Here is a 144,179-nt window from a genome sequence, read left to right as displayed (position 1 = left end):
AGTCTCTTGGACTGCAAGGAGATCCAACCAGTCAATCCTAAAGGAAATCAGTTCTTAACATTCATTGGAAGGACTGATGCTGAAACTGAAACTCCAATACTTTGGCCACCTGATGCAAAGTACTGACTCATTGGAAAAGACCCTGATTATGGGAAAGATTGAAGATGGGAAGAGAAGGGGATGACAGAGGACGAGATGGCTGGATGGCATCACCGACTCAATGGACGTGAATTTGAATAAGCTCCAGGAGCTGGTGATGGACAGGGAAGCCTGGCATGCTGCAGTCCATGGGGTCGCAGAGTCAGACACGTGACTGAACTGAGTGTTAAACAGACAAAGGGGCCTGAGGGGGCAGTGAAGTGGGTGGAGTGCGGTGCAAAGGGCAGAAGGAAATGTGTCAGGTGTGTCAGGAAAGGACATTCAATTCAGGTAGCAATTCATCTTAGTGGCTGGAATAGTCATAGCAATTTTGTCCTTGAACAGAAGTATCTTTCTCAACTTTAGAAGCATAGAGTTACATGTAAATATTTTATTTCTCTTTGGAAAAGAAGAAACTACTAAACAAAAATACATGAGACTTCCCTGGAAGTCCAGCAGTTAAAACATCACCTTCCAAAGCAAGGGGTGCAAGTTTGATCCCCGGTCAGGGAGCTAAGATTCCACATGCCTTGAAACCAAAACATAAAAGAGAAGCCATATTGTAAAAAAAATTCAGTAAAGACTTTAAAAATGGGAGTGCAAAGATGGTGGAAGAGTAGGTGGACATGGAGTACACCTCTCTCCATGGATACATCAGGAATACACTTTCAGACACAGAAGTACATGCAGAACACTAGCTGAGAGCAGACAGGAGTACCTGACTAGTGGAAAATAATATATAGACCCACACAAGACTCGGTAGGATGAAGGAACTAGGGGGAAAAACAGAAGTGTAAGTAGGACTGGACCTGGCCTTGGAGGGTGGGAGAACTAAAGCAGGGGTCTGAACCCCACATTAGGGCATCTGAGCGAGAGGAGAAACATTTAAGCCTGAAAGTGAAACAGCTGATCTGTGGCAGCCTAAATGGAATGAGAATCATACAGTCCTTGCTGCAGCCATATATACCCCAGACAGGGACGGAGGTACCCTAGAAGGCGCAGCAGCTGGGAGCTGGAGTTTAGGGATTGTGGAGCAATCCCAGGGTGAGGGCTGATATTGACTGCAGAGAGACAGATTGAGGGGATGTAAGAGAGGAGATTGTGGTAGGAAATGCCTGTGGAGGAAAGCCAGGCAGCCATGGAAGCAAGGTGATAATGCTGAGTCACATGTAGGTGGTGGAGCCATCACTATAGCCTCTCTCTCCCCACACACCAGCATCAGCAGCTAAACAATAGAGAGGCTGGCCCATCCAGTGCCTGGCCTGGCACACTGAACTACAGAGTAGGACCCCACCCAGGGTGCCCCTTTAAGTGCCTGACGTGCTGATCTACAGAGTAGGACCCCAGCCAGGGGGGACCTTCTATGTGCCTGACACACCGAACAACAGAGAAGGACCTAGGCAAGGGAGTCCTCTAAGTACCTGAACAATTGGAACTATAAAGAAAGACTAGCCAAAGAGGCCTTCTGATCACCAGCTACAAGAGGCTTGAGAAAAGACTCTGATAGGGCCATAACTCCTGCAGCGGAGGCAGTCCGTGTCCTTGCACACTTGGCACCACCAGCGTCCCCGCAAGCCAAGCAGCTGTACCACCTCCACTCTCAACCCTCACTGGGAGAGAGCTGCCACAGGCAAAAAACGTCTTGCATCTATGCACACAGGGTCACTTCAGTCATGTCCAACTGTTTGGACCCTGTGACCTGTGGCCTGTGGCCTGCCAGGCTTCTCTGTCAGGGGGGTTCTCCAAGCAAGAATACTGGAGTGTATTGGACAATACTGGTTGCCATACCCTTCTAGAGCACTGAATTTCCTGCTGCCCTAGTCACCAACTCCCCTGAGTACCTGGTGTTGCCAGAACCCCTGCAACCCAACCAGCTGCATCACCTCCACACCTGGCCCTCACTGGGCCAGACCCAAGTCCTCCAGGGCAGCCTCAGGAGCAAACCCCAGTGGACGACCCACATGCAGAGGTGGAAATAAAACCACAATTGAAACCCAGGGGCAGTGTGGCTAAGGAAGAAAACCCAAAACCTTCCCACCAGCTGTACAAGCCCCAGATTCAATCCACATGATCAATTAAGCAGACTCTTAGTCTATGGAATATATAAAAGGTCACTGAGAGCTCCCACAAAGGAAAACACACTAGTTCTGATAGCTGTGGACATTGGAGGCAAGAACACACAGGAGTAGGACCAGATTAGAATCTGAGCTGCCCCCACAGTAGGTCCAGAGACCAGCACAGCGTTGGAGGGCATCCAGGGCAGGTGAGGTGGACTGTGACTGTCAGTGAGGGAAAGGACTCTGACATCAGTGACTCAAGAAAAACATTTATTATTCATATGTTTTGACTTGTTCTGTAGATTCTTTTGGATTTTTTCTTTTTTTTTTTTCTTCCCCCCATCCCCTCTGTTGTAGTTGTCAATTTTATTGGTACTATGAAGTCTAATTAAGCTTTTGAGCTTTTTTTAAAATCTCAGTCACATTTTTTATTGTTGCTGTAAACCTCTGCCTCTAGGTTGGGCTTTTGCAGTTCTGTGGAGTTTGCCTTTTTCCCCTTCTTTCTTCTTCCCTTTTTTTTCCCTTTTCTCTTTTTAATTTTTAAAATCTATTATTATTTTTTCTAAATTTATTCCTTTGTTTGCTTTTCCTACTGTTTTTTTTCCCCTTGTAGTTAATCTTTAATGTATATAAAGCTTCTTTATCTACCTCTATTTAACTTTGCATATCTATTGCTTCTTTCTTCTCTTTCTTTCCTTTCCTCTCAACATATTTATTAGTTTTGTTTTCATTGCTTTATTCCCCACTTGGCACTTTGCTTTAGTTTTGTTTTCCAGTTTGTGCTTTTCTTAACTGGTAGATATAATTTTTGATTTCCTTTGTTTGCTGGGCCAATCTACTGCACCTTATTTTTGTTGAACTGTTTTGATTTTGCTTATGGGTATATATGTATATGTGTATATTCCATTATTTTAATCATCATTTGCCTCATTTTGTAACTGCTATTTGTGTGGGGTTCATCTTTGATTTCCCATTTTGGGGTAGTTTTAATCTCACTTAATGTCATAACAAACCACTTGTGGAATCTTCATTCCTAACCAGAGATCAAGCTCTGAGCCTTTGGAGTGGGAGCAAATGACTTCAACACCCTAGACTACCAGAGAACTAATCCTAGGGAGTATCAAATAGTGAAAACTCACACAAAGGAAAACACTTGAATACAATACCTGGCATCATCCAACCACCAGTAGTACCCTGTGCAGGATGCTTCATCTAAACAACAAACAAAACGAAAATACAAATCCAATCATCAGCTGATCACCTCACTCAGCCTTGCCCATCAGTGGAAAAACAAACAAACAAAAACCTCAGCACAAATCTCACCCTGTATGAAGCTTACAAAAACTGATGGACCAAACTTAGCAGGGCAGAAACCAAAAGGAAAAAAGAACTCAACCTTGAAGCTTGGGAAAATGAGACCTTAAACACAGTAAGTTAAAAAAAAAAAAAAAAAGAAAAGGCAGAGAAATACTACACAAATGAAGGAACAAACTAGAAACACAAAAGTCCAAATAAATGAAATTGGCAAACTACCTGAATAAGAATTCAGAATAATGATAGTAAAGATGATCAAAAACCTTGAAAACAGAATGGAGAAAATGCAAGAATCAATTAACAAAGACCTAGAAGAATTAAAGAATACACACACAAAGACAAACAGCACAATTACTGAAATTAAAAATACTCTAGAAGGAATCAATAGCAGAATATCTGAAGCAGAAGAATGAATCAGTGAGCTGGAAGATAAAATGGTGGAAATAACTTGAGTGGAATAAAGTGAAAAGAATGAAAAGAGTTGAGGACAGGCTCAAAGACCTCTGGGACAATATCAAACACACCAACATTTGAATTATAAGGGTCCCAGAAGAAGAAAAGAAAAAGAAAGGTGAAGGTGAAGGTGAAGAGAAATTTTTTGAAGAGATTATAATCAAAAATTTCCCCAACATGGAAAAGGAAATAGTCAATCAAGTTCAAGAGGTACAAAGAGTCCCACACAGGATAAACCCAAGGAGAAACACACCAGGATGTATACTAACCAAACTAACAAAGACTAAAGACAAAGAAAGAATATTAAAAGCAGCAAGGGAAAGGCAACAAGTAACACACAAGGGAAATCCCATATGTCTAACAGCTGATCTTTCAGCAGAAAGTTGGCAGGGCAGAAGGGAATGGCAGGATATATTCAAAGTATTGCAAGGGGAAAATCTACAACCAAGATTATTGTACCTGGCAAGGATCTCATTCAAAATTGATGGAGAAATAAAAAGTTTTTCAGACAAGCAAAAGCTAAGAGAATTCAGTACCACCAAACCAGCTTTACAACAAATGTTAAAGGAACTTATATAGTCATGAAATACAAGAGAAGAAAAAGATCTACAAAATCAACCCCAAACAATTAAGAAAATGGCAATAGGAACATATATATCAATAATTACTTTAAATGAAAATGGATTAAGTGTTCCAAGTTAAAGACATAGACTGGTTGAATGGATACAAAAAGAAGACCCATATATATGCTGTCTACAAGAAACCCACTTCAGACATAAAGACACATATAGACCAAAAGTGAGAGGATGGAAAAATATATTCCATGCAAATAGGAAGCACAAAAAAGCTGGAGTAGTAATCCTCATATCAGAAAAAATAGACCTTAAAATAAAGAATATTACAAGAGATAAGGAAGGACACTATGTAATGATCAAGGGATCAATCCAAGAGGAAGACATAACAATTATAAATATCTATGCATGCAACAAAGGAGCACCACAACACATAAGACAAACACTAACAGACGTAAAAGGAGAAATTGACAGTAACACAATGATAGTCAGAGACTTTAACACCCCACTCACACCAATGGACAGATCATCAAAACAGAAAATTAGTAAGGAAACACAAGTCTTAAATGATACATTAGATGAGATAGATCTCATTGATATCTTCAGGACATTCCATCCAAATGCAGAATACACCTTCTTCTCAAGTGCACATGAAACATTCTTCAGTATAAACCCACATTTTGGGTCACAAATCAAACCTCAGTAAATTTAAGAAAATTGAAATTGTATCAAGCATCTTCTCTAACCACAGTGCTATGAGACTAGATATCAATTACAAGAAAAAAGCTGTAAGAAACACAAACACATGGAGATTAAACAATACATTTCTAAATAACCAACAGATTACTTGAAGAAATCAAAAGGGAAATCAAACAATTTCTAGAAACAAATGACAATGAAAACACAACAAGTCAAAACCTATGGGATACAGCAAAGGCAATTCTAAGAGGGAAGTTTATAGCAATACATCCCTACCTCAAGAAACAAGAAAAGCATTGAATAGACAACACCTAAACAACCAGAAAAAGAAGAACAGAACAAAAACAAAAACAAAATTAGTAGAAGGAAAGAAATCATAAAGAAATAAATGAAATAAAATGAAAAAGAAAAGAAAGAAACAATAGTAAATATTAATAAATCTAAAAGATGGTTCTTTGAGAAGATAAACAAAATTGACAAACTTTTAGCTAGACTCAAGAAAAAAGGAGAGAAGAATCAAATCAACAAAATCAGAAATGAAAAAGGAAAGGTTACAACAGACAACAATGCAGAAATACAAAGGATTATAAGAAACTATTATGAAGAACTATACAGCAATAAAATGGATAACCTGGAAGAAATGAACAGATTCTTAGAAAAGTTCAATCCTCCAAGACAAAGCCAGGAAGAAATAGAAATTATGAACAACCCAATTACAAGCACTGAAACTGAAGCTGTGATTAAAAAAAAATCCCTCAAAAAGCAAAAGCCCAAACCAGATGGCTTCACAGGAGAATTTTATCAAACATTTAGAGAAGAGTTAATGCCTATTATTCTAAAACTCTTTCAAAAAATTGCAGGGGAAAGAACACTTTCAAACTCATTCTATGAGGCCACCATCACCCTGATACCAAAACCAGACAAAGAAAACATAAGAAAAGAAAACTACAGGCCAATATCACTGATGAACATAGATGCAAAAATCCTCAACAAAATTTTAGCAAACAGAATTCAGCAACACATCAAAAAGCTCATACACTATGATCAAGTTGGGTTTATTTCAGGGATGCAAGGATTCTCCAATATATGCAAATCAATCAATGTGATATACCATATTAACAAACTGAGAGATAAAAATTATATGATAATCTCAATAGATGCAGAAAAAGCCTTTGACAAAATTCAGCACCCATTTATGATTAAAACTCTTCAAAAAATGGGCATAGACAGAACCTACCTCAACATAGTAAAGGCCATATATGATAAGCCTACAGCAAACTTTATTCTCAATGGTGAAAAATTGAAAGCATTCTCCCTAAGATCCGGAACAAAACAAGAGTGTCCACTTTCACCACTATTATTCAACATAGTTTTGAAAGTTCTAGCTACAGCAATCAGAGAAGAAAAATAAATAAAAGGAATTCAGATAAGAAGAGAAGTATAACTCACTGTTTGCAGATGACCTGATATTATACATAGAAAACACTAAAGATAGTATCAGAAAATTACTAGAGCTAATCAGTGAATTTAGCAAAGTTGCAGGATACAAAATCAATACATAGAAATTGCTTGCATTTCTATATACTAAAAATGAAAAATCAGAAAGAGAAATTAAAGAATCAATCCCATTCACTATTGTGACAAAAAGAATAAAATAACTAGGAATAACCTTACTAAAGAGACAAAAGAACTGTACATAGAAAATTACAAGACACTGAGGAAAGAAATCAAAGATGACATAAACAGATGGAGAGATATTCCATGTTCCTGGGTAGGAAGAATCAATATTGTGAAAATGACTATACTACCAAATGCAATCTAGAGATTCAATGCAATCTCTATTAAATTACCAATTGCATTTTTCACAGAACAAGAACAAAAAATTTCACAATTTACATGGAAACACAAAAGACCCTGAATAGCCAAAGCAGTCTTGAGAAAGAAGAATGGAGCTGGAGGAATCAACTTTCCTGACTTCAGATTATACTACAAAGCTACAGTCATCAAGACAGTATGGTATTGGCACAAAAACAGAAATGTAGACAAATGGAACAAGATAGAAAGCCCAGAAATAGACCCATGCATCTGTGGGTACCTTATTTTTGACAAAGGAGGCAAAAATATATAATGGGGTAAAAACAGCCTCAATAAATGGTGCTGGGAAAACTGGACAGCTACATGTAAAAGAATGAAATTAGAACACTCCCTAACACGATGGATTAAATGGATTAAAGACCTAAATGTAAGACCAGAAACTATAAAACTCTTAGAGGAAAACATAGGCAGAACACCCAATGATATAAATCAAAGCAAGATTCTCTGTGATCCACCTCCTAGAATAACAGAAATAAAAACAAAAGTAAACAAATAGGACCTGATTAAACTTAAAAGCTTTTGCACAGCAAAGGAAACCATAAGCAAGGTGAAAAGACAACCCTCAGAATGGGAGAAAATAATAGCAAATGAAACAACTGACAAAGGATTGATTTCCAAAATATACAAGCAGCTCATACAACTCAATACCAGAAAAAGAAACAACCCAATCAAAAAGTGGGGAAAAGACCTAAACAGACATTTCTCCAAAGAAGACATACAGATGGCTAATAAACACATGAAAAGATACTCAACATTGCTCATTATTAGAGAAATACATATCAAAGCTACAATGAGATATCACCTCACATCAGTCAGAATGGCCACCATCAAAAAGTCTTCAAACAATAAATGCTGGACAGGGTGTGGAGAAAAGGGAATGCTCTTGCACTGGTGGTGGAATGTAAATTGATACAGCCGCTATGGAAGACAGTATGGAGATTCCTTTAAAAACCACCATATGACCCAGCGATTCCACTCCTAGGCATCTACACTGAGGAAACCAAAATTGAAAGAGGCACATGTATACCATTGTTCATTGCAGCACTATTTACAATAACTAAATTGAAAATACATAGAATGATATCAATATATGAACCATTTTTAGTCTTTTTAATTTATTTGTTTTTTAACTGAAGGATAATTGCTTTACGGAATTTTGTTTTCTGTCAAACCTCAACATGGATCAGCCATAAGTATACATGTACCCTCTCCCTTTTGAACCTCCCTCTCATCACCCTGGAAGAACATGGAAGCAACCTAGATGTCCATCAACAGATGAATGGATAAAGAAGTTGTGGTATATATACACAATGGAATATTACTCAGCCATAAAAAGGAACACATTTGAGTCAGTTCTAATGAGATGGATGAACCTAGAGCCTATTAAACAGTGAAGTAAGTCAGAAAGAGAAAGATAAATATTGTATTGTGATGCATATATACTGAATCTAGAAAAATGGTACTGAAGAACTTATTTACAGGGCAGCAATGGAGAAACAGATGTAGAAAATAGATTTATGGACATGGGGAGAGAGGAGGAGAAGGTGAGATGTATGGAAAGAGTAACACAGAAACTTATATTACCATATGCAAAATAGATAGCCAATGGGAATTTGCTGTGTGGTTCAGGAAACTCAAACAGGGGCTTTGCATCAACCTAGAGGGATGCGATAGGGCAGGAGATGGGAGGGAGGTTCAAAAGGGATGGGATATATGTATACCTCTGGCTGATTCATGTTGAGGTTTGACAGAAAACAACAAAATTATGTAAAACAATTATCTTTCAATTACAAAACAAATAAATTAAAAAGGACTTTAAAATGGTTCATATATTGATATAGTTTTATGTATTTTTGCATCTAGTATTAACGCTAAAATCTAGAAAATTTATTATCTTAAGTGATTGTAAAAAAATTTGAATGAGTCTTGAAACTTCTAATCCAATTCTGAGAATATAAAGAAATATGTTGTTAAAAAAAATGGGAAATTAACATAACTAAAGCATTATTAAGTAAAATACAGATGTTCTTCAAATTACACAAAATTTTATGTTAGTGTCCATTATTTGCTTTCATATCTTATTCAAGACTCCATATTGTATTTAATTGCATTGAGGCATTTCAGTTGCATGCAACAAATTCTGTTAAATTCTCTTTACACTTTTATTCTATTGCAAATAAGTTCTAATTTCCTTGTTATGTCTTCTTATATATACCCATCACTTAAAAGTGGACTTTTAATTTCCAAATACATGGGATTAAAAAAAATATCTTTGATATTAATTTCCCATTTAAATGCTTTCTTCTCTGTAATCACCCTCTGTGTTTTTTCAGTATTCTAACTTTACTGAAACTTTCAATGGCTAAATCAAAGATCTCTCTTGGTAAATGTCACGTTACACTTGAAAATATGTAGGTTATTTTCAAATATCTTTTGATATTGATATCTAACATAATTTCACTGTGATAAGAGAATAGACTGTATGATTTCAATACCTTTAGAACCATCAAAATTTTGCACCTGGTCTTATGTCCCTGGATATATTCCAGTGTCTCTTAGTTTATAGTCTATGGGAACCTGAATAGAATTTGTATCCTACTGTTGTGTGAAAACTGTATAAATCTTAATTTTGTTGAATTGATTCATAGTGCTTTTCAGGTCTACTGTATCCTTCTATTTATCTGTATATTCATTCTATTAATTTTTGAGAGTTTGGTATTGAAACTCCAACTGAAAATCTTAATTTATTCACTTAAAAAACAATTATAATATATAGTGAAAGTATATGTATTGTATTTTCCAAGTATCCTATAAATGTGTTATATTTTCATAATTTAAAAAATAAAAACAAACAAAAAAGAAATGCTGTTGTACACCTGAAATTAACACAATATTGTAAATCAGCTATACTTCAATAAAAAATTGCTAAGTTAATTTCAAAAAAGTGTTTCATATAAAAAAATTCTTTAAAAGAAAATACATGTGTTTTTTTGGTTGTCATTCTTTAATCTCTTCATTTTCCACATCTGGAAAATGACTCTTGTATCAGTTGATGCCATTCCTGGAGATATCAGTGCTCCCTGGATTGTGACCTACTAGCATCCTTTCTCAGAAGAATTTTCCTAAAGTTTTTGGGTATTACCTCTGAAATCCACATCTTCATTAAGGGACATCAGATCTCCGAGGAGAAGGACTTTATTTGAAATCTTAATTCTTTGCTCTGGAGCCAGCCTGTGCTAAATTGTAGGATTCCCTGTAGCAGTCTGCCATTGCAGCCTTTCAACAGCATCTTTTATGACTTCCCTCCATGGGAATTTACACTTCTCATTCAGATGAGGCACTGAGATAATTGAATTTGATTGAAAATGATTCCAATTGCTGATTAACTAATTTGGGAGCTTCCTTGAAGCCAGACAGCGGGTTGAGGCAACCTCAGCCTCCTTTTTAATCTTAGCATTTGCATTTTCTTAAAACAGTGCTTGGGATATATTAGTAGTAGGGGCTCAGTAAACCAAGGGTCCCCAATCTCTGGGATCTAACGCCTGATGATCTAGGTGGAGCTGATGTAATAATAATAGAAATAATGTTATTGTTGTTTAGTCTCTCAGTTTGTCCGACTCTTTTGTGATCCGCCCCCGCCCCCCTCCATGGACTGTAGCCTGGCAGGCTCCTCTGTCCATGGGATTTCCCAGGCAAGAATACTGGAGTGGGTTGCCATTTTCTTTTTCAGGGTTAACCCAATATTAGACAAAGAGAAAAGCAGGGGAGGTCTGACTTTTAGAAAGATTTGGTAAGCAGGAGGAACCAGAACTCCCTTTGTTTGGTTCATTGATTTGTGTTATTATAAATATCTGGTGTGAAATTATTAAGACTTTGCCATTTGGTTCTTGGCTTGAAAAAAAAATAGCAGATAAAGGCAGTATGTAATCCCCTCATAGAGGAATGCGGGCACATGTTAGGGAGACAGGATTAATCTGGGTCAGGTGAAAGCTGAGAGTTTCATGTGGCATCAGCAATGAAGTGAACTGAAATCATATTCCATAAGGAATAGCCATATATGTGCATCTGGGTGACACGTGTTTTGGTGACACGATCTTTACCTTGTGATCCTGACCTAAGGTCACTTAAGATTATACCCCCATCGCCACCTCCTTGGGGGTAGTTCTGGATCTGGATTCTGGGGCAGGTGGGACCTGCTTGGGGGCTGAGTGAAATCCGCCTTTCCCAGCTTCAGCCATGGGGGCCCCAGATAGGCCAACACACTTCTTTATTCAGTTATCATGGGGATGAATCATAATTGCACATATGGTCACTGAAATCTGTTTCCCTTTCAGAATGTTTGTGGTCTGGCTTGAGCTGGGTTGGGATCCTGCAAATTGGCACTTGAGCAACTGCCTTTCCCTGCTGAAGTGCCAGAGTATTAAGGACTAGCTCATGATCCTTTCTTGGCCCATTGTGTGTACATACTAAGTCACTTCAGTCATGTCCAACTCTTTGAGACCCCATGGACTCTAGCTGCCAAACTCCTTTGTCCATGGGATTCTCCAGGTAAGTATACTGGAGTGGTTGCCTTGTACTCCTCTGGGGGATCTTCCCAACCCAGGGATCAAACCCACGTCTGTTTAAGTCTCCTGCATTGGCAGGTAGGTTCTTTACCACTAGCGCCACCTGGGAAGCCCTTCTTGGCTATGACTTATTACAAACCATAATTGCAGGATGGAATTGCAGGTTGTTTGTGTGGCTGCAACATTTTCTTCATTATGAGCTTGTACTTAATGTCAAGAAGGAAACTTTAGTTTGCAATTTTATCAGCAATGTGAAGGTTTTCTAAATATCTGAAAACTGAAAAAAAAAAAAAAAAAGCAACCACAACGGAAAATGCACACACACATGTCCCAACTCTAAGAGAGCTTATTTTTGCCAAACACAAGCATCAGGTACATAGCGATTGAGCAATTTCCCGGCAAGAAATATGGCAAGACCAGTCTGAAAGGGTTTGACGAATGGTGACTAGCTCATGAACCACAGCCTGTAGCCAGCTTTTATAGGATGCAAGCTGTAGAGCCTATTCATGTACCCTTTGGGACTTCTTTGTTCTGTAATGAAACCTGGGGACAAAAAAGCCATAGAGTAACATGAGTCCAAAAAGAAAGTGGAAACATGTGTAGGACATGTTGCTTTAAAAAAGTGAAAATTGGATACATGTTAATAGTGATTCAAACGACATGCTATTTCTCTATGGGTTGGCCTAAAATAAAGTGAGATGGTGAGATGATTGTGTGTCTGGCACACAACAAAATACATGAGAATGACCATAGTGAGAAACTGGATTTGGTAGCCTCAGTTATTAGGGAGTGTCTTCAGTAAGCTGTCACTAATATGCAGGGTTTCCCTGGTGGCTCAGATGGTAAAGAATCCGACTGCAATCCTGGAGATCCAGGTTCAATCCCTGGGTTGGGAAGATCCCATGGAGGAGGGCATGGGAACCCACTCCAGACAGAGAATTCCATGAACAGAGGAGTCTGGTGGACTACAGTCCGTAGGGTCAGAAATAGTCAGACACAACTGAGTGACTAAGCATGCACGCACACACTAATATGCGGCAGGTAGCCAGGCCTAAGAAATGTTTTCCTGTATCTGTATTTAAAATCCACAAGGTATTTCATTAGCCACCAACAAACAATTATAAACCCCTGTGCTTGTTGGAATCACTGAATCAGAATTGGAAGGGGACTGAGATGAGATGTTGTCTAATCTCAATTCCTTTTCGGGGCAGAGTATTTCTTCCTTTAGAAAGTGGCATCACTTTCATCTTTTAGCCTTTGATTAAGTATTTTCAGGGCAGGAGGCTCATTACTTAAGAAGCTCTTTTTGTTGGATGGTTATCTTGTTATGACTTTTTTAAAAATTTATTTATTTTAATTGGAGGTTAATTACTTTACAATATTATATTAGTTTTGCCATACATCAACATGAATCCACCACAGGTATACACATGTTCCCCATCCTGAACCCCCCTTTTTCCTCCTCCCTGTACCATCCCTCTGGGTCATCCCAGTGCACCAGCCCCAAGCATCCAATATCATGCATTGAACCTGGACTGGCAATTCATTTCTTATATGATATTATACATGTTTCAATGCTATTCTCCCAAATCATCCCAACTCCTCCCTCTCCCACAGAGTCCAAAAGACTGTTCTATACATCTGTGTCTCTTTTGCTGTCTCGCATACAGGGTTATCATTACCATCTTTCTAAATTCCATATATATGCGTTAGTATACTGTATTGGAATACTGTATTTTTCTTTCTGGCTTACTTCACTCTGTATAATAGGCTCTAGTTTCATCCACCTCATCAGAACTGATTCAATTGTATTCTTTTTATTGGCTGAGTAATACTCCATTGTGTATATGTACCACAGCTTTCTTATCCATTCATCTGCTGATGGACATCCAGGTTGCTTCCATGTCCTGGCTATTATAAACAGTGCTGCGATGAACATTGGGGTACACGTCTCTCTTTCAATTCTGGTTTCCTCGGTGTGTATGCCCAGTAGTGGGATTGCTATGACTTTTTGAGCCTGTCTGAATTTCTATCACTTTCCCTTTCAGCCTTTGAGGACCTTCCTAACCCCCAGACTGCCTTTAGTTCTTTAAAAGCAAGTTTTTTGCTGACTCTGAGTCTTTTAATTGGTAAATAAAAAACATTAAGTGAGGGAATTTCCCTGGTGATCCAGTGGTTAAGACTTCTCCTTCCAATGCAGAAGGTGTGGGTTTAATCCCTGGTTGGTGGGCTATAATCCCACATGACTCGAAACAAACAAACAAACAAAAAAACCCACACATAAAACAGAAGCAATATTGTAACAAATTCAATAAGACCTTAAAAATAGTCTCTCTCTCTCTCTCTCTAAATATATATATATATTTAAAGCTTTAAAAAAAGTTACGTGAGATGGCTAAAGGAAGTTCCCACATCAGTGATCGTTTCTATGATCTCATGCCTAGCTTATTTACAGCTCTAGGCTAGTCTCTAAGGCAACAACTGTATCATCGGCAACTAGTGATTGTTTCTTCTTTTCTGATATTTGAACCATTTATTTCATTGTATGATTATGTTGGATAATTCATCGGTACATCTGCGATTCTGTACCCAAAAGGTATGTCCCCCCCATATTACTATTACCACCAACTTGGTCTTGTTGTTGTTCAGTTACTAGGTTGTGTCCGACTCTTTGTGACCCCATGGACTGCAGCACACCAGGCTTCCCTGTCCTTCACCATCTCCCAGAGTTTGCTCAAATTCATGTCCATTGAGTCGGTGATGCCATCCAACCATCTCATCCTCTGTCACCCCCTCCTCCTCTTCCTCTCCATCTTTCCCAGCATTGAGGCTACTGTATCAGCTCCCTGAGGCTTTCACAACAAAGCCCTACAGATGAGGTGTCCTAAACAACAGACATTTATTTGCTCATTGTTGTGGAAGCTGGAAGTCTGAGATTAGAGTCAGCAGTTTTGGTTCCCTGTGGAGACGATGAGGGAAGAATGCATTCCAGGCCTCTGTCCTTGACTTGGACATGACTGTGTTTTCATTGTATCTACCTTCCCTCTGTATGTGTATGTATCCAAATTGCCCTTTCAAGGAAAGACACCAGTCCCGCTGGATTAAGGTTAACCTTAATAACCTGCATTCTAACTGAATGTTACTGTCTCAAGGTTCTGTGTGTGCATTTTCAGCCATGTCTGACTCTTTTTGACCCATGGACTGTAGCCCGCCAGGCTCCTCTGTCCATGGGATCTCCCAGGCAAGAATACTGGAGTGGATTGCCGTTTCCTTCTCCAGGGGATCTTCTGGACCCAGGGATCAAACTCAGGCCTCCTGCATTGGCAAGTGGAGTCTTTATCACTGAGCCACCTGGGAAGCCCACGGTACCCTTATACATTGCTAGTGGCAAAGTAAGTTGTTAATCTTTTTTGGAAAGCAACCTGATAACACCTATTAAAATAATGTATAGCTCTTGACCTAGAAATTCACTTCTGGCAAAATTTTCTTTAGACACAAAAGTCACAGTACAAAGAATCCATACTCATAGCTATTCATTATGTCATTGTTAGTTGTGCAAAAATGAGAAAGAAATGTAGTGCCTGTGAGGTGAATGAATGAGATACATACCAGCAATAACTCCTTCCAAACAAAAAACTGTATGCATATTTGTGTATAGAAATTGAATTATATTTATGAATAGAAATAATATACATGATTAGGTGAATAAATAAGCCAAAACATTATTATAGTAAATTTCAGTATATATATGGTTAAGTATCTGTATATGTTTGTATTTAGAATAAAGTGTGTTTGAGCGTGTAAAAGGAAGAAAACAAATATAGACATGATAGAATATATATATATTTATGTATGTAAAGGACAAATATATGGATGTTTATGTATATAAGTGAAAGCATTAATCGCTCAGTCATGTCTGACTCTGTGACCCCGTGGACGTAGCCCGCCAGGCTCCTCTGTCCATGGGATTTCCCAGGCAAGAATACTAGAGTGGGTAGCCATTTCTTTGTCCAGGGGATCTTCCTGATCCCAGGGATAGAACCCAGATCTCCTGCATTGTGGAGATTATTTACCACTGAGCTGATTATTTACCACTGAGCCACCAGGAAAGCACAATGATGCTGGGAAAGATTGAGTGCAAGTGGAGAGGGGGTGACAGAGGATAAGATGGTTGTATGGCATAATTGACTCAATGGACATAAGTTTGAGCCAATTCCAGAAGATAGTGAAAGACAGGGAAGCCTAGCATGCTGCAGTCCAAGGGGTCGCAAAGAACAAACACATCTAAGATTATGAAGATGTCAGTTTAAACAGGAGTCATGGTAAGTGGGGCTTCCCATGTGACTGAGACAATAAAGAACCTGCCTGCCAATTCAGGAGATGCGGGTTGGATTCCTTAGTCAGGAAGATCTCCTGGAGAAGGAAATGGCAACCCACTGTAGTATTCTTGCCTGGAAAATCCCATGGACAAAGGAGTCTGGTGGGTTACAGTTCATGGGGTTGCAACGAGTTGGACACAACTTAGTGACTAAAGAACAACAACAATGGGAAATGATCAGATTATGAGTATAAATGGGTGTATATGTACACAGTTGTGTGCATGGACTTGAGATTGGAATGGCATATAATGTTGGGGAGGAGCTCAGATTAGGGTTTAATTTTGGTCATGGCTATAGATGGAATGAAGTTGAAGATAGACATCTGTGTGAGGTTGTGGACCTGAATAGGAATGCAATTAAGGATATAAAATTGGACTCAAAGCTAGGTCTGGATGTGATTACAATCATTTTATACACAATTATATATAGGATGTTATATTTCTATAGGTGCCTAGGATTATGAAAATAGATTTTCTGACTGTATGGGATTATTCATCAGACCTTTAAAAATCTGTACCAGAATAGGATTTTTATTCCACATATGTTTAAAATCATGCTTAAGTATGTAAGTATGTAAATCTAATGTGCATAAGAATACATATATGCAAATACACATATTAATGTGTCTATGTTTTGCCTTATACAATTATGAAATGCATCTCTCTATATTTTTATTATTTACTAGCTTGTAAATGTATCTGTGCAGAAATCCTTGTATGGATTTGTGTAAATAAATATACATCTATGGACTTCCCAGGTGGCTCAGTGGTAAAGAATCTGTCTGCCAATGCAGGAGACATGGGTTCAATTCCTGGGTCATGAAGATCCCCTGGACAGGGAAATGGCAGTCCACTCTAGTATTCTTGCCTGGGAAATCCCAAGGACAGAGGAGACTGGCAGGCTATACTCCATAGAGTCTCAGGAGTTGGACACAACTTAGTGACTAAATGACAATCACCACCATATATGTCTATCTATATAGGGATATGTAGACATTTACACAGAAGTCTGCTCCTGTAATGGATTATGTTGATATATCTGTACCTTCAGAAGGGATTATTTACAAAATGAATTATGCAAAGGGGCATTTTCTTAAAATTATGGAAATGTACCCATGATTCTAGAGGATGATCCAAACTTTTTCCTCTGGTTCCATATCAGATTATACAATGATATCTATTCTAATTTATGTGTCTTGACATATAGAATGCTAATACATGAATAGTCTCTAAATAGTGTTCTATAAACATATGGGTGTCTGCTTAGTATTATAGAATGTTGCCATACCAGTAAATTTATCTCTTTAACCCACATAAACATATCTTCAAAGATTACATATATCAATTAGTATCTATAGCTTTCTATGTTTAGAATTAACAACCTAGCTTAGTATGGTATCAATGTTATTTAAAGCACTAACTTCTGTTTCTATATGGAAACTTGTAAATGTGTGTCACCATCAGTATAGAATTATGTAAACAGAGCTCCCCATATATCTGTATGGGGTTTTGTATAAAGATACATATTTGACACTATGTAAGATATATATCGGAGAAGGCAACGACACCCCACTCCAGTACTCTTGCCTGGAAAATCCCGTGGACAGAGAAGCCTGGTGGGCTGCAGTCCATAGGGTCGCAAAGAGTTGGACACGACTAAGCGACTTCACTTTCACTTTTCACTTTCATGCATTGGAGAAGGAAATGGCAACCCACTCCAGTGTTCTTGCCTGGGGAATCCCAGGGATGGGGGAGCCTCGTGGGCTGCCGTCTATGGGGTTGCACAGAGTCGGACACGACTGAAGTGACTCAGCAAAGATACATATAGTTCCTTGGACTGCAAGGAGATCCAACCAATCCATCCTAAAGGAGATCAGTCCTGGGTGTTCATTGGAAGGACTGATGGTGAAGCTGAAACTCCAATACTTGCCACTTCATGTGAAGAACTGACTCATTGGAAAAGACCCTGATGCTGGGAGGGATTGAGGGCAGGAGGAAAAGGGGATGACAGAAGATGAGATGGCTGGATGGCATCATTGACTCGATGGACATGAGTTTGGGTAAACTCTGGGAGTTGGTGATGGACAGGGAGGCCTGGCGTGCTGCGATTCATGGGGTCACAAAGAGTCAGACACGACTGAGCGACTGAACTGAACTGAACTGAAGATATATATATATATATATACACACACATATATATATGATGGTGTTGGACAGCAAAGAGATCAAACGGGTCAATTGTGAGGGAGATGAACCCTGAATATTCATTGCAAAGACTGATGCTGAAGCTGAAACTCCAGTATTTTGGTCATCTGATGCGAACAAATGACTCATTGGAAAAATCCCTGATGCTAGAAAAATTGAGGGCAAAAGGAGAAGGCATCAGAGGATGAGATGGCAGGAAGGCATCACTGAATCAATGGACATGAACTTGGGCAGACTCCGGGAGATGGTGAGGACAAGGGAGGCCTGGTGTGCTGCAGTCCATGAGGTGGCAAAGAGACAGACACAACTGGGTGACTGAGCAACAAATATATATGTATATTTGTGTGTGTGGCTGATCTGGAACTTGTTTAACATTATTCAAGTGTATCTGTGCATCTAGTCAAGCGGGATGATGTAAATTTATTTGTACTAGGTCTGTAATTGTAAATACACTTGAGTATGTATGTGCATAGTATCTGTCATCACTAAGAATGTGCAAATATATCAGTGTCTGTGTGCAATTATACAAGTGTCACGTGCCAATTTCTCTATTTCTAACTCTTTGAGGATAAGATATAGATCTATGCACTAAATGTTATTGAAAAAATTCCGTAATTTAACCAATGTGGTAATGTGTAAATGTATCTTCCTAGGAATATGCATAAGTGTTTTAATCTAAATCCCTATGTGTTTGTGAGGATTTAGTCACTTCAGTTGAATCTAACTGCCACCCCACGGACTATAGCCAGCCAGACTCCTCTGTCCATGGGATTTTTCTGGCAAGAATACTGGAGTGGGTTGCCTTCTCCAAGAGATCTTCCAGACCTAGGGATCAAACCTCCATCTCCTATGTCTCCTGCATTGCAGACAGACTCTTTACTGCTGAGCCATCAGGGAAGCTCAGGCAGGCACTCTAAATCTCTATAAGGCTAGGTAAATGTGTTTTTTGAAGTCTTTTTACATTAATTTTAGATAGTTCCTCAAGATGAGTCCATACATCAATACACTCCAGTGTGAATATGTGTGGGATGCACCTGAATGACATTTTTGTTTCATTTCATTGCTTTTATTAAAAAAAATTCTATTAAAATGGTTCTTTCTTTTTTTATGTCACTGCCTTGTAGAAATTAGGTAAGAGATTTGGCTGCTTGCATCTTTGTATTGTCTTTTAACTTGTTCTCCTCTATTCCTATAAACTGATAGTTAACATAGAAGATCCTAGGCTCAGGCCCAGTTTTGTTAAGAATACTTCCAGGTGATATGGTGAATCTCCTATCACATCCTGTTGTCTCGCTTTAAGTCAAGGCAGTATTGATCAGTGGAGTTAGGATGGTCCTTCCATTATACACTTCCTATCAATCTTTCACCTAATGGCTGTAGTATCTGTTGATGATCACTGCTGAGTTCCATTACTTTATTAAGAGTTACACCATTGTAATTTTCTAATTGTCATTCCTTCTGCACTTGTTCCACAGATAGATTTTCCCATGTGAAACCACTTAAACCCTGGAATAACCCCAACTCCCTCATTAGATCTTTTCTTAATGCTGCAGAATTCAATTTGCTGGTATATTTTTTAGAATTTTTGCATCTATATTTATGTGTGAATATGGCCTGTAATACAGTTGCCCTTCAGTATCTGTGGGGATACTGGTTCCAGGACCCCCATTGATACTAAAATCTGCAGATGTTCAAGCTGCTTACATAAAATAATGCAGTACAGTCTAGCCCCCTCTATGCAGAGATGTAGGCCTTCCCAGGTGGCACAGGGGCTAAGAACCTGCATGCCAATTCAGGAGACATGGATTCAATCCCTGGGTTCGGAAGATCCCCTGGAGAGGGAAATGGCAACTCACTGCAGAAGATTTCTTGCCTGGGAAATCCCATGAACAGAGAAGCCTGGTGGGCCATGGTCCACAGGGTGGCGAAGAGTCAGACACGACGGAGCGACTAAACAACAGCAACAGTCCAGAGATGCAGAATCTGCAAGCAGGCGGGCAGCCCATATTTCTTTCTAATATTAGTCTTTTTAAAAATATTACAGTTCAATATTACACCAGCCTCATAGAATGAATTGGGAATATTTCCTCTTTGTCAGTTCTCTAGAATAGTTTGCATAAAGTCTAATGAACTTTCCTTGAAAAGTTCATATTTGCTTGGAAAACATTCTCTGTGGTGAGATAACTACCATTTCTGACTGTGTGGTATATTAGGAATTACCAGTCTTTCTATTTTTTCCTGGTTTCAGTTTTTGTAAGCTAGTTTTTAAAGAATTTTTTATACACATTTTATCCAAATTTCAAATCTATTGACATAAACTTCATTTTGTCTTGCCTTTTGAATTACCTTTTTTATTTCTAATATTGTTTCTTAGTATCTTCCCTCTGTTTTCTTGGTCATTATTGCCAGAGATTATGTCAATGTTATTAGATTTCTCAAGGAAGCAATTTTTGGCTTTGATAATCCTTTTTGCTTAACTGACTATCCATTTTTTCAGTTGTTTTGCTCTAATTTCATAAGCTCATATTTTGTTACTTTTTATTCTCCCTTCTTTTCAAAACATGGTATTTTAGCTTGTAAATTTACCTCAAACATAGCAGTTACTCTATTCCTCCAGCTTGATACACAGTATTTTAATTGTCATTCAGTTTCTAGGCTTTTTTTTTTTAATCCATTTTTATTTCTTCCATGACTCAAAAATGCTTCGAAAGTGTGTTTTAAATTTCTAAACATACGAGAATTTCTTTCTTTCTTTCTTATTGATTTCTAAAATGTATTGTATCAATACATTCTTAAAAGCACACTGGTGCCTGTGGACACCTGTTGGGAACAGGACTTCTACAACAAGAAGGATGTCTGGAAGGCTGTGGTTCAAGGCCGTTGTTGCCTGTTCTCAGCAGGGTCTCTGGACCAAGAGGGCACACAGCATTTTTTTTTTTAATTGGAGATGTTCATGCTCAAGATGAAATTGAATCCTGTCTAGACAAGAGACATACTTATGTGTACAAAGCAAAGAACAACACAGTAACTCCCAGTGGAAAACTGAACAAACCCAGAGCAATCTGGGAAAAAGTATTAATAACTCACAATCATGGAAAGTGTCATGGCTCATGCCCAATTCCAAAGCAATTTTCTTGCTAAGGCCGTTGGACACAGAATCTTTATGCTGCTGTACCTCTCAAAGACTTAAACTTACTGAAAAGTAAATAAACAAAAGTGTGGATTTGAAAAAAAAAAAAAAGAGGGCATTATTTGTATGATACCAGTCCTTTGTATTCTGCTGAAACATGCTTTATATGTAACGTGTGATCAGTTTTTGTCAACATTCTCATTGCTTGACAAAACATTTATTTTACATTTTAAAATAATTTTATTTCTCTTTCTATTCTGTAAGCAATTGAAAATGTGTTTTTTAAAAGATTTTTAAAAATGTGATCCATTTTTAAATTCTTTATTGAATTTATTACAATATTATTTGATGTTTTGGTTTTTTGGCCGTGAGGTATATGGGTTCTTAGCTCCCTAGCCAGGGATCAAACCTTCAAACCCCTGCATTGGAAAGTGAAGTCTTAACCACTGGACCACAAGGGAAGTACCAAAGGAAGTATGTTTAAATAGCTCACTAAAATAAATAAATAAATAAATAGCTCACTAATATGGAGAGTTTGTCAAATTCTTCCAGCCATTTTACAAATTTTTGCTTTCTATTTTTGAAGCTACATTATAAGGTACATACTGTCAAGGACTGCTGTGCCCTCTTGTGAATTAAAAATTTTATCACCATGTATGTAAACTCTCTCCCCCAGTAACGCTTTTTGTTTTAAAGTCTATTTTGTCTGAATAATGTCTTCATTAACATGCAATTACTGCAAGTTTCTTTTGGTTTATTGTCTCACCTACAATTTTTTGTCCTTTGACTTTTAGATTTTCTGTATCTTTTAGGTGTGCTGACTGCAAACAGGTTTTAGTTGGATTTTATTTAATTTGACATGATATGACAGTGTTTGTCTTTTAAATGGTGATATTGTTTCATTATATTTTTCACATAATGATATTTTGCATTATTGATATATTGGTACATTTTCTACCATGTTGTTCCTTTTATTTCTCTTATTTTTATTTTATGATTTTTCCTTTTTCTCCTGACCTTTAAAAAATTTGATGGAAACTTTATTTTTTATTCTTCTCACTAGACGTTACATATATTACTTCTATTTTTAATGGTTATCCTTAAGAACATACTGTGAACAATGAAGTATAAAATTTATATGCAAACTCATAATTTGAGGATATTTAAACACTTCAATTGTTATCATTCCAGTATCAGTCAACCTAGGCTAAGTTATTTTGTGATTTAAAAAAATCAGCCTCAAAATATTTATTGTATAGTCTTCAAAGTTTATTTCTTTCTCAAATTACATGTCTGTCATGATTTGGCTAAAGGCCATCCTATGCTTCTTTGTTAAAAATATTTATTTATTTATTTATTTAACTGTACCAGGTCTTAGTTGCAGCATGCAGGACCTAGTTCCCTGACTGGGGATGGAACCCAGGCCTCCTGCATTGGGAGCATGGAGTCTTAGCCACTGGACCACCAGGGAAATCTCCCATATCATCTTTACATACTTTGCTCAGACTAACAGAGCAACTTCCACCTGGGAAATTTTGGTCTCCTGCAAGAAGGAAAAGAGAGATTGGCAAAAGTGGATATTACTGTTAAAATTTTCATTCAGATATAGCACACATCACTTTTGCTCATATTTACCTTACCGAAGGAAAGCAAATGGCCAAGCCCAGCATCAATAGGCTAGATATCTAATTTTATTAACAGGCTCGGTGAATATTTTTAAGATGATATAATCCAACAGACTCATCAGCCCACTTCTTATATAGAATCTCCTCATCACCCTTTTCCCAACAGAAACAACTCCCAACTGCCTGGAAATCACTATATTAGGCTCAAAGTTCAGAACTGCGTTATTTTTTTCCTCTCACGCTTTCTATTGCCCAAGAGTCCTGTGAAGCAAAAGGACACATTATACATCCCAAACTCAGCAAACATTAGTGAGACCAGAACTGAATAACCACCATGAACATCCACCTTCAGAAAGATGGAGGCTCATAGCAATTAGTTGTCCGTGGCCATTCTGAAGTCAAATTGTACAACTATTGCAAGGGTTCCATACAAGGGGGACAGGGAACATTCCTTGTTTGGGTCCAGGTTCATTGCTTTCTAAGCCTTTTAGCTCCATGCTCCAGGAAGTCCATGCTCCAATATTCTCCTTAACCACATCTGAAAAGACCATTGAGGAATAAACACTCTTGAGATGCTGAGCATCTTTCTCTGCCTATTTCTTGCTCCTGGAGGGTTGGAGACAAGATGGTTCTGAGCTTTGATCCATCAGATTCTCAGGCAAGGCTGGCATTTCTGTGACAGTAGGACTCATCAAAAAGTTAGTTGGCTTTTGTCTATTTGATTTCACTCAGCTCCATATGCCAGTAGTGACAACCCAAATTATTTCTATACATGAACATCTCAAGTGTATTGAACTTCCGTGGAAGAACCACACCCTTACTCTCACTTCCTTAAGTCACATCCAATTTAATGATTTATCAAGTGCTACTTTATTCAGAGATTTTTAATGAAAGGTAGCAAGTCTAAGATTTTGTGATCTTGTTCCAAGGTTTAGTTTTTTTTTTTTCTCACAAATTTCAAATTTGTATAAAGGTAGTAAGAATAGTATAAGAAATCCCCATATATCCTTTTCTTAGATTCATGAATTATTAATATTTTGTCACATTCACATTCTCTCTCTCTCTTTAGATATTTCTTGCTTGCTAGCTTCAGACACATACACACATCATTATTGCTGAACCATCTGAGAGGAAATTGCTTTGATGATATTGTACTTAAGTATTTCAGTGTGTAATGAAGATATATTTTTACATAGCCACAGTATAATAGTCAAATTCAGATAATTTAACATTGATGTACTATTCTTATATTTCCTCCATGTTCAAGTTTATCCAATTATTCCAGTGATGTTATTTGTCTAATCAAGTATCACAGACTGCATTTAATTGTCATGTGTTTTTTGTGTCCTTTCTTTGTCTTTAATGCCATTATTCTTTAGAGTATGAGTCAGTTGTTTTGTTGAATATGTATCAGTTTGGGTTTGTCTGTTTAGTCACAGTGCATTCAGTTTGTGCATTTTTCTAGGAATGTTGCACATAGGATACTGGGTTCTTCTTAATGCCTTGCCTCAGGGTGCTGAATGTGTGCCTTGCTTTTGGACAAGATTACATGCTAATGGTCTTCGTTGTTCAAAGAATTGAAGATGAAAAAGAGCTGTTTGTATGTATCAGTTTGCAATCTTGGAATTTTTAGACTCTAGTCCCTTTAAGGCAGCAGCCGTTTTATGAGTTCATCTCTTTACTCTAGCATTTTGTCACCTCGAGTCAATAACACCAAGGCTTGCTACTAGCATTCTGCTTCCAACATCCTTGCCTAAAGCCCTCAGTTCATGTGATATATTACCTGCTTTCCGAGTTATCAGGGAAGTAGCTTGACCACCTGCTTCACTACTGCATAATGCAGGTTGCCATCTCTTCAGGCTCAACATAGAACTCACCACCATCTGGCCCTGAAGCCTATGCCATATAGCCCATGTTCTCTTGTACTGATAGTTTCTACTACCATTTTCCATACTAGTCATCTTAGACGAAGATGTGTGGTCATGTGAAAATGGATGACTGTTTCTGTTCTTTATAGGTTTGCAAATTAGCACCAAGACTATAGAAATAATAGGAGGCTGCTAAAATAGATGCTATAAGTTTATCATTCTAATAATCAATTCTACTGCTATGAATCTCTCTTGTAAGAAATATCTGAACATATGTACAAAGATACATGGACAAAGATATTTATTTCAGCCTTGGTTGTAATAGTGAAAACCTGAAAAGCACTTAAAGGGCTAGCCATAAAGGAATGTTCAATAAATTATGATGCAGTCATACTATGGGATACTTTTGCAGCCATTAAATAGAATGAGCTATGTCTGTAAGTTATGCTATACTATCATCTCTAAAACTAGTGCTCAATGGAAGTATATAAATCAATGGAAATCTATAAAACCTGTAATATAATTCCATTAAATAAAAACAAGTACAAACTGCAACATTCTGTGTACATACTCATATAGAATGTAAATGTATGGGGGGAGAAAAAGCTGGAAAGAGCTACATCAAACTGTTAAAACAAGTGTTTCATTCTGAAGAAAAACATAGGAAGTGGTGGGGTGAAGGGCAATGAAGAGGGATTTTAGCATTTTTTTCTGGATTTGGCCTCTATTGTTTAAACTGCCAACTACAAACTGGCGCTTACCAAGAGCACTGCCAACAACTGAACAGCAAAGACACTTGCCATCTGCCTCTGTGGAGAGCGAACCCCATGCTGCTGTAGCTACTGACCTTCAACAGCCCTTGAGGGAGTGCAGGGTAGACGGAGGCACTCTGTGCTCCAAGGAATCTGGTGGGACAGGTCTTTAGATAGTTGGATATTTTTAGGAACAATTTTATGGTCTCAATCCTTGCATCTCCTCATATCTAGACAAGCACTAAATCCCCTCATGGTGACATCATATCCTCACGAATAACAAAAAAACCTTCTGTAAAATGAGTGCTTCATGGAATTGACTCCCCCTTCACCAAAACCATATGTATTGACCTTCCCCATGACCGCTTTGGAGCAGTCTCTCAGAGCTATCTGAGACGCTGCCTCCCAGGCTGCAGTCCTCAGTTCAGTTCAATTCAGTCGCTCAGTTGTGTCCGACTATTTGCAACCCCATGAATCTCAGCACGCCAGGCCTCCCTGTCCATCACCAAATCCTGGAGTTCACTCAGACTCATGTCCATCAAGTCAGTGATGGCATCCAGCCATCTCATCCTCTGTCATCCCCTTCTCCTCCTGCCCCCAGTCCCTCCCAGCATCAGAGTCAACTCTTTGCAGGAGGTGGCCAAAGTACTGGAGTTTCAGCTTTAGCATCAGTCCTTCCAGGGCTAATCTCCTTCAGAATGGACTGGTTGGATCTCCTTGCAGTCCAAAGGACTCTCAAGAGTCTTCTCCAGCACCACAGTTCAAAAGCATCAATTCTTTGACACTCAGCCTTCTTCACAGTCCAACTCCCACATCCATACATGACCATCGGAAAAACCATAGCCTTTACTAGACGGACCTTAGTCGGCAAAGTAATGTCTCTGCTTTTGAATATACTATCTAGGTTGGTCATAACTTTTCTTCCAAGGAGTAAGTGTCTTTTAATTTCATGGCTGCAGTCACCATCTGCAGTGATTTTGGAGCCCCCCAAAATAAAGTCTGACACTGTTTCCACTGTTTCCCCATCTATTTCCCATGAAGTGATGGGACCAGATGCCTTGATCTTCATTCGCTGAATGTTGAGCTTTAAGCCAACTTTTTCACTCTCCACTTTCACTTTCATCATTTTGCCCCAAGTAAAACTTAACTCACAACTCTCAAGTTGTACATCTTTTTTAGTCGACAAAACTTATGTAAAAATATGTGACTGTGTTACTTATGTAAATTAATTGTTAGATAAATAATGTGTAACTCAATGGCAAGGTGAATATCTAAAGGCAATGAGAAGCCTGGGATAGGAAAGAAAAAAATGTAATGAAGACATAATCACTGTTATCAAATACTGAGGTGTCTCTCAAGGTGAAAAAGTCCTATATTTATTTTGTGCAGCCCCAGAGAGCAAGGAGACCTGGGCTCCATCCCTAGGTCAGGAAGATCCCCCAGAAGAGGGAATGGCTACCCACTCCAGTATTCTTGTCCGGAGAATTCCACGGACAGAGGAGCCTGGCAGACTACAGTGCATGGGGTCACAAAGATTCGGACAAGACTGAGTGTCCGAACAACACTTTCCCTTTCACACGAGAGCAGGAGGATGGCAAGAATAAAACCAACTCATCTCTTTGAACTATCTAGGGATGGGATGGTATACCTCACTACTTGTGAGGTATAATGAAACTCCTGGCCTCAGGTATTTCAAGAAGGAAATTCAAACCCTAATAAAAGTTCAGGTTAAAAGACATGAAATATAGATGGTTTTACATCTCAAAGTTTCTAATTTCCATTTTTGATTGATGTTTCTGGAAACCACCACCCGCATTCTGAAACAGATTGTTCTTATAATCGAACTTTGATTCCTAGAGAAGTTCACAGGAACACTTGGGTCCTGACTATTGATTCACCACTTTGAAATATACTTGAGCTAACAAATTCCCCATGGGCTCCTTTAACAGGAAAAACATCAGCCACACCTAACTACCACCACCCTAACCCGAGGCTTCTGCAAGAGCAGTGTCATCTCTCAGACCCTCCCATTGAGTTTCAGCCCTTGGGAAAATTTCAATCCTTGATCCCGCAATTGGTCCTTCTGCAGAGTAAGGGCAGTAGGAGTAAAGGTGGCAGATTACCCTCTATCTTACATCCTCTGGCATGTGGTCAAGGACTAGCTAAAATCTGCTCCTAATCCACTGAACCTCAAACCCACAATTATTTCCCTGCATCTCAGTCAGTCAATTTCCCATGCATGATGCTGCTCACATCCTTCGGCTGAACTGTCTGTACTCATCCCCCAAGGGCTCCCTGTCTCCTCCTCCCTCTTTTTCTCCCCCCCTCTGTCCCCCACCCCCATCCTATTCTTCTCTCCTCTCTTCTTCCGGTTTCTTTCCACTCTGGTCTCTCACTCAGTCATTATGGTGATGTCATCCTCCTTCTCATTATCTACCCACAATGATATTTCCTGATGGAGTATACTTGACCAAGAAAACAGCACTGTCAGAATTTTAAGCCAGAGAAGACCTTACAATATCCAGTATTACTTTCTCCTTTGTGCCTAGCACAACTGACCCAGAGCATTTCTCATCGAATGCTGAATATTCAAATCTCAGGTTTGCCTCTTCTCTGGGAAGTCAGACGCTTAGGGAATGAATGCCAGTGATAGACCACAATGCGGAAGTCCTTACTGGACTGTGGCCCGTGGGTCAAAGTATTCATTTCCTCCACGTTCGCTGAGACTTTGGTAGCGAGTGTATAAGCATCTGTACTGAGGATCCACTCACCTGGATGTCTTAGCGGGTGAGTGAGCTCCTGTACTGTCTGATGTGCTTCTTTTCTGCGTGGTGTTGTGTAGACATAGACACAGATAGAGATACCCGCTGTAGATCTGTTTTTCCCATAAGAGAGTCTGAGCTTGAGGGAACCGCATCTACTCTATATGTTTAAGGATCTCTCCATGCTTTAAAAGTGAAGTCAGAACATGGCCAGAATTCATCATCCCATCCTTGCCATCAACATCCTTTCAGTCTAATATTTAATTCAGAGACAGAGCTTCTTAGCACTACATGTTATTTTTATGAAGACAGAACTAACCACTTCTGCATAAACCGTAATTCTTCTCCAGTGATGAGGGTGAAGTCTTATTCAGAAGAGTCAATCGTATTTCATGATGGATTTAACCACTTGTCTCACATTATCCCAATTAGAGAGCCAAGTTTATACTTCCATAAATATCCAGCATCTCGCTTGTCACCGAAGATCAAATTTCTTTCATTCTTCTGCAAAGAATATTAACAATATTAAAAGCTACTACACATTTGATAATAGCACCTTACCCTATAACCATCCTCCTGATGAACTGTCTTCACTGTTGCTTCTGAAACTTAGACCTAATTTCTCCCACTGAGCATCCAGAAAAGAGATTTGTGGTTTTTAATATATATTCTTCTTTACTTTAATAAAAGACACAAATATCTCCAAATGTATGCAATAAAGTAATGACAACTTTGAAGAACAAATAATTTTAAGATCTTAAAAATAAAGTTATTATAAAAAGAAGTGACATATGAACATGTTTTTGGATCACTGTGAAGTCCTAGAACAGCATTGTGCCTTTTAAATTGTCTGCATTCTTATTTCAGTTTAGCAGAAGTTTTGCTTTATAGGAATTGTGTTTTTTTTAATGCAAAGCAGTTTGTGATTTTTTAAATCAATATTTCATTTATGATTCATGTTTTGCTAAAGTGGATAATGTAATGTCTTAATGGATAGAAATGGATCACTGCAAAGAGGTCAGAAAGCAGTGACTGCCATTAATAATACATGTCCTACAAGGTAATTGACAGACAATGAGTAGGCAAGTCACTTGGTTCCTGCACAGCCTTGCTATATGTGATGTATACAGAAATAGCTGCTGATTTTAAGATCAGCACATGTCAGAGAGGCACACACATTTGTGTGCATCTTATCGAGTCTTTGCCCTCAGCTAATACTTTCTCTACTCATTCAAAAACCGAACACAGTTAATTATAGAAGAACTGCATACGATTAGAGAAATCATGAAAAATAAAATGTGCTAGCAGCCCTAATTGCATGAGGCACTGGGCACGATGTACCTTTGCTAGATGATTACATTTTCTGAGTTTCCTACACATAACTCAAGCATTTATAATTTACCTTTCTGACAATGCTCCAGAGTCCAACTTTGAGAAATACATGCACATGCAAAATAGTATCAGTTCAGTTCAGTTCAGTTCAGTCGCTCAGTCGTGTCCTACTCTTTGCGACCCCATGAATCGCAGCACGCCAGGCCTCCCTGTCCATCACCATCTCCCGGAGTTCACTCAGACTCACGTCCATCGAGTCCATGATGCCATCTAGCCATCTCATCCTCGGTCGTCCCCTTCTCCTCCTGCCCCCAATCCCTCCCGGCATCAGAGTCTTTCCCAATGAGTCAACTCTTCTCATGAGGTGGCCAAAGTACTGGAGATATGTATGTATATGCACAAATAACACACTTATGTGAACCCCTTTATTTATTTATTTTCCACACTGTGCAGTGTATGTGATCTTAGTTCCCTGACCAGGGGTCGGACCTGGGCCATTGTGGTAAAAATGTGGAGTCCTTACTACTGGACTGCTAGGGAAGTGTCTGGATACACATATTTAATGTGCACCCTATATACACTCATACTTTAAAAATTACATATATCCACACAGTAAATATGTCTCATTAAATATAATTCTATCATTGGAATTATGGCTTCCCAGGTGGCTCAGTGGTAAAAAAATCTGCCTGTCAATGCAGTAGACACAGAAAACATAGTTTGATCCCTGGGTCAGGAAGATCTCCTGGAGCAAGAAATGGCAACCTGCTCCAGTACTCTTGCCTGGAAAATTCTTGGACAGAGGAGGCTGGCAGGCTACAGTCTATGGGGCTGCAAAGAGTTGGGCATGACTAAGCACACGCACAACAGAATTATATATGTAATCACATCACACACAAAATTTTGAATACAAGCCTTAATTGAACTTTATGGAGAGTGTGGCCTCTTTGCTGTGAGTAAAACTGCCCTGGTCTCCCTGGAATGGCATGACTCCTTTTTTAAAAAGTCAATATAAATGATTATTTTTTTCTAAATTGAAGTATAATTGATTTACAATGTTGTGCTAGTTTCAGATGTACAGCACAGTGACTCAGTTATGTGTCTCTTTCAGATTCGTTTCCCTTATAGCTTATTACAAAGTACTGAGTATAGTTCCGTGTGCCTATCAAAACGAAACAAAACAAACAACCCAATCAAAACTAGGCAGAGGGTATAAACAGACATTTCCCCAAAGAAGGCATAAAGATGGCCGATGAGCACATTTTAAAGAATGCTCAACATCGCTAATTATTAGAGAATGAAAATTAGCATGCAGTATCACCTCACACCAGTCAGAATGGCCATCATCAAAAAAAATGTACAAATAATAAATGCTGGAGAGAGTGTGGAGGAAAAGGAACCCTCCTACACTGCTGATGGGAATGTAAGTTGGTACAGCCAATAAAAGAACTTGGAAAGCCAAACCAATGTTCTATATTCGAGTGTTGTTTCTTCCTGGTATTTTATGAAGAACATTAATGTTCTTCATACTCTGCTGCTATGAAGGTGTTAGTCGCTTAGTCGTGTCCAACTCTTTGTGACCCTATGGACTATAGCCCACCAGGCTCCTCTGTTCATGGAATTCTCCAGGCAAGAATACTGGAGTGGGTTGCATGCCCTCCTCCAGGGGATATTCTCGACCCAGGGATCAAACCCAGGTATCCTGCATTGCGGGCAGATTCTTTACCATTTGAGCCACCAGGGAAGCCTGATCACAATCAAACCTGCTTCTGGGATGAGCTTTGGATAGAGAGCTATCAGAGAAGGTGGTGTAAACAGGAAGGAAATCCTAAAGGGAGTGAATATATAAGTATAGTTGATTCACTTTGCTGTACAGCAGAAACTAGCACCACGTTGTAAGCAATCATATTCCAATAAAAATTTAATAATGAAAAGAATTTGGCTCAAGGTTAATTCAACACTCTCTGGTTCACAGCACAGATCTGTAACATTTTTCTGTAAAGGGCCAGAGAGTCAATATTTTAGGCTTTGTGGGCCATTTAAGCTTGATCACATGTGGTTGTTCCTTGTCTTTGTTTTTAAACACCTTGAAAATGGCGCAAGCCATGCTTAGCTTCAAGACTGAATAAAAACAGCTGTAGTTTGCCTACCTGTGGTTTGGAGTGTAAACTCTGAAAGACTGCCTGGGTCCAAAACCTGTCACTTCCTAAGTCAGATACATGTATGTGTAAAACTGAATCACTTTGTTGTACACCTGAAACTAACACAACATTGTTAATCAACTGTACTCCAATAAAAATAAAAAGCTGAAAATAATTTTAAAATAAATGGGGAGGGAGGTGGGAGGGGGGTTCATGTTTGGGATCGCGTGTACACCCGTGGTGGATTCATGTCAATGTATGGCAAAACCAATACAGTATTATTGTAAAGTAAAAGTAACTTTACAGTTACAGTAAAGTAAAATAAAGCAAAAATAGAAAGTTAAAAAAAGAAAAAAAAAGAAAATTTAAAAAATAATGGAAAATATAATGAAAAAGGCCATATATATATATATATATATATATATATATCTGAATCACTTTGCTGTACAGAAGAAATTAACTTAACATTGTAAATCAACTACACTTCAATAAGATAAATTTTAAAACTAACCTGATACTCTAAAACTAAATTTAAAAACTAACAAGCTGTGTTACCTTTGGTGAGTTACTTAACTATTCTGTGCCTTAGGAAAATGAGCAGTTATAATAGCACTTCCCTCACAGGATACAGTGAGAATTTAACAATTTAGCACATAGGAAATACTTAGGAGAACAATGGTATAATTGACAAAGTGTGGGCCTTAGCTCTTATCAATAGGTTTGGGAGGAGGATTGGTTTTCCCAGTTGTTTTGGGCCCCAAACTTCCCCATAGAAGCCATAGCAAGATGTCAACCAATTGTTCTTTTCATATGGCATATAGTGCATGGGAAGGATAAATACTGTCTGCTCAGAGTATTAAAATAGTTCCCATATGCAGAGGGGGACAAAAATAGCTCTTACCTTACAGGGCTGTTTTGCAGAATAAATGGGCTGATGAATATGAATTTGCTCATTATAATGTATAGTCTAGTTATTATTGTGGAAGAGGCCTGATTATAATTACTAATTAGGCAAGAGCTTTTGGCAGAACCTTCTTCTGGGTAATACCCCTGATGTAATATATTTGAAGCATGTGCAGCTGATCCATGCCTCTTCCTCTTCTTCCTTCCACTCTGCATTTTCATAGATTGAGAGCTGGGTTCTAGTCACCCCTCTGACCTTGACACCCTGTAAAGGGCCAAGAGCAGTGCTGTAGCTGAGTAAAAAATATTTTTTAAATGAAATAACTGTATTTTTAAGACACAGTAGGAAGATTTTCACACTTGTGTGCTTGCTTGAGCTTTCTTTTTTTTAGTGACATTTTTAAATCACAAAACACTTCCAGTACAAGATGGCTGTCAGAATAAACACACATGCAACATCCAATATACCTAGTAACTACAGAAGAAATACATGCAAACAGACACACCATTCATGCCCACACTGGAAAAGAGGACGAGGCTGTCAATCAGACCTGTGCTGTGCTTAATTTCTCAGTTAAGTCCAACTCTTTGCAACCCCATGGACTGCAGCCCACGAGGCTCCTCTGTCCATGGGGGTTCTCCAAGAAAGAATACTAGAGTGGATTGCCATGCAATCCCCTTCTCCAGGGGATCTTCCCAAACCAGGGATTGAACCCAGGTCTCCTGCATTGCAGGTGGATTCTTTACCATCTGAGCCACCAATCAGACCTCACAAAGCTAAAAAAAATAAATAAGGTCAGCATGACACCACCTCAAGGCCTTTAAGCTTGCTATTCCATCTCTCGAATCCATTCATATAGTTCTATTTCCATGGGTGTGTGTTCAGTTGCTTCAGTCACGTCTGAATCTTTGCGACCCCAGGGACTGCAGCCTGCCACTCTCCTCTGTCCGTAGTATTCTCCAGGCAAGAATACTGGAGTGGGTTGCCACTTCCTTCTCCAGGGGATCTTCCCGACACAGGATCGAACCTGTTTCTCCTGTAGCTCCTGCAGGTAGATTCTTTACCACTGAGCCATGGGGGATGCCCTCCCTGTTTAAATATCAACAAATAAAAAATGAAATAAAAAGAGAGAGAGAGAGAAACTCTAAAGATTCCTGAAAGGATAAAAGAATATGGGATCCAATAAGAAATGGAAATCATAGGCTCAAGTGTGTGCAGGGAGGATGGCTGAAAAGATGGAGCTCCTCTGGAGGTGCTACCAGCCCAGAGAGCAGACAGCAGAGACGCAGACAGGCAGTTGATCTAAGGCGTTCATCTGGATGCTTGTCTGGGATAGCAGAGAAGAGCTGAATGGGTTGGCCCCTCTGTTTCGTTGCCTTGGGCCAAGCGTCACATGACAGGGTGCTAGCATCTGAGAGAAGAGACAATATATTGCCCCACTGGCAGCCTTAGGAGGATTGGGGAGCTCCTCTTCCTAAATGAATCATGACTGGAAGGGCATCCCACTCATACAAGATCCAAGACCACTTTATTTGGATGTGGAAAGTAAACCATCTGTGGTTCCTGTCTGAATGCATTATGAAAGGGTATCCTTCAACAAAGCAAAATTATTATTTGGAACATACAAAGATATTTGTTTCAAAAAGAAATTAAAAATCTCAGTGGAAACATGGGCAGAAGTTATGAACAGGTAGTCCTATTTCTAAAAATGAAATACAGATGACCAATGAATGCATGGCAAGATGCCCAGCTTCCCTGGTAAGGAGGAAACACCAATTAGAACCAAGAAATGCAATTTTGTACTCATCAGAGTAACGAACGCATATAAAATTTGGATGATGTTGCAAAGAAATGAATACTCTTATTTATCACTTTTGTAAATGTAAATTTTCATAGCTACTCCACAGTCCAATGTTGGCAATGTCTTATTAGAATGAAACAATGAATGGTCTCTGTGACTCAGCAACTCCCTGTCTCAATTTTGACCTTAGAGATATACTTGCAGGTGCCTGATGTGAAAGTTCAAGCAAGTTCATTGCAGCAGTGTTGGAGCAGATAAGACCAGTAACAAATGTAAACACTGGCATAAATGCAACACAGTACATCCTGACTCTGCAGGGCTTGTAAGGAAATGGTCACAGACCTATGTGCATGAAGGTGGGAAGTTCTCTAGAGATATTATTAAGTGAGGAAAATATAATTCATGAAACAAGAAGTATAGTAGAACATGATTTAGCTATAAGATCAAACTCTCCATACAAAATGTAAAGAGAAATAGAGATAGAGAGTGAGAAAGAGAGGGACAGGAGAAGTGGGGAGTGGAGGGGGTGTTAGAACTTGATTTAAATTTTAAAATAAATTGTTTTTAAGTGAATTAAGTCAGAAAGACAAAGACAAATACTACATATCACTTATAAGTGGAATCTGAAGTATGACACAAATGACCCTATCTATGAAACAGAAACAAAATCAGGAACACAGAGAACAGACTGTGGTTGCCAACAGGGAGGTGGGTGGAAGAGGGTAGAGAGGGAGCTGAGGATGAACAGAGGCAAATTATTACACACAAAGAGATAAATAGCAAAGTCCTACTGTATAGCACAGGGAACTATGTTCAATATCTTGTGATAACCCATAGTGGAAAATAATATGAAAGAAGAATGTTTATATATACATTCTTATACATATAACTGAATCACTTTGCTGTGCAGCAGTAATTAACACAACACTGCAATTCAATGATAGGTCAATAAAAAGTAAATTGTCTAGAAAAATGGTATAGATTATCTTATTTGCAAAACAGAAACACAGATGTATAGAACAAACATATGGACACCAAGTAGGGAAAGGGGATGGGAATGTGGGATGAATGGGGAGACTGGAGTTGACATATATACATTCCTATGTCTAAAAGAGATAACTAATGAGAACCTACTGTATAACACAGGAAGCTCTCCTCAGTGCTCTGTGGTGACCTAAATGAGAGGGAAATCCAAAAAACAGGGGACATAAAAGAAATGCAAAAAAGCAAAATGTCTGTCTGGGGAGGGCTTACAAACAGCTGTGGAAAGAATAGAGGCAAAAAGCAAAGGAGAAAAGGAAAGATATAAGCATCTGAATGCAGAGTTCCAAAGAATAGCAAGGAGAGTTAAGAAAGACTTCCTCAGTGATCAGTGCAAAGAAATAGAGGAAAACAACAGAATGGGAAAGACTAGAGATCTCTTCAAGAAAATTAGAGATACCAAGGGAACATTTCATGCAAAGATGGGCTCAATAAAGGACAGAAATGGTATGGACCTAACAGAAGCAGAAGCTAGTAAGAAGAGGTGGCAAGAATACACAGAAGAACTGTACAAAAAAGAGCTTCATGACCCAGATAATCACGATGGTATGATCACTCACCTAGAGCCAGACATCCTGGAATGGGAAGTCAAGTGGGCCTTAGAAAGCATCATAAGAACAAAGCTAGTGGAGGTGATGGCATTCCAGTTGAGCTGTTTCAAATCCTCAAAGATGATGCCGTGAAAGTGCTTCACTCAATATGCCAGCAAATTTGGAAAACTCAGCAGTGGCCACAGGACTGGAAAAGGTCACTATTCATTCCAATCCCAAAGAAAGGCAATGCCAAAGAATGCTCAAACTACTGCACAATTGCATTCATCTCACATGCTAGTAAAGTAATGCTCAAAATTCTCCAAGCCAGCCTTCAGCAATATATGAGTCATGAACTTCCAGATGTTCAATCTGGTTTTAGAAAAGACAGAGGAACCAGAGATCACATTGCCAACATCCACCGAATCATGGAAAAAGCAACAGAGTTCCAGAAAAACATCTATTTCTGCTTTATTGGCTATGCCAAAGCCTTTGACTGTGTGGATCACAAGAAACTGCGGCAAATTCTTCAAGAGATGGGAATACCAGACCACCTGACCTGCCTCCTGAGAAACTGATATACAGGTCAAGAAGCAACAGTTAGAACTGGACGTCGAACAACAGACTGGTTCCAAATAGGAAAAGGAGTACGTCAAAGCTGTATATTGTCACTGCTTATTTAACTTCTATGCAGAGTACATCATGAGAAACGCTGGGCTGGAAGAAACACAAGCTGGAATCAAGATTGCCGGAAGAAATATCAATAACCTCAGATATGCAGATGACACCACCCTTATGGCAGAAAGTGAAGAGGAACTAAAAAGCCTCTTGATGAAAGTGAAAGAGGAGAGTGAAAAAGTTGACTTAAAGCTCAACATTCAGAAAACAAAGATCATGGCATCTGGTCCCATCACTTCATGGGAAATAGATGGGGAAACAGTGGAAACAGTGTCAGACTTTATTTTGGGGGTCTCCAAAATCACTGCAGATGGTGATTGCAGCCATCTTAGAAATTAAATCCAGAAATTCCATCCAGAAATTAAAAGAGGCTTACTCCTTGGAAGGAAAGTTATGATCAACCTAGATAGCATATTCAAAATCAGAGACATTACTTTGCCAACAAATGTCTGTCTAGTCAAGGCTATGGTTTTTCCAGTGGTCATGTATGGATGTGAGGGTTGGACTATGAAGAAAGCTGAGTGCCGAAGAATTGATGCTTTTGAACTCTGGCATTGGAGAAGACTCTTGAGAGTCCCTTTGACTGCAAGAAGTTCCAACTAGTCCATTCTAAAGGAGATCAGTCCTGGGTGTTCATTGGAAGGACTGATGCTAAAGCTGAAACTCCAATACTTTGGCCACCTGATGTGAAGAGTTGACTCATTGGAAAAGACTCTGATGCTGGGAGGGATTGGGGGCAGGAGGAGAAGGGGACGACAGAGGATGAGATGGCTGGATGGCATCACTGACTCGATGGACTGAGTCTGAGTGAACTCCGGGAGATGGTTATGGACAGGGAGGCCTGGCATGCTGCAGTTCATGGGGTCGCAAAAAGTCAGACACTACTGAGCAACTGAACTGAACTGATGTATGTGTATAGCTGACTCGCTTTGCTGTACATCACAGACTAACACCAGATTGTCATTCAACTACACACCAATAAAGAAATAAATTAAAAATAGTTTTCATAGTGTAATATGGCCTCAAGATAGAAAATTGAAAAACACAAAGAGGAAGGAAACATCTCTAATCTCATTCCACAGAGAAAAACCCATTGAACATTCTGCTGTATAGTCTTTCAGTCAGTTTTCTATGTAGGTACAGGTTGAATTGGAAATGTTGATCTGCTGGGGAAACTCTTATTTTGGAGGGAAAAATGGACTCAGTTTAGTGAACAGAGGAATAGGAAATTGTGCAAACCTGGAGCATTCAGGGGAACACATGTGGATTGCCGACATTTTGTGGAGAAACAGGAAACAATAGGAACACAGCTGGAAAATGTTCCCAGTACAGGGAACTTGGGGAGCAGGTAAGGCTGGGATTCATGGAGTTAGAGGGGATGGTGCAGAGAATGCTGTTGTTTAGTTGCTCAGTCGTGTCCCAACTCCTTTCGAACCCATGGACTGCAGCATGCCAGGCTTCCCTGACCTCCACTATCTCCCAGAGCTTGCTCAAACTCAAGTCTATTGACTCAGTGATGCCATCCAACCATCTCAGTCTCTGTTACTCCCTTCTCCTCTTGCCCTCAGTCTTTCCCAGAAACAGGGTCTTTTCCAATGAGTCAGCTCTTTGCATCAGGTGGCCAAAGTACTGAGTGCCCCCAAAGTGTGCATGCATCCTCTGTTCACTCCATCAATGACATTTATAACAATGAAATTATGAGAAGCAGCAGATATAATTGGAGCAATCAATTATAACACCTGAATAGGTGTTTGGCAGAGTTTGTGCTGCAGACAACATGAGATTCAGAGCCAAAAAATTGGAACTGGAAACACAAGGGTTAAATCTAGACCCTGCATGTGTAATAATCTGAGCCAAGTCTGATTTTCTATGTCCCAAAAATATTGCCTATTTCAACACCGTTTTCAAATTTGTCATAGGAGTTTTTCATAGTATCTTCTTATAATTTTCAAATCTTTTCTGTATTTCTGTGTTCGTGTTTCATGTTATTTGCACCTCATGTTTCTTGATCCTATTTGCCTAAGGTTAGTCCATTTTATGAGTCATTTCAAAGCTTTCAGTTTTGCTGATCAAATCATTTCTTGGGAAGAAGAAATTTTTTTCATGAACTTCAGCTTTTATCTCAGCTATTTCCTTCTTTCCAATTTTCCCACCCGCTAATGAGATTTTTTTGGATTTCCTCCTTACTGCGTTGCCTGTGTGTTGCCCAGAGGTGTCAGGGCATATGGTTAGTAAAAAATTAATGACAATGAATGAGAAAAGGTCTTGGTCCCTAGAAACATGGAGAAGGGCTTTCCACAGAAACAAGGAGGAAGTCAGAGAGACCCTGGCAATGTCTAGTCTAGGAGGAAGTGACTGAATGAGGGGTGAGGCTTGTCATAACGTCTCAGATTAGAGGAATAACCTTCACAAGGGAACTTAGCTAGATCAGGTGGTCAGCCATTAAATCAGGTGGAGGAAAATATTTGTGGTTATCTGCTGAGACTTCCCCAGAGAAGGCAATGGCAACCCACTCCAGTACTCTTGCCTGGAGAATCCCAGGGATGGAGGAGCTTAGTGCGCTGCCGTCTATGGGGTCGGACAGAGTCGGACACTACTGAAGCGACTTAGCAGCATCAGCAGCAGCTGAGATTTTCCAGCCCCCAAACTATCCACAGGAATCTTAATATCAATTATTTTAATGATTACATTTACTAAGAATGCACTTGTACTAAGAGTGAATCAAAATTTCCAAGAGCTCCAAATATAACACCCAGAGGCACAAGGAGACCAAGTTAGTAATTCTGGAGAGCAAGAAGTCTATGCTCAGTCAAGTCCAATCTGTCTTCCTTTGAGTTTTTTTAATTAAAGTTTAGCCTTAGTCATTGTTGCTGTTTAGTTGCTAAGTCCTGTCCAACTCTTTTGAGACTCCCTGGACTATAGTCCACCAGGCTCCTCTGTCCATAGGATTTCCCAGGCAAGAATACTGGAGTGGGTTGCCCAACCCAGAGATCAAACCTGAGTGTCCTTCTTGGCAGGTGGATTCTTTACCATTGAGCCACCTGAGAAGCCTTGGTTAGCCTACTTTAAAAATGCCCGTTTCTACCCACCCTCCAAGAATCACTGGGAGCATTTATCCACACTTGCAGTTTAGGAGTCTAAAAATCTCACCTCCAGAAAGGTACTGAAGAAAACAAAAATGTGAGATCTCCAAGACATTTAATCATTTCAGTTCAGTTCAGTTTCAGTCGCTCAGTCGTATCCGACTCTTTGAGACCCTGTGGATTGCAACACACCAGGCTTCCCTGTGCATCACCAACTCCCAAAGCTTCTTCAAACTCTTCCATCGAATTGGTGATGCCATTCAACCAACTCATCCTCTGTTGTCCCCTTCTCCTCCCACCTTCAGTCTTGCCTGGCATCAGGGTCTTTTTTAATGAGTCAGTTCTTCCAATCAGGTGGCCAAAGTATTGGAGTTTCAGCTTCAACATCAGTCCTTCCAATGAATACTCAGGACTGATTTCCTTTAGGACAGACTGGTTTGGTAATCTTGCAGTCCAAGGGACTCTCAAGAGTCTTCTCTGACACCACAGTTCAAAAGCATCAGTTCTTCAAGGCTCAGCCTTCTTCATTGTCCAACTCTCACATCCATACATGACTACTGGAAAACCATAGTTTTGACTAGACAGACGTTTGTTGGCAAAATAGTGTCTCTGCTTTTTAATATGATATCTAGGTTGGTCATAGTTTTCTTCCAAGGAGGAAGCACTTTTTAATTTCATGGCTGCAATCACCATCTGCAATGATTTTGGAGACCCCCAAAATAAAGCCTCTCACTGTTTCCATTTTTTCCCCATCTATTTCCCATGAAGTGATGGGACCAGATAACATGATCTTAGTTTTCTGAATGCTGAGCTTTAAGCCAACTTTTTCACTCTCCTCTTTCAATTTCATCAAGAGGCTCTTTAGTACTTCTTCACTTTCTACCATAAGGGTGATGTCATCTGCATATCTGAGGTTATTGATATTTCTCCCAGCAATCTTGATTCCAGCTTGTGCTTCTTCCAGCCCAGCATTTCACATGATGTACTCTGCATATAAGTTAAATAAACAGAGTGACAATATACAGCTTGATGTACTCCTTTCCCGATTTGGAACCAGTCTGCTTTTCCATGTCTAGTTCTACCTGTTGCATCCTGACCTGCATACAGATTTCTCAAGAGGCAGGTCAGGTGGTCTGGTATTCCCATCTCTTTCAGAATTTTCCACAGTTTATTCTGATCCACACAGTCAAAGGCTTTGGCATAGTCAATAAAGCAGAAATAGATGTTTTTCTAGAACTCTGTTGCTTTTTCCATGATTCGGTGGATGTTGGCAATGTGATCTCTGGTTCCTCTGTCTTTTCTAAACCAGATTGAACATCTGGAAGTTCACAGTTCACATATTGCTGAAGGCTGGCTTGGAGAATTTTGAGCATTACTTTACTAGCGTGTGAGATGAGTGCAATTGTGCAGTAGTTTGAGCATTCTTTGGCATTGCCTTTCTTTGGGATTGGAATGAAAACTGACCTTTTCCAGTCCTGTGGCCACTGCTGAGTTTTCCAAATTTGCTGGCATATTGAGTGAAGCACTTTCACGGCATCATCTTTGAGGATTTGAAACAGCTCAACTGGAATGCCATCACCTCCACTAGCTTTGTTCTTATGATGTTTTCTAAGGCCCACTTGACTTCCCATTCCAGGATGTCTGGCTCTAGGTGAGTGATCATACCATCGTGATTATCTGGGTCATGAAGCTCTTTTTTGTACAGTTCTTCTGTGTATTCTTGCCACCTCTTCTTACTAGCTTCTGCTTCTGTTAGGTCCATACCATTTCTGTCCTTTATTGAGCCCATCTTTGCATGAAATGTTCCCTTGGTATCTCCAATTTTCTTGAAGAGATCTCTAGTCTTTCCCATTCTGTTGTTTTCCTCTATTTCTTTGCACTGATCACTGAAGAAAGCTTTTTCATTTCTCCTTGCTATTCTTTGGAACTCTGCACTCAAATGAATAGATCTTTCCTTTCTTCCTTTGCCTTTAGCTTCTTTTATCAGCTATTTTTAAGGTCTCCTCAGACAACCATTTTGCGTTTTTGCCTTTCTTTTTCTTGGCGATGGTCTTGATCACTGCCTCCTGTACAATATCATGAACCTCCCTCCATAGTTCTTCAAGCACTCTATCAGATCTAATCCCTTGAATCTATTTGTCACTTCCACTGTATAATCATAAGGGATTTGATTTAGGTCATACCTGAATGGTCTAGTGGTTTTCCCTGGCTTCTTCAGTTTAAGTTTGAATTTGGCAATAAGGAGTTCATGATCTGAGCCACAGTCAGCTCCCAGTCTTGTTTTTGCTGGCTGTATAGAGCTTCTCCAAATTTGGCTGATTGAATATAATCAATCTGATTTTGGTATTGACCATTTGGTGATGTCCATGTGTACAGTCTTCTCTTGTGTTGTTGGAGGAGGGTGTTTGCTATGACCAGTGCATTCTCTTGGCAGAACTATTAGCTTTTTCCCTGCTTCATTTTGTACTCCAAGGCCAAATTTTCCTATTACTCCAGGTATCTCTTTACTTCCTACTTTTGCATTCTAGCCCCTATGATGAAAAAGACACCTTTTTTGGGTGTTAGTTCTAGAAGTTCTTGTAGGTCTTCATAGAACTGTTCAACTTCAGCTTCTTCAGCATTACTGATTGGGGCATAGACTTGGATTACTGTGATATTGAATAGTTTGTCTTGGAAACGAACAGAGATCATTCTGTCATTTTTGAGATTGCACCCAGTAACTGCATTTTGGACTCTTTTGTTGACTATGAGGGCTACTCCATTTCTTCTAAGGGATTCTTGCCCACAGTAGTAGATACAATGGTCATCTGAGTTAAATTCACTCATTCCAGTCCATTTTAGTTCACTGATTCCTAAAATGTCAATGGTTATTCTTGCCCTCTCCTATTTGACCACTTTCAATTTACCTTGATTCATGGACTAACATTCAAGTTTCCTATGCAGTATTGTTCTTTACAGCACTGGACTTTACTTCCTTCACCAGTCACATTCACAGCTTGGTGTTGTTTTTGCTTTGGCTCCATTTCATCTTTCTTTCTGGAGTTATTTCTCCACTCTTCTCCAGTAGTATATTGGGCATCTACTGACCTGGGGAATTCATCTTTCAGTGTCAAATCTTTTGCTTTTCATACTGTTCATGGGGTTCTCAAGGCAAGAATACTGAAGTGGTTTGCCATTGCCTTCTCCAGTGGACCACCCTTTGTCAGAACTCTCAGCCATGACCCGTCCATCTTGGGTGGCCCTACGTGGCATGGCTCATAGTGTCATTGAGTTAGACAAGGCTGTGGTCCATGTGATCAGTTTGATTAGTTTTCTGTGATTGTGATGTTCATTCTGTCCACCCTCTTATGGAAGCTTCTTGATGGGAGAGACTGAATGTAGGGGAACCTGGGTCTTGTTCTGATGGGCAGGGCCATGCTTAGTGAATCTTTAATCCAGTTTTCTATTGATAGTCAGGGTTGTGTTCCCTCCCTGTTGTTGACCTGAGACCGAACTATAGTGGAGGTAATGAAGATAATGATGACCTCCTTCAAAAGGTCCCATGTGTGCACTGCAACACTTAGTGCTCCTGACCCTGCAGCAGGCCACTGCCAACCCACTCATCCGCTGGTGACTCCTGGATACTCACAGGCAGTAGACAAAAATTTGCATCCAAACAGGATGAATAATTCCACTCACTGTTAATGCAATTATTCCTCTATTTTGAATTCCTTTGCTCAGATGTTGAAACCTATATGAGGCCTTTGTGCTAAACTTGCAGCACTAAGCAGCTTTTCTCCCTCCAGTTTTCTACACACCCTCCAGAACAGTCTCCAATCAGCCTGTTGCTCTCAGGACTGGTTTTCACATTAGCATGTTTTTATAGTACACAATGGTTTCCTCAGTTACACAACAGACCCAGGGCCAATAAACTCTCTTCTGGGTAATGTAAAGCATATTTGAGCACAAGAATGATTGCCTTTTTGTAGCTAAAAATAAGCACTTGTTTTTAATTTTCCAGGAGAATGTGGTCTCTCAACCCAAGAGGCCACCTCCTACCTGGTGAAACCTTTATGGTAAAGTCGTTCCTCTCTGGTTGGAAGTGTGGGATTCAAGTTTCGTTGTGTAACACAAAGGCAAAAGCCCATATGCAAATCTTTCTTTAATTCCACCATATCCCTACAATGCTTTAAAATAAACTCAAAATGAATTAAAGATCTAAATGTAAGACCAGAAACTATAAAACTCCTAGAGGAGAATATAGGCAAAACACTCTCCGACATAAATCACAGCAGGATCCTCTATGATCCACCTCCCAGAATCCTGGAAATAAAAGCAAAAATAAACAAATGGGATCTAATTAAAATTAAAAGCTTCTGCACAACAAAGGAAAATATAAGCAAAGTGAAAAGACAGCCTTCTGAATGGGAGAAAATAATAGCAAATGAAGCAACTGACAAATAACTAATCTCAAAAATATACAAGCAACTTATGCAGCTCAATTCCAGAAAAATAAACGACCCAATCAAAAAATGGGCCAAAGAACTAAATAGACATTTCTCCAAAGAAGACATACGGATGGCTAACAAACACATGAAAAGATGCTCAACATCACTCATTATTAGAGAAATGCAAATCAAAACCACAATGAGGTACCACTTCACACCAGTCAGAATGGCTGCGATCCCAAAATCTGCAAGTAATAAATGCTGGAGAGGGTGTGGAGAAAAGGGAACCCTCCTACACTGTTGGTGGGAATGCAAACTAGTACAGCCACTTTGGAGAACAGTGTGGAGATTCCTTAAAAAATTGCAAATAGAACTACCTTATGACCCAGCAATCCCACTGCTGGGCATACACACCGAGGAAACCAGAATTGAAAGAGACACATGTACCCCAATGTTCATGGCAGCACTGTTTATAATAGCCAGGACATGGAAACAACCTAGATGTCCATCAGCAGATGAATGGATAAGAAAGCTGTGGTACATATACACAATGGAGTATTACTCAGCTGTTTAAAAGAATACATTTGAATCAGTTCTGATGAGATGGATGAAACTGGAGCTGATTATACAGAGTGAAGTAAGCCAGAAAGAAAAACACCAATACAGTATACTAACACATATATATGGAATTTAGAAAGATGGCAATGACGACCCTGTATGCAAGACAGCAAAAAAGACACAGATGTATATAACAGACTTTTGGACTCAGAGGGAGAGGGAGAGGGTGGGATGATTTGGGAGAATGGCATTGTAACATGTATATTATTATGTAAGAATCGAATCGCCAGTCTATGTCCGACGCAGGATACAGCATGCTTGCGGCTGGTGCACGGTGATGACCCAGAGAGATGTTATGGGGAGGGAGGTGGTGGGGGGGGGGAACCAGCTTCCTCTGTTGTTGGGATTTTCCAGGCAAGAATACCAGAGTGGGTCACCATGCCCTCCTCCAGGGGATCTTCCCAACCTGGGGAAACAACGTGACTCCTGTGTCTCCGGGACTGCAGGTGGATTTTTTTTTTTTTTTTTTTTAACCAATGAGCCACTCGGAAGACCCTTAAAAAAAAAAAGATGATATCAAATAACAAAAACAGATGACATCAAATTCATTATAGAAGCAAGTCCCACCACAGCCAATCTGCATGGAAAGAGTATCCATATTTTTATACTACTAACAATAGCTGGCATTACCTCATTTAAGCATCATAATAGCATTATGAAGTTGGTAAGATTATATCCACATAAGGAAGTCAGTCACTTCTCATATCCACCCAGATGCTGTAAGCTTACCCTGCTACATCACCTTTGCTTACTGGAGGAATTTTCTTTTTCTCCAAATGTTTGTTTTTGACTGTGATGTTGTCCTGTCCCTGCCACGAACCACTGATCAACCCTAAAAGGATGTTTAAAAACCATCCAGATCTAGGAACTTCCTTGGTGGTCCAGTGGTTATGTCTCCACCTTTCAATGCAGGGGATGTGGGTTTGATCCTTGGTAGGGGAGCTAAGATCCCACATGCCTCATGGCTGAAAAGACCAAAAACATAAACAGAAGCAATATTGTAACAGATTCAATAAATACTTTAAAAATGATGCACAGCAGAAAATATTTATGAACCCATCCACATCTACATTTTTCTCACTATTGAATGTAAAACTTTTCCTTTCAAGAAGCAAAGTCTTTATATCTATTGAAGATTGGGCTATCATTACAGGATAGAGCCCAACCTTGAAGAATGCCTCTCCTTTAAATGATCTCATTGCAAAAATTTAGAAAAGATGTTTTTAAAAAATGAGCTAAGAGGAGATATCATTACGAGTGAAGACACTTGAATCAGACAAACCCAGGTCAAAGTATTATTTGACCAGTGTAATCTGTTATTATCATCTTGGTCTCCATCATCCAAGAATATCCAATATATCTTCTATTAATCCTAAGGATCTAATGTTCTACACCATTACAGAATGCGAAGGTCATGCTTCATAGGCTGGTGAAGACAAAGACTCCATCTTAGTCTCTAACAGGGAAGGAAATAGAAGTAGTATTTACTAAGCACCTACAGTGAGCCTGGTATCTTTGTCAGAAAGTTAAAATGCATTGTCTAATGGAATCCCTTCACCACTCTGAGAAGGTAGATATTAGCTTAACTTTTCATTTTAGTAAAAATTGCTGAGAAAAGTTAAGTATATGTTTGTGTTCTGTTATGTGGAGTTGCTCAGTCGTGTCTGACTCTGCAACACCATGACTATGTAGCCCTCCAGGCTCCTCTGTCCATGGGATTTCCCAGGCAAGATTACTGGAGTGGGTTGCCATTTCCTTCTCCAGGGGATCATCCTGACCCTACATCTCCTGCATTGGCAGGCATAGTCTTTACCACTGAGACCCTTGGCAAGTCCAAACCTACTCTATCATCCAGGAATTCCACCCTTAGATATTTATGCAAAAGACATGAAAATATATGTTTATAGAAAGACTTCTACAGAGGTCATAGCAATTATACTCATAGTAATAAGAAGATGAAAACAACCCAAATAACCCAAATAATTCACAAAAGAATGGATAAACAAACTTGGTATATTTGTAAAGTGGTATACTACTCAGTAGTAAAGAGGAATGAGCAGTGTGATCGATTCTCAAAAACAGTGTGTTTAACAAAAGAACCCAAACGTAAAAGATGACATGTGATGTCACTGATATGAAGTTTCACAACAGGCACAACTCTTCTATAATGATAAAAATCAGAAGAGGTTGCCTGTGGGGAAATGAAGCTTGGGAAAGAGAGTGAAAGAAATTTCTGGAGGGTTGGAAATGTTCTATATAGCGATTTGGGTGGTGAGTGCATAAATATTTAAAACACAAATTGTATCATGAAGATTTCTGTGCATTTCAACAGATGTAACTTTTACCTCAGTTTTAAAATGAACTCTGGAAATACAGCACAGTCCATAGGAAATAGGGCCAATAATGCAATAGGCATTCTCAAGTCAGTACATAGACTTCAGATCTTACCAGAAGCATCTAGTCTCTGGATTTTCTGACTTAGGTTAAAACTTCAAAGAAATTCTAATTCCTGGAAAATAAACCAGGAATCATTATAAAAAAAAAAAACAACTGCAAATAGTGGCAATTCAGAAAATCAGTGACAAAATGAAGTTGTAAAAAGCAGTATTTTCTTATAAAGCATAAGCTATTAAAATATAACAGGGAAGTATTTTCCTAACACCAAAAATATAAAAAATCTACCAGTAAATTTAAAGGAAATATACAGAATGCATTTGAAAAAAAAAAATTACTAAACCATACTAAGCAGCATAAAAGAATAAATGGAGAAGCACAATGTTTCTGGATGAAAAGATGTATTACAAAAACATCAATTCTCCTTAAATCAACATAGAAAATATTTTCCTAATCAAAATCTCAAAGTAATTTTTCTTTAACTTTTTGACACAATTGTTATTTACAGCGATAAAGATACAATGAAACTGTCAGCAGATAAGCAAATCAATTAAAAAAGCAGAAACTCCAGAAACAATTCTAAATATATGTAGCAATGTAGAATATAATGATTTTGTTACTTCAAAAGTTGGAAAAAGAATTAGTTTATTCAATATATGTGATTAGAACAACAAAAACCAAAGCAAGCAAGAAAAAGGGGAATGGGGAAGTGAAGGAGGGAAGAAGGAAAGAGAAAAGGAAAAAAAAAAACTGGAAGTAGATAAAGATCTTGAAGATGTCCAAAATTTGTAGGTACCAAGAAGAAATCTTCCAATTCCTCATGTCAAATGGATGCACTGAAAAGAAAAATATATGGATGCACTGATCTGCCAATTTAAGAGCATTCTTTCCCAATTTAAAAAGAACCACAATCACTTACCTACAACATTGTACCCATTCTAGACCCTGAACTGCCTTTGAGTCAACTGTAACTCAATGGCTATAAACATGTGGTTGAGGTGCTGAGGGCTTCCCTGGTGGCTCAGATGGTAAAGAATGTGACTGCAATGTATGAGACCTGGGTTTGATCCCTGAGGTGCTGAAGGAGGAGGATGGAGAGACAAGGTGAGGAAATGCAGCCAGGTGAAAAGTGAAAGTGAAAGTCATTCAGTCCTGTCCAACTCTTTGAGACCCCATGGACTATACAGTCTATGGAACTCTCCAGGCCAGGATACTGGAGTGGGTAGCCTCTCCCTTCTCCAGGGGATTTTTCCAAACTCAGGGATCAAACGCGGGTCTCTGGCATTGTGGGTGGATTCTTTACCAGCTGAGCTATAGGGGAAGCCCAAGAATTCTGGAGTGGGCAGCCTATTCCTTCTCCAGGGAATCTTCCTGACCCAGGTTTTGAACCAGGGTCTTCTGCATTGCAGGTGTATTCTTTACCAACTGAGCTATCACCGAAGCCAGGTGAAAAGGCATGTAAAAAAAGACATGGAGGGTAGAGAGAAAGAGTTTGTCCCAGTGGAAGGTTGTAAGTAGTGAAGAGTGATTACTAACAGGTCTGTTTTGGTCGAACAGTGAAAGATGATTCTAGAAAGGTAGGCAGAGGCCACCACGTGAAGGATCTTGTAGACTTTGCCTTGAACGCTGTGAGAAGTCAAAGAAGAATTTTGAGAAGAACAGAGAGTTGACCTTGGTGGGCAGACAGGGGACTAGATCTGCTTAAGGTTCCAGAACTGATGACAGTATCAAGTCTAGGAACTCAGCTCATTATAATTCCATATTGCTTATCTTCCTTTCATGCTTTGCACTGTGTGTGTGTGTGTGTGTGTGTATGTGTCTATGTGTGTAGAGAGAGAAGGGACAACACTGGCAAAGTCTGGAGAGAGATGATCTCATTAATTAACACAACAACCATTTGCTGCTAGGTGGAGCAAACTTGAGTGGTGATACAAAAAGGGCAAAAGTGCTTACGAATCTGGGAAAGGGGATCCATCTCTGGTGCATTGGTTTTGATTATTTCTCAGCTATATAAACATCCAAAGAGATGACCTCATATATTCCACAGGCATGACCAAAGATTATGGCACAGATGTTCTGAAATAAACAATGTCAGTGCAAGCACATAGCCGCACAGCTCTGTAATGGCTCCAAGAAGAGCTTAGTCCATTTTTTTAAATTTTTTTTTTTACATAAACCGCACGTTAAGGCTAAGTCAGAAAGAAAATAGAAACTTTTCTTCATCTGCTTGTACTTGGCTTCATGTTTTATTGACGGCCTGGGAGGCTCTCTGAACCCCTTCCTCCCCTCAGGAATTTGTGGAAGTCGCATTTCTCCTGTTGACAGGATTCTGCTGAGAACTGAATTTTCGGCCATTTTCATTATGTCTTTTGTAAAGCTTCCACAGTCCTGCTTTTTACAGGCTTCCACTTGATATTGGCTGTAGCTACACTAAAAGCACTACATTTGGACTACATTTGTGTCCAAAAGCCTGTAAATTGTATGTTTTTGATCCTGGAATTCTTCCTGCATTTCACTGAGAGCAAAGATTATGCCCTGTTTTTGTTTTTTGTTTTTTAATTTCCCACAATGCTTAGCTCTTGCCACAACATGTACTAGGTGCTTTATTCTCAGCACTGCTCTGTGTCTTCCTGGATCAGAATGCCAGAAGTGACAGTTGCAAAAATGGGTGGATTGGGACAGGATTTGCAAAGACAGATGAGACCTGGATTTGTTTCACACTGAAATGGAATTGGAGCAAAGCCCAGTTATGATGAATAATTAAACACTCCGTCATTCAGGTTGGTGAGGGCTCAGAACCAGATTTAAATTATTTAAATAAACAACCATGACAAAATGTTTTACTGAGAACAAACTCTTCCCTCCGACACCTAAGGATGCAGTTCCTACCATTAACTGCTGTTATAAGCTGAGCTCTGCATGGCCTTCTCAGAGTTGAGAGCTTACTTACATAAAGAACTTTGTTCACTCAAGGAAAATGTTCCCCACAACATTGATATAAGTCACTTAACTCTGAGGGACCTACAATTACAAATCTTTTATTAGTTATACTATTATAAGCAATGGGCAGATCTTAGACTATTATAATGCGTTCCTAGAAATGGCTCCAGGAAAAATATTTTTATTACCTAGCAAAGAAACCTGATTTTAGACCAAGGCATTTCTGCAAAACTTTTCAATATAACTATTATTCACAAGTATACATAAATATTCATAAATATACATAAAATTATGGCTGATTCCCTGGTGGCTCAGAGGTAAAGAATCCACCTACAATGCAGGAGAAGAGGGTTTGATCCCTAAGTTGAGATGATACCTTGGAGAAGGAAATGGCAACCCATTCCAGTATTCTTGCCTGGAAAATCCCATGGACAGAGGATTCTGGTGGGTTACGGGGTCACCAAGAGTCAGACACAACCTAGAGACTAAACAATAACAACAACATAAAACTATATTTATTTATACAGTAATAAAGAGTACACAAAAACCATAAAAATAGAACTGCTGACTCTAAATACTATCAAAATTACCATCAAAATTAAGCTAGTGTCACTCCATTCCTAGGAACACGGGTATTAATAAAGTAGATTTCAGTCTGTAGACAAGAGTAATAAAATATCCCTTACTTTGAAAAAATAGCTTAATATATGTACAAATTTTACCTAAGTACTGTCTACATTCACAAGCAAGTCTATTTATTTATGGTACAAACATTTATGTGTCAACAAAAATAATCTAGATTGGTAGCTTCCAAGATGAATAAAATCCAGACCTAACCCTTGAATGAGTTATGTGATAATGAGTTGGAACTGAGAAATGGACTTTTAAGGAGTGCCTAATCTTTTGGGGGCATGATCAACCCTGTTAACAAGGATGAGGAGGAGCTCAGAAATGTCAAATTACTTACTCAAAGAGACATTTACCAAGCCGATGAGTCTAGATATAAATTCATGACTGAAAACATATAATTCATCAAAAATGGAAGTACCAAAAAACCTTTATTCATTTTTTCCAAGAATTAAGTTACATCTTTATTATTTGGGCCTTTCCCACGTTTCTAATATATAATACGTGTTCAATAAAAACATATTGAAAGGATTAATTAGTGTATGAATGAACAACGAGCATTTATGATATCAAACACAGGCAAGAGAAATTGCCCTTAGGGATGCAAAATTTAAATACATTAGCTGTGGGTCCTGAGCCTCCTTTTAAAGTTTTTTATTGGAGCATAGCTGCCTTACAATGTTGTGTTCCTTTCTACTATACAGCAAGGTGAATCAGCTATCGTATACATATATCTCCTTTTCAAAAGAGACAAAGATAAAGATGCTTATTCCAAAATTAAAGTCTTCTCTCCATCTTCTCCTTTTTCTACCCCAATGACCTCACTCCCAACCTAGGTTTTGGCACTAGATGTTTTTCTACACGAATCACTTTTAACATTTGAGAAATAGATTACATTTTCAGTAATGGCTGAATGGCCCCTGTTAGACAAAATCCGCAGAAAACTGTAAACTCTGGACAAAATTTGTAAAACAACTTCATGGAGGTACTAGAGAGGTACTCCGAATTGCAAGAGAGTGGACACTTGGAAGAAGGGAATCAGACCAGGTGTTTTCTATTTTTATTGCTCTTTGCTTATGGGAAGACTGGTCAGCACAATGTGAAGCTGCTAAAACACACAGAAACCCACAAGCTTACACTAGCAACTCTCAGTCTTACTGGCTGGAAGAATGGGAGTATGATCACAGCAGAAAGAAGTAGCCTAAGGAAGAAAGAGCCAGAGAGGAGGAGTCACAACTTTTTGTGTGTAAGCCTTTGAACTACAAATGTACAAGCTGACTCTCATTAGCTCAGCTAAGAATAAAATAACAAAAGGAGATTTTCAAGTACGTCTCACCCAGGGGAGAAAGAGTTTTGAGTTTCAGTCCAGACAAATTAAATGCCTGGTAAAACAAAGCAAAAAGCAAAACCCAAAGCTCTTTAGAGGAATATGAGAGTATAAAGTAAAAAAAGTAAAGTCGCTTCAGTCATGTCTGACTCTTTGTGACCCTATGGACTTGTAGCTCACCAGGCTTCTCTGTCCATGCGATTCTCTAGGCAAGAATATTGAAGTGTGTTGCCATGCCCTCCTCCAGGGGAACTTCCCAGCCCAGGGATTGAACCCTGGTCTCCCACATTGCGGGTAGATTCTTTACCATCTGAGCCACCAGGGAAGCCTGAATGAGTATTGTAGTCTCCTAAACACATCTTTCACAATGTTAAGTATGCAAACCAATATTACTCAACATATTAAAAAAACAGGAAAATGTGACTTATATGGAGACTGTGATAAAGTCTCAGATGTTGTAGGTCCCCCATATGACAAAGTTAATCTTCCTCAGGATTTCTCCATCTCCTCAGACCTGCAGACTAGTACTTAGGGTTGTTGTCCAGCATAAACCCACTGAGCTAAGAATGGTGGTACTAAGATGTAAACACATAACACATAACTCCAGAGTCCATGCTTTTAACCGTTTTACTATGCTGCCTTAAACAATCTTGTTACAAAGCATCAATAATCCCTTAGGACTATGTCTTCCCATATTGAAGCCTGTAGCTAGATGTGACATTTAAATTTACATTAATTAAAATGAAATACAATGTAAAAATTCAGTTCTTCAATGACACTAACTCCATTTCAAATGTTCAGTAGCCACATGAGCCACATGGTTGGTGGCAGCGTTATTGTTCAGTGCAAATATAGAACATTTCCATCATCACAGAAATTTTATTAGACAATAGTAGTGTTCTTGCCTGGAGAATCCCAGGGACAGGGGAGCCTGGTGGGCTGCCTGTCTATGGGGCTGCACAGAGTCGGATATGACTGAAGCGACTTAGCAGCAGCAGCCTAGAGCATACAATGGCAAAAATAAAATCACAGTTACATTAGCAATAATGTAGAGTGTGCGTGTGTGCATGCTAAGCCACTTCAGTCACGTCTGACTCTTTGCAACCCTATGGACTATTGCCTGCCAGGCTCCTCTGTCCATGGGATTCACCAGGGGAGAGTTGCCATGCCCTCCTCCAGGGGATCTTCCTGACCCAGGGATCAAACCCGAGGTTCTTAAGTCTCCTACATTGGCAGGTGAGTTCTTTACCACTAGTGCCACCTGGTAAATCCCATTTATACTATAAAATATTAATTAAAATACTGTGGAAGAACCAAGAATAATCTAGGCACTGAGGAAATGAAAGAAGAGGTGGAATACAGGAGGAAAACGGGGGCCAGTGAGCGTATACAATGTTAATCTCACAAATATTCATAATTTAAAAATACTGAATGGTGGGGAATTTCATGGCGATCCAGTGGTTAGGAGTCCGAGCTTCTCCTGCAGAGGTCATGGATTCAATCTTAGGTTGGTGAACCAAGATCCTGCAAGGGGCATGGCCAAAAATAAATTAATGAATTTTTTAAAAACTAAGAAGACCTGATTTTTTAAAAAAATAAAATACTGAATGTTTTCTTTGCCTTTGTCATCATCAAATATTTTATTTTTAATTAAATATCCAAGGCTGGCAATGGTATAAGAGCTATCAGTATTATACTGCTGATAGAAGTTCACATAGAGACATTTATAAAGCTAACCTTGGAGGCATTTTGGGAACACTAATCAAAATACATATCCTTCAATCCAGCCAAGTACCCTAAGAAATGTATTAGACAAAGGTAATCATAGCTCAAATATTTTTAAAAGTAAAACTGAGAGAAAGCCTAAATGTCTGATGATGGGCAACTTCTTGTTAAACAATAAGATATCCACCTAATGATGTTGTGAAGAATATAAAATAACAGAAGAGAATGTCATGATATATTTCTGTATGTAAAAGGAGATGCTTCAAAACAATGTACAGGATGATTGAATTAGTACAAGTTGCATACACATGCTGTTATGTATCATGTGTATAGAATTTATTTACAGAATATACACATGGAACCAAAGAATAGAAGGGGATACACTGAAATATTAGTGGAATTAATTCGAGCATGAGTGCTAAGTCAATTCAGTCGTGTCAGAGTCTTTGTGACCTTATGAACTGTAGCCTCCCAGGCTCTTCTGTACGTGGAATTCTCCAGGCAAGAATACTGGAGTGGGTTGCCATTCCCTTCTCCAGGGGATCTTTGAGACCCAGAGATCAATCCCATGTCTCTTCCATCCCCTGCATTGGTTCTTTACCACTAGTGTCATCTGGGATGCCCCAGTGGAATTATTACATTTACTAATTCATTGTAAATTCACTTCATTTCTTAAAACAAAATTTGTGGCTTGAGTAATGATCAGATTCAATAAATATATGACTTGGAATTAATAACTCAATGAACAGTCTTTTGCAAAAGAGAAAATTGATGTCACTCAGAACCAGATGTCAGATAACAACAAAATGTGCTTCATCTCAGTTCCATACAGTTTAGGTGCTTCAGATCAATTCGGTCCTCGAAGACCTTATGAAGCAATTTTAAAAGGCTCACAAAAAAGCAGAAGTAAATGTTTATATTAAAATTTAAGGAGAGATGCATGATAAACACATAGAGGTGCTAAGAATTTTCACTATGTAAAACTGTATTTTCAACAAGAAGACAGCAAGAAACGAAAAAGTGAACAATTCTTTTAATGGAGCAGAACATTTATTTTGCAAAATCATTCTCTGGGTTTTATTGATTCTCTGTGAGGCTTCCAAACATGTGCAAAAGGCCCATTGCTTCAGTCCAGCCTTTGCCTACCTGTTTATGCAGAAACCATTTCTGTGCACTCACCATTGGCCATTGGGTTACTTAACCTCTCTGTTCACTTTGAAAGTGAAAGTGTCAGTCACTCAAAGTGTCTGACTCTTTGTGACCCCATGGACTGTAGCCTACCAGGCTCTTCTGTCCATGGGATTCTCCAGGCAAGAATACTGGAGTGGGTAGCCATTCCCTTCTCCAGGGGATTTTCCCAAAACAGGGATCAAACCTGCATCTCCTACATTGCAGGCAGACTCTTTATCATTTGAGCCACCAGGGAAGCCCCCTATGTTCACTTTAGAACAGGAGCAAATGGCCTTCTTAGGCTTCCCAGGTGGTGCAGAGGTAAAGAATCTGCTGCCAGTGAAGGAAATGAAATGTCAACCTACTCCAGTATTTTTGCTTGGGAAATCTAATGGACAGAGGAACCTGGTGGGCTACATACAGTCACAAAGAGGTCGCAAAGAGTTGGACACGACTGTGCATGCATGCACGTGGCCATCCACACATCCAAGAGCTCATTTAAACATAATATATTCCAATGGAGACAATTGAACTACCCCTTTGAAAACTACTCCTCTTATTATAAGCAGAATTCAAGGAGACTGGAGGGAGAATTCATATTGTGTAGAGTAAACAATGAAATCATGAAAATACTTTATGGTTTTGTTTCCTACAAGTCATGATATGGAGTAATTCATTAGAGTTCCCTAGGTCTTTGTTTTTTCACCTCTGAAAACAGAATTGAACTATTGTATCAGAGATCTCCTTATTTTAACTGCAAGCTCATGCACACACTCATATATTCATGATGGAAGACATAAAGATAATTATTAGGAAGCTGACCCATGTGAAAAGAAATAAGGCAATTCAAAATAGATTTTTGGAAACCACTGGATTTGAGTAGGTACTCTTCTGGGACATCTTGTGTCTGAAGAAATGGAGCCAGCACTCAGTTACACAGTACATTCTGAGTATCAGTTCAGTCAGTTCAGTCGCTCAGTCATGTCCACCTCTGCAACCCCATAGATTGCAGCATGCCAGGCCTCCCTGTCCATCACCAACTTCTGGAGCCTACTCAAATTCATGTCCATCATGTCGGTGATGCCACACAATTTTCTCATCCTTTGTCATCCCCTTCTCTTCCTGCCTTCAATCTTTCCCAGCATCAGAGTCTTTTCCAATGAGTCAACTCTTCACATCAGGTGGCCAAAGTATTGGAGTTTCAGCTTCAGCATCAGTCCTTCCAATGAATATTTAGGACTGATTTCCTTTAAGATGGACTGTTTTATCTCCTTGCAGTCCAAGGGACTCTCAAGAGTCTTCTCCAACACTACAGTTCAAAAACATCAATTCTTCAGCACTCAGCCTTCTTCATAGTTCAACACTCACATCCATACATGAATACTGGAAAAACTATAGCTTTGACCAGACAGACCTTTGTTGGTAAAGTAATATCTGTGCTTTTTAATATGCTGTCTAGGTTGATCATAGTTTTTCTTCTAAGGAGCAAGCATCTTTTAATTTCATGACTGCAGTTACCATCTGCAGTAATTTTGGAGCCCCCCAAAATAAAGCCTGACACTGTTTCCACTCTTTCCCCATCTATTTGCCATGAAGTGATGGGACCAGATAACATGATCTTAGTTTTCTGAATGTTTGGTTTTAAGCCAACTTTTTCACTCTCCTTTTTCACTTTCAACAAGAGGCTCTTTAGTTCTTCTTCACTTTCTGCCATAAGGGTGGTGTCATCTGCATATCTGAGGTTATTAATATTTCTCCCAGCAATCTTGATTCCAGCCTGTGCTTCATCCAGCCCAGCATTTTTCATGATGTACTCTGCATATAAGTTAAATAAGCAGGGTGACAATAGACAGCTTTGATGTACTCTTTTCCTGATTTGGAACCAGTCTGTTGTTCGATGTCCTGTTCTAACTGTTGCTTCTTGAACTGCAAACAGATTTCTCAAGAGGCAGGTCAGGTGGTCTGGTATTCCCATCTCTTTAAGAATTTTCCACAGTTTGTTGTGATCCACAAAGTCAAAGGCTTTCACATAGTCAATAAAGCAAAAGTAGATGTTTTTCTGGAACTCTCTTGCTTTTTTGATGATCCAACAGATGTTGGCAATTTGATCTCTGGTTCCTCTGTCTTTTCTAAATCCAGCTTGGACATCTGGAAGTTCATGGTTCATGTACTGTTGAAGCGTGACTTGGAGAATTTTGAGCATTACTTTGCTAGCATTCTGAGTATACTGAATACAATTCTTTGGGTTGGGTTTGGAGAGCTCCCCTGCTACCAGCAGCCATGGTTGTGGAAAAATAAAACAAACACAGTGATTTTAAAAAGCTTGAAGGCATCTGTGTTTTATTTCTTGGACTTTGAAGGTTCATTTTCATAAGCTCTGAGTCACCTGAGCCACAGTTTTCTGCATTTTTCATGGACTCAACAGACACTTCGTCATCATTCCCCCAGTGCCCCTTGTCCTAAGAGTCAGGTGAGGACTTTATAGAATGCTGCCTAGGATGTTCTCAAGATTAAAAAAAAAAAAAAGAAAAGAAAAGTCTTTAAAAAGGTATGTGAGTTTCCATATGTTTTGTCTTTAGATTCATTTCAACTTTCCAGGTCTGATTTATCTCATCTGAAAAATGGAGATACAAATAATTGTTCCACCTTCATGTCTGGGTTTTCATGAGAGTGGAATGCTTGGGGAAGGGCAATGTGTTCCAAACAAGATGTAAGATGTTACATGCACAAAGGAGGGTGAATAAAGCTCTTCTTGACAGGTAAACAGCATTGCTCGACATATGGTTGCACAATCAGATATGAAATTGTGGTTTTCTTGGTGCACTTATTGTCATTGAGGAAGACCAGCAATAGACGGAGAATGTTCTAAAATTAAAGAGGGCTAGTTTCATTTTTTTACAAGTGGTTGACCAGTTTTCCCAGCACCATTTGTTAGATTGTCTTTTCCCCATTGTATATTCTTGCCTCCTTTGTCAAAGATAAGGTGTCCATAGGTGCGTGGATTTATCTCTGGACTTTCTATTTTGTTCCATTGATCTAAATTTCTGTCTTTGTGCCGGTCAATATTGTCTTGATGACTGTGGCTTTGTAGTAGAGCCTGAAGTCAGGCAGGTTGATTCCTCCAGTTCTTCTTTCTCAAGATTGCTTTGGTTATTCGAGGTTTTTTGTCTTTCCATACAAATTGTGAAATTGTTTGTTCTAGGTCTCTGAAAAATACCTTTGGTAGCTTGATAGGGATTGCATTGAATCTATAGATTGCTTTGGGTAGTATACTCATTTTCACTATATTGATTCTTCTGATCCATGAACATGGTATATTTCTCCATCTATTTGTGTCCTCTTTGATTTCTTTCACCAGTGTTTTATAGTTTTCTGTACATAGGTCTTTTGTTTCTTTAGGTAGATATATTCCTAAGTATTTTATTCTTTTCATTGCAATGGTGAATGGAATTGTTTCCTTCGTTTTCTCTTTCTGTTTTCTCATTGTTAGTGTATAGGAATGCAAGGGATTTCTGTGTGTTGATTTTATATTCTGCAATTTTACTATATTCATTGATTAGCTCTAGTATTTTTCTGGCAGAGTCTTTAGGGTTTTCTGTGTAGAGGATCATGTCATCTGCAAATAGTGAGAGTTTTACTTCTTTTCCAATCTAGATTCCTTTTATCTCTTTTTCTGCTATGAGTGCTATGGCCAAAACGTCAAAAACTATGTTGAATATTAGTGGTGAGAGTGGGCACCCTTGTCTTGTTCCTGACTTTAGGGGAAATGCTTTTAATTTTTCACCATTGAGAATAATGTTTGCTGTGGGTTTGTCATGTATACCTTTTATTATGTTGAGGTATGTTCCTTCTATTCCTGCTTTCTGGAGGGTTTTTATCATAAATGGATGTTGAATTTTGTCAAAGGCTTTCTCTGCATCTATTGAGATAATCATATGGGTTTTATCTTTTAATTTGTTAATGTGGTGTATTATGTTGATTGATTTGCAGATATTGAAGAATTCTTGCATCCCTGGGATAAAGCCCACTTGGCCATGATGTATGATCTTTTTAATATGTTGTTGGATTCTGTTTGCTAGAATTTTGTTACACCATACACAAAAATAAACTCAAAATGGATTAAAGATCTAAACATAAGACCAGAAACTATAAAACTCCTAGAAGAAAACATAGGCAAAACATTCTCTGACATAAATCACAGCAGGATCCTCTATGACCCACCTCCCAGAATACTGGAAATAAAAGCAAAAAAAAAAAAAAAAGGGACCTAATTAAAATTAAAAGCTTCTTCACAACAAAGAAAACTATAAGCAAGGTGAAAAGACAGCCTTCACAATGGGAGAAAATAATAGCAAATGAAGCAACTGACAAAGAATTACTCTCAAAAATATACAAGCAACTCCTGCAGCTCAAGTCCAGAAAACTAAACGACTCAATCAAAAAATCGGCCAAAGAACTAAATAGACAGTTCTCCAAAGAATACATACAGATGGCTAACAAGCACATGAAAAGATGCTCAACATCAGTCATTATCAGAGACATGCAAATCAAAACCACAGTGAGGCACCATTTCATGCCAGTCAGAATGGCTGCCATCCAAAAGTCTACAAGCAACAAATGCTGGAGAGGGTGTGGAGAAAGGAAACCCTCTTACACTGTTGGTGGGAATGCAAACTAGTACAGCCACTATGGAGAACAGTGTGGAGATTCCTTCAAAAATTGGAAATAGAACTTCTTTTTGACCCAGCAATCCCACTGCTGGCCATACACACCGAAGAAACCAGAATTGAAAGAGACACGTGTACCTCAATGTTCATCGCAGCACTGTTTATAATAGCCAGGACATGGAAGCAACCTAGATGTCCATCAGCAGACGAATGGATAAGAAAGCTGTGGTACATATACACAATGGAGTATTACTCAACCAATAAAAAGAATACATTTGAATCAGTTCTAATGAGGTGGATGAAACTAGAGCCTATTATACAGAGTGAAGTAAGCCAGAAAGAAAAACACCAATACAGTATACTAAGGCATATATATAGATTTAGAAAGACGGTAACAATAACCCTGTATGCGAGACAGCAAAAGAGACACAGATGCATAGAACAGTCTTTTGGACTCTGTGGGAGAGGGCGAGGGTGGGATGATTTGGGAGAATAGCATTGAAACATGTATATTATCATATGTGAAACAAATCGCCGGTCCAGGTTCGATGCATGAGACAGGGTGCTCGGGGCTGGTGCACTGGGATGACCCAGACGGATGAGATTGGGAGAGAGGTGGGAGGGGGGTTCAGGATGGGGAACACATGTACACTGTGGTGGATTCATGTTGATGTATGGCAAAACCAATACAATATTGTAAAGTTATTTAGCCTCTAATTAAAATAAATAAATTTATATAAAAATAAATTAAAATATACTAAAAATAAATAAATAAAATTAAAGAGGGCTTTCAAGATTTCCCCTGTAATTCCTCCATGGCAATGTCAGGTACGGATGGACAATGGGACAAGGGACTGCGGTCTGGAGGAGCAATGCCATCTGCTGATGGCCGATACTCGGACATAACCCAAAGAATAGAAAAACAATTATCTTAAAAGTCAATTGATCAAAAAATAAGTTTCCAGAACCATCAATTCACTTCATCATTGTTTTACCGAATGATTCAACCCCACCCCTGTACGTCCATTGTCCCTTGTCATTCTGTCATTCTACCCCATCCCTCCTGGTCTCTGCCTTTGCTTTGGCTTTTAGTGGCCGGATGATTACAGCAAACCATCCTAGACTTTGTTTCAGGAATCTGTCTTAGTTTTTGGTGAATAGGTGATTTTCAGCAAAATTATTTCATTTTTGGGGGGAGATCGACTTTGAACCTATAAGTTCCTTTTGGTCTTTAAAACACACACTTTTAAGAAAAAATCTGCTAATAATATTCATGACAAAATTAGAATGCAACAGTCCGGAAACTAACATTTAAGAAAAAACTATATTTTGAAGAGAAAAGGCAATGGTCTGAGAGAGACTTGCCATTTTTTATTGGGTCTTATATGCAAAGCCCAAAGACATGTAACTGTCGATTTTCAATTTTCAGCCCCTTTTGACCTAGGCTTCCCCTGCCCCCACTGGCAAATAAGTCATATCAGTCGTGCAAGAGAAAAAAAAAAAAAGAGAGAGAGAGAGACAGACAGAGAAATAAAAAATGACCTGCCTTTATTATGTGTGTCTTTTAAAACTTCAGACATGCTTTTCACATCCATAGTGACTTAATGGAGTCTAACAACCAATTAATGGCTTTAAAACCAGTGGGGATCCTGTGCTACCCCATAACCTGAAATGAATTATTGATAGGTGCTTTCAGCCCTGTGTTCTGTCAGATATTTCAAAGTCAATGTCAGCCTGTGCATTTTCTCATTCAGTCTCCACTGAGGTCAAGACTTGTGAAGAGATGCTGTCCCCAAAGGAAAAAAAAAAGAGAGAGTTCGGTCCCTGCGAAGTGTGGAGCTAGACATAATTGGCCTCTCTTTAAACCAAATCTCTGTAAGACATTAGCAACTTCTACACACATTAGCGGGACTGGTGGCATTATTCCTTCAAGGTAAGTGGAACACAGCACATTTACAAGGGGAATGACATTAATAAGTCCTTTACAATTACAATAACTTTTCACTGAAGTTCACATTTTCTTCCATTTGAGCCTTAGAACCATCCTGTGAAGTGGGCAGGGCAAGTGTCACTATTTACAACTGATATGAAGAAAAGAAAAACTTGAAACACCTTTCCTTTTCTCTTCTCTTTCCCCTCTTCCTCCTGTTATGTGTGTAACTGTGGTGCAAGTTTTATGGGTCTGCTTGACAAAACGACAGTTCTTAAAAGATGACTTTTTTAATGACTTGGATTTTAATGTCATTCTGCTATGGCAATCTCTGAATTAGCCATTTCCTAGCAAAATAATTAGCACACTATTAAACTGTTCCTTTTAAGTGTTTCAAACTGACTAGTGGGAAAGGATAAAATCATAATAAAATACAATGGGTAAATATGTGACAAGTTACTAACCTTTAGAGAACTTCCAAATAAAAGGCATTTAGGGGCACGACAATATTTTATATACACAGTTTAAAACTTTGAAAAATATCTTGCTAAACTAATATCTTAAAAAGGAACAAAAATTAATCCCATAAATGTATATGCTTCCTACATGTATGCTGTAACATTTTTTTAAAACTTTAATTGGAGGCTAATTACTTTACAATACTGTGGTGGTTTTTTGCCATATATTGACATGAATCAGCCATGGTGTACATGTGTTCCCCTTCCTGAACCCTCCTCCTACCTCCTTCCCCATCCCATCCCTCAGGGTCATCCCAGTGCACCACCCCTGAGCACCCTGTCTCATGCATTGAACCTGGACTGGTGAGCTGTTTCACATATGATAATATACATGTTTCAATGCTATTCTCTCAAATCATCCCACCCTTGCCTTCTCCCACAGAGTCCAAAAGTCTGTACTTTACATCATGTCTCTTTTGCTGTCTCGCATATAGGATCATCATTACCATCTTTCTAAATTTCATATATACATTTTAGTTAGTCCATAATTTTTTCTGGTATGCTACATAGCTTTCATAGTTTTTAATGAGTAGATATGATTTCATTCATATTTCCCAAAATTAATTACTGATTTCCTTATCCAAATGTCTCCATACATATAAAATGTTCATTTATTTTAATTATTTCTTTTGATAGATTATAAGAATACTATTACTGAATCAAAAGATAAGACTACTTTTATGGACTTGGCTGCATATTTTTTTTTTACTGATCTCTAAAATTACACAGTAAAACACCAGTCATGGACATGTCACAATGTCCCGTCAATATCAGCAACATCAGTTGTTATCATGTGTACCTTTTGGAACCACACATACTACACATTACGTATCATTCTTAATCTGTACTAAATATAAAAGTGTAATATTGACCCATTAACAAAACAACATGTTGTTGACATATGAAGAAACAGGTTAGTAAAACAGAATGGACCATTCCATAAGTAGAACCCCCAAAATGGAACATTCTTTAATAGTCCCTATGAAACTCCTGTCCTTTGGCCACCTCATGCGAACAGTTGACTCATTGGAAAAGACTCTGATGCTGAGAGGGATTGGGCTCAGGAGAAGGGGACCACAGAGGATGAGATGGCTGGATGGCATCACTGACTCAATGGACGTGAGTCTGAGTGAACTCCTGGAGTTGGTGATGGACAGGGAGGCCTGGTGTGCTGCGATTCATGTGGTCGCAAAGAGTTAGACACGACTGAGCGACTGAACTGAACTGAACTGACTGATAGGGGAGTCTAAGACCATTAGAGGAAAAGATTGCCTATTAAATAAGGAAGAAAATATGAGCTATTTTATAAATTCAGAATTAAAAATAGTTTCAGCGATAATATATAACATAGAAACCTTTGTGGTTCCTGTACTAATAAACATAATTACATAAAAGTACAAAATTTTTGCATAGTGAAAAAAACTAGAAGCAAAATTAAAAGTTAGATAAAATCAGAGGGTTAATCACTGCAAATTATGTAGGGCTTCTCTGCTGGTCTCTCAGATGGTAAAAATCTGTCTGCAATGCAGGGGACCTGGGTTCGATCCCTGGGTTGGGAAGATCTCCTGGAGAAAGAAATGGCAACCCACTCCAATCTTCTTGCCTGGAGAATTCCATAGACAGAGGAGTCTGGCAATCTACAGTCCGTGGGGTTGCAAAGGATTGGACACGACTGAGCAACTAACATACAGCAGGTATATATGTCACACATACACACACACCGATTTTCCCCATGCATTACTAGGTCTTACAAATTCATAACAAATGAGCTAATACTTCAGTTAAAATATGGGCAATGTATATAAACAGATTGATCACCAAAAATAAACATAATTGAAAGAGAGGATCTAGGGAAATTCTCTGTACTATGTTCAAATTTTTTCTCTAAATGTAGAACTATTCTAAAAGATAAAGTTTATTTTTCAAAAGTGAATTAACAAATTCCAAACATGCAGCCAATTTAATTTAGTCTCTGTATTATAATCTCTCTGATTATCACATGCATCCTGGTATTTTACAAACACATGGAAGACTAATCTGTAAGTTTTTTAAAAAGTAAATGCAAAAGTCATTTCAATTTCCTGAGACTGAGAGACTTGTTTCTCAATAACCATCACTTTAAAGAAATACTAAAGAATGTTCTTCAGCAAAACAGAAATGGAATCCCTCAGGAAAGAATAGGATGAGAAGAAAGGATCTACTCAAGAAATTGGTTAATACTTTGATTCACTTAAAATGTCCCATCAAGTCTTATAGAAAGTGCTAATTTGTGTAATTCTTTCTACAAATATAAAATTAAGTGCTTAACAGCAATAACATGGAAGCAGTAGAGGGAAATTGTAGTTAAAGCTTCCCTTTGCATTGTCTGGCTGGAGAAAGATATATGATTAATTTTTAACTTTAGACTTCATTATATCAAAAATACCCATTTAAAAAAAAAAAGAATCATCACTGAAAAAGAGAATAGGATGAATAACTATCAAAATACAATGGAATATTACTTAGCCCTTAAAAAGAATGAAATAACACCTTTGCAGCAAAATGGATGGACCTAGAGATTCTCATGCTGAGTGAAGTAAATTATATAAAGAGAAATATGCTCTCCCTTATACATTGAATCTAAAAAGAAATGATACAAATGAACTTATTTGCAAAACAGACTCACAGACTTCCCTAGTAATCCAGTGGCTAAGACTACATGCTCTCACAGCAGGGGACCTGTGTTCGACCCTTGGTCAGAGAACTAGATCCCCCATGCCACAACCAAGATCCGATGCAGCCAAATTTAAACTATGAAATAAAGTAGAATAAAATAAAATGGGATAAAGATTGGAAAGGAAGATAGGAAACTGTCATTCTCACATGCTAATCTTCTCCACTGAATGACAATAGAGAATATAGTATTTATGGGTCTGTATCTAGACATAGTGTTCATGTTTATCCCAGCTTTATCATCTACTAGCTGTGTGACTCTGGGCAAGCTACTTAACCAACCTGGGCCACAGTTTCCCCATTTTTAAAGCAGAGATAGCACCTGTATACTTAATAGTGTTGTTGTACTGATGAAACAAGGTTGTACATGTAGAGCAGGTACTACTTGAAAGTGACAGTTGCTCAGTCATGTCTGACTCTTTGCTACCCCATGAACTATACAGTCCATGGAATCTCTAGGCCAGAGTACTGGAGCAGGTAGCCTTTCCCTTCTCCAGGGGATCTTCCCAACCCAGAGATTGAACCCAGATTTCCCACGTTGCAGGTGGATTCTTTACCAACTAAGCCACAAGGGAAGCCCAGAGAAGGTACTAAGTTTACAGTAAACATTCATTGTTGTCCAATATTATAGCTTTTGATATTTATCCTGGTTTTTTTATTATTTAAATGCTAACCCTGTATTTGATTCTTCTGTTAATGTGAATCCATGTTCTTCTCGTTTTGCTTTCAGAGACTATAATTTTTGGCTCAATAAGAGCATTTCTTCTTGTTTCCTTGTGAGTACAGAAATTGTTAACCTTGGTTTTCTGTGACTAGTAGGCTCTGGGGGACTTTCACTTGCTGGATTATACTTATTCACTGAGTTTTTTATTTTTTCAAAGAATATATCAGTTTTAAAAGATTTTTTTAATGTGGACTTTTAAAAAATCTTTATTGAATTAGTTACGACATTGTTTCTGTTTTATGTTTTGGTTTTTTTTTGCCACAAGGCACATGGGATCTCAGCTCCCTAACCAGGAATTGAACCTGCACCCAGTGACTGGAAGGTAAAGTCCTAACCACTGGACCTGCCAGGGAAGTCCCTATCAGTTTTTTATGGAAAGGAAAAACAAACATTTAAAAACTCCAACAACCAAAAATTCAAACCACCTATTCCTCTTGGCTTACAATCAACCTAACTGAGAGTAGGCAATTTATTGAATTCAACAACGTCTGGTCAATCCTATTTGACTCTTATCTTTATCTTACCTTGATCTTTGAAAAACAATTCAGGGATCATTTTTATTTCAGGAAACAGCAACAGCTCACATCTGCAGATGAGAAGGAAATGGCACACCCCACTCCCAGTGTTCTTGCCTGGGAAATCCCATGGATAGAGGAGCCAGACGGGCTACAGTCCATGGGGTTGCAGAGAGTTGGACACAACTTAGCGACGCAAACACACATATCTACAGAATATTTGAGGCATAGCCATTTCTAGGACAGGATGATACTCAGATGAGTATAATCTGGCCTCAGCCCTCAGGGAATTACAATTCAAGAGGAAAATACTAAGAACTCGTGAGGGACCACACCAGTGACTGTCTAATGGATTCCGTGACAGTGAAGCCCATAGGATTTCTGAGCAAGGAACCAGTGCTGAGAGCCAAGGCTGCTCCCAGAGGCTCTCTCCTCAGATGCTGTGAGGGTTGTTCATCTGTAAGGGAACTCCACAGACAAGAAGGACCTTTACAATGCTGACTGAGTAACAGAGTCAGCCAGAGAGAAGAGAGCACTTTCTGCTTGAACTAATGGTCAAGCCACTTTGGGGACCGTGGACTCCAAGCTATGACATTCTGCAACCCAGAGAACTCAGGCAACACTTTTGTCAAGGGAACCTCTCAGTACACTCTCTGAAGCTGTATTATAGACACCCAACTCAATATTACCTATCTTTCAAAGGAGTAAGTGTTTTGTACGTGTTTATTTTTCTCACGTGTGTGTGTTTGTTGCTGGCTCTGCACTAGAGATTTTTTTATTTTAATGAATTAATTGATATATACATACATATATTTATTATATGGTTGTGCTAGGTCTTCATGGCTGCACAGGCTTTTCTCTAGTTGCAGCCAGTGGGGGCTACTCTTCGTTTCAGTACATGGGCTTCTCATTGCAGTGGCTTCTCTTGTTTTGGAGCACAGGCTCTAGGGCATGCAGCCTTCGGGAGTTGCTGCAGATGGCTCAGTAGTTGTGGCTCCCAGGCTCTAGAGCACAGGCTCGGTAGTTGCGGTACACAGGCTCAGTTGCCCCTCGGCATATGGGATCTGCCCAGACCAAGGATCAAACCCGTGTCTCCTGAATTGGTAGATGGATTCTTTACCATTAAGCCAGCAGGGAAGCCCAATAATTTTTTAAAAGACATTTTTGATGTGGACCACATTAAAGCCTTTACTGAATTTATTACAATATTCTTTCTGTCTCATATTTTGGTTTTTTGGCCCCAAGACATGTGGGATCTCAGCTCCCTAACCAGGAATTGAACCTGCACTGCCAGCATTGAAAGGTGAAGTGTTAACCAGTGGACTGCCTAAGAAGTCTCCCTAGAGACTTCTTTTGAAATTCATGAAACAATGAAATACTGAGGCAGCCTAGAGAGGGCAAGACCTATCAGACCTATATTCACTCCTCATATCCCTGGACAAAAAGCCATTTTCCCCATGGGCCAGTTATTAGAAGGAATCCTTAACAGAGAGACGTGGGACCAGATTTAAGGAATTTCTCCTAGTATAAGGGATGCAGAGCAGAAAAGGATGCTGGTGCCACCGATGCTTTTGGCCCTGGAGGATCCCAGGGGAGCTGCCAGCCAGAGGAAGCCCCAGCCACCTCTGGGAGATGTTTGGGGGTCCATGCTGGTGAACTTTCATCCTCATTATGTTTAAAAGCCTTTTGCCTTGAAGAGTTTGTAAATTAGCTCTGAGGACTATGCTCCTCCTTTATGGTTAATTTCTCCAAGGCTGCCTTGTTAAGCATATGCAAATCACATCATTAATATGCTGAGTCTCTCTCCAGAGGGCTGGTCTTTCAACCCTGCTCTGCTGTTGACTGACAGTTGTGCTTGTCCCTTTGGGCTTGTGGCATAGGGGCTTCCTAAGGTGGGCACTTTGGGAAACTTCTTAATGCTGGGACTTAATAGTCAGATTCTCCACATCTTTCACTTTCCTCACTCAATTCTCTTTCTGAAAACTCTGGCCTGAGTATGAGGAGTCTCAGACTCAAGTCTTAACTCTTCATCTCTCTGATCCTTCTTGAATTTTCTCCATTGCAAAATAAGCAAAAGAGTTTGGGGGCACCATTGAGGAATAGCTGAAAAACCAAAACAGCCCCAAGCAAAATATACTACAGCATCAATTCAATGGGCATGATAGTCAAGGACAGTAAAGTGTGACATGCTGCAGTCCATGGGGTCCCAAAGAGTTGGACACAACTGAACGACTGAATGACAACAGATATACTCCAATAAAAATTAACTTAAAAAAGACTGAACTGAAAAGAAAAGCACTGAGTTACTCAGCAGGAATGATTAATCCCTGCTCTGTAACCATGTGTCAGCGCATCTCTGTCTATTGAACATCCACCGTATATTTCAGTTCCTCCAATGGCTGCTTCATGGCTTGTCACTGTCCAACATCATTCCCCATACAGACCACACCTGTTGATAGGTCCACAAAGCAAGGCATTTGCTTTCACTCTGATCCTGAATGAGGTGGAGGGGAGAGCTTTGATTTCCCCATCTTCATGTTTCTGAGAACTTGGTCTTCCAGAATGAAGCAGTTTGAAATAACGATTGCATTGTTCTTTTCTAACTTCTTCATTCCCTCCCCATGGTGAAAGTAGAAAAAACTGGCGTGTGTGTGTGTGTGTGTGTGTGAGCTCTTCAGATATGTTTGCTTTTTAAAAACATTAATATATCTATTTGGCTGCATTAGGTCTTAGTTGTGACACACAGGATCTTTATTCCATCATGCACATGGACTCTCTAGTTATGACTCGGGCTCAGTAGTTGTGGCACACACACTTGGTTGCCCCGCCACACGTGGGATATTATTTCCCTGACCAGGGATTGAACCCACATACCCTGCTTTGCAAGGCAGATTCTAAACCACTGGACCAGCAGGAAAGTCCCAGATATTTCATTTTGGATCAGCCTGTCTGCAGGAAATGGCCATTCTCTGACTTTCCATGAGGTTGACTAACCAAGGCAGGTATTGTCCTTGAGAAGGGGAGGCAGGGGCGGGGGGTGGGTATAGTAGGTCTGGGAGGATGTCTTCAGGCTCCATTGCATAGCAGATGCAAGACCTAGTTCTTCAGTCGGGCACTGCAGTCATAAAACTGCTATTTTTTTAAATCTCTATCTTCCTGACTCCTGTACCATGTTTCTCAACAATAAACAAACTACAGAGAAGGAGAAAAAAGAATATAATTATTCCTCTGAACCCTAGGAACCAGTTTTTACTCTCAGCAGGGGTACCAGGCTTTGTTCAACCCATTTAATTTAATGGTCCTTCTAAAAGATTTCTCAGTAAGAGTCAACAGCCTCGGTTTCAACAAATACCCACTTTACACAGTGAGCAAGACATAGTGGGGCTGAGCAGAGCTTTAATGTAAACTTGAAGCCACTAAAAGAATATTTAACACGGGAATTACCAGTCACAGGATGACAACACCCAGGTGTGCTGTGTCATCAGTTCTGTGTCCATCCCAATTTTTCATGCTCAATGTCAAATACTGAAATCATGAAAGACACTTTTCTAAAATGAAACCTGACATTTGTGAAGGACCCATTACATGGACTTTCGAATTGATGCTTTTGAATTGTGGTGCTGAAGAAGACTCTTGAGAGTCCCTTGGACTGCAAGGAGGTCAAACCAGTCAATTTCTGAAGGAAAACAACCCTGACTATTCATTGGAAGCACTGATGCTAAAGCTGAAGCTCCAACCCTTTGGCCACCTGATGCAAAGAGACCACTCATTGGAAAATACCCTGATCCTGGGGAAGATTGAAGGCAAAAGGAGAAAGGGAGCAATAAAGGATGAGATGGTTGAATGGCATCACTGACTCAATGGACAGGAGTTTGAACGCACTCTTGGAGACAAACCTGGCAAACTGCAGGCCATGGGGTCACAAAAAGTCTGATACAACTTAGCAACTGAACAACATGAACAACATTGCATGGGAGGTATATGATATGCGATCTATCTAATCCTCAGAGAACCTCATAAGCAGGAGTTATTCTTGTTCCCATTTTGCAGTGAGAAAGCTGAGTTTCTGATGGATTGAGAACATTGGCCCATAGTTGCCTGTCTACTGAATCGTAGAGACAGAACCTAAACCCACATCTCCCACTGTCCCTGTTTTTCCATAAAACACACTGCTCATCCCCCACCCCATCTACTGACTGTTAGAAGATACTCCAACATTTAGGCGGAGAGATTCTGTGTTCCTGAAGGCAGTTCACAACTATTTTGTTATGCCACCTTGGAAATGCAGTTCCCTCTAAAACTGAAATATAAGCACAGATGCCTTTTAACGACATTTCAAGACACTTATCAGTGAACACTCCCCAAGGAAAGAATATTCCAGTCTCTTTCCACTAAGACATCTTTTGAGGAATGCCTTTCCTTTTACCAAAGGCCAACCCCTTCACCTGTGCTCTGACTCACACTCCTACCCCCACCTCTCCAGGAGAGGTTTGTCTTTCCATCAGCACCTCAATGTGACCACGGATCCAATTTCTCCTCTCCTTCAACAGACACTCCCACACCAGGCTTCATTTCCTTCTCCATTGCTATCCTGACTAGCTTTATTCTTTCACAGATGAATTATTCACCACCTCATCTCTTAATCTCTCTTTAATCCACCCAGAGACTGAGATGTTTTTTCTGCCTCTAGATGAAAGAAAAAGAGGAAGGAAGAAAGAAAGAGAGAGAAGGAAGGAACGGAAGGAGGCTTAATGCAAGTTTCTGTGCCTGGTGCATAGTCAGACCAAACAAACAGAATTGTCCGAGTTTGGAGCACAGAAAGGTTTACTGCAGGGCCATGCAAGGAGACTAGTTGCTCATGCCCTAAAAAGCCGCAAGCTCCTGGAAGGGTTTTGGCAAGTTACTTTTTAAATCCAGGTGGGGGTCACAGGGTCTGTGATCAGCTTGTGCACAACTCTCTGACTGGCTGATGGTAAAGTAGCAGGTGGTGTCACAAGGGTGAACTTGATCGATCCTTAGGCTCCAGGAGGCCTGCGGCTCTGTGCTTATGGGTATCAGGTAGTTAACATCTTCTGTTTGTTGCAGAGGGGAGGTTTTCTAAATCTGCAAAACAACTCTGGAAATGTGAATTATATACTATTATCTAGATACTTCAGTCCTCTCCCTATCTCTGCTCGGTCCAGTTAACTCTTTGAGACCCCAGGCAAAGGGTAGCCTGCCAAGCTCCTCTGTTCTTGGGAATTCCCAGGCAAGAATACTGGAATGGGTTGCCATTTCCTCTTCCAGGGGATCTTCCTGAGCCAGGGATGCAACCCACATCTCCTGTACTGGCAGGCAAATTATTTTACCCACTGAGCCACCTAGGAAGCCAGGTAGTTTAGAGAGGAGCTAAAGCAGAGGATGTGGGAGAAGGCCCTAAATGGTCCTGCTTGGGAACACTTGTGAGCCAGTTGGCACACAGGTAATCTAGGATGGTCTGTGGCCTGGTGTGGCTGAGCCCATCATACGGGAGTATGATGTAGGAGGTGGGGTGTCAGCAGGAACCCAGTGCCATCCTTCACTACTGAGCTGAGAATCAGGATTTGATTCTTATGATCCTCTTGACATTGGGAGCCAGTGAATCAATTTGGACTGGGATGACAGCCCCTGGGCTGTGGTTTGGATGCTCACTCTAGTTATGAATGTAAAATGGCGGAAAGCAAAGACCAGCAACCAAAAAACCCATAAGGCTGATATGAAGTGATAATAAAGGCATAAGCAAGGGCAGTAGAGACTGGAAAGAGAGCAAAGAAACTGCAATTAATAAGCCTTGGTTTACCTCGATATGAGGGGAGAGGACTAGGAGAAACTGAAGCTAAATGATGCTCAAGTGGCTGGCAGAAGGGAGAACCCCTGAGAGGACCAGGGAACAGCTGTGCACTTATGTGTTGGTCAAAACTTCCATAACATCTTACAGAAAAACCTGAATGAACCTGTTGGCCAACCAAATATTTGGAACACCTAGCACAGTCCAGCACCTAGGCCAGCACTTGCTTACATCTTCCTTTCCCCTTGGACTATGAACTTTTTGAGATTTTTGGATGGAGCTATCTTATTTTTGTAAAACCCAGATGAAAGAGCCTACTGAGTCATAGATGTTCAACCAAACAAACCAAATCAGTATCAGAGGGATGACTGGTGATGAGCTTAGTTTTCAAGATTGTATTTGAAGGAGAAGCAGCAAGTCATTATAAGAAGGTCTAGCAGGCAGGAAGAACTTTTATTTGCTTTTAAGAAGTGTTTGGGGGTACTTGAAGAAGGGGTATTTGCCAATATGAGAGGTGAAGATGATGAGATCTCATAGCAAGCCCTACATTTTACAGTTTGCTTGTTTTTTTAATTTAGGAAAGGACATTTGGTTAAATATTTCATGTCCTTTAAACATTTTGGAAAGTGCAAATGAAGGAAAAATTAAATCACCAAAGCACCATTATTAATAATAGCTACTACAAATATTTTGTTAAATATTGTATATAATTGATAAGGGAACTGAAATAAGAACTAGCTTTCAGCTATACCACTAGTTAGTGGTATAAGCAGATGTAGAACCTAGCTAGTTCTTTTAACCCATGCACTATTGTTGTCATCTCTATGCGAAACTGTTTCTCCATTAAAGATTAGTGAGAAATATGCCAATATGTATATAGTGTTTCATTTCTTTTGAGCTGCAAGGTTATTTATTTTCCTATTTGAAAACCACACATGTGTCTATGTGCATACCCAGGATATTTTGTGGTATTAACTAGACCTTTTATTTTTTTCTTATGCTTTTTAATACTGTTGTCTTTTCTCCACTAGTCAGGAAGTCATGATAACTTGTTTCATGGACTGGTCTCAGAGATCTCAGGCCCTGGAATTACAGTAACAACAGACATCAATGAAGTTACTGAATGGATTTGTTAAACCCTTAAATAATAGTTTTTAAAGCCAAGGTTTTCAGTTCCAGGATATAAGTCTTTTGTTTGATTATTTGCTTTTGAGAGAGAAAGGAGGTCTTTTGAAGCTAAAAAGACTAAGAGCTCTAAAGAAGGAAGACATAAAATTTCTAAAATAAAATAAATAATTTGGAAAGAGAATGCAGACTATTATAAAATCTAGTTCCTGCCCAAAAGAAAATAAAAATCCGACACTCTGGCAGAAGAAGGACATGCTGCCTCCCAAATGGGTTTGGCAAGGAATTCAGAGGATTGTAGGAAGAACCCAAGAGCAGAGGTGATTTATGTCTTACTTCCTGGGGTGACATCTGTGCATGCCTCATAAAACCAGAGGGATAGATTAGTAATGAGTGAGGAAGGTGCTCAGGGAAAAGGGGCAGAGACACCTCCAGAGTCCTAAACACCCAGGAATGAATCAAAACAACCCACTGAAGTAGGAATTAGGTCAAGGAGGCAATTTATCTGCCACTGACCATTCGTCAGAGGTCATGGCTGAGGGTGCACATCAAAATCAATCACTACAGACCAAAAGATAATGAAACATGATAGAGAGCCCAGAAATAGACCCACAAAAATTTTGTCAACTGATTTTATACAAAGGAGCAAAGGCTATACAAAGAAGAAAAGGTAGTCTTTGAACAAATGCTGTTGGAACAACTGGACATCTACATGCGAAAAATAAATAAATGAAAGAATTCAGACACAGATCTTATTATGCCTTACAAAAATTAACTCAAAATGGATCATAGACCCAATGTAAAATGCAGAACTGCAAAAATCCTTTAAGATAATAAAGGACAAAATCTAGATGACCTGGAGTATAGCTATGATCTTTTTTTTTTTTTTTTTTAGATACAACCCCAAAAGTGCAATCCATGAAAGAAATAATTGGTAAATTGAACTTCTTTAAAATTCAAATCTTCTGATCTGCAAAAGACACAGTCAAGAGAATGAGACTATAAACTACAGGCTAGAAGAGAACATTTGGAAAAGATATATCTGATATTAAAAAAAAAAAACCTCTTATCCCAAATATGTAAAGAACTCTAAAAACTCAACTTAAGAAACCACTTAGTTGCAAAATGGACAAAAGACCTGAATAGGCACCTCACCAAGGAGATACACAGATGACAATAAGCATGAAAAATGGTCCACATCATATATCGTCAGGCTGCAAGTTAAAACAACAATAAGATGCCACTGCACACCTATTGTTTTGAAAATGAAACTTGCTCAGTCATGTCTGACCCTTTGCGATCCCATGGACAATACAGTCCATGGAATTCTCCAGGCCAGAATACTGGAGTGGGTATTCTCCAGGGGATCTTCACAACCCAGGGACTGAACCCAGGTCTCCTGCATTGCAGGCAGAGTCTTTACCAGCCGAGCTATCAAGGAAGTCCTATTAGAACACACCTACTACAATAACCAAAATCTGAATTCTGAGATCTTCCAAATGACCTAATGGTTGTCCAACAGACTGACTCTTAAAAGAGGGGGTGACTGAGTCTGTTTCAAGTTGGTGAGGTCATCTCTTCTGGTATCAGCAGTATTGAAGGCTTGAGAACCAAAATAACTGGATAGAGTTCAATGACAGAGCAAAATAAAGAATATCCCACACCGGGATTTTATCGCTCTGTGTAGTAGTCAAGCCTACTCCTTGTGTTTTCATCGATTACATGGAAAAGTTTGACCTTAAAAAAGAATCTTCAAAAAAAAAAAATTGCGCAGAACTTATCCTCTCAGCAGCAAATACCACTTATGAGCTGGCATCTGGCAGGTGAGACACATCAACACACCTTTGTGACAGCATCTTCTGCACCGGTCACGGTGAAGTCACCCTTTTGCCATTGAGCCTGCCATTCTAGTGCACACCATCTTCACTGGGAAGTCCACCTGAACTGGAATACTAAACAAAGCTTGGAATCTAGAGGTAACATGAGCATCTCATCACCAGTCAGCCCAGAAGTAGAAAAACTCCAGGCAGGGAACCAGATAGGGTCAGACTTGCTCTTAAGTGAGGTGGGGACAGAGATAGAATGCACATGGCAGGCTGGAGAGCAGTGAGCAGAAGCTTCTCTCCTTCTGCATTTCCCTGAAGACAGGATGCTCATATACCTAGACTATAGTCTTTCTGCCTTTGTGTCTGTGCTCATCCCAAATCCTCCAAAAAGACAGCTTCAGGATTTGGACCTGTTAGGTAGTTGGAATAGGAAAAAGGGGTCCAAAATAGTGGTGGCTAAAAGACAAAGAAAGGAAACAGCCTGCGAAAATAGAAAAAAGAAAGGTCTGAGGACCGGAGTGAGAACCTCAGGTGAAACAAACAGCCCTCCTGGCTAGCCCAATTCATATAGGGCAGGCTCAATGGGAGGAGGAAAAAACATATAAAAAGAGGAGCCAAAATTGAGCAGCTCTCTTCTTCTGGGTCAGCCCGTCCTCAGGCCTCCAGGATGTATTTTCCTTTGCTTGCAAAATAAAACTGAGCTGTAACATGGGTCCATCATTTTAAATGAGCTGTAACCAAGCTGTAACACTGGTCCACCACTTCAAATTTTTGCTGCAGCAAGACAGAACTGAGGAAATTACACACTCCCCTAACAGACCTTTGGGCAACAAAAATGTTCTTTGGATTAGACCTAACTGAGCCAGGGCAGTCAGGTGGACTTAAGTCTTTGAAAAGCAGGCCTGGACTGTTGTTCCAAGAGCCAAACTTTTATCTATATAAGGAAACTCGCTTAAATGTTTGCAGACTAGAAAAGAGAAGGAGGAATCAAGAAAACTCACAGAGGGTGGTTTAAAAAAAAAAAACAAAAAAACAAAAAAAACTCAAGAAGTTATTCTTACAGGGATGAAAAATCATTTGCAATTTCCAAGGGTTCTCTCCTCCTGAATCTTCTCTCTCCAAAGAAAACTTATCCGAAATGGCTGCAGCACAGAAGGCAAGGGCAGTCTTGGAGCTATAATTGTCATATGAGGTAGTGTTGAATGGAAGATTGCACTGTGGCTGAAAAAATCTCCTTTATCTAGAATTTTACTGTTAATATATGGCACATACCCTCTAAGTGCAACAAGTGTTCAGTAAGTTCAGTCTCTCAGTCATGTCCAACTGTTTGCAACCCCATGAATCACAGATGGCCAGGCCTCCCTGTCCATCACCAACTCCTGGAGTTCATTCAAACTCATGTCCATCGAGTCAGTGATGCCATCCAGCCATCTCATCCTCTGTCCTCCCCTTTTCCACCTGTCCCAATCCCTCTCAGCATCAGGTTCTTTTCCAATGAGTCAACTCTTCGCATGAGGTGGCCAAAGTACTGGAGTTTCAGCTTCAGCATCAGTCCTTCCAATGAATATCCAGGACTGATCTCTTTTAGGATGGACTGGTTGGATCTCCTTGCAGTCCAAGGGACTCTCAAGAGTCTTCTCCAACACCACAGTTGAAAAGCATCAATTCTTTGGCACTCAGCTTTCTTCACAGTCCAACTCTCACATCATGCATGACCACTGGAAAAACCATAGCCTTGACTAGACGGACCTTGGTTGGCAAAGTACTATCTCTGCTTTTGAATATGCTATCTAGGTTGGTCATAACTTTCCTTCCAAGGAGTAAGCGTCTTTTAATTTCATGGCTGCAATCACCATCTGCAGTGATTTCGGAGCCCAAAAAATAAAGTCTGACACTGTTTCCACTGTTTCCCCATCTATTTCCCATGAAGTGATGGGACCGGATGCCATGATCTTCGTTTTCTGAATGTTGAGCTTTAAGCCAACTTTTTCACTCTCCTCTTTCACTTTCATCAAGAGGCTTTTTAGTTCCTCTTCACTTTCTGCCATAAGGGTGTTATCATCTGTATATCTGAGGTTATTGATGTTTCTCCCGGAAATCTTGATTTCAGCTTGTGTTTCTTCCAGCCCAGTATTTCTCATGATGTACTCTGCATAGAAGTTAAATAAGCAGGGTGACAATATACAGCCTTGATGTACTCCTTTCCCGATTTGGAACCAGTCTGTTGTTGCATGACCAGTTCTAACTGTTGCTTCCTAACCTGCATATAGGTTTCTCAAGAGGAAGGTCAGGTAGTCTGGTATTCCCATCTCTTGAAGAATTTGCCACAGTTTCTTGTGATCCACACAGTCAAAGGCTTTGGCATAGTCAATAAAGCAGAAATAGATATTTTTCTGGAACTCTCTTGCTTTTTCCATGATCCAGCGGATGTTGGCAATTTGATCTCTGCCTTTTCTAAAACCAGCTTGAACATCTGTAACCGTGTAAAAATACACGGTTCATGTATTGTTGAAGCTTCACATGGAGAATTTTGAGCATTACTTTGCTAGCATGTGAGATGAGTGCAATGGTGCAGTAGTTTGAATATTCTTTGGCATTGCCTTTCTTTGGGATTGGAATGAATAGTGACCTTTTCCAGTCCTGTGGCCACTGCTGAGTTTTCCAAATTTGCTGGCATATTGAGTGAAGCACTTTCACAGCATCATCTTTTAGGATTTGAAATAACCCAACTGGAATTCCATCACCTCCACTAGCTTTGTTTGTAGTGATGCTTTCTAAGGCCCACTTGATTTCACATTCCAGCATGTCTGGCTCTAGGTGAGTGATCACACCATCGTGATTATCTGGGTCATGAAGCTCTTTTTTGTACAGTTCTGTGTATTCTTGCCACCTCTTCTTAATATCTTCTGCTTCTGTTAGGTCCATACCATTCCTGTCCTTTATTGAGCCCATCATTGCATGAAATGTTCCCTTGGTATCTCTAATTTTCTTGAAGAGATCTCTAGTCTTTCCCATTCTGTTGTTTTCCTCTATTTCTTTGCACTGATCACTGAGGAAGTCTTTCTTATCTCTCCTTGCTATTCTTTGGAACTCTGCATTCAGATGCTTATATCTTTCCTTTTCTCCTTTGCTTTTCACTTCTCTTCTTTTCACAGCTATTTGTAAGCCCTCCTCAGACAGCCATTATGCTTTTTTGCATTTCTTTTCCATGGGGATGGTCTTCATCCCTGTCTCCTGTACAATGTCACGAACCTCTGTCCTCTGTCCGTAGTTCATCAGGCACTCTATCAGATCTAGTCCCTTAAATCTATTTCTCACTTCCACTGTATAATCTTAAGGGATTTGATTTAGGTCATACCTGAATGGTCTAGTGGTTTTCCCTACTTTCTTCAGTTTAAGTCTGAATTTGGCAATAAGGAGTTCATGATCTGAGCCACAGTCAGCTCCCAGTCTTGTTTTTGCTGACTGTATAGAGCTTCTCCATCTTTGGCTGCAAAGAATATAATCAATCTGATTTCAGTGTTGACCATCTGGTGATGTCCATGTGTAGAGTCTTCTCTTGTGTTGTTGGAAGAGAGTGTTTGCTATGACCAGTGCATTTTCTTTGCAAAACTCTATTAGCCTTTGCCCTGCTTCATTCCATACTCCAAGGCCAAATTTGCCTGTTACTCCAGGTGTTTCTTGACTTCCTACTTTTGCATTCTAGTCCCCTATAATGAAAAGGACATCTTTTTTGGGTGTTAGTTCTAAAAGGTTTTGTAGGTCTTCAAAGAACCATTCAACTTCAGCTTCTTCAGCGTTCCTGGTTAGGGCATAGGCTTGGAGTACTGTGATATTGAATGGTTTGCCTTGGAAACTAACAAATCATTCTGTCATTTTTGAGATTGCATCCAAGTACTGCATTTCGGACTCTTTTGTTGACCATGATGGCTACTCCTTTCTTCTAAGGGATTCCTACCCACCGTAGTAGATATAATGGTCATCTGAGTTAAATTCACCCATTCCAGTCCATTTTAGTTTGCTGATTCCTAGAATGTCGGTGTTCACTCTTGGCATCTCCTGTTTGACCACTTCCAATTTGCCTTGATTCATGGACCTGATATTCCAGGTTCTTATGCAATATTGCTCTTACAGCATCGGACCTTGCTTCTATCACCAGTCACATCCACAGCTGGGTATTGTTTTTGCTTTGGCTCCATCCCTTCATTCTTTCTGGAGTTATTTCCCCACTGATCTCCAGTAGCATGTTGGGCACCTACCGACCCGGGGAGTTCCCCTTTCAGTATCCTATCATTTTGCCTTTTCATACTGTTCATGGGGTTTTCAAGGCAAGAATACTGAAGTGGTTTGCCATTCCCTTCTCCAGTGGACCACATTCTGTCAGACCTCTCTACCATGACACTCCCATCTTGGGTGGCCCCACACGGCATGGCTTAGTTTCATTGAGTTAGACAAGGCTGTGGTCCATGTGATCAGATTGGTTAGTTTTCTGTGATTATGGTTTCAGTATGTCTGCACTTTGATGCCCTCTCACAACACCTACCATCTTACTTGGGTTTCTCTTACCTTGGACTTGGGGTATCTCTTCACTGCTGCTCCAGCAAAGTGCAGCCACTGCGCCTTACCTTGGACAAGTGGTATCTCCTCATGGCTGCCCCTCCTGACCATGAACGTGGAGTAGCTCTTCTCAGCCCTCCTGCACCCCAAAATCTTCTCATGCGAAGACATGACTTGAGTGACAGCTAGAATTGGAGGGGGTGGCAGGCTGACATTCTCATGAAAGTAGTCTAACAAAGTAATGTAATAATATGGCATATGAGGCACATTTATTAATAAGAAAGACTACAAATCCATAATAGAGACCTGAGTAAAATTTAAGGGAGATTAGAAAGCAAAGAGACAGAGAGAGGCAGTGGAGACTCAAAACACAAAAAACCTATCAAACTGAAAATTCTGATGAAACTTTTCTTAAAAAATAAAACAAGCATATTATCACATATACATGAAATCTAGAAAAATGGTATAGATGATCTTATTTGCAAAGCAGAAATAGAAAGACAGATGTAGAAAACAAGAAGAGAAAGAGGGTAGGATGAATTGGGAGATTGGGATTGATATATATATGCTCTGATACTATGTGTAAAATAGATAACTAAATGGCAACCTGCGTATAGCACAGGAAACTCAATTCAATGCTCTGTGGTGACCTAAAAGGGAAGGAAATCCAAAAAAGAGAGGATATATTTATTCATGCAGCTGATTCACTTTGCCGTACAGTATGAGAATACAAATTAATTTTAGAAAAAAAAGGGAGATTTTAAAAAGCAAAAACAAAATAAGAATGGGCAGGGAAATAAATGGAGGTATGATGTAGAAATGGATCAGAACCAATGGTAAATCTAACACCATTTAACCAAAGGTTTAAGTACATGCTTAGAAGAGAAAAGTAAAAGAGAAAGGAAAATATTTGACCAATATTTGATAAAAACGTCAAAGTGGGGATAAAACTGGCTACAGTTGGAAGCGAATTGAACACAAAATTGATCACAAAGTTGGTGAACAAACAGATGTTCAGTTGGCACAGGTTTGAATGATGACTGAGTTTCCAAAGATTATTAACCACAGTAATTTTAGTCAAATGCAAGACAAAAAAGTACAGACACAAGATGCACAATGAGAAATATCTACTGAAGAGGGTACAGCGGGAGGGCTTTGGTGGCGGGGAGGAACCAGGCTGTGAACGTTGAGGGCATCTCTTGACAAACAGTTGCTGGCAATATTTGTGGATTTGTATTTCATATCTGATAGTGTTAGTGTTAGTCACTCTGTCATGTCCAGCTCTGCGAAACCATGGACTGCAGCATGCCAAGCTCCTCTGTTCATGGAATTCTCCAGGCAAGAATGCAGGATTGGGTTGTCATTCCCTTTTTTCAGGGAATCTTCCTGACTCAGGGATCAAACTGGGGCCTCCTGTATTGCAGGCAGATTGGGGAAAAACCTCATATCTAATAACGATTTGGAAACCCTCAGGCACAGTTCTTTCCTGGAGAGCTGATAGCATATAGGCCACATTCCCAACCCTGAATAAAATAAATACAATGTTCCACTGCAGATCTGTCTCTGTAAAATCTCTCTTCTATAATATGGAAATTTTAGAGCATGACCTGAACCAGACTAGAATTATCATAAAACATATAAGGTCACCAAGGATAGGAGATTCATTTAAATATCAGTGTCTGTCATCTTTGGGGTTGTACACAGCCAAGATGGAAATAGCACCCTCCCTGAGTTATGAGATCTGTCTAGGACACAGCTGGAATTTCAGAAACTTGGGTACATGCATGCTAAGTCACTTCAGTCGTGTTCAACTCTTTGAGACCCTAAGGACTGTAGCCCGCCAGGGTCCTCTCTCCGTAGGATTCTCCAGGCAAGAAAGCTGGAGTGGGTTGCCATTCCCTCCTCCAGGGAATCTTCCCAACATGAGGATCGAACCCACATCTCTTTTGTCTCCTGCATTGGCAGTTGAGTTCTTTACCACTAGGATCACCTGGGAAACCCCACACTTGATCCAAAGGATAACTGTTTCTCCCTTTTTCCTTAAGGTGACCGAGGCTGGAGATATGAAAGTTGTGCTGACAGGTGAGACACACCAACACAGGCATTAGAAAACCTTATAGGACTTTTAACCTCTGTGGGAAATGTGGCTCATAGCAAACACTGACCCATGAAACACTGCCCAGAGATCTTTGTTCCTCTCCATGTGGCTGAGAGGCAGCTGGCTTTTCCAGTGTTCCTGCCCTGCTCCGGATGGATGTTGATGTAATATGACCTCCCAGGCAGCCTGCCCCGAAGGCATCTCAGTGGGGAAGAATGACGACCTAGCTCACCATTAAACCCCAGCTGCCCTTCACACAATTGAGGCTTTGGGACTCTTTGTAGGTGCTCCAATTAGATTACTCTTGGGAGGGAACCATCAGATACCTATTATTTTCTAACAAAAGTCAAGTAAAGCCCTAGAGGAACCTTGTACCTCCTCTCCGCATCTCAGCAAAGAACACATTGTGCTGATTGTTTTCTATTTGTCCTCTTCCCCACCCCTACAAGGGCTTCCCACGTGGCTCAGTGCTAAAGAACCCGCCTGCCAGTGCAGGAGATCCGGAAGACATGGGTTCAATCCCTGGGTTGGGAAGATCCCCTGGAGGAGGAAATGGGAACCCACTCCAGTATTCTTGCCTGGAATATTCCAAGGGCAAGAGGAGCCTAGCGGTCTCTAGTCCATGGGGCTGCAGAGTCAGACACGACTTAGTGAATAAACAATAAATGACATAAACAGAATAGCAGAGCAAAAGTAGACACCTTGCAACTCAGCCTGGACCAGGACAAAGGCACTGTATTTCATTTTTTAACAAGTTTTTTTTTTTTTTGTAAAATATTTACTTATTTGGCTGTGTCTGGTCTTCATTGAGGCATGCAGGCTCTTTTTGCTGGGGGTTAGTTGCTCTGCAGCATGTGGGATCTTAGTTCCCAAGCCAGGGATCAAACCTGCATCCCCTGTGTTGGAAAGTGGATTCTTAACCACTGGACTACATGGAAAGTCCCTGCCTTCTATTCTGATAGTGAGGAGGAGGTTGAGGCTTGGCTGGGTAAGGCAGAAGAAAAGGATCCAGAGTGAGAGCCTGTTGCCTCCAGATGCACTCTTAAATAAGGTTATTTGTTATTTTGTTACGAAACAGTACAATGAAGACTAGGTTGAGGCTTGGAGAAATGGCCACAGGCAGGCTTGGTGTTTCCTTTTTCAGCAAAGCAAAACTGACTCTAATAATTAAGCTTTTCTATCCAATATATAATTAATTTTGCAACTGAAAAACCAATGAACTAGAGGTTGTCTCTACTAGGGATGGTTAAAGAAGCTATGGAGATTTAACCAGGAAAAAAAACAGACATGACATTCATCTTCAAATATCTATCTGAGAACTTGCCATATGGAAGAAAAGATGCACGTCTGACCATTGGATAGAATTAACAGAGACAGACTTTAACTCCATATAAGCCACATTTTCTAATTATTATAATCATCACATTGTGGAATGGATAATCTGGGGAATGTTGAGACCCTTGCACACTGGAAGTGTTCAGGTTGGCAAACCATCTGCTAGAAATGTGATCAAACCAGATGATCCCCTTTTAAACATAACATTTTCTAGTCATTATTAGAGTAGAATATTTCCACAGGAGGCTATATGGGAAACAAAAGAGTAAGAAGAAAAGATGAATCCTTAACCCCATCGCTCATTCATGCAAGCATGCTCAGTTGTGTCTGACTGACCCCATGGACTGTATCCTGTCAGGCTCCTCCATCCATGGGATTCTCCAGGCAAGAATACTGGAGTAGGTTGCCATTTCCTCCTCCAGGGGATCTTCCTAACCCAGGGATCAAAGCCACATCTCGTGCATTGGCAGGGATAGTCTTTAACACTGAGACACCTGGGAAGCTCTCCCACTGTCCATAATTGACCTCTACTAACACTGATATATTACCATTTGGTACATTTTCCTAGGCAATAGAAATCAACATGAACTTTGTAAAAGCATATGTGTGTATACATATATATATATACATACACACACACGTATATCATATGGTTTTCACAATGTGGCTTTTGTATTTTCTTTAAGTTATGTAAGATTTTTCTATGTTGTTAAATAATCTTCAGAAACATGATTTCAACACAGGGCATGACTTAATTTCTATGGATGGAAGTGTCTGTGTAATGTTCATACAATTAATGTTCCGTTGAACACATACACACACGTATGCACACACATCACACTCACATGCATACTTTGTTAGTTCTGTTTCTTCTGGAGAATCTGACTGATGTGCCAATAATGTTACTTCTAACATGTGAATAATTGTGTTAAATCTCATACCATATCGGCAATACATAAACATTTAAATATAAATATTTTCTCTGTTTTATTGTTTATTGCTCTACCCATATCCAAGTCTTTAACTTGCAGTTCACAAAGAATCCCCCTGCCAATGTAGGAGATGCAGGAGATGCAGTTTTGATTCCTGGGTTGGGAAGATCCCCTGGAGGAAGAAGCAGCAACCCACTCCAACGTTCTTGCCTGGAAAATTCCAGGGACAGAGAAGCCTGGTGGGTTACAGTCCATAGGGTTGCAAAAGAGTCAGATGAGACTGAGGACACATGCACAAAGGGTTGTGACACGTCCTTAAGTTTGTGAAGAATAAACACATGAAGGGAGATAATGCGTGACTCCTCGCAGGTTACAAGACGGCTTAAGACTGGCCTCACACACATCCTAATAACTCTCCACTGCCGATAGCCCTTTCCAAGAGAAATTTTCTAAATTTTAGGGAAAAGTTCTTCCGTGACTTCTTTAATCATGTCTTCTTCATCTCCCCCATTTTCTCTTTCGTGGATTCCTATTATTTATTTTTTTGGCAATCCTTGGCAGCATGCGGGATCTTAGTTCCCCAACCAGGGATTGAATCTGTGAACCCTTCACTGGAAATGCTGAGTTTTAACCACTGGATCACCAGGGGAGTCCCAAGACTCTCTTCTCTGTGGCACATCACCCGAACTTTCCTCCCTGAGAGTTTTGCCCCTGAGTGCATATGACTTGTCAAAATAGCTGCTCTCCTTAGTAAAACAGGAACTTGGGGAGAAAAGTGTCAAAATATCTAAGACAATCTTCATACAAGAAAGAACATACATTGTTGAGTTTTTATGAAGAAAGAAAATGCTGGAATGTAAAATAAATATAGAAATTAGTTTTAACAGCAAATTTTGGTAGCATGAAATAGAAATCAGCAGTTACATGATAAAAACAATTACAGATACCAGACAGGAAAAATATAAGAACTGGGATAACACAATGCCTGAAGTGAATAACAAAATAGGTACAGCTGAAGAACAAATTAATAAGCAGAAGAATAGGTTAAGACCCTGTTTCAAAGGCATTAGAAAAGCAGAGCAACAGAAAATAACAAGGGAAAAGTTAATGTAGCTGATTAAGCACCATGACAATGACAAATGGAAAATGCAATTTGCATAGCACATACTTACAACAGCAACAGAAACAATAAAATCTTTAGTAATGAATCTGACAAATGTAGAGGATGTGCACATATCAATGATAAAAATTCACTAAAAGACATAAAGAAGTTGCTCAGTCGTGTCTGACTCTGTGAGACATCATGGACTGTAGCCCTCCAGACTCTTCTGACCATGGGATTTCCTGGGCAAGAATACTGGAGTGGGTTGCCATTTCCTTCTCATCTTGTGGTTAGGAAGATTTTATATAAAACTGATGCTAATTTTCCATAAATTAATCTAGATTTGACACAACTCCAATTAAGAGAGTTTTCCACGGAACCTGACAAAATGCTACTAAAAAGAAAGACTTGTCTGAAAAAGAAGAATAAGGGCAGGATGCGTGCTTGACTAGAAGTCAGGAGTTACGGTGCAGCTATATTATCCAGAACACTGTGTTGTGACACAAGGATGAACAAATTACCCAGTGGAATATAATAGAGAGCTCAGAAACTTACTGCTACATTATAGAATTTTATTAATGATGAAAGTTGCATAACAGATCACTGGGGGATAAAGTGACTAGTCAATAAATTAAGCTGGAAAATATATTTATTTATATGGAGGAAAAATTAAGTTGTATCCTTACTTTACATCAAAAACCAAACATCAACTCCAAAAGGATTAAGAACTTAAATATCAAAAGAAGGTGGTACTTTAGTAGAAATACAGATGAATATCTTTACATCCTTGGGATTCCAAAAGCATCCTTGAACAGGAACAAGAAGGAATAAACATAAAAGACTGCTGAAGTTGGGTATCTTGAAATCTTGATCTTATAAAAATTAAAAGACATTACAAACTTAGGGGAGAAATTATTGCTGGGGGGAATATGACTTACCTAACGAAGGAAAATCATTTTGGGTTTCTATCACACAATATGGGCTGCCCTGTTGGTTCAGATGGTAAAGAATCTGCCTGCAACGGGTCAGGAAGATCCTCTGGAGAAGGGAATGGCTAATCCATTCTTCTCAGAGTACTGGCAACTCCAGTATTTTTGCCTGCACAATTGCATGGACAGAAGAGCTTGGCAGGGTTATGTCCACACAATATATGCAAATTTCAACTCTAAGTAGATTAATAAAAATCTGAATTTTTTTCTTACCTTTAGATGGCAAAGGTCTTTTTAAGCTTTCAAAAGCACAAAACTTTAAAAGGCATTAATTTTTATACTACTAAATAAAATTTAAAGCTCTCTTCATTAATAAAGAACAGCCATAAAGTTAACAGAAAGCTGACAGACTGGGAGAATGTATTTACTCATTAAGAAAAATAAAGGAGAGGGACTTCCTCTGTGGTGCCACAGCTAAGATTCCACGTTTCAGCATGAAAACCGTCTCTGCCCTGTCCCCTCTGAGTCAAACCCCAGGTCTGCACACTTGGTCCTCTGTCCAGCCTCATGTCTTCCTAAAGTCCCTTCCAGATGTCCTGCCCTGCGTGAAGAGAGCCCTGCCACATCGCTCTTTCTGTTCGTTGATGGTTTGCTTACCGCTCTCCCTTTAGATGGAGAAAACATGGCAACCCACTCCAGTATTCTTGCCTGGAAAATCCCATGGACAGAGGAGCCTGGCAGGCTACAGTCCATAAGGTCAAAAAGAGTTGGACACAGCTGAGCGACTGATCACACACTCCCTTTAGATTCTGGTTACTGTTTCTGAGTGAAATGGTCCCTGTGCACATACCCACTGAAGCAGCCTTTCCACCTGACTTGATGTGAATACTGTCTCTGCTACATTCCCACTTTCTCAGGAGACAGTGTGGAGTGGTCCTTCAGCCTGGCCCCACAGGCAGTGGACAGCTGGACTCCCTCGAGGACTTGTAGATACACGACATTGTTCCTTCATTTTCAGTGCTAGGGCAGATTTTCCTCTGTATACACTACTGTGGTCATTGCCATCAATGTTTGGGAAGAGCAAGGGAAATGACATCCCTCAGGGAGAATCACCTTTATTCAAAATAATTATTCATTTAGTCCATCCTAAAAGAAATCAGTCCTGAATATTCACTGGAAGGACTGAAACTCCAACACTTTGGCCACCTGATGCGAAGAACTGGCTCATTAGAAAAGACCCTGATGCTGGGAAAGATTGAAGGTGGGAGGAGAAGGGGACAACAGAGGATGAGATGGTTGGATGGTATCACCAATTCAATGGACATAAGTTTGAGTAAACTCTGGGAGTTGGTGATGGGCAGGGAGGCCTGGCGTGCTGCAGTCCATGGGGTCGCAAAGAGTGGGACACGACTGAGCGACTGAACTGAACTGAACTGATGCTGGGTCTTCCTTGCTGCACGGGCTTTTCACTAGTTGTGGCGAGCAGAGGCTACTCTCCATTTGCGGTGTAAGGCTTTCTCGTTGCCATGGCTTCTCTTGCTCTGGAGAAGGCTCTAGGATGCATGGGCTCAGTAATTGTGGCTCCTGGACTCTAGACACCTTTTTCCTCTTAAGTCCTTCTAACTTTCCATAAAGCAATCTTTTTTAGCCTGCACTCCTGGGAAAGACAAAGCATACCTCTTCCTGCAGCTTATCTGCATCCACTTTTTAATATTCCCAGCAGGTAACTATTACTTCCAAAAGAAAAATTGCCATCAGCTTCCTTTAAAATATAATACTTTGCTTACTGAACTGCAAAATAGCACATCCTCATTTTTAAAAGGCAACACTTAAAGGGAAGAGTAATCTTCCTCCACCTATTCTCCAATTTCACTCACTCTCCTCCACCTCTAAGATAACAAATGTGTAGTATATCTTTTCATAGTTTCCTCTGTCTGTTCACATATATGGTTGGTTTATGTTAAACATTTAAATGTCTATGACCTCATCTCTGTGGACTAATGGGAAACCATAGTTCCTGTCTAGTATCCCTTTGTTTCATGATTAATTTTACTGGTCAAGTAGTGAATAAAGACCCCAAAAAATGCGTGGTTAAGTAACCAACTGAACCCCATCCCAGGGATATCACCCTCTTTGATTTTAACATAGAATTTCCAGTGAATGGACAGAATTAGCTAGACTAGTGACTCAAAATGTTTTTCACTAGAAAACAGAACAGATCAGAACATTTTTGAATAAAACTCACTTTTCCACTACCAACAGCTCACCAGGTTCAAGAGAAAAACTTTCCAGACGATATTATTAATAATAAAGTGACAGACATCTGGTGTGTAAATCACTGTGAAATCAAAAACAAAGCATACACTGTTAAAAAACTGTCACTTGTGGGACTTCCCTGGCAGTCCAGTGGTTAAGTCTTTGCCTTCTAATGCAGGGGGTGCAGGTTCGATCCCTGGTCAGGGACCTAAGATCCCACTTGCCTTGCAGCCAAAAAAAACAAAACATGAAACAGAAGAAATATTGTAACAAATTCAATAAAGACTTTAAAAATGGTCCACATGAAAAGATCTTTTTAAAAATTGTCACTTGTTGAACATTTACACTGCTAATATGAATGACCCCTATAGGCCACCCCAGTCTTGTCATAAACCCCCACGGGAAAGACAGAGGGATGAGAATTTCAGTCAAGAAGTGATTACAAGGTTACAAGGACCAGATTTCACAGCCATCCTCCCTCCTGGGGCTCTGATTGTTTCAGTGGAATCACTCCAATTCAGGCCTGATGTTTGCCAAAGCTTACTTATTCTCCATGGCACAAAACCAAACTGCAACGAGATGGCTTCACTACATGCTCGTCTGGACAGGTATGAATATTTGAGAGGCTCCTTGGTGTATCTATTCCTTGCACATGAAATGTGAGCTTGTGAGGTTTGGAAATGTCAATGCATAGAATTGCCTGATCACCCAAAGGACTGTTATTGTGGGTGTGCAGAGAAGTGGAGAGGTGTGATGTGACTTATCAGCAAAGGGAGTGTCCATGGCAACCAGCCCCAGGTTTCCTTGGAGATGCTGTGCTTTGGCAGGGAGCCAATGTAAGTGCATTGGATTGGAGTCCAGAGAAGAACAATGACACAGCCTCTGCATGGGGACAGATTGCTCCAGACATGCATATCATGCTATAAACGGATGAGAGCTCCATATATAGAAACCATAGAGCAAACATGAGGATTCTAAAACAGAGAGTATTGAAACAGGGTTCATACTGGGCCCTAATTACAACTGAGCAAAGGAAGCTATTGATTAAAAGTGAAAATGTTAATGAACTCTTTGCAACCCCATGATAGCCCTCCCGGCTCATCTATCCATGGGATTTTCCAGGCAACAATTCTGGAGCGGGTGCCATTCCCTACTCCAGGGGATCTTCCCGACCCAGGGATCAGACCCTAGTCTCCTGTATTGCAGGTGGATTCTTTACCATCTAAGCCACCACGGATGATGACTAAAGCTTTCAGGGAATTCCTCTGAAGATCACCATTTACCAGGTAAATAAATAAATGTTTTTCTAAAATGTAAAAATGTGAAATACAAACACATTAGAGAACCAAAAAGAAATGAACATAATGATCTTGATATTAAAGATTTTTAGATGCAGCTAGGTCTCTTTTCTAAGGAAGGCAACTGCTTACATCCTCGTGTCTCTTATTTTTCTGCCTTTTGCATTAGATAGCATCTCTATTTAGAAACAAAACAGGAGAAAGAGGTTGAGATTTGGGACATTAGAATAGCTGAAGAGGCTCTGAGGAATATACAAGATCTCAGATGAGAACTGAATGGTGATGTAGATGAAAGCAGAGTTAACGGCCTGGCTACACAGTGCACTCAGTTTCTCCTGTGACTAATACAAAATTATTAGTGCTAAATTGAACCAAAGTTTATGCTGTTCAAATGGTCCAGGAGACCCGGGGTTAAATTCCTTTATACAGACTTAAAGCCCCGCTGACATTCACTGTATATTCCATGTGTGTGTAGTTTGAGCAAAATCCAAGAGATAGTGAAGGACAGGGGAACATGGTGTGCTGCAGCCTATGGGGTCGCAAAGAGCTGAACACAACTTAACGACTGAACAACAACAGCAAATGTTCTTCTTTTGAAAAAGAGAAGAAAACAAATTATGACTGTTAACCATTATTCTCAGCTTGAAACCATAATGATCTCTGTGCATAGTTCTCAGAAAGGTCAATGTTACATTTTAGGAACAAATGGACATGAAACACCTGACAACGTTTCTGGAAGGACACTCGTTCAATACACGTACCAGCTTGCTCTTTACTACCAGCTACCAAAGATGAGTAAGGGACCTGCCCAGTAAGCAAGCTCTCTTCAACTGGGGGGATAATGTTCTGATTGGATAGCATCACTGCCCATCTTTGATTACGGCGTTCTCATTGGATAGCATCACTACTCATTATTTTTCGAAAGGGTATTAGAAGGAAAAGAACACCTCTCCGGTTTGAATTTACATTAGTTAAGTCTTCGATTGAGAAGGCAATGGCAACCCACTCCAGTACTTTTGCCTGGAAAATCCTATGGGCGGAGGAGCCTGGTAGGTGTAGTCCATGAAGTCGCTAAGAGTCGGACACGACTGAGCGACTTCACTTTGACTTTTCACTTTCATGCATTGGAGAGGGAAATGGCAACCCACTCCAGTATTCTTGCCTGGAGAATCCCAGGGACGGGGGAGCCTGGTGGGCTGCCGTCTCTGGGGTCGCACAGAATCGGACACGACTGAAGCGACTTAGCAGCAGTAGCAGCAGCAAGTCCTCGTTATCTGTCCTACCCACAGAAAGCAGAGGTTTTATCTCCACTCAGATGTAAGAAATAGGAATTAATCTAAAAAGTAGATGGCTGAGTACTCAGGCAGAGTATTTGACTATTGTTAAACACACTATAAGGTGTGTGGATATTTGTTTGTAAAATAAATGAGCAATGGCACAACCATTTGTTCTCTAAGCTTCTTGGCAGCTTGAAATTTTGCCTCATTGCTCATTAAAATATTCAAATATGAGTAGGCCACAGAATAAAATCCCCTCTGATTTTGTCAAGCACCTAATATTATAAATCATGCATAGAGCAGGGCAACTTTCCAAATGCTTTCTTGGTTAACCAAACACATGAAGGATTATGCTACTCAGAGTTAAAGGCCATGCGTTTTAACTGCCCAGGGGAATAGCCCATAGTTCATGCCTGCTTCAGTGGTATACTGGTAGTTGCTTAACAGTCAGCTCTCTGGTGGGGGAGGGGGAGGGGGAAGTGTCCTGATTTGTAGCATTTGCCAATTTCCATGGTGTGAAACTTTCACCAGAGCTGATTTCAAGCTACTGAGGGTTTCACAAATGACTTGCAAAATTCCTGAAAGTATGACATTCAACTCTTGCAAACTGTCACAAGGCAGTCCCAGCACACCACTGTAGTAGGGTTTCAAATGACTGGGGAAATAATGGCAGGATATTCTACGTGCACACAAATTTACCAAAGGCAACAAAAAATAAACACCCCCTTATAGCTGGAGCTTAAATTCCAAACTGGACTAGCCTGTCCTAGAACTGGTTTCCACAAAAGATCCAAAGTGTGTGAAGACCTATTCTGTTTGGATGTATGCTTTATTTTTGATCGTGAAAGAAATGGCATGCTCATTATGAAACAGTTGGAAAATGCAGAAAATAATTTTCTCAGGAAGCCTATAGCAATGTCTCTTGGGAACTAATTTGAAAATCACTGACAAGAACTGAGAAATGACCCAGGGCTTAGAAAATCTGAAACTCATTTTCTGATCTGTCCCATTCTCTGTAAATTGATTTCACCCACCCGCCAAACCCAGGTCTCCTGTATTGCAGGCAGATCCTTTACTGTTTGAGCCACCAGGGAAGCCCAACTAAGAGCCAGCACTGCTAAATAAATATTTTTAAGTTATTACTAATATTAAGCAAAGAAGTACCTCCAGCTAATAACCAATGAAATTGGTAACATACAGATGGAGGTTCAAGTCCCCCATTAGTATTAAATTAATATTTAAGATATATATCCTTCATGTATTCAACTAAAAAAATGATTTGAAGTTAATAGGGTCATCAAAACACAGTCTCTTCCCATATGGAATTCATAGACTACTGGAGAAAAGAGACAGCATATAATTATGCACAGGTGAGTATATAACTGGGGCTTCTCAGGTGGCACCAATGGTAAAGAATTTGCCTGCCAGTACAGGAGATGCAAGAGACTCTGGTTCCATCCCTGGGTTGAGAAAATCCCCTGGAGGAAGGAATGGCAACCCACTTCAGTACTCTTGCCTGAAAAATCCCATGGACAGAGGAGCCTGGAGGGCTACAGTCCATGGGGTTTCAAAGAGTCAGACACGATTGAGTGACTTAGAATACAAACAAGTATATATTAATAATTACCAATTCTAGTAAACACCAGAACTGAAATAGGACAAAGTATTGTCAGAGTATGCAAGAGTGATGTAATTTGAGATATAGAGGATGAATGGGAATTAATTAGGAAAAAGGGAGAAAGGGATAAATACCCCAAGTAGAAGGCATGGTTTGTGCCAGGACCCTGAGGTGGGGAAGTGGGAGGTGCCTCTCCAGAACTGGCCCATTGCTGGTGTGGCTGGAGAAGAAGTGGGGAGGGGAGAGGAGGGGGAAGGGAAGAGGTGGATGGGAGCCAGGCAGACAGAACTAAAGAAGGAGAGGTAGGTGCCAGGCCAAGAGGGCCATGAATAGAAAGGTTGAGAAGTCAAAATGTAGCTGGTATTCATCAGAGAAATCTAGTGTTACAGAACTGTGGAGTGTGTGCTGTCTTGTGTAACTCTTTGCAACCCCATGGCCAGGCTCTTCTGTCCATGGGATTTCCAGGCAAGACTGGAAACAGCGGTTTGCTATTTCTCCTCCAGACGACCTTCCCAACTCAGGGACTGAACTTGTGTCTCTTGCACCTCCTGGATTAGCAGGCAGACTCTTTACCACTGCACTATCTGGGAAGCCTTAGATCATAGCCACAAAAGCTGCTCTGTAGAATAGGTCAGGATGAAGGGATTTATCGTCAGCCAACCAGGGGGATTGAGTGAGAAGTACTATAGTGACTTAGAGAAAGAATTTATGGTTACCAGGGGGAAAGGGCAGAGGAGAGGGATAGTTAGGGAATTTGGGATTGACATGTGCACACTGTTATATTTAAAATGCACAGCACAGGGAACCCTGCTCAATACTATGTAACAACCTAAATGGGGAAAATACTGAAAAAGAATAGATACATGTATATGTATAACTGAATAACCTTACTTTACACTTGAAACACAAGATTGTTAATCAACTTACTCCAGTATAAAATAAAAAGTTGGAAAAAAAAAAGAAGTACTATAGTATTTACCATTGAAAAGAATCTGAATATAAGCGGAACTTCAGTTCAAACTTGTGTTGTTAATTCTGCTGATAAGTCAGAAAGATAAGAACCAAGCAGTGACCTAGTATTCAGCACTGTGCATGTTACTGGTGACTATGACAAGTCTGGCTGTGTGTTGCTAATCAGAAGATTGAAAAGATCAACATCGTTAGGGCAAAAGTCATTACACTAAGTCCATGGTTGGTAAAGAATCTGCCTGCAGTGCAGGAGACCCAGGGTTTGATCCCTGGGTGGGAAAGATCCCCTGGAGAAGGAGATGGCAACCCACTCCAGTATCCTTGCCTGGAAAATCTCATGGACAGAGGAGCCTGGTGGGCGGCAGTCCATGGGGTTGCAAAGAGTTGGGCACAACTGAGTGACTAACACTTACTTATTCATGGTTCTCGAAGTAGGGTCCCAGGACCTGCAGTGTCAGCATCATCATCGACCTTGTTAAGTAAGTAGGTCTGAGGGTCCTGCTGAGCTCTACAAAATTAGAAACTCTGGGGATGGGGCCTTGTACTGTTTTAACAAGCTTCCCAAGTGGCACTAGTGGTAAAGAACCCACCTGCCGATGCAGGTTAGATGTAACAGATGTAGGTTTGATTCCTAGGTCTAGAAGATCCCCTGGAGGAGGGCATGGCAATACTTGCCTGGATAATCCCATGGACAGAGGAGTCTGGCAAGCTGCAGTCCATAGAGTCATATAGCGCACAGGCACACACAGACTCAGGGTCAAGTTTGAGAACAGTTATTATAAGGTGATGGGATTGCTGTAGATTTTTATTTTCTTCTTTTTCACCTATTAATCACATAGACTTTTGTCTTGAGGATCAGTATTAAATATCCTCAATAAGAATCTCCATTTTTAAAGGACACAATGTCATTTATCTGGGTTGAAGTTGATGAACAACCCAATTGAAGTGTTGATATATTCTTTGCAGAAGAGCTAAGTGAAGGTAGTGTTAGTTGTTCAGTCGTGTCTGACTCTTTTGCGACCCCATAGACTAGCCTGCCAGGCTCCTCTGTCCACGGGATTTCCCAGGCAAGAATGCTGGAGTGGATTGTCATTTCCTTCTCCATGGGACCTTCCCCTCCCAGGGACTGAACCTGAGTCTCTTGCAGTGTGGGCAGATTCTTTACTGTCTGAGCCACCGGGGATATATTCTTTGTAGAAGAGCTAAGTTACTGAAAATGGTTAATTGTATATTTCATAAAGGTGCTCACGTGAGAGTGACAGTGTTTATCAAATCACCACATACGTCATAGAACATCCTCTGTCAGCAGTGCATAAACATTGCTCTGATAGGATGAGTACATCTGACAAGCTTTGTAGGAGAAAAGGCAAACTTCCTGTTTAAAAGTCTTTTCTATCTTCTATGAGTCAGTCATTTTGACTGCCACAGGGCAATCTGTGTGCCTTTACCTGGTAAGTGGCTATCAGAAAAAAAATTTTAAAGGTAAATGTTATACCCTTCACATTGAGATAAGGGACAGAGTGAAGGCTTTCTCTATTTTGGGTATTACATCACATTTTGGTTTTGTGGTTCATTCATCTTGAATTTCTAAAAAGTTATCCAGAAGCTCTGACTTTTATTACATAAACCATCTGGGAATGTTAAAAACGCCAAGACATCATTTCCAGGCCTTTGTCCAACCTCCCCACTCCCAAAGAGAGATCATAACAAAGAAATAGCTTTTGTTATAGCAAATATTTATTTTTTCCCACTAGAAAAATAAATAAAGGATTTGGAATAACTACTTCAGATGCTACTTTTGTAAAATTTTAGTCTTAGTTAGGATTAAGTTTGCCTGTGACAAGGAAAAAAAAAGATATCTTAAACAAGAGAAAAGTTTTTCTTCTTTCTTAAGAAATGGAAAGACAGTCCTGAACTGACACAGTGCTGTTGGTTCAGAACCCCGGTCTTCTCTCTGCTGGGTAGGTCTTTGTTCCCAGGGTCTGTCTCCCTGTGGTCTCAAACACCTGCTGTGACTCCTGCCATCACATCTCTATTCCAGCACATAAGGAGGAGAAAATGGAAGGATAATACACATCTATCATTTAATGTTTTCCAAAGTCACGAAACCCAATTCCACTTACACGCCATTGGCAAAACTTGTTCACAAGAAACCACATGGCTGCCATATCATTTCAATTAATGCAGAAAAGAATTGTTCAATAATATTAAACATCAACTCTGAAAGACAGAACATACACACACACATACATATACTTAGCAACTTAGAAATAGAAGGAAATTACCTAGATGGTGAAAAAGCGTGAAAGCGTTAGTTGCTCAGTTGTGTCTGACTCTTTGCAATCCCATGGACTATAGTCTGCCAGGCTCCTCTGTCTATGGAATTCTTCAGGCAAGAATACTGGAGTGGGTAGCCATTCCCTTCTTCAGGGGATATTCCCAACCGAGGTATCAAACCCAAGTCTCCTGCATTGCAGGCAGATTCTTTACAGTCTGAGCCACCAGGGACACCTCACCTAGATGATAAGTATATACATATATATATATATATATATATATATATATGAACCATATAGTGATTATCATCACTGATGGAAAAACTTAAAAACACTTTCTTTAGAATCAGAGGAAAATAGAACACCCATCACTCAAAAAATGTGCTAGCCATATAGTAGATAAGAGGATAAGGATTAGAAAGAAACAAAATAAATCATCATTATTTATAAATGATATGGTTATCTCATAAAAAGCCCATTGGGATATTTCAGATTATGTCCCATTTTTTTAAAAGATTGAAAAATGAAACAACATTAAACTTTAAAACTTATATCAAGCAAAGACATCATAAATTTTTTTGTGGGACAAATAAGGAGATGTTCACAAAACACATAACAGAAAGAGTTTGCTTTGGAATAAAGTATTAAATCAATAAGAAACAGCTAACACAATTCAAAACTGAGCAAGCCAAGTTATCAAACATTTCACAAAAGAGGAAATATGAATGAATGTCCAATAAACATATGAAAAGATGCTCCACTAGATTAGTCGTTAAAGAAATGTAAATCAAAATCACAACAAGACACTATTTCATACCAAGGAAACTGGCCAAAATCTCATGGTTAGGTGTTACCACCAGTCTCAGACCCTGGTGGAGAAACACATGAGTTTAAAAAGCAGTCTGGTGTTAACTAGTGACGGTGACTGTGAAACCCACTTGAAACAGCAGTTCCACTCTCAGAATTATATATCCTTGACAAGATCTTCCACATTCCAGGAGGCATATTTAAGAATAAGTAATGGTTAGTTTTAGGTGTCTGCTTGCCGAGGCAAAGGGATGCCCAGAAAGCCAGTGAAACATTCTTGCTGGGTGTGCCTGGGAAGGTGGTTCCACAAGAGATTACATTTGAATTAGTAGCTTGAGTACAGAGGATTATCCTCACCAGAGTTGGAGGGCATCATGGCATCTGCTGAGAGCCTTCATGGATCAAAAGGTAGAGGAAGGGAGGGTCTGCTCTCTTTGCTTGAGCTGGGACATCTATCTTTTCCTTCCCTTGGACATAGGGATCTGAGTTTTTTCAGACTCTGACCATCACTTTCATCCATCAGCTCCCCTGGATGTCAGGCTTTTCGACTCAGACTGACCTATAAACCACTGGCTTCCCTCCTCCAGCTTGTGGACAGTAGATTGTGGGACTTCTCACCCTGCCTGCCTAATTCTGTGAGCCAACTGCTAAAAGAAGCCTGTCTCCCAGTCTGTCTGTCTCTCTTTCTGTATATATACAAATACACAAATCTTTATATATATATGTATATATATCTGGTTCCCCTGGTAGCTCAGTTGGTAAAGAATCTGCCTGCAATGAAGGAGACACAGGTTCCATCCCTGGGTCAGGAAGATGCCCTGGAGAAGGAAATGGCAACCCACTCCAGTTTTCTTGCCTGGAGAATCCCATGGACAGATGAGCCTGGCGGGCTACAGTCCATGAAGTCACAAAGAGTTGGACAGGACTTAGTGACTAGCCAGCACCATGTATATATATACATATTCAGGAATAGAAGGAATGCATACGTATAGTGTGTATGTGTGTGTGTGTGTGTGTATGCGTGCTCAGTCATGTGCGCACATGGACTGTAAACTGCCAGGCTCCTCTGTCCATGGGAATTCCCAAGCAAGAATACTGGAAAGAGTTGCCATTTCCTACTCCAGGAGATCTACCTGACCCAGAGATCAAACCCACGTTTCTTCCATCTCCTGCATTGGCAGGTGGACTCTTTATCACTGCACCATATTTCCTAATACATAATGTCATCTTGGTGTTTTCATTAAAGCAAAACAATTGCACATAATCTTAATGTTTGACAGAAAGATGTATAAATAAATACGGGTAGATTCACAGAATCAAACAGCAGTGAAAATAGGGGAAATAGGGGAATTTCAGCAACCTGAATCCAAATGGATTATACTCTCAAAACGGAAAAAGGAAGTCATAGAATATATATTCCATATTCCATATATAGTTGTATAAGGACATCTACATAGAGTTGAAAGACATGCAAAACTGAAATATACTTTTTATCAATACAAACCTATGTGTTTAGATTTAAAGAAATGTGAAGGGATAATAAGCACAAGATTCAGGTCAGAGGTTAATTCTGGGGGGTTAACACAATAAATGGAGAAGGCAATGGCACCCCACTCCAGTACTCTTGCCTGGAAAATCCCATGGATGGAGGAGCCTGGTAGGCTGCAGTCCATGGGGTTGCAAAGAGTCGGACATGACTGAGAGACTTTTTTCACTTTTCACTTTCATGCATTGGAGAAGGAAATGGCAACTGACTCCAGTGATCTTGCCTGGAGAATCCCAGGGATGGCAGAGCCTGGTGGGCTGCCGTCTATGGGGTCTCACAGGGTCGGACACGACTGAAGCGGCTTAGCAGCAGCAGCAGCAACACAATAAGGGTTCATAGGAGACCTCAAAAGGGTCAATACTCTTCTAATTCTTTAGCTATGTAGGTAGCCATGTATTCTTTGTACCGTTCACATACTTTGTTTTGCTGTATAGAATATTTTCATAACAAAAGGATGCATAACATAGAGTGAGTTGAACGCATTACTAGTTCAACTCTGTCCTTATTACTAGTCTTTACTCAGAATTGTTTTAGAAGTCAGATTAAATCTTACCTGAATCTCATCTGCAACCCACCACTTTCCCACAATGAGGAAAAGCTGGAAGGGACCAAAGGTACCTGAGAAAGCACAGGATTGACCCTCCAGAGCCAAGGCAGTGAGAAATAAAACACATGATTACAGATCTGAATAAAGCAGTCCTGGCTTCAAACGGTTGAGATGACAGGACGTATGCTGGGGGCAAAAATGTTTAAAAAGAATTTCCTGGGACTTCCCTGGTGGTACAGCGGATAAGAATCCACCTGCCAGTGCAGGGGACAAGGGTTCAGTCCCTGGTCTGAGACGATCCCACATGCCTCGGGGCAACTGAAGCCCACATGCCTCAGCTATTGAGCCCAGTGCTGCAGCTACAGCAGCCTGTGTGCCTAGAGCCCATGCTCCACAGCAGGAGAAGTCACCGCAGTGAGAGGCCCAAGCGCTGCACCTGCAGAGCAGCCTTGCTCATGCCGCAGCTAGAGAAAAGCCCACACAGCAACGGAGACCCAGCACAACCAAAATTAGAAAATAGAGATAAACATAAATAATTTGTCTTTTATTTTTAAAGAATTTCTTACAAGGAAGATCCTGAAATTATGACTTTAAAATATTTTTTAATGATTAGGAAAAAAATGTGTTAGCTTCCTTAGCAGAAAACAAATTACATAAAAAAGAGGAAAAGTTGAGATATCTGCGAGATTAAATGCCAAAAAAATAAATGAATAAATGAATATTTATTTTATAAATAAAATAAATCCAAAGATTTGAGAGAAAAAGTTATTCTTAAATATATGGACACTTCAAAAATACATGGTCTACCTACCCTTGGTGCAAATTTTACTTGAAAACACAAAGCAGTCAACTGAAATATGACAAAAATGCAGAAACCTAGAGTCCGACCATGGCAGGTTAAACTGACTGGCAGGATTTCCTTGTTTGGGATTACTAGATTTGTTTTTGTGTTTTTTTAAGTAATTAACTATTCCTAAGAAAAGCAATAGTGAATCTAGCTATTCTAGGAAGCATATTTTTTTAAATAAAATTCAGTGCTGCATAAGCAACTTGACTCCTGATACTCTGCACATAAAAAAAATTAAATATCTTACATCATTTTGGAAAAAAAAAAGAAGCTAGTAGAAACTAAGACAGATAATAACCTTCATTAAGGCTCTCTGCCATCCTTCCCCTGGTACTTATTTCTCTCCCTTGTGCATGGGTGCTAAGTTGCTTTAGTTGTGTCTGACTCTCTGCGACCCCATGTACTGTAGCCCGCCAGGCTCCTCTGTCCATGGGATTTCCCAGGCAAGAGTACTGGAGTGGGTTGCCATGCCCTCCTCCAGGGGATCTTCCCATCCCAGGGATTGAACCCACGTCTAACCTGCATTGGCAGGCAGGCTCTTTACCACTAGCACCACCTGGGAAGCCCTTCTCCCTTGTAACTACACTTAAAAATCTGTAGGTACATTTTGCTTTCAACTATATAATTCTTTACCTGCAACGCGAATTCTTTACCTGCAATGCAGGAACTATATAATACTACATTGAAAAATAAGAAAATGTTTACGGTGGGAGGTGGGAACCTGGCAGATTTTTCAACTTTTCTTTATGATCTTTATTTCCTCCAGTTTTATACCTTAAACAAATAGATATTAGAGTGAACATGTCCTACATAGGTGGTCATAAAACTGACTTAAAACCAATAAATACAATTATATATTGGCCACATTCAGTTCAGTTCAGTTCAGTCACTCAGTCGTGTCTGACTCTTTGCGATGCCGTGAATCTCAGCATGCCAGGCCTCCCTGTCCATCACCAACTCCCAGAGTTCACTCAGATTCATGTCCATTGAGTCAGTGATGCCATCCAGCCATCTCATCCTTTGTCGTCCCCTTCTCCTCCTGCCCCCAATCCCTCCCAGCATCAGAGTCTTTTCCAATGAGTCAACTCTTCGCATGAGGTGGCCAAAGTATTGGAGTTTCAGCTTTAGCATCAGTCCTTCCAAAGAACACCCAGGACTGATCTCCTTTAGGATGGACTGGTTGGATCTCCTTGCAGTCCAAGGGACTCTCAAGAGTCTTCTCCAACACCACGGTTCAAAACCATCAGTTCTTCAGGGCTCAGCTTTCTTCACAGTCCAACTCTCACATCCATGCATGACCACTGGAAAAGCCATAGCCTTGACTAGACAGACCTTTGTTGGCAAAGTAATGTCTCTGCTTTTAAATATGCTGTCTAGGTTGGTCATAACTTTCCTTTCAAGGAATAAGCGTCTTTAAATTTCATGGCTGTAATCACCATCTGCAGTGATTTTGGAGCCCAAACAAATGAAGTCTGACACTGTTTCCACATCTATTTGCCATGAAATGATGGGACCAGATGCCATGATCTTAGTTTTCTGAATGTTGAGCTTTAAGCCAACTTTTTCACTCTCCTCTTTCACTTCCATCAAGAGGCTTTTTAGTTCCTCTTCGCTTTCTGCCATAAGGGTAGTGTCATCTGCATATCTGAGGTTATTGATATTACTCCCGGCAATCTTGATTCCAGCTTGTGATTCTTCCAGCCCAGCGTTTCTCATGATGTACTATGCATAGAACCATGTAAACAATGTACTTTAAAAAGCCCACAAAGTAGATACAACCAAGGCTTAACAACAGTTACTTCTGGGTTGTGCAAACTGGGTGGGAGATTTTTTTCATCTCCTGAATACTATTTCTGTATTTCTCAAATGTTCTATGATGAACACACAGTATTTTTATAGACAGAAGTAAAACAACAATAAAATAAAATAAATCCAGGGAGTCTGGCCCAGCAGAGCAGAGCTATGGGAACTGCTCTAGTTTTAAAACTGAAAGATGCTCTCAAGGAGTTTCTGGACATCCCCTTCCCTAGTCTTCCCTCCTATTGCTGTGACAGTTAGTTTCCCTCCCGCTGCTCCTAGGAGCATGTGTACATACATGTTGGTTTTGTATCTGTTGTGTGTGCCTAATTACATTAGTGCTCAGACGCTCAGCCATGTCTGAATCTTTGCCCTCTCATGGACTGTAACCTGCCAGGCTCCTCTGTCCATGGGATTCTCCAGGCAAGAACACTGGAGTGGAACTAGGTAGAAAGATCCAGGGGATCTTTCTAATCCAGGGATCAAACCTGTGTCTTCTGTATTTGCAGGCAATTACATTGGCAATCCACTCCAGCACTCTTGCCTGGAAAATCCCATGGACGGAGGAGCCTGATAGGCTACAGTTCACGGGGTCGCAAAGAGTTGGACACGACTGAGCGACTTCACTTTCGCTTTCACATTGGTAATACACCTATAAAATCTCATAACAGAAATTCACAGTTTACAAATAAATCTAATGCCTCTCTTGATCTCCAGCCCCAATCTGTTTCTGCAATCCAGAAGTCCGTTTGATGCTTGTACTTTATAGACGTATAAATTTGCCAGAGTGTTCACCATTATCCAACTCACAGAAAATTCCAACTCATGCAAACTTTCTTTTCTTCAATTGTACAAATATATGTCCATACAAAATTTTATAATATTGATTCATAGCATCACCCACTCAATGGACATGAGTTTTAGCAATTCCCAGGAGATAGTGAAGAACATGGAAGCCTGGTGTGTTGCAGTCCACGGGGTTGCAAAGAGTCAGACAGGACTGAGTGACTAAATGACAACAACAGGGGCATGTATGTGGGATAAATGGCATTCTTTTAAAAAAATTTTTAATATGGACTATATTTAAAGGCTTTATTGAATTTGTTATAATATTGTTACAATATTCTGCTTTATGTTTTGGGTTTTTTACCCCAAGTCATGTAGGGTCTTAGCTCCCCAACCAGGGATTGAACCCATACCTCCTGCATTGGAATCTTAACCACCAGACCACCAGGGAAGTCCCTGATGTTGTTGTTTTAGTCACTAAGTTTGTCGGACTCTTTCCCAAGGACTGTAGTCTGCCAGACTCCTCTGTTCATGGGATTTCCCAGGCAAAAATACTGGAGTGGGTTGCTATTTCCTTCTCCAGGCCATCTTCCCAACCCAGGGATTGAACCTGCATCTCCTGCAGGAGGATTCATTACCACTGAGCCACCAGGGAAGCCCCATCCTCTATATTATAATGCCTTTAACTCTAGCCCTGTCACAGAAGCTGTGTCTCTTATAAAACTAGTTCATTTTGCCTACATTACTTTGGAAGCTCTGTTCAGTAAAAGGACATAATCTAGAAGTTCACTGAGTACTCAAGCCAAGGTTGTAGAACTGTCTTGGACAAAGTAGAGCTAAGATGGAAAGCTTCCTGGGATGGGAGCGTCCTGACTTCTTGTTCAACTTAAACATTTTTTCAGCAATAGAAAAGTGTCTGGCTGTTGTATTTAAGGTTAGGTTCACTAAACCCAAATCAAAGTTTAGAACAAAAATGACATAATACACTCAACACTCCATTATCTATTCTCAGATAACCCCAAAATCTTTCATAGGGAATGCATTTTCCACTTTTGGCAGAAGATTTTTCTTCATAATTATGCTTGGCTTTGAATAAGGTTTCAATTTGTATCCAGGAGAAGACAGTGGGGGTGCCAAGATGCTCCTTCCCACAAGCCTCTTTAAAATACCAGAAGGTCATTGTTTTTTGAAACATTTTTGCAGCAGCAGCAATAAGAGAAATGAGCTTACATTCTGAAAATCCTGGCTTAACTCCCTCTCATAACTCATGCAGCAGGTAAATTACCTGTAAATGGGCCACTGATCCCAACTTCCCATGTCTGCCTATCAGCTCCATCCCCTCCATACACACATTCATTGAGAGTATGGTGCTCAGTCACTCAGGCATGTCTGACTGTTTGCAATCCCATGGACTGTAGCTCACCAGTCTCCTCTGTCCTTGGGATTCTCAGGCAAGAATACTAGGGTGGGTTGCCATGCCCTTCTCCAGGGAATCTTTCCAACCCAGGGATGAAACCCACATCTCGTACATCTCCTATATTGGCAGGCAGGTTCTTTACCGCCAGAGCCACCTGGGGAGCCCTACTGAAAGTGTGGGCTCTGGAAAAATACTCAGTTCTGATCCAAAATTTCAACTTGGAAGCAATGTGATCTTCAGGCAAATCATGCACCATTTTTTTTTTTTTAACCTCATAAGGAAAGTATTTATATGTTCTTGTAATTAAAAAAAAAAAAAAAATGGCAACCGGACTGTGACTTCTATCTATGATAAAAGAGCTTATATGAAACCAAATCTCTCACTGGGGACAAATATAAACACAGGTGCTAATTTAACAAAGGAGATGCATGGAACATCTACCTAAAAACTACAATGGGGCTTTCCTGGTGGTTCAGTGGTAAAGAATCTGCCTGCCAATGCAGGAGATGTCAGTTCGATCCCTGGGTGGGGGCGGTGGAGGGGGAGAGATCCCCTGGAAAAGGAAATGCCAACTCACTCCAGTATTCTTTCCTGGGAAATCTCATGAACAAAGGAGCCTGACAGACTACAGTCCTTGGGATCACAAAAGAGTTGGACATGACTTAGTGACTAAACAATTACAACAACAAAAACTACAATATGTTATTGACATTAAACAAGGAGAATATACCATTGCAATGGATTAGAAGAGTCAGTGTTATGAAAAAAGTCAATTTGTACAAATTGACCTGTAGATTTAGCACACTATCAGTCAAAATCCCGCCATTTCAAGTAGAAATTGAAAATGGCAGATTCAAATGGATATAAAACTGCAAATGACTGAGAATAGTTAAGGTAATCTTAAAGAACAAGAAAGTTGGAAAACATATACTACCAGATTTCAAAACATATTATAAGCTGAAGTAATAAAGACAGTGGTATTGGCACAGATGTAGACAAATATACCAATAAAATAGATTAAAGAGTCCAGAAATAGACCAAACACACACGTGATCAGTTGATTTGTAACAAAGATGACACAATATTGCTGAAGTGGTGTTCAAGAAATCGTACATATTTGACTAGATGTCCATATGGGAAAATACTCAAACTTGACCATACTTCTTTCACAACAATTAAAGGTGACTTGTAGATAAATCAAAAACCCTTTAAATCAGATGACATTGATAGGCAAAGTTTTCTTAGAGCACAAAAAAGTGCTAAAAAATAATAAATTAGATTGCATAAAATTAAGAACTTCTGATTATCATAATAGATTATTATTAAAATGAAAGGACAAACCTCGGGTTAGGGGAAGATATTTTCAATACACATATTTGAAAAGAACTTGCATCTGGAATATGATGAATTTGTTAAAAAAAAAAGGAAAAGGAAAAAATCAAAAGAAAAAAAAAGGTAAAAACTTTGAACAGATACTACTTGTAAGAAGGTATTGGAATGGCCAATAAGCACATGAAAAAGTGTTCATCATTGTTAAACATCAGGGTTTTTTAAACGGGTTTTTAAACCATCATTAAAACATCAGTGGTTTTAATTTGAATTTTGAAACCACTATGAGAAATCACTACACGTCTGCTAGAGGTGCTACAGCACAAGAATGTCTGTAATGAAGAAGGTAGAAACTGCATAGTGCCAGTGTTGGGCAGGAGCAACTGGACTTCACACGCGTCTGGTGGGGATGTAATCACGGCCATCTGGGAAACTGTTTGGCAGTAGCTATTAAAGCCAAACAATTACATTCTATATGACCCAAAAATTCCACTCTCAGCAATAGCCCTCCAAAAAACTCATATTATATATACATCTAAAGACATGTACCAAAATGTTCACAGCAGGGTTATTTATAAGAGCCAAAATTGGAAACTTCTCCAAGTTTATCAATACTGGAATGGATCAATAAAATGTGATCTATTTAGACTGCTGCATAAATGAACTACAGGGCTTCCCTGGTGGCTCAGTTGTAAAGAATCCGCTGGCACAGCAGGAGGCTTAGAAGACTTGAGTTCGATCCCTGAAACAAGAAGATCTCCTAGAAGAGGAAATGGCAACCCACTCCATTATTGTTGCCTGAGAAATCCCATGGACAGAGGAGCCTGGTGGGCTGCAGTCCATGGGGCCACAAAGAGTCGGACACAACTGAGCACACACAAGGAAGGCTATTTGCAACATGGATTTCATAAACATAATGAGCAATCTAATGTAAAACAAAAGAACTTACTATATGAGTCCATTCGTAAAAACTTCAAAAACTAACAAAATTCATCTATACTAATAGAAGTTAGAATGTTGGTTACCTTTGGTCATAAGGTATGCCGGGGCTAATAGGATTCAGATAACAATATTCTATTGTTTTATGTATATGTATACTTTATAAAAATTCATTGGACTACACATTTCTAATTTTTGCATTGCTGTATATAAATTATATTTTTATTCTAAAGTTACTCAAAAATCACAGGACTAGGCAACAGTGAATGCCTCATCAATTTTCAAAATATAAACCATATAAATAATATTTGTGAGATTTTAGTGACATGAGTACTTTCACACATTACTGGTAGTGGTAGAGATGTCTGTGTTTCTTGAGATGTAATTCGGCAGAAAAGCACCAATCAGATTCTAGTAAGGATCTACTCCACACTAGTTTTCAGGTTATATGCTTTCATAATCAACCACACTTTATCTTCACAGTAAGTGTGGAAAGCAGAAATTAATATCAGCATTATATGAGTGAGAGAACAGGTTCTGAAAATGCTTGTTCAGTGTCACAGGACTAGGAAGCAAATGAGCTGGAATTCTCACCTGGTGCTACTATAACCAGAGAAACCTCCACAAAGATACTCATCAAAATTTACCCAATCAGGATGTGAAAGTAGGGAACTGTCAATATAAGAAAGGGATTGGGGACTTTCCTGCAGGTCCAAAGGTTTGGAATCTGCATTTCCATTGCAGGGGCCACAGGTCTGATCCTTTGTTAGGGAACTAAGATCCCACATGGCTTATAGTGAGGCCAAAAAATAAAATAAATAAAAAGAAATTAAAAAAAAAACAGGAAAAAAGCTAGATGCAGGAAGACTTACTTTAATGCTTTACTTATAATACAAAATGGCAACCCACTCCAGTGTTCTTGCCTGGAGAATCCCAGGGATCGGGGAGCCTGGTGGGCTGCCATCTATGGAGTCGCACAGAGTCAGACACGACTGAAGCTACTTAGCAGCAGCAGCAGCATAATACAGAACACTGAAAACCTAACATTCAATAAAAGCATATGCTTCAGTGATGCTTCTTTATGGCATACTATGCAGACATTATGTAACCTTTTAAAAAGGCAATTATGACTTTTCTATTAACTGACTCATAGAAGCCCACATTGGGACTTCTCTGGTGGCTCAGCAGTGAAGAATCTGTATGTTAGTGCAGGAGACTCAGGTTTGATCCCTGGGTTGGGAAGATGTCCTGGAAAAGGAAACGACAACCCACTCCAGTATTCTTGCCTGGAGAATCCCATGGACAGAGGAGCCTGGAAAGCTACAGTCCATGTAGTCACAAAAAGAGTCAGGCATGACCGAGAGACTAAACAAAAAGAAGCAGCCCATGTTAGAGGTGTGGTTAAGTGAATACACTTCCCAGAAACACAGAGGATGCTTAGAATATCATATGAAGTGAAGGGCAAAATGAAATCTACTAGAATTCTGAGTATATCTATGTAAAATTATGTGCGTGCGTATATGAAAACCTGGTGAAGAAATTCTAAGATATGGAAAAAAGGTGATATACAATGACAGTGGGCACTTCAAGGAAATTTTCATTTTTTTTTCTCTTCTTCTTTTGTTCCTGTTAAAATGGTGTTTGAACCATGTATTAAAATGTAAAAAGAACAAAGCAACTGGTAAGCAAGAATGGGTAGCCCAGGTTATTGGGGATAACGCAGATCTTATTAAGATGTGTAATTTAGTGCACTGAGGATGAAGCAGGAGGTAGACAACCCCCAGGGTAAAGCAACTGGAGATTTGCTATGGATCAAAACTCCAAGATGAGAATAGCAACTCCTAAGCACAACTAAGAGAGGAGGCTGGGCTCTGCCCAGACCTCATATTTATCATTCTCAAGGTGAGGAGACCTCCCCAACCACACATATGCAGACAGGTTCCTTGGGGGTCAAAGAGGATTGATGCCAAGGGATGTTCTACCCATAGGCTTTTGCAGTAGACTCTGTCTTGGCTAACAGATGAGTATGAACATATCGGAGGATCCTGAGGTATACCGAATACAGACTCTGAATCAGGCACATCAAAATGACTGGTCAAAGGAAACTGGAAGGAATGCCTCTTAAAGTAATCCAAACTGTCACTGAGTTGTGACTCAGCAATTCTCCCTGAATCTGCGTCAGTCATGTCTGACTCTGTGCCCCACGGACTGTAGTACACCAGGCTCCTCGCTCCATGAGATTCTCCAGGCAAGAATTCTGGAGTGGGTTGCCATGCCCTCCTCCAGGGGATCTTTCCAATCCAAGAATCAAACCCACATCTCTTTCGTCTCCTGTACTGGCCGGCACGTTCTTTACCACTAGTGCTACCTGAGAAGTTCCTATCCACACGTGCTGTTCTCTTTTCCCTCCTAATAAATATTTCATCTGCTTTACTACTTTCTATCTTTGTGGAGATTCTTTTCTGCAAAGCTGAAGGGCCAGGACCTTGTCACTGACCACCGGTCTAATGGCTAGGTTTGCAGCCCTCACCACCGAGACTCGGCCTCGGTCTCTGGCTGGGAACACAAGCCCCAGTGGGGCAGGCTGAGTGAGGCCACCCGAGATCAAGAATAACAGAATCATGACTTAAAGAATAAAAGTATCTTTTGGGAACCAGAAAGAATGTGTACGCAAGTCTGCCAAGGTCAATTAGTGGATTACTGGCAATCAGGACTGCAACATAGCCATTTTGACCACAATAAATGAATTTTAAAATTGGACAGTTTAAATAATAAAAATGTTTAAAAATAAAAAACAAAGCAACAACTATCTACAAAAGCAAAACTTGGCCAGGGATCAATCATTAAATTGATAATTCATGTTTAAGTACTGTAAGTAATATGTAGTATATCATATTTATCTGATGACATTTTTATTGCATTTATATTTAGACTCTTCCAACATTTTTAGCATTCTTAATAAGTTTCCACAAGGTATACATGTATTAAGAAGATGCAGACAAGATAATGTTATAATTTGCTGAAATGTGTCATTTTTGTGTGTCTGATGTCCTTTTTGTCTGATTTGCTGAAATGTGTCTATTTTGTCTATCTGTTCAGAAGCAACTCACCCTGCATCTCTTTGTCCTCATGTTGTATCTTTATTAGTTTTATTTCTTCAACTCAAACACTTGGCATCACCTTGTCAGTGTCACCAACAAAACCATTACCATTTGCTTTGGTTTGTGAGAAATAAATAAACAAGCCCACTTCCTCCCTGTTTGAAGTTATGTTTAATGAGAATCACTGTTGCCCAGTCACTAAGTTATTTCTGACCTTTGTGACCCCATGGACTGCAACACGTCAAGCTTTCCTGTCCTTCACTATCTTCCAGAGTTGACTCAAACTCATGTCCAGTGAGTTGGTGATGCTATCCAACCATCTCCTCCTCTGTCACCCTCTTCTCTTCCTGCCCTCAGTCTTTCCCAGTATCAGAGTCTTTTCCAGTGAGTCAGCTCTTCACATCAGGTGGCCAAAGTATCAGAGCTTCAACTTTACCATCAGTCCTTCCAGTGAACATTCAGAGTTGATTCAGATTGACTGGTTTCAACATTCAGATTGACTGGTTTGATCTCCTTGCTGTCCAAGGGACTCTCAAGAGTCTTCTCCAGTACCACAATTTGAAATCATCAATTTTTCGGTTCTTGAGAATATGACAAGCTAAAAAATAATCTAGTTTGTGCATTAAAAACACCATTTTAATTTATAGTAGCAGTTACCCTTCACAGGACTCAAAAGGAGCCGGGGCAAAACTTCATTAGAAAAGCAAAGGACATATTGGAAAGAAAATTGGGGTGCATTGCTAAAAGGGTGATTAACAGTTATATTTCCACACTCCGTGCCAGTGGGTACTGAGGGAGGAGGGGGCTGGGAGTGTACAGTGGCTAGACAGACCATTAAATTGGTATTAAACACTTTTCCATATGAAGGAAGTGTCCTCCTGCCAAAAGCCAGGAGCTGAGAGATCCATTTCCATGCAAACGCTGCTGGGAGAGTGGTGGGTAAACTTGGAAAGATTGAGAGGTCACTGGGGTGAGAACCCAGGACGCAGTCACGTCTGGCTCCACTTCCTCGCAGACTCGGGAAACTTGGCACAGAGCAGCAAGATGAAGGGCTTGTATAAACACACAAACCCACTGACTCTTTTTTTCCGTTGAATCAACTCAACCAGAAATATATTACAAAAATAGAACAAAACTGGCTTCCATCAGTTTTCACCGCACCAGCCCATAAAGGATTTCTTGTCCCTCGTCCAAAGCAAAGCGGAGCAATGACTGCTCAGGGCCCAGACTTCTCAGCGGTGGTTTCCTCCACTGACCACTGCCTGACCTCTTTGCAGAGTTGAGCTGGAACAAAGACCCCATTGAGTCAAATGCAGCCCATATGCAACAGGAGGGTCTCCCTGACCGACTTCCTCTTCTAAAATCCTCAAAGCGATTCATTTGCAAAAATCTTTCTAATAAGTACCACGTGGGTTCCTAGTTACCCCTGGGATCCTAGTAAGCATTTCCTGATGGTGCTCAGACCTTGACCTGTCTGTACTAACCCTAGCTAGGAAAGAGCAGCATCAGTCTTGCAAAGCAACCTTGGGCTGTCTGAAATAAAGTGTGTTATAAACCTTCGGAATTCTTTTAAAAATCGGCCCCCAAGCCTCTTCACCTTTACAGTTCTGGTAAATGCATTATGTTTAGTGGGGAAAGGATCGTTTTAGAATCTTGGACAGACTTTGACAATCCCGTTGATTATTGGAGAGTTACCTAAAAAACTTATGTAAGCAGTTTTTTATTAGAAAAATGGGAATCATACCTGCTTCAGAGGGTTGTTAAGAGAATTCTTAATAAATAAGAAAGGGAAGTCTAGTGTCTGACACATTGGGGATTCAATAAACCTGAGCGCTTTCCTCTCCCACACAGAATCTGACATAGATTTAACGTGCATGACCAGCATATCCAGTAAGATTAGAAAGTGGTAGGCATTTCATCTTGAGATTGTAAATAACTGTCTGAAACCATTATTCATAGGCCAAAAGTTCCTTGCAGAGTAGCATTGTAAAATGTCTTTGGTCTAAGATTACACGATCAACCAAGACCTGTTTTTGGATTAGGTTCTTTCAACATTTTGAAAGGAGTTGAGGTTAACACACACACACACACACACACACACACACACACACAGCCAAAGGAAAACCATCAGATGCTAAAACCAGGGTAATACTGAGAAGAGAGAAGCCGAGAGTATCATAAAATCAATGACTTCCGCACCAAGCGTGACTTTCCACATTGAACTCTTCCCAGAATCTGTTGTCTTTTCACAAAAGCCAGAGTGGTTTTATAGCCACATAAAATCCCTGCCTCTGCCAGGGCACAGCTCAGAGGAAGATAAAGTGTGAATTAAAGAACACACAGACCAGAGCAGAGACACGGCCGAGGGAGGGAGGTCACGTCTGTGTTCAACAGGTCTGTTTTGAAGTGTGCACACTGCCAGCTCCAGGGTCTGCAGAGATCTGTCAAGTTCCTGGCTGAAAAAAAGACATGCTTTAGCAATGGAAATGCAGACATAGAAAACCAACTTGTGGACACAGTGTGGGAGGGAGAGGGTGGGATGAATTGAGAGAGTATCATAGAAAGTATCATATGCTGCTGCTGCTGCTGCTGCTAAGTCTCTTCAGTCGTGTCTGACTCTGTGCAATCCCATAGACAGCAGCCCACCAGGCTCCCTGGGATTCTCTAGGCAAGAATACTGGAGTGAGTTGCCATTTCCTTCTGCAATGCATGAAAGTGAAAAGTGAAAGTGAAGTCGCTCAGTCGTGTCCTCTACCATATGTAAAACAGATAGCCAGTGGGAATTTGCTGTGTGACTCAGGGAGCTCTGCCCACTGCTCTATGACAACCTAGAGGAGTTGGGATGGGGTGGGAGATGGGAGGGAGGTTCAAAAGAGAGGGGACATGTGTATAACTGTGGTTGATTCATGTCGATGTATGGCAGAAACCAACACAATATTGTAAAGCAATTATCCTCCAAAAAAATTAAAAAAAAAAAAAGAGAGAGAGAGAGAGACGCTTAAAGATTAAGGAAAGTTTGCCTAAGACTCCACTTGTAGATAAATCTCGGCTACTGACAATGGAGAAACTGAGTTGTTTATTTGTTTTTTAACACTGGGAGCTGATCATGGAATGACAATCGGCAAATGCATTTTGGGGAGACAAAGGACATTTCATAGTTAATGCAGAATTAAAAGCCTTACTGGACAAGACTCTGTCTGGGCCAAAGAAGAAACATTTCTCTCCACCACATCTGGATCAGGAATTTGCCGATTCTCTAGGGAGAAAGGGTTGGGAGCTAATACCAGACTGTATTTTATGTGTCATCTTTTGTAAATGTATGCTGCAATTAACTCTTCAAATAAACTGTGTATACAGTTGGGTCCCTAATGAGGTGCTGTCATTTTCACTTAAATTTTCTGGTATTCCTGCAGAAGGAATTCCTTCAGGAATTGATGAAGATCTTTATCTGAAGTTAACAGGCATAAGAAATCATTTAAGTTAGAGTCCTCTAACTAAGTTAGGAGCTGGATACAGACCCTCAGACATATCAAGTTTGCACCATGGGAACTTGAATTACACTGTCCGCAAAGCCTTAAAATGTCCCCAAGATAAAGGACCCTCTTGAGTGAATTACTTTAGGGGATCTTCCCTTAAACATTATACCAGACATCTTTCTATTACTTGCATTTAGATGGATAAAATCATCAGCACGATGAAACTGAAATGTATAGACCAGGAGACTGGGCCGGTGAGAATGTTAATAGTCACATCTTTAATTGCAGGGAATTAACCAATATTGGGCTTCCCTGGTGGCTCAGAGGGTAAAGAATCTGCCTGGAGAAGGGAATGACTACCCACTCCAGTATTCTTGCCTGGAGAATCCCATGGACAGAGGAGCTTGGCAGGCTACAGTCCACAAAGCTACAGAGTCAGACACTGAGGCGACTTAGCATGTGTGCATGCATGCGTAGGCAATATTATATGATATTTCTCTTTCTCAGACTTACTTCACTCAGTATGACGATCTCTAGATCCAAAAGGATCATACTTTATTTCTTTGTTTATACCAACACTGCCTGCTACTTGGGGTAGTAAGCCAAGTTTACTAGCACCACACTATTCCAAACGTTGTGGAAAAGGAGTCTCCCCTGATCACTCAGATACACTCTGGAATTGAAACGTATTGGTTCTGATTGGTCCACCGGAAAACAAACCATTGTAGCCAGGGGAATGGAGGGCACTGATTGGCTTAAGTGGAGGTCACATGTCCCAGGCTTGGCGCTAAATAAGGTACCAGCTTCCAAAGACCACGATTGATGTTAACAGAGGCATCTGGAACCCTATTTAACAGCCTTTATCCCTGATCTTCCTGAATGAATGAATGATGCTCCTACAATCTGCTCTATACTCAGCTCCAGCATAATAATGAAGGTGATTGATCAGTATTTCATATCCACTCTTACTCACTTCAGCATGAAGTGAAAAACTGAAGATTTGGAATGCCATCATTGAAGGGTTGCTGAGTAAACCTTTGTTTCCACATAGCAATATTCTTTATGTGGCATATCTATTTCAGATTTCTCTTGAAGCATGAAGAAGTTTTTCCCTGCTTCTCCCTTCACTTTCCAAATGTATAGTCTTAAAGAAAAAAACAACCTACTGCAATAGCACAATGAGATTTATTTCAATTATAGTTGAGACCCACTGGGACTTTAGCTTCAGCTTGTTACCTACTTCTTCATCTGGTTTAGTTTTTATTTTGGCCATGCCCCATGGCATGTGGGGTCCTAGTTTCCTCATCAGGGATGGAACGCTCACCCCCTGCATTGGAAGAGTCTTAACCATTGGACCACCAAGGAGGTCCCTCCATCTGGTTTAATATTTAATCTCATATTAAATTTCTTTGATCTTTCCTATCATCATAAGCAGATTTTCTAATTAGTAACACCTTCTCTTTTTGCTTAGTCATTAAAGCTGTCAGTTTTTCTGAATTCAAAGGGTCTTCCCTGTTTCCAAGGACCTATTTAAATCTCCTGAATGAACAATCTCTGCTGTTTCTTTCAAGGTGTTTCTCTGTAGCTTGTCACCTTGACATGCAGTTCCCAACTCCGGAGTGTACCTTTTAACAACCATCCTGTTATACCAGAACTCTTAAATAGAATGAAGTATAGCATCATTCATTGCAAATGCATTCTTTAGGAAAACAATTCCCAGCCCTTATAATAGTTTTCTTTCCAGATATTTTTCCAAGTTTCCTGTTTTGAACTCCCCTTAGACCTGAAATAATATGCCCCATCAATCTCTTTAGACTTATGTTGAGAAAAAAAAAAAATTTTGCTTCATTGATATTGGGGACAGTTTTTCTTTTTCCTGAGAGGTATTTCTCAGCCTAATTTTGTCCATCTCAAATATTCCATGTCTCCCTGGACTATTTCATGTTGACAAAGTTACTATACGTCAATTGTTTTCAATCCTGCCCTGTTGACGCACCATATTTCCTTGATCTGTTCCTATTTAATTGATTTCTATGCCCAATATCAGACTTTTTTATACGGTAGTAGGCTGGATGGCATCGCTGACTCGACGGACATGAATCTGAGTGAACTCCGGGAGTTGGTGATGGACAGAGAGGCCTGGCGTGCTGCGACTCATGGGGTCGCAAAGAGTTGGAAACGACTGAGCGACTGAACTGAACTGAGGCTTCTCAGGTGGCTCAATGGGTGAAGAGTTTGCCTACAATGCAGGAGACTCAGGAGATGTGGGTTCAATCCCTAGGTCAGGAAGATCCCCTGGAGGAGCGTATGGCAACCCATTCTAGTATTCTTGCCTGGAGAATCCCATGGACAGAGGATCCTGGTGGGCTACAGTTCATAGGGTCTCAAAGAATTAGGCATGACTGAAGTGACTGAGCACCCACATGCAACCTTATTCTTAAACTCATAAATTTACTTTATCTCTTTAGAAGAATTATCTTTTGAAACAAAAATTTTAAGGAAAGTGCATGATGTATTTTTTGAGTACTTACATACCTGGGAATGTCTCTACTTCCATCAGTCACGAACATGAAAGATCTTAGATGGATATACTGAAATGTCACAACCTTTTCTTTCTCCTCCAGGACACCTATAATTGCTCTATTTTATTTCTAATATTATTATTACACTAAAGAAGTATGTAGCAGCCTGATTTACATGACTGTGAAACTAACAATTTCATTTCTGCCTACATGCTTATTGGACTCTTACTTTGTATTTTAAAAGCATCTTAGTACTTAAAAAATTTTTTGTCTCACCTGAACCCAAGAGCGAGTGCTAAGTCACTTCAGTTGTTTCCAACTCTTTGCAACCTTATAGGCTATAGCCCACCAGGCATCCAAGAGAGTCTACCTTTTAACTGAATTGCCTGAAATTCAGGAAACAATGTTCTCTTAGTTTTCACGATTTTTCCTGTATCTTCAGCTATTCTCTGTTTTTATCTCTAAAGTTGCTTATTCTGCATTTTTATTTTAGCACAGAAATTTAACTGTTTTTATTTCTTTTACTCTTTTTGTAGAAACAGCTATCAATTTTATCCTCTATTTTAAGAAAAAATTATCCTTTCTATTGTTTTTTAATCTTAGTTATTTCCTTTTTCTGCTTTCTTTGGGTACCAGTGCATTTTCTTCCTTCTATCCTTATGAGTTGAATTTTTATTTTCTTTGATTCAGAAAAAAAGTTCTCCTATTCTATCTCTGTATATTTATTATCCACCTATTCTTGTATCTCTTCTAGAACTACTGTTGGTAATGCTTTTTCTGTCATTAATACTTTTAATCTTTTATCTCACAGTTTCCCATGAGATTAATAATATACTCTGAAATCTGGAAGAGTTACAAAGTTTTTTCCCACTTTGCTTATTTAACTTCTCTCACTCTTAGCTCACTCTTTTAATGCCTCCAACAAATACTTTTTAATGTTGCAGAGATAGTCTTGGTTTGTGATCATCCTTACCTCTTCCAGTTATGCATGCCATCTATTTTCATCTTTTCATTTCAGCCTAATACAATTCTATTTTTTTTCAGAGAATTTATATTGGCTTCAATTGTTTTCATGATGCAAAAAGTTTCCAGGGTTTTTGTTTTGAATACTGAAATATATCCCTTTTATTACAGCACTCTCACACGTGTAATTGTAACTGTAATTGACTGGTTCTCTTCAAGTCTTGTTCTTGATAGTACTGTCTTTGATGAAATTTTTAGAATTACTGATTTGTGTGTTGTGCCTTTTCCTAGAATTGAATAATATTGTGGATGGCTTCCTATTATATAATAGTAAGAATACTACTACTACTAATAACAACAACAATAAGAAGTTATATTTCAGTTTAAATTTTAGAACCGTAGTAGCTAAAAGGATTTGCAGACATTGCTATCTTAAAACCCGAAGAGGTGTGGTCAGATTTCTCATGAGTAGCATTGCCAAAATTATAAAATACAACAGCACAATTTACTTAGGAGATTGTTGTGAGTTGACTTTGCCTTCACAATGTAAAGATTGCATTTAAAAAATAGGTCTTCTAGCAGTTCAGATAAAATCATTGTTCTTCTCTATCTTCCCCTTTATTATTCTACTTTTTGGAGGCAAGTATTTATATATTAGCCATAAGTGCTTCATCACAAAATGTGACATAATTGGCAACTCCTTGAAGACATGGGAACTTTCTCTTGTCTGCAGAGTAATAGTTTCTTATAATAAGAAACACATGTGAGGAAATTTTTTCAACTATGTCTAGACTTGGGATCTTTCCCAAGAGAGCCTCCAGGTGTTTATCTAAGCATAACAGGCCAAATTACTACATTTTAGAGGCTGGGAAATAGAAACAGCATAACAGAAGTATATACGTGACTGGACAGCCTCATAATTCTAAAATGAATTTGGAAACTGGAGAACATTGAATGAAATTAATATGCTGGAACTATGGGTTGAATTTAATGTGGATTTCTATTCATTAATCTTCAATGGATGTGACTTCTCTGAGTTCTTTTTCACATTCGATTCTGCTTTGTCACTTATAAAATGTAAATTTCCCTAACTTCATGTGAAACGTTCACAGTAGACCTGTGATCTCAAGTCATTTCATACCATTGCACTAATTCAATGATAAATTCGCAAGGCTCACTTAGATCCTGATTCAGAAAAACCCCAAGAGGACACAAGGCTCATTCATCAGAGAAAGCTTATTCATAAATCTCTCTTTTCTTCCTTGAATGAACAAATTAAACTCTTCAAGGTTCTCAAAGGAAAATTGGCTGTGACAGTCACTTACCTATTGTTTTCCACCCAAAACCACTCCTCCAGGCTATGTCTTGTGATTCTGGGTCTTGGAGTATATATTTCTTTGCCAGATGACTTCATTATAGGTCCTGCCAATATGGAGAATGAGGGGGATCTCAGAAGGCATATTGTTTTTCTTTTTTTCTTCTCTGCATTCCATTCTTGCTAGTGTCACCTCCCCAGGAGCAAACATTGTAGGGACTTCGCTGATAGTCCAGTGGCTAAGACTCTGAGCTCCCAGTGGAGGGGTCCTGGGTTCCATCTCTGGTCAGGGAACTAGAGCCCACATTCAGCAACTGAAGATTTGGTATGCCACATGAAGATCTCATATGCTGCAACTAAGACTTGGCACAGCCAGACAAAGAAACTAATGAATTTTTCCAAGATCGTACTTCTGTTGTTCAATAGACCAACTGTTGTGTAACCAATTTTCTATATTAAATTCTCTCAGTTGAAATACATATTAGAGTTTTCACTTTTATGACTAAACCCCAAAAGATACAGCATTAGTAACAGTCCTAGAAAACAGATCTTCAAGGATGGAATACCAGTTTGCAGCTTTTGTGTGTGTGTGTGTGTGTGTGTGTGTGTGTGTAAAAATAAGCCTCCAATATCAATTTGCAACTTCTACTAGAAGAAGTTTGCTTCCACATGGTATACAGCATATTCAGTCTTGCCTCAGATTGATTCCAATTCTCCTGACCTCTGCCAGAGGTCCTCAGAGATCTTAATCATCTTGCTATTTCACAGACATCCCACTGGCCTACTACTAGGATGATATCACACTGCTTGTACCCAATGCAAAACAATTATTAATAGCAAGTATTTTAGACGGCTTAAAAAGATACATGCAAGGGCTTCCCTGGTGGCTCAGCAGTAAAGAATCATCCACCTGCCAGTGCAGGAGACGTGGGTTCGATCCCTGATCTGAAAATACCCCAGATGCTGTGTGGAGCAATGAAACCCTTGTGACACAACTATTGAGCCTGTGCTCTAGCACCTGGGAGCACAACTACTGAAACCCAGGTGTTCTAGAGCCCATGATCAGCAACAAGAGAAGCCTCCACAATGTGATGCCCATGCACCACAGCTAGAGAGTAGCCCCCACTCACTGAAACTAGAGGAAAAGCCCACATAGCAAGGAAGACCCAGCACAGCTTGGGGGGAAAAAAACTTTTAAAAAGATACATGTAAGCCAGAAGGTAGGAAAGGAAACCAGTAAAAATTCAGGTGACTGTCACCGCAATGAAGTTATTCCAAGACCCTCAAAGTGCCTCAAACAAAAATGAATGCCCTATGGAGCCTCTTGCCAAGTGCAGTAAGACAATCACGGGGAAAATTTTTACAAAGCCACACCCTTTATTCTCACCTGGAAAATTCCATGGACAGAGGAGCCTAGCAGGCTACAGTCCATGGGTTCGCAGAGTCTGACATGACTAAAGCGACTTAGCAAGAATGCATGCACCTGATTACTAAAATTAATATATGTACAGTGATCAGGGTTGGACATAATGTTTCAGTGTCTAAAGGCCATGGGGATTATATTGGTACTTGGAACCAAGAAATTTTGGCCTTATTTCTGGAAAGATGGACACAAAATAATATCACCAAGGAACACTTCCATGTGCTGTATCACAAGATTACTTTGCCAGGGTTTAAAGATTTTTGAAAGGTTTGAAAATATATCACTACATTTTTAATTTTCATGTCAAAATGGCTATAAATGATAACTTTAAAAAAGATCTATTTGTTAAAAGATTTGCCAAAAGAATCACATTTGTTAAACAAGAGATAGCAATTTGTCTTTTCAGTTGTGAGATAAGCATAGCTCAAGGCAGGAAATGTGACTTATATTCATCCAAGGAACTCAATTAACTTCCCATTCTATAGCGTCTAGTGCTTCAAATGAATAAATTTCCAAAGATAAGACTCATGTAAATTGAGGCTTGTTACCCAAAATGTGGACAAGGGAAGCCCGGTAATTGCACACCACACTGCAAAACTCCGTCACAGTTACAAATTTTTCTATTATACTCAGAGATGTGTTGGTAGAAGTGCATTAACCAGCTAGCCAAAAAGAAAGTCTTGATTTCTAGAATCTGCCATTGTCCCTGGTATAAATATTTTAAACATGGTTCATTTCAAGATACCAAGTTGATGTCACTGGAAAGAAATTTGCACAATTTACTCTCATGAGCCTGAGTCCATCAGCCTCATCATGCTGCTAACTTTAGATAAAATTTCACATTCTCTAAAACTGAATTTGCAGTGTTGCAAACAAAACACAGAATTATCATGAAATACAATAATTTTTTCTCCATAAGTTGAAAATATTTTGTATTAGGAATTAGATTACATTTTATGTTTAACTATTATGAAACATCTATCTTGCCCCCAAAGTCAGCATATTAGTTTAAAATGTTAATAAGAAAGATCTTAAAAACACTAGTAAGACAACCATATGTTAATAAGATATCTGTACTTTAAAAAATTAATGTAGGTATAATTTTGATAACATTCATTTTTTATAATTTCAATAGAAGCAGAGATATTGGAATCATTTTTGTGTTTTGTTTTGAATTTCTCAGTTGCATCTGGCTTTTTGCAACCCCATGGATGTAGATTGCTGAGGTCCTCTGTCATGAGATTTCCCAGCCAAGAATACTGGAGTGGGCTGCCATTTTCTTCTCCAGGGATCTTCCTAACCCAGAGATCAAACACGTGTGTCCTACTTGGCAGGTGGATTGTTCACCATGGTGCCACCAGGAGCCCATGCCTTGTATAAATACTTGTACCAATATTCAGAATAAAGATAAAAACACTGAATTTTCCTGATTTGGTATTCTTCAATTTAGGAAGAAAATCGTCAAGGAGAAAAATATTTATTGCATTTTGAATCAGGTTCAGCAGGTAAATGAGAGTTAGATTTTTGAGTCTTCTGGAATCTATTCTGTGGCCACAGATCCATGAGGGGCTAGGGAGTTATTATATTTGAGACTCCATATGTCTTATGAATGCTTTTCATCCACATATGTTACAAGTTCTTTAGTATCATGTTGAAATCTGTACATTTCGTATGTTAAAAAGTGGTCGTCTTTATTGAAGTTTGAGTACATTAGAAACCACAGCTATGGTCTTTTCAAAGCAAATTTGAAAGCCTCTGTTAATTTTTCAGGAATCAGTTCAAAGTAAGACTGTGAATGGACTTTGCCCAAGGAAGAAAAGGAATTTTGTAAATGTGTTTTCCATATTTCATGTATTTATGCATTCATCTATAGATACATTCATTATCCACATGTTAAATTCGGTCAATAAAAGTTTTTTAATCTCTACTGTATGCTAGACAATGGGCTGGGCTGAGGCCAAAGCTAAGGACCAGAGGGACATGGTCCCTGTTCTCATGCTTCATTCAGGCCAGCCTGAAGAAGTAATTAAAAAAAAAATCATTGCCATTGAGGAGCTTATCTAATGGAAGAATTGCAAGACACTAAGAGGGTCCCTTTACCATCTTTCAGATGGCAAAGAATCTGCTGGCAATGTGGGAGACTCAAGTTCAATTGCCAGGTTGGGAAGATCCCCTGGAGAAGGGAAAGGCTACCCACTCCAGTATTCTTGCCTGAGGAATTCCACAGATAGAGGAGCCTAGTGGGTTACAGTCCATGGGGGGTCACAAAGAGTTGCACATGACTAAAGCGACTTAGCATGCAAATTCTTTTTCAGATTATTTCCTAATATAGTTTATTAAAATGTACTGAATATAGTTCTATATGCCATATAGTTGGACCTTGTTGTTTCTCTACTTTATATGCAGTGATTCGTAGCTTTTAATCCCAAACTTCAAATTTATCCCTCTCCATCCCTCTTCCTCTTTGGTAAGCATAAGTATGTTGGTTTTTCTTCTGTTTGTTTGTCTTGATGTGGACCATTTTTAACATCTTTATTGAATTTGCTACAATAATGCCTTCTGCTTTATGCTCTTAGGCATAAGGGATCTTAGCTCTTGCACCAGGGATGGAACTGTACCCCCTGCATCGAAAGGCAAAGTAAAAACCACTGGACCACCTGGGAAGTCCCTACAAGTATGTTTTCTATGTCTGTGAGTCTGTGTCTTTTATGTAAATAAGTTCATTTGTATCATTTCTTTAGCTTCCATATATAAGGGATATTATATGATGCTTGTCTTTCTGTGCAATTTTAATGGCTGCTTAGTATTTACTAATATGAATAGAGCTTTATGTTTTGGTTTTTTGACCCCAAGTCATGTAGGATCTTAGCTTCAGTTCAGTCGTGTCCGACTCTTTGTGACCCCGTGGACTGCAGCACTCCAGGCCTCCCTGTCCGTCACCATCTCCCAGAACTGCTCAAATTCATGTCCAAGTCAGTGATGCCATTCAACCATCTCATCTGCTGTCATCCTCTTCTCCTCCCATCTTCAAACATTCCCAGCATCAAGGTTATTTCAAATGAGTCAGTTCTTCGCATCAGGTGGCCAAAGTATTAGAGTTTCAGCTTCAGCATCAGTCCTTCCAATGAATATTCAGGACTGACTTCTTTTAGAATGGAATGGTTGGTTCTCCTTGCAGTCCAAGGGACTCTCAAGATTCTTCTCCAACACCACAGTTCAAAAGCATCAATTCTTTGGTACTCAGCTTTCTTTATAGTCCAACTCTCACATTCATACATGACTATTGGAAAAACCATAGCTTTGACTAGATAGACCTTTGTTGGCAAAGTAATGTCTCTGCTGTTTAATATGCTGTCTAGGTTGGTCATAGCTTTTCTTCTAAGAAGCAAGTGTCTTTTAATTTCATGGCTATACTCCATTGTGTATATGTACCACAGCTTTCTTATCCATTCATCTGCTGATGGACATCTAGGTTGTTTCCATGTCCTGGCTATTATAAACAGTGCTGCGATGAACATTGGGGTACATGTGTCTCTTTCAATTCTGGTTTCCTCGGTGTGTATGCCCAGCAGTGGGATTGCTGGGTCATAAGGTAGTTCTATTTGCAATTTTTTAAGGAATCTCCACACTGTTCTCCAAAGTGGCTGTACTAGTTTGCATTCCCACCAACAGTGTAGGAGGGTTCCCTTTTCTCCACACCCTCTCCAGCATTTATTGCTTGCAGATTTTTGGATCGCAGACATTCTGACTGGTGTGAAGTGGTACCTCATTGTGGTTTTGATTTGCATTTCTCTAATAGTGAGTGATGTTGAGCATCTTTTCATGTGTTTGTTAGCCATCCGTATGTCTTCTTTGGAGAAATGTCTATTTAGTTCTTTGGCCCATTTTTTGATTGGGTCGTTTATTTTTCTGGAATTGAGCTGCATAAGTTGCTTGTATATTTTTGAGATTAGTTGTTTGTCAGTTGCTTCTTTGTTATTATTTTCTCCCATTCAGAAGGCTGTCTTTTCACCTTGCTTATAGTTTCCTTTGTTGTGCAGAAGCTTTTAATTTTAATTAGATCCCATTTGTTTATTTTTGCTTTTATTTCCAGAATTCTGGGAGGTGGATCATAGAGGATCCTGCTGTGATTTATGTCTGAGAGTGTCTAAGTATTACTCAGCCGTTAAAAAGAATTCATTTGAATCAGTTCTGATGAGATGGATGAAACTGGAGCCGATTATACAGAGTGAAGTAAGCCAGAAAGAAAAACACCAATACAGTATACTAACACATATATATGGAATTTAGAAAGATGGCAATGACGACCCTGTACGCAAGACAGGAAAAAAGACACAGATGTGTATAACGGACTTTTGGACTCAGAGGGAGAGGGAGAGGGTGGGATGATTTGGGAGAATGGCATTCTAACGTATACTATCGTGTAAGAATTGAATCGCCAGTCTATGTCTGACGCAGGATACAGCATGCTTGGGGCTGGTGCATGGGGATGACCCACAGAGATGTTATGGGGAGGGAGGTGGGAGGGGGGTTCATGTTTGGGAACGCATGTAAGAATTAAAGATTTTAAAATTTAAATAAATAAATAAATAAATACCTGGTTAAAAAAAAATAATTTCATGGCTATAGTCACCATCTGCAGTGATTTTGAAGCCCCCCAAAATAAAGTCTCTCACCATTTCCATTGTTTCCCCATCTGTTTGCCATGAAATGATGGGACCGGATGCCATTCTTAGTTTTCTGAATGTTGAGTTTTAAGCCAACTTTTTTTACTCTCCCCTTTCACTTTCAACAAGAGGCTCTTTAGTTCTTCTTCACTTTCTGCCGTAAGGGTGGTGTCATCTGCATATCTGAGGCTATTGATATTTCTCCCAGCAATCTTGATTCTAGCTTGTGCTTCATCCAGCCTGGCATTTCACATGATGTACTCTGCATATAAGTTAAATAAGCAGGGTGACAATATACAGCTTTGACGTACTACTCTCCCATTTGGAACCAGTCTGTTGTTCCATGTCCAGTTCTAACTGTTGCTTCTTGACCAGTGTACAGACTTCTCAGGAGGCAGGTCAGATGGTCTGGTATTCCCTTCTCTTTAAGAATTTTCCACAGTTTGTTGTGATCCACACAGTCAAAGGCTTTGGCATAGTCAGTAAAGCAGAAGTAGATGTTTTTCTGGAACTCTCTTGCTTTTTTGATGATCAAATGGATGTTGGCGATTTGATCTCTTGTTCCTCTACGTTTTCTAAATCCAGCTTGAACATCTGGAAATTTATGGTTCATGTACTATTGAAGCCTGGCTTGGAGAATTTTGAGCATTACTTTGCTAGCGTGTGAGATGAGTGCATTCTTTGGCAATTCCTTTCTTTGGGATTGGAATGAAAACTGACCTTTTCCAGTCCTGTGGCCACTGCTGAGTTTTCCAAATTTGCTGGCATATTGAGTGCAGCACTTTCACAGTATTGTCTTTTAGGATTTGAAATAGCTCAACTGGAATTCCATCACCTCCACTAGCTTTGTTCGTAGTGATGCTTTCTAAGGCCCTCCTGACTTCACATTCCAAGATGTCTGGCTCTAGGTGAGTGATCACACCATTGTGGTTATGTGGGTCATGAAGATCTCTTTTGTACAGTTCTGTGTATTGTTGCCACCTCTTCTTAATAGCTTTTGCTTCTGTTAGGTCCATACCATTTCTGTCCTATATTAAGCCCATCTTTGCATGAAATGTTCCCTTGGTGTCTCTAATTTTCTTTAAGAGATCTCTAGTCTTTCCCATTCTGTTGTTTTCCTCTATTTCTTTGCACTGATCACTGAGGAAAGCTTTCTCATCTCTCCTTGCTATTCTTTGGAACTCTGCATTCAAATGGGTACATAAATAAATCTCCAAATATCAAGCAGAGATTTTTTTAACTGAGAAGAGCTCAAATAATTTACAGGTTCTGTAGTCTTTAAAAAGACAATTCACAGTGCATCGCTCCACATGATTTAAATTCTATAGTTTTATGATACTCTGTTTAAATAGCTTTGTAAATCAGAAACATATATATTTATGATAGCATTTATTTTTGTATTATGTCTCCAGAGACTCAGAATGAATCGAATGCTTAAGACAGACAAAAAACTTTGGGGCAAGCTTTGTTTAGCTACTCCACCTGGCAGAGCAAACCAAGAGCCAAGGTTTTAGAACTTTATGCCAGACCACACTGCCTTCTCCAGCCTCTGTAACTTCAGATACATTTCAGGGTGGGTTTTTTTTTTTTTTTTTTTTTTTTTTGCCATACACATGTGACTGTGATTATGAAGCAAGGTCAGCTTTGTTTCAGAGTTGATTTTCTTTTTTCCCCTCTTCTGTCACTCTCCTTTGCTTTTCCTTGTTCTCATGAGTGTGCGTGCGTGTGTGTGTGTGTGTGTGTGTGTGTGTGTGTTTGCACAGCTCTTCCAAGGCCACAGTGCAGAACCTGAGACAGACAGCATAGTAGTTAAATGTAGGGGGCTTAGTGATGGCCAGAAGCCCACAGGAAACTCCCAGTAACCTCAGAGCAGACTCCAGGTCTTTGTCTCTCATGGATTGTGGCTCCTAATAAATATTTATGAGATTGAACTGCATTGTTCTCCATTGTTATTCATGTAATCTGGTTCCACAAACATTAGCTTCCATATATTTGCAAAAATATGCATTTCAGATGGGCAAAGGAAGTTTCTACAGTAAAATAATTTTATTCATGTATTCAAAAAAAGGGGTTATTGAGTGTGGACCCTTTACAGTCACTGATGTTGTAGGAAGTGGAGATAGAGCAATGAACAAAATCGGCAAATCACTCAATTCTTGAAGCTTGATGCGTGCAGAGGGAGCAGAAGATATACAAATAAGCAAATACATGTATATAAACTGTCAGATGGTAGTGAGCATGACACTGGTATGTTGAACAAGTGCCAATGTCTACTCTCTCTCTTTTTCCTGGTTCAAATATATTCAGAGAGGAATGTGTCTTCATCTTGCCCCTAGATGATTATTCCATTGAGTTTGAGACTTTTCTGTTCACATTCAGGCAAAAAACAAGCCACAAGCCAACAAATAAAGTCTTGTGATTCCCTGAGGTCACAAATATAATCTCAGTTTAGTAGTTAGCATGTCTATTCTTATGCAAGAATCAAAACTCCAGACTTGAATCAGAGTCACGCCTTCTCCGACTGGGGAGGACTGTACTGGCCACGGCAATGGCTGGGCGGTAAAATAGAGTTCCCCTCTATCTACGTGGAGTTCTCTAGATCAGAACCTGAGTTTCAGGTCCTCTGATCTGGAGAGAACCGATCTCATCACTCATCCTGAGCCTGGTGAATGGACAGTTACAGCTGAGTCTGCCTCTCAGGGGGTGTATCTTTAGGTTCATGTTAGACCCTGAGTGAGGGCCCCCATTACAGGTCCTGAGTCCTGGGGGAAGTCATGCTTCTGGGGAAGACTTCAAAAGTCTACTGCTTTCTGCCCCTACATCCACATCTTCATTGTGAATAGTCGCGCATCATTTATTCTGATAAACTCTGCGGGGCAACGTGATCCTAAATCACACAGCTGCATCCTGCTGCCTTGGGCCACCTTGGGATGCTCAGGCAGGAGTCTGTAATTCATTCCCCATACATTATCCTCACCCCCACCCCAGATACAGGAAGCCCAGAGACTCCTCTATCACTAAGCTTCAGATCAGAAGGCAAGGAGGATTCACTGTGTCTCCACAGGAGAGGGGGCAGAAAAGGTCTTCCCCAAACCCCCTCTGACACCTTTGAATATTCTTGATATGGCTGAATCACTGAGCCATTTTTCCTACGTGTTCACTTTAGTTTCTCTCCATAGTACGGGGAGGAAGTGATCTGTCTTGCATGCGCATTGCCAAAAATGCTTGTACTCTGTTAGAAGTGAGCTGGGAGAAACATGTTAAAGACACGGACAGGGCTGGGAAGAAAGATCATCGTGGATGGAGAGGGCGTGGCAGGGAGGGGAGATCATACAGGTAGTCAGACGTCCTCTCTGAGAAGATGAAGATTGAGAGGAGGCTGAAGTAAGGAACTGAGCCATGAGGATGTCTCTGGAAAAAATAGTCTAGACAAAGGGAACCACAAGGGCAGAAGCCCTGGGGCAGGAGTGTCTGGAACACACCAAGAGAAGAGTAGGAGGTCAGGAGGAGGAACCTAGTGAGAAAGGGACCCAGGAGGTGTGTCACAAAAGTGGCAGGAAGACAATTCATGTCTGGCCCAGTAAGTCAGGGCAACAATCTTTGGATTTTATTTGAGTGACCAGAGAGTCCTTATTTCTTTGTTTTAAGTGGCAGGAAAGCACAAGAGAGGAACTCTGCCACTACAACTGAGCATGAAACATAATGAAATATAAAGAATTCTCCAAGCCACTGAACTGGGTTACCTTTCCCTTCTCCAAGGGATCTTCCCAACCCAGGGATCGAACCTAGGCCTCCTGTATTGCCGGCAGATTCTTTCCCAGCTGAGCCACCAGGGAAGCCCAGTGAAATGTAGCATCACTTGGGACAGCCACTTAGCTGATCAGTTGATAACTAAGACTGTTTTATTTCAGCATCCTTAGCACATGAAAGAGACTAAAGGCAGCGTTGTTAATTGGCTATACTCCAATATAAAATTTAAAAATTTAAAGTTAAAAAAAAAGATGACCTTGAATGGAGACTCATAGTTTTGTTATTTTAGGCTCTCTTCTTAAATACCGGTTAATATTGTTCTACAGCCAGGCCCTCTCCCTTCCCCGAACATCTAGATCCAGATGAAATGAGTTGGAAGTGATCCACACTGAGTGAACACAAACTGACAGAGGGGTACAGCAGAGGGCACAGTCAGGGGCCGGTCCTCTTCGGAGTCAGGATATGGAGGTGCTAGGAGAGATACAGTCTGGGGGGCCCAGCCCTGGCTCCTGTGTGGACCAGGCTCCTATGCTGCCCTGGAACCACTGGTCCTTGGTCTAGAAAGCCCAAGACCATCCTGCCTGCTAACCTCCCCTGAGCCTGGCTCTGAGCACAGGCATTCAGAGATGCCCACCAACCAGGGCAACCACAGAGGGCCTGCAGCGTGGTGGGGCTGGATATGTGTCCAGGTGGATGGAGAGGAGAACTCCACAGTGGGAAATTGCTTTCAGGACCTGGAGGAGTTCCGTTTCAGCTGCAACGAGAGGCCAGGAAGGGAGGAAAGGGCTGGCAAGGATGGCAGAAGCATGGCTATGAGCACGCATATACCTCACCCTAGTCCCAGGAGACAGCAGCTGCTAGGTGTGAGCTCGTGTCTTCTATGCTCCCTTAGAAGGTGGCATGGGGGACAGAGGAGAAATCCAGGGCTTCCAGGCACAGTCCTCAACCTTATCACATGCCAGGATCACCTGAGAACTTCACTGGGCAAGTGCATGGTCCCTGGTCCCAGATTTCCTGGCTTAAATGGTTTGGGGTGTAGGCTGACCATGGGAATTTGCGGAAGCCTCTCCAAAGGTGCAAAGTTGAAATGGATAGCTGCCAGCTGATTAGAACTTTGCCTACCAACTGTGTGCTTAAGGTCACATCACTTAATACTCAGGGCCAACTGACAGAGTGGCAGGCACAGTGCCTAGGACACTTTTAGGGCCCTACAAAAATGTTATAATTTTATTTTTTCTAATTAACTAATTTATTTATTGGCTATGCTGGGTCTTCGTTGCTGCGTGTGGGCTTTCTCTAATTGTAGTTAGCGGGGGTTGCTCTCTAGTCACGATGTGCAGGCTAGTCATGGGGGTGACTTCTCTTGTTGCAGGGCACGGGCTCCTAAACACATGGGCTCAGTAGTTGTGGCGCATGGGCTTAGTTATGTGGAAATGTCCTGCACAGGGGTCAAATCCACATCTCCTGCGTTGGCAGGCATTTTCTTAACCACTGGCCCCCCAGGGAAGTCCTATTATTTTATCTTAATCAGAAGAGAAAAATGAATATGACCCAGCCTGGCTTATAGCCACCTTTAAACTCACATAGTTACAAAATGTCACTTTTTTTTTTAATGGAGGAAGGAACTGATGAAAGTATAAATGTCTGGAAGTCCTGGAAAGTCACAGTGCAGTCCCTGCTGGCCTTCACCCTGCAGGTCTGTGAAATGAGTGCATACAGAATCGCCTACCCCAGCCAGTTGCTATGAGGGCATACAGAAACGCCACTTCTGTCTCCAGCAGCAAAATCTGTCTAAAACCAATTTTAACTTCACTGCCCTCTTATACTATTTCCCCAATCGTTGCTTTGAGGTTTTATGAAAATACTTTATTCTTACAGAATCTGTTATCTTATATGTACTTGTGGGAGACGGAAAGCAAATTCCATGCAGGGAAGGCAACCACAGGCTTTGCCCATCACAGATGTTCAACCCTGACTGGTTGTTTTGAACTGGGTGAGGGGTGGTGGGGCAAACACTTCAAGACATCGGATCTTTGCAGCACATGTGTTGCTGCAAATCTATTACGTGCCGGGGGATGGGAGTGCTTTAGAGAACATCTTCTTGTGGGTCCCAGATCTGTGTGACCATCAAGATCACCAGGGGAACCTCTTGCTATACCAGATCTCCTAAATTAGCATATCTAAGGGCAAGGCTGTATATGCTGAAAATACCCTAAGCATCTGTGTGTCCTCAGTGTGTGTGTGTGTGTGTGTGTGTGTGTCCCCAGAGGAACAGAAGAATCAGCCAGACTTGCAAATCGCTGCTTTTGAAGGTCTCTTGAGCCAGATATTCTCTGTTTCCATCCCCAGATCCATTCCCATCCCTCCTCCACCCCACAGGCAGACTCTTAACAACAGCATCCCTGGGCTCACTCGCCCTGTGGGTTCCAGCTGGGTTCGGCCCACGGAGACACTGAAAGGAGCGACAGTGCAATGGCAACAAGCATTTCCCTACACGGCCCCACGCCCCACAGAGTCCCTCTGTCTCTGGGCACTCTCCTCCTGCAGCTCTCTCCAGGTTCTGAGACATACTCCCTACCCTTGTACCTCTGTGCGAGTGCTAAGTCACTTCTGTCACGTCCAGTTCTTTGCGACCCTATGGACTGTCACCCACCAGGCTCCTCTGTCCATAGGATTCTCCAGGCAAGAATACTGGAGTTGCCATGCCCTCCTCCAGGGGATCTTCCCAACCCAAGGACCGAACTGGCATCTCTGACTGTTCGCATTGGCAGGCGGATTCTTTACCACTAGCGCCACCTAGGAAGAAGCCTCTAGGCAGAGAACCCCAGAGTTCTTCACCTTCCCTTGCTTGGCCTCCATGACCTACTCTATCCTTGGAAATAAGCCCTTCATTAAACTCAGTTCAATTGCCTCCCCTGGGACTCTGCCATCTCCTCCCTGCTTGGACCCCAAGTATTCTCATCCTGTAGTCTAATTTTCTTGCAGGTAATCCTACTATCCGAATATGATCACCTCCAGGGTCTGGAAACACAGTACCACCATTTATGTTATGTTATTAGAGTGTACTCTCTGTGGACTCAAAACAAAAGCAAAAGAAAGCTAACATTGGTGCCTCCCTGTAGCCCAACAGCACTGTATGAGATTGTTATTATCAGCGCAGTGATAGCTGAAGACATTGAAGCACCGTGAAAGGAAGGTAACACTGCCCCAACATGGCAGCTGCACCTCTTGTGGGCCCACATGCTCCTCACTGAGAGAACTCCTCAACTACCAGGGAGGAGTCAGCCCTCAGACCTGGCATGAAGAATTTGCTTCTCATCCGCTGGCCAGTCATGGCTCCTAGACTGTAGCTTTCTCAACTGCACCCCAGCCTTGCTGTGAATTCTGGAAAGGCCCTTAGTGAAATAAATTTTTCCTTGTGATTGATGGGCCTGAAATTCACGCCATGGATCCAGGACCGTTGGCTTTTTCTTTTTGTTGTTGCTGAGACAGCACTATAAAACATAATGTATGGCCACATCAGAGTGGGTATTTTCCAGGAAAAATGCTTGCTTCTGCTTAAGTTTTATGGGGGTCCCCACTTCACATCTCCTTTGGAGCACTCACAAAGCTTTTCTGGTTGATTCTGTCCCAAAGAAATCTATAGGACCAAAAGCCACATCGTCTACTCCAACAGATGAAGGGGAGGAGGGGCTCTTTTGAAAGGAAATGGCATACTTTTTGCTTTGCTTTAACTCTTTGTGGGCAAGAGAGGAGGTGGAATGTGTGTTGTGCCTGGAAGTAATTATCTTCCTTTCCGGGAATCGCTTACAGACTTGGATATTAAGATGAGATCTGCTGGAATGGAGGATCTTTCCCATTTGGAGAGAGTAACATTGGATCCACAGCCTGCCTGGTTGTTTCTCTCTCGTTATTTAGTTTTTTCTGGGCTTCAGTTATCTCATTGAAATTCGAGATAATGATGTCCATTTAAAGGAAAATTGGAAGGATTATGGTGGCTGATAAAAGTCAACATGCTACACAAATGTAAACTATCTTTTACCTTTGTGATCCTTTGGACCTCATAATTTGAAAATATTTTTATGGTGAGTCTTCTATTCAGGCCCCATAGATTTAGTCCCTTGAGGACATTTCTATTTTTTCTCTATAAATATACATCCCAGTAAAGCTGAGCCTGATGACCAAGTCAATGTCTTCACTCAATCCAATCACTTGGGGGTTGAGAGTGAACATGGTGCCCAGATTTATGAAAAGACTGCTAGGGTCAGACAGAGTTGGATTGAGTCTCACCTCTCCTCAGATGGGCTGTGTAATCAAGACCAAGTCTTTGTTCCAAATGTATTAATATTCTTCCAAGGAATGACAACAGAGCATGAAAAACTCAGCATAAGTGGGGGGAAGAAGGGGTCTTTAGGAGTGTAGGGCTCTGTACCTGGCATGTAACCTTGTGTGTGACCTTGACGGGTTCATTTAACTGCTCTGGTTCTCTGCTTTGGTTTTCTCATCTTTAAATGAAGCGAGAGTGACTGTCAAGGCTAGGGGGCATAGCACAGGTCTTGACACAAAGAGAAGCTCAGAAAGCAGAGTTACTCTTCTGTATTCACAGTCCTTCCCAATATCCTTTGGCTTAGGGATTACAATCAGCATTGCTGGTACTTTAGCTTATTCCTTGCATTAGTCACTTTTTGTTAATAGAATAAAAGGAGCAATAGATCTAGGTGAAGTAGGAGTGGGATTAACTGTCACTCTCTGATGTTGATTATTCTGAAATATTACATGTGCATGCTCAGTCATGTCCAACTCCTTGTGACCACATGGACTGTAACCCACCAGGCTCCTCTGTTCATGAGATTTCCCAGCCAAGGATACTGGAGTGAGTTGCCATTTCCTCCTCTAGGGGATCTTCCTGACCCAGGGATCGAAGCACTGTCTCCTGTTTCTCCTGCACTGGCAGACAAATTCTTTACCACTGAGCCATCGAGAAAGCCCATGAACTATTACAGTTGAGTCCACATTGAGCAGCAGAAAAAAAATTCTTTTAAAAATGAGTTAGAGTGTAAATAGACTAAACAAACAGAGAAACAAGACAGAATCTCTTTGGTCATTATATTCTTAGTGGGCAATGTCAGTTCAGTTCAGTTCAGTTCAGTCGCTCAGTTGTGTCTGACTCTTTGCAACCCCATGAATCGCAGCACGCCAGGCCTCCCTGTCCATCACCAACTCCCGGAGTTCACTCAGACTCACATCCATCGAGTCAGTGATGCCATCCAGCCATCTCATCCTCTGTCGTCCCCTTCTCCTCCTGCCCCCAATCCCTCCCAGCATCAGACTCAATGAGTCTGATGAGTTTCCAATGAGTCAACTCTTCGCATGAGGTGGCCAAAGTACTGGAGTTTCAGCTTTAGCATCATTCTTTCCAAAGAAATCCCAGGGCTGATCTCCTTCAGAATGGACTGGTTGGATCTCCTTGCAGTCCAAGGGACTCTCAAGAGTCTTCTCCAACACCACAGTTCAAAGGCATCAATTCTTCGGCGCTCAGCTTTCTTCATAGTCCAACTCTCACATCCATACATGACCACTGGAAAAACTGTAGCCTTGACTAGATGGACCTTTGTTGGCAAAGTAATGTCTCTGCTTTTCAACATGGTATCTAGGTTGGTCATAACCTTTCTTCCAAGGAGTAAGAGTCTTTTAATTTCATGGCTGCAGTCACCACAGTGATTTTGGAGCCCCCCAAAATAGTCCGACACTGTTTCCACTGTTTCCCCATCTATTCACCATGAAGTAATGGGACCAGATGCCATGATCTTCGTTTTCTGAGTGTTGAGCTTTAAGCCAACTTTTTCACTCTCCACTTTCATTTTCATCAAGAGGCTTTTTAGTTCTTCTTCACTTTCTGCCATAAGGGTGGTGTCATCTGCATATCTGAGGCTATTGATATTTCTCCTGGCAATCTTGATTCCAGCTTGTGTTTCTTCCAGCCCAGCGTTTCTCATGATGTACTCTGCATAGAAGTTAAAGAAGCAGGGTGACAATATACAGGCTTGACGTACTCCTTTTCCTATTTGGAACCAGTCTGTTGTTCCATGTCCAGTTCTAACTGTTGCTTCCTGACCTGCCTATAGGTTTCTCAAGAGGCAGGTCAGGTGGTCTGGTACTCCCATCTCTTTCAGAATTTTCCACAGTTTATTGTGATCCACACAGTCAAAGGCTTTGGCATAGTCAAAAAAGCAGAAATAGATGTTTTTCTGGAACTCTCTTGCTTTTTCGATGATCTAGCGGATGTTGGCCATTTGATCTCTGGTTCCCCTGCCTTTTCTAAAGTGGGCAATGTCAGGTCATCAATATTCAAGGATCAGCCATCTATGGCCCACAGACTAAATCCAGCTCACCACCTGTTTTTATAAATAAAGTTTTATTAGAACACAACCACATTCATTCATTAACCCATTGCCCAGGGCTACTTTCATGCCACATGATAGAGCTGACTAGTTGGAACAAAGACCATTTGATTACAGAGGCTCCACAGTAAAAAATTCTCGATCCCTGGTTAATATAGTCTTTGCAGGGTTATGTGTGTGTGCAAGGCGATAGATGAGAATAAATGTACTTTGTAAAAGGAATAGCACTGCAGAAATATATGACTCCCCTGGTGGCTCAGTGGTAAAGAACCCATCTGCCAAAGCAGGAGACCAGGTTTTGATCCCTGGGTTGGGAAGATCCCCTGGAGAAGGAAATGGCAACACAATCCAGTATTTTTGCCTGGAGAATCCCATGAATGGAGGAGCCTGGCGGGCTACAATCCATGGGACCACAAAGAGTCAGACACAACTGAGCTACTAAACTACCACCCAAGGCAGAAATACAAGAGTGGATTAATCCTTAACACACACCCACTGTGTTGTTGAGTCTGCTAAAGATTGCTTGAAAAAAAAAAAAGAGAGAGAAATACACAGGAGGTAATTAAGTGATCAGTCAACACTTTTATTGGGTGCCAATTATGGGCAAAGTGCCTTGGTAGCTATAACCTCAGGGATGGAGTCTGGCTGGCAAACAGCTGGAGTGTCATGCCCTGGCTGCAGGGCATAAAACAAAAGAAAAAGAAAATGAAGGAAAACGTAGACTTTGTAAAAAAAGAAATCAAACCTTTTTAGTTTCTTCCAGTAGTCCCTCCAGCTCTGATATAGTTAAATTCTCAGCTGTGGTTTCTTAGGGCAAGAAAAAAAAAAAAAAAACACTGCTTTAGGAAAGCTGCCAGTCCCTGACACTGGAGCCCTTGGGTTTTAGGGGTAGTGATCAAGAGACCCATATTCTCCTCCATCATGAAGGTTAAGCCTCCACATCGCAGTTTTAGGAGCACATGTTTAATGTTGCTGCTCAGCTGCAGAAATGCTAGGAGCCTTAATAAAGGTATTTAACGTGGGCTTATTCAGCCCCCAACACATGCCTCCCTGTTGAGATCAGGGCGAATGTACTTCAGCGCACACACAAAAGCCAGACTGTGTGAGCAAGCCAGTCGGCTGCAAGGCTCTTGGCAGATTTCCATCATTGTTATGATGGGCGGAGTGCCACAGGGTGATTTGCTGTGGGGAGGCTGTGGCCAGGGCTTCTGCCCAAAGAGCATCAAATTCTCCCATCTCTAATCACTTGACTGCCGGCCTTTCATCTACAAACCCAGCCCCCACACCACACCATCCATCCTGCCAAATTTGAATAACCAGCTCCAGAGGCTCCCGTTGCTGGATAAAGCACACCTTCCTCTAAGCGGGGATTCATATTTCCTCTCTGGGCACAAAGCCATGAGCTGAAGCCTCCTTTCTTCCTGAGATGGGGCTGTGCCGACTGATGGTTAGTGCTCCCTTCTGGGTCTCTGTCAACACATGCAAATGAGATGGTTAAATTCAGAGAGAGACAATTGTCTTTGTAAAACCTCTTGCATTCTTGTCTCAGTGATGACAGTCTTTTATTTTAAAATAATGATCCCCTTCTCTTTAAGGGGCTCCACTGGTGGCTCAGTGGTAAAGAATCTGCCTGCCAAGCAGGAGATGTGGGTTCGATCCCTGGGGTGGAAGATTTCCTGGAGGAGGAAATGGCAATCTATTCCAATATTCTTCCCTGGGAAATCCTATCCACTCCAGTATTCTTGCCTGGGAAATCCTATGGACAGAGGAGCTTGGCACGCTCTAGTCCATGGGGTCGCAGAGTCAGACACGACTTAGCTCTAAGAGGTCTCCTCTTCACCCTGGAGGTCTCTCTTTAAGACAAGGATGGATATTTGAGGCTACTAACCCACCTTATTATATTCCTGATTATTGTAACAAATCACCTCTCAGGTTCTGATCTCTGTGGATCCCAAGGGCTCTCATCTCTCTGTCTAGTTGAGATGATGACAACCACTTCCTGCTCATCTTATAAGGACATTGTAAAAATGAATGAGATCATGTCTCTGAATAGAGCTCTAGAGGTGAAGCCCAGAGCCTGTTATCACATCCTCTTTTCTTCCATTCTCTCCTGACCTCTTTTTCTTAGCTTTTGCTCACCGAAGTTTCTACGCCCAAAGAGAAGAAAGTTCCCGATGGCAGTCTCAGAAAGCCCATACCCAGCATCTCCCCTACGTCTTTCCCAGGAGCATATTCATTATAAACCAAAAATGCACCCCAAAATGGTGCGTAGTAACCAGCACTCATATGTTTACATTGGAATAAAGAATTTTGTTCTTGGAGTGCCAGAAAGCCCATGCATTACTGAAATGTTATATCATAAAATCAAGGCCGTACCAGCTTCCTGATGGATAAGCTCCAGATTCTAATATCATTGTGTGCTCACCAGGCCCTTTTAGGTGTGGCTTCTCTGTGAAAAAAATTTTTTTTCTTTTTTAAAATATTTCATTTTATTTTAATATAGGAGTATAATTGCTTTGTAATGTTGTATTAGTTTCTGCTGTGCAACAAAGTACATCAGCTATATGTATACATATATCCCCTCCCTCTTAAGCGTCCCTCCCGCCCCCATCCCACCCTTCTAGGTCATCACAGAGCACTGAGCTGAGCTCCCTGTGCTTCCCAGTAGCTATTTTACACATGGTGGTTTATGTATGTCAATGTTAATCCCCCAATTCATCCCACCGTCCCCTCCCCCCGCTGTGTTCACATGTCCATTCTCTGTCTGTGTCCCTATTCCTGCCTTGCAAATAGGTTCATCAGTACCACTTTTCTAGATTCCACATATATTCATTAATATACAGTGTTTGTATTTCTCTTTCTGACATACTTCTCTCTGTATGACAGACTCTAAGCCTGTCCACATCTCTACAAACGACGCAGTTTGTTCCTTTTTATGGCCGAGCAATATTCCACCATATGTATGTGCCCCACCCTCTCTATCCATTCGTCTGCTGATGGACATTCAGGTTGCCTCCTTGTCTTGGCTATTGTAACTAGTGCTGCAATTAACAGTGGGGTATGTGTCTTTCTGAATTATGGTTTGCAAAAAAAAAAGAGAAAAGTAAATGCTCTTTCTCTTCTATCATGATTTTCCTGGTTTGGCTCAGCCAGCAAAGAATCTACCTGCCAATGCAGGAGACAGGGAGACACAATTTCTATCCCTGGGTTGGGAAGATACTCTGGAGAAGGAAATGGCAACCCACTCCAGTACTCTTGCCTGGGAAATCCCATGGACAGAGGAGCCTGGCAGGCTACAGTATGGGATCACAAAAGAGTCAGACACAACTGAGGAATTAAGCATGCATGCATGCATGCACTGATCTCTATTATTCCGCAAACACTTCTATTTCCCTACAAAATGTCCCTCTTGTGACACAACTTCTGTTGAAAATCTCTCCTGTGGACCCAGCTTCTTTTGATGTGGGTTGAGGAGCGCCTCATCTCCCAGCTCACTAGGAAGAGCACTCTGTTGTAGGCTGGCCCCTTGGACTCCCTCCTGTGCAGGCTCATGCCTGTTGTCCTCCTTCTTTGCCTCCTTCTCTCCTGATATCAAAGCCACCTTATGTAATTTTTTCAAAACTGATCCATATAACTCGGATATCATCAAGTAAATTTTGCCCTATGTCCTTGGAATCTTGCAGAAGACTCTTGAGAGTCCCTTGGACATCAAGGAGATCAAGCCAGTCAATTCTAAAGGAAATCAACCCTAAATATTCATTGGAAGGACTGTTACTGAAGCTGAAGCTCCAATGCTTTGGTCCCCTGATGCGAAGACCTGACTCATTGGAAAAGACTGATTCTGGAAAAGATTGAAGGCAAGATAAGATGGTTAGATAGCATCACTGACTCAATGGACATGAATTTGAGCAAACTCTGGGCATTATTGGAGGACAGGGGAGCCTGGCGTACTGCATGGGTTGCAAAGAGCTGGACATGACTTAGTGACTGAACAACAACAACTTGGAATCCTAACCTATTTCACCCCCCAGTGAATCATCCCTTAAGCTTAACAAATATCTTACAAATATGCACCTGTATCTACACTTACACCTATACTTACATGTACACCTATATCTACATGTACACCTATATCAAGATCTGAAAATTTACAAAGTTGACTTAGGAAAACAAACTAAAGATGTATTTAAAATTGAAAAGGAGTTTCATTTGAGGTTGGTAAATATTACTCAGTTTAGTTCAGTCGCTCAGTCATGTCCGACTCTTTGTAACCCCATGAATCGCAGCATGTCAGGCCTCCCTGTCCATCACCATCTCCTGAAGTTCACTCAGACTCACGTCCATCGAGTCCGTGATGCCATTCAGCCATCTCATCCTCGGTTGTCCCCTTCTCCTCCTGCCCCCAATCCCTCCCAGCATCAGACTCTTTCCCAATGAGTCAACTCTTTGCATGAGGTGGCCAAAGTACTGGAGCTTCAGCTTCAGCATCATTCCTTCCAAGGAAATCCCAGGGCTGATCTCCTTCAGAATGGACTGGTTGGATCTCCTTGCAGTCCAAGGGACTCTCAAGAGTCTTCCCCAACACCGATATTACTAGATATCAAAATATGTTCTAAAGCAGTAATAATTAAAATTCATTAAAATAAAACAACCACATAGCCCACTGAAACTTTCAATAAATCATATTGAATGAATAAATGAATGTCCATTAATACAGGGGTCCCCAGTCTCTGAGATCTAATGGCTGATGATCTGAGGTGGAGCTGATGAAATAATAATAGAAATAAAGTGCACAATGAACGTAATGTTCTTGAATCATGGTGTGAAAAGTTTTTTCACAGTGGAAAAAGCTGTCTTCAATGAAACTGGTCCCTGATCCCAAAAAGGTTGGGGACTGCTGCATTAATGTATGATAGGAAAAGATAGACAAAGGAAAAACAGCTAGGGCATTGTTTTATAACTATTAGGACCCAAACCAGGATAAAATTAGCTTTACATCTCATAGCATGGAAAACAATTTCCAAATATATTCATGTTAAAGAATAGAAATTAAAATATATAAACTATAGAAAATAAAATATTTTCAAAACTTAAATTGAGCATCAAATATCTAGAATTTAGACAAAAAGTCACAAAGTTAAAGCTCAATGAATTACACCTATATAAAACTAAAATATTTTATGTAAGAAATGATGAAAATCTAAAAGAAAATTAACATAACTAAATGTAAAGCATCTATGATAAATATGACAGAGAGAATATTGTACATATCATAAAAATTAATTTTCACTTATTTTTGTATGAGAGAACTTATTTTTCATTTGCAAACTGATTATTATTCACCAATTTTCTCTATTTTTCTTGTTAATTTGTAGAAACTTTTAATATAATATGCATAGTGAATCATTGCCATATATTTTACAAACACGTGTATTATTTTTTTAGTTGTTTTAAAAATTACTTAATGGTTTTATAAATATTTATGAAATACAAATCAATCAATCATTTTTATTATAATTTCTGCCTTTAGTTCATGCTTAGAAAGACCTTCCCAATGTCATAATCATAGAAATCCACCTATCTTGTTGGAGGAGGAAATAGCAGCCCACTCCACTGTTCTTGCCTGGAGAATTCTTTGGACAGAGAAGCCTAGAAGGCTGGATTCCATGGGGTTGCAAAGAGTCAGACACGATTGAAGTGACTGAACATGGCACACCTATATTGTATTTTGGGGTCTAAATTTCACTTTATTTAATATATTCTTTTTTGTTTTGTTGAAGGTTGAAGACAGATATTGCTTAATTCTTTCTATAATATTATTATCTGGCATTAATTTTTGATTAATCTATTTTTGCCCCATCAATACGCAATTCTGTGTTTAGCATATGGACATGACTGAGCAACTTCACTTTCACTTTTCACTTTCAGGCATTGGAGAAGGCAATGGCAACCCACTCCAGTGTTCTTGCCTGGAGAATCCCAGGGATGGGGGAGCCTGGTGGGCTGCTGCCTCTGGGGTCGCACAGAGTCGGACACGACTGAAGCGACTTAGCAGCAGCAGCAGCAGATTATAACAAACACGTGCACATAAGCAACATACATGCCCTAGAGATGTTTAGGGTCTGATGAATTGATTCTGGTGCCAGTGCCAGTCATTCAGATTGTTTGAAGCTTGGTAATAAATTTTAATACCCTGCAGGGTAAGCCCTGTCTTATTGTGAACATTCTTACACACTTATAAACTTTGGGCTCATTGAGTAAAATTCCTCCTAATATTTTTTTTAGAATTTGAAATAGAATTCTGCTAAACTTATGGGTTAAATTGAGGGAGAATTAAAGAGAATCAGGCACAATTATATGCTGCCTGTGAATATATAACTAGCTCCAGCTTTTCTGGAGTTCAACTTGACAATATAGATCAAGGACTTTGAAACAATAAACATCCTGAGACCAAGCCATTCTGGTCTTCATCATGATTCTAAGTAAATAGTTAAAAATGTCCCAAAATAGATGTCTATAAATGTCTTATAGTTGGTCACGTGAAAATATTAGAAATATTAGAAACACACCAATGTCCAGGGGCAGGATGGATAAACCATGGTGCGCCCGAATCATGAAATTCAACAGAAATGTACTAAATACCATGAACAGCTGTTCACCTAGCAAGTAAAAGTGTTAGTCACTCAGTCAAGTCCAACTCTTACAGCCCCATGGACTGCAGCCCACCAGGCTCCTCTGTCCATGGGATTTCCCAGGCAAGAATATTGGAGTGGGTTGCCATTTCCTCCTCCAGGGGATCTTTATGTCTTCTTTAGCAATTTGCTTAACCACTCTGAGCTTCCCATCCCCATCGGTAAATTGGGCTGATAACAACAATGCTTACCTCAAAAGGCTGTTAAGAGGATTCAAAGGCTTAAAATTTGCAATGTCCCTGGAAAAGTGCCTGAACACTCCTTGAGCTTTATCACTGTTCATTCAATAAATGTTCCCTTCTGTAAAGACTGACCATCTAGCTTTTCCTAGGCTAATGGAAATTTATGTTTGCTAATACTTGACAAATAATAAAGAGAATTATTTTCAATGAGATAAGATTTGATTTATTATCTTAAGTACAAAAGACAGAACTAGGCATGGTATTAAGTCGTGTTGATTCATTTGTTTTTCCATAAGTATTTCCCTTTTTTTTTCTTTTCTGTTTTTCCTCTTTTTAAACTGTTTATTTTAAATTGGAATATAGGTGATTAATAATGCTGTGATAGTTTCAGGTGTACCATAAAGTGATTCAATTATATATATATGTGTATCTATTCTTTTTTCAAATTCTTTTCCCATTTATGTTGTTATATAATATCGAGCAGAGTTCCCTGTGCTATACAGTAGGTCCTTGTTTGTTATCCATTGCAGATATAGCAGAGTGTTCACGTCCATCCCAAACTTCTTAACTTTCCCTTCCATCATTCCCCTTGGCAACCATACGTTTATTTCATTCTCTAGGCCTATGAGCCTGTTTCTGTTTTATAAATAAGTTCATATGTATCATTTCTTTTTAGATTCCACCTATAAGCAATAACGTATCATTAGATATTTCTCTTTGTCTGATTTACTTCACTAAGTGTGACAATCTCTAGGTCCATCCATGTTTCAGCAGGTATTACTTGAGAGCCCCGGTATCCATCTCTGGGGTTATGACATGGAACAAAAGAAACAAAATTTCCTACCCTTGTGATAACATCTTATAGTACAAATTGAGGGAGACGGTGAACACAATGACTAAGATAACATCCATAATGTGTTAGATGGAGAAAACTGTAAAGAAGAAAAGCAGATCAGGAAAGGGAGAAACGGTCATCCACTTAGATGAGTGTGGCTAGCGAGTGAAAGACCAGCTTAGGGAGACAGATCCTTAAGGCAGGTTGTAGCCCACAACCTCTTGTACAACTTGGACAATCAATGATTCGAAAGTCAAGTTCGCCTCTTTCCTAAGCCTCGGATCTCAGGTGAAGCAAGGCAAACACATGAGTGCCTCAGCTTTCAGCATATTCCCAAGATAAACACTGAACTTGGAAATTCTTCTATGAACGTGGCGGTCAGCCCAGGGTAAGTAAACCAAATGGACCACGTCTACGTTTGCTGAATTCCATTTTGAAGAGATCTCAATTAGAAGCTTCTGTGACTGAAAGTTCCCTGCCCAGAGGACAGTTGGCTAAACAATTCACGGGGAAACAAAAAGAGAGCCTGAAGGAGGGGTTGCAGATAACTGCTCCTGAACTCTGCGTGTGGTCATCTCAGGGTGCTCAGGAAGAGCAACACAAGAAGAGTCCTGCCAAGAGGAACACGGGTCCCTCCACTGTGCTTTCAGCTTCTCATACTAATAGGAATCAACCCTGCTGCTATGGTTTGATAGCTTCTATTATTTATCATTTCTTCTACAGATCTCTGGGCTTCCCTGGTGGCTCAGCTGGTAAAGAATCCGCCTGCATTACTGGAGACCTGGGTTCAATCCCTGGGTTGGGAAGATCCCCTGGAGAAGGGAAAGGCTACCCATTCCAGTATTCTCGCCTAGAGAATTCCATGGACTATATAGTCCATGTGGTGGGTAACAAAGAGTCAGACATGACTGAGTGATTTTCACTACAGATCTCACTGGGATCCCAGTTCTAGAACCTCTGTCACTTGTCATTAAGACTAATTGTTCATGGGAAAGGAGCCTGGCTTCAGAGGGAAAGTTGTGAAGGGCAGGCTGGCTTAGGCTGAACTGGCTGTGTAGCTCTCTTTCCTGGACCTCTGTTCCTGATGGAAGTAGGGAGAGGAAAAAGGGCTCCCTCTGGCATTGCTCTGGGAAGACTTGACACCATGGCTCCCAAAGCAAGAGGAGCTGCCAACCCATGGGGAGTCAAGAGGACCTAGCCAGGGCCTCTGTGGGAACAACCCACAGGCTGCGGCATCTTCAGGAGGCATGCTCAGGACCATAAATGCTATGGAGCAGAGCACCCTGCCCTCTTTAGACTGTGGCTGAGGAAGGATGCTAGCAACATCAGAGGAGAGGACAGTGGGCTTTTCTTTAGGAAGGGTGAGCAAGGTGGTTCTACCAACTGGACTGTAATGACCTACATTGAATTAATTTCACCCAAGCCAGAGGTTGTGTCCTAATTTTCCTGCATCAGTGCCCAAAATGGGAACAGAAAATATTGAGAATATACACAATTGTTTTTTTTCTTTTTTTAACATAGGCTGCCTTTATTGTAGGTTGTACCTTTAAAACCAATAACAGGCCACTGCTTCTAGCCAGGTGTGCTGGTCTCGGGTAAGGAAACGAAAGAAGACCTTAAAGGGTGTGCAGACAAAGGCGCCAAAATTGAAGGCACTGAAACACAAACCCGTGTAAGAGATGCAAGCTTCTGTCTTCAGTTGTGTGTGTGAAGTCTGCCATTATACATGAAAATTCAAATTTTGTCCAGTAAACCAAAAGAATCCAAAATCCTTGGGACCTCTGCTTGCTCTTAGAGAAGCTGAAATTCCTTATTTTTCTTTATAAATTCTCTCAATGGGATCCCAATTTTCTCTAGCTGGCCAAGTGAAGCAAAACCCAAATAGCACCTGCCCAGAGTCAGGACTCCTCCATGTCCCCTGTACCCCATCTCCTGAGCATCTGCTGGAATGAGTCCTTTTGAAACTCTTAGGGACCCCACAACCAGCACCAAAGTCAGCCTATCTTGGGTGCTACCTGGGTTGGTTGATTTTATGTGTCAGCTTTTCTGAGCCACAGTGTTCAGATATTTTCCCAAGTATTATTCTGCACATTTCTGTAAAGGTATTCTTTGGATGACATTAACATCTAAATCTCTCTCTCTAGTTGTATATACGTACACACACAGAGAGAGATGTAAGTATATACATATACATGCATACATTGGGTTGGCCAAAACATTCATTTGGGTTTTTTATAACATTTTAGGGAAAAACCTGTATAAACATTTTGGCCAATCCTATATATATATGGTGGTGCTGGGTTAGTCATTAAGTCCTCTCTGATTCTTGTGACCCCATGGACTGTAGCCCTCCAGACTCCTCTGTCCATGGGTTTTTCCAGGCAAGAATACTAGAGTGGGTTGCCATTTCCTTTTCTTGGGTATTTTCCTGACCCTGGGATTGAACCAAGGTCTCCTGCATTGCAGGCAGTCTCTTGCATTGCAGGGGGATTCTTTACCAACTGAGCCATCAAGGCAGTGTAAATATACATACACATATCTTGCTCTTTCTGATTCTCTGGGGACCCTAATACACTGCACAAGAGTTTTTATAAAAATAGTATGCACATGGTGACTAACATATTCATACTATGATATATAAAATAGAAAACCAGCAGGACCTACTGTATTGGACAGGGAGCAATACTCAATATTTTCTAATAATTTATAAGGGAAAAAAATGAAATAATGAGAGATATATATGTATGTATAACTGAATCACTTTGCTGTACACTTGAAACTAACATAACATTGTAAATCAACTATTCTTCAATTAAAAAAAAGAATGAACACAATACATGAAATAAAAAGAAAAGCATCACTTACCTCTGTTAATGTTTTGGCACATGTTCTTCATTCACACCGCCATGTAAACATCTCTTAAAAGGAGTCACTATGTTTTGCTCTTCTCGAACTTGTCTATTGCATGGGACAACATATCATGAACCCTTAACTATGATACATATTACTTTTCATTCAATGGTTCCTGTATACCATTATTTATTGGAGTTCCACTGGGCTTCCCTAGTGGCTCAGGTGGTAAAGAACCTGCCTGCCAATGAAGGAGTCATGGGTTCGATCCCTGGGTCAGGAAGATACCCTGGCAAAGGAAATGGCAACCCACTCCAATATTCCTGCCTGGAGAATTCCATGGACAGAGGAGCCTGGTAGGCTACAGTCCATGCGGTCACACAGAG

The sequence above is a fragment of the Capra hircus genome, chromosome 21 (assembly GCF_001704415.2).
Source record: "Capra hircus breed San Clemente chromosome 21, ASM170441v1, whole genome shotgun sequence".
NCBI classification, from domain to species: Eukaryota; Metazoa; Chordata; class Mammalia; order Artiodactyla; family Bovidae; genus Capra; species Capra hircus.
Note: the sequence above shows the minus strand (reverse complement) of the source record.